Here is a 127500-nt window from a genome sequence, read left to right on the forward strand (position 1 = left end):
GAACTACATTCTTTGCCAATTCCAGAAGCTGTCCTTGAGTAATTTAATCTAATAGATCTGCAGACATCTTGAGAACAAGGCTGAGACTGTCATACAAAAATTTAGCAAATTTCCAAGGTTTTGCACGGTGATGTTGCAGCAAAACATAGTACAAAGTGGTCCCTAAATTACTCTAGAAAACTGACCACAAATAACACATTAAGGCAACTTTCAAATAGAAAAAACCTCAGCACGGACACTACAGGTTAAACAATATGCCTTTGGTGGGCAAATTACAAAAGTCTGAAACCTAAACAAATCCAGAGCGGTCAAAACACTAATTTTACTCTTAAATCACTACCGAAAATTATTAGTAGCATGTCACAAAGCAACATTTTAAAATTACAACAAACTAACTGGATAATTCCACAATAGGCCTCAAACACACCAACATTAACTTATCAGAAAAACTAAAACCTACATAGTCTAAAACCTACCCACTCAGGATAACTACAAAAAAAATAACAAAGGAAAAATAAAAGGGTACTTGTATGGCGGCTATCTAGTTGTAGAGTAAGAAAGCATTTTATTTCCTAACTATTCAGCAGAAAGTGCATACAAATTCGCAGGCGGCTTGCTGCTAAAAAAATAAAAAATTCCGATTAAAAATCCTGGACGAGCCCCCGATTATGTTACATCCAGACATAGTTAGAAGCAACATAAATGAACCAGGACACAGATATCAGCTCAAAAGGCGTATTTTAAAGGGGTCATGTCATGCATTTTTTTCAAACTGTATCATCTTTCCTGAGGTCCACTTATAATGTTAGTAAAAAAATGTTTGGTTGCACCAAAACAGTAATAATTTGGTTATATATATGATCATTTTAAACCCAGTCACTGGCCCTCTGACTGAAATGCTTGGTTTTTGTCTATTTTCCCCTTTAAGACCTCAATGTAAACACATACTGTTATGATTGGACAACAATGTACATCCCCTCGAACATAGCCAAATTTGTTTGAAACTCATTCAGGGAAAATGAAATAAATGTATTAAAAAAAGTGTTACTTAAACCCAGCTTCACCAAAACGACAAATATCAAACAGTCATTGTCAGTTCACGAATGAAACTGGTTACTTATGGTTTTGTCCAATAGTGTTTTAAACTGCCCTTAATCTTTATATAACAGTTCCTTTGTTTACAAGAAATCAACGCTGTAATTAGTCACATACGGATATAATCCATGGTGAAACATGCCAAACTCAGTATAATTCTGCACGGAAATGATAAGGGAATTTTCAAATTCAGCCCCCAAACTTTTCTGATGGCTTCAGAGCCACGAAATCTATTTCTTTTTACACATAGGATGGGACACGGTTCTCTCAGTCAACGACAGTAGTAGAATGGAGCAGTGCAAGATGCGTTTTTAGAAGTTCAACTTCTTCCACTCTTAAAATGTGGCACACGTTGCCTTTAGGAATCATCAAAATGCTCAAAAGACATCCATCTAGTACATTACATAGATCAACTGTTTAAAAATGGCACAGATGGGAATGCATACAGGACCCATTTATTCTCAAAACAGCAAGACGCAGCGCAGCTGAATAAATCTGAATGGGGGACTCCTTAAAAAAAAAGTCATAACTTGACACAGTGTCTTTTAAAAAATGGTGTGAGATGCATGATAATGGTCAAAGACGTCTGTCTAGTGCATGTTTATAATCATTTTAAAAATGACACACAAAACTGACAGAAAAGTGCAAGAAAACCAAACCCAAAGCTGTGTGCCTACACATAGAAAAAAACAAAAAGGCAGATAGAGCACATGGCCAGGAGATAATATGCTCAAAACAATCACAGAGCATGGGTGTCAGGATACTGACACTACCCTCCTCAAAGGGATGCCACCTGGCAACCCAAAGGGGGAACATCAAACAGAGGACCAGGCCAAACAGCACCGACAGACACACTAACTAATGAGGGCCGGAGACACAAACCAGGGGAAAGGCTTAAGAAAGTGGGTGGGGTCCGGCAGCCTGAGAGGAGGGTCAAGGAAGGGGCCGGAGGCCTAGCAGGAGGCTTCAGGTATGGGGCAGTGTCCGACAGCCTGATAGGAGGGTTCAGTTCGGGGAGGGGTCCGGTTGCATGGGAGGACGGTACAGGTTGGGTCCAGTGGACTGGAAGGAGGGTCCAGGTTCCAGTGGCCTGGGAGGAGGGTACAGGTCAGGGGCAGGATCTTGCCATCTGGGAGGAGGATCTAAGTAGATGGAGGAATTCAGCAGCCAGGGAGGAAGCTTGAGGAAGGAGACAGACATAGGGCAAAGGCCTCAAGAATGGGACAGGGTCCAAGGAGGAGGCCCGAGGTCAGGCAGCCACAGGGCAGGGACGAGGTCAGTGGCTTCAGCAGAGGGCAGAGCAAGCTGGTCTTTGGTGCCCGCAGAAAGCTGGGCCGACTGGATGGTGGCTGCTGGTGACTGGACAGACTCGTCGACAGCCGCTGGGGTTGTTCAGCAGAGGTAGTCCTGTGGAAAGGCAGAGCAGTGGCTGCTGGAAACTGGACAGGCTGTGTGGTGGCTGCCATGTTCGGGAGCACTGGCAGCAACTGGGGAATGGCCTCCGTGGCCGTGAGCACTAGTAGCGATTGAGGAATGGCCTCTGTGGCCGTGAGCACTGGCAGTGACTAAGGGATGGCCTCTGTGGCCATGTGCGCTGGCAGCGACTGGGGAATAGCCTCTTTGGACTTGAGAACTGGCAGCAACTGGGGAATGGCCTCCATGGCCGTGAGCGCTGGCAGCAACTGGGGAACAGCAGCGACTGGGGAACATGGGCCCTTCTCCTCTTATGGACGGTCGGAAGCACTGCTGCGTGAACAGCAGCTGCCTCTTGGTGGTTTGCAGTGGGAACGGCTGCCACCTCCTTGTCACCAGCGGGCTTCTCTGCCTCCTGGCGGTCACCAGCCAGCTCCTCCGCCTCCTGGCGGACTGCAGCAGGCTTCTCCGCCTCCTGGCGCTCACCAGCCGGCTCCTCCGCCTCCTGGCGGACTGCAGCGGGCTTCTCCGCCTCCTGGTGGTCAGCTTCCTCCTCCTATAGCGATGCGAAGCTGAGGGGGATTCTTGGGTCTGTAGTTCCATCTCTGCAGCAGGATCTCCACTTTGTAAGACGGCAGACATGGTCCACCAGATCCCAAAAAGACATAAAAAAATAAAATAAAATCTCGCCCAGCACCTCCATACTAAGCGAAAGCCTAAAAGGAAGAGTTGTTTTAACTGAATCTCATCAAAGCACCACCTGTGGGGCTCATTGACCAGCTCCATAGCGTAGATGGAAAAACCCAGACTGTTCTTGGAGCTGACCAGAGCATTTTGTACTTGAGCTGGATCTAAAAAATGCCATTGCCTCTGCTGGGTCCAATTTATGGTCAAATCGTTCCTTCACGAATATGAGAACAATGCAGGACCCAAATGCAGGACCCAAACGCAGGAAGGCAACTATGTGGGCTTTATTTAACAAAGAACAAAAATACAAACCAAAACAGAAAGCAACTTGAAAAACTCAAAAAAAAAAAAAATAGAAAACCAACCGATGTCAATAACAGATACAAGAACAAAATGACTGGAGACAAACATTAACAAAAGATTCGACAAAGGACTCAACATGAGGGGAGCTTAAGAAGGAACGGGTTGATAGGGAGCAGGTGCTGCTAATAATGAGTTAATCGAAGAACAAGCTGTTGTCTATGTAATGGAGCTGGTGTTCTCCACGTGGCATCTGCAAAACACAAGAGGGACAGAGAGACAAAACCAACACAGGAAAACACTCAGACAAGACAAACTGACAGTCAGGAGAGGCACAGTCAGGCCAGACTCTGACAGCAAACATCCTCCAAATGAGTATGCTACAGATAATAATTTATGGGTTCCCATCACTTTTTAAAACAAAGTGATGCCCATGCTACAGATGATGTTGCTTTCTATGTACCTTTTTCATCCTGACACTTCAGCTGTATGTTTACATAACTGTTATAAGTGTAAAACACAGATAGTGTGTGGTGCTGATGTCTTGTGTTGTTTTTATGATCCCACCCCTCCCTCATATGCATGTGAATCAGACAGACAGACATCTCTCAGAAGATCTTTTTATAAATGTTCTTTATATGGCAATATTAAACTCTGATCGTATCCCAAAGGACCAAATAAGGGACCAGCTGAATGCCTGGGAGATTAGAGCAGACTGATACTGTTATATCTTTTAGAATAGAATAGATTCAATGTAAATTATTTCTCATGTGCTGTTTTTGAATAAGTAATATATGATTCGTTATTAAGAAACCTTAAAATACAAATCAAACTGTCATATCTGCTGTAGTTTGAGGGAATTATCCTGTGTGAGGACAAGTCATTGAGACCAAAAGAGATGCCAAAAGTTTGCTTTCATTATAAAGATGAGGAAATGTCAACTCAGTCTTGTGGTGTCACCTTGCACGACAGAAATATGGCCTAATGCTGCTTACATAATTGTCTATTTTAAGACGTGTTACTGTATCGTGATGTCATTGAATGTTCCCTCTCTCGTTCTCTTCCTTTATATAGTCAGTGGACAGTGCTTCCTGTCAAAGCTCACTCTTTATTGTCAATATTTCCTTCATCCAGACACTCATGGTAACTAGTGTTTGTGTTTACAAAAGGTAAACGTGTCAAGCTCTCTACTCTTGCCTCTGCAGAGACTCTTGACTTTTTATGGAGGTGAAACAGAGATTGGTCAAATGAGAGTGGAATCCCTGTCTCACAGTACAGTAAAAGTACATGTTACAGGCAACAATTGGTAATTTTGATATGCAACTGATATCAATTACTTTATAATGTGCAGAAATGAAAACAATACTCATGTATACTCAGAAATCACTCATAAATAAAAATCATCCTGCAGTGTTTGTGGAATAGTTGAGGTGTGTGTGTGTAAGTGTGTGTATGTATATATACACACACACTGATACCAGTCCTAAACAGCCTTAAAACACTCTTTTTTTTTTTTTTTCAATTCTTTATTTTGGTGTAGCAGTATATACATTAGCACATGTTACAAAACAAAAGTGGATGTATTTTCCTACTGCCATCCAGTTTTTCATTTAGAACAAAACAAAGAAAACAACAACAACAACAACAGTAAAACTAAAAAAAAAAAAAAAAAAAACACTTGGAGGCAAAGTGTCTACATAATAGTCCATACTGAAGATCGGTACTTGAGGATTCTTAGTCTATGGTAGTGACTGCGGGAGAAAGTAAGTTAACTTCCTAATGCGTGGTAGGGAAAAGGTGTGAACAGGTAAAGAATAAGGTGTGTACACTGTCTGGCTGTGTACAGGGAGTATACTTAAGGGCTCATGCTGCATCAAATAAGTAGGCAAACAGATGTGGTTACCTTTAAAAGTCATTTGTTCAATACCTCCACAAAATCTGGTCGCAATGGTCTTACATATTCAACTCACATGGTCCAGAATTTGATAAACACATTTTTCTGAAGACGAAGGGAGAAAGCAATCTTTTCCATGATATAAATGTAATTTACTATATCCATCCACTCCTGTATTGTGGGAGGTTCAGGAAGCAACCAGTGCCTTGTGAGTGCCTTTTTACCCGCTGTCGTTAAAATACAGAATAAATATTCATCCGGCCTTCTTGCCTGAAAATCAGCGTATCCTAAAAATAATGTGAGAAACTGCAAAGGCAGGACAGTGTTAAATATGCTTTCCAATGCTTTATGAAGTTCTGCCCAGAATGGTTTTATCACTGGGCACTCCCAGAATATATGCCAGTGGTTGGCTTCTCTAGATCCGCACTGTCTCCAACATTTGGTATCCCCCCACCATATGTGCTTTCTGTTTTGGTGTTATAAAAAATCTGATAAGACACTTCCACCCGAACTCTCGCCATATGTGAGAATTGGTACATCTCCATGGGAGCTTACATACATCAAACCACTCATCATTTGATATGAGAAAATTACCTTCTTTTTCCCATTTTTCTTTAATGTATTCAGTAGAGTGGGATTTTTTTATCCTAAGGGCTTTATAAAATGTAGATATAACACCCTTATTTGGATCTTCTTTGTATGCACCTATAAATATCCTCAGTATTGGGTCATCAAGGTCTGTTTTATTTTTAATGTTATGTTCAAAATGATTACGTATTTGAAGATATCTATAAAAGTCAGATTTCTTAAGGCAATATTCTTTCTTCAGGCTTTCAAAATCTTTTAAGTGTCCCTTTTTGTAAGGGAGTAGAATGTTGTTATTCCTTTTGCAACCCAGGATTTAAATCTATGATCCATTATATTAGGCTTGAATTCAGGATCATAGGCACACCATTGAATTATTTGTAGTTTATGAATCAGATTGTATTCCTCTCTTATCATATTCCAGGTTTTTAATTGGGCTTTTATCCATGGGTTTTGCACCTTATCTATAAATCTTCCCAAATTTTTATATGCTAGTATTGCATAAATTGGGGATCACTCACTATTGAGAGTTCAATATCTTTCCACCTTGCATGATATGTAGGGTTACATATATTAATTAGTGGTTTAGTTTGAGCTGAATAAAAATAATCCCTCAAATTAGGCAACGCCATTCCTCCTTCCTCTGTTGGGAGCTGTAGAGTTTTGAATTTGACTCTGGGTTTTCTCCTTGCCAAATAAATCTGGAAATTATTTTGTTCAATTCAGACCATTGTTTTGAGGGAACTTCTACAGGGAGTGCTTGAAATAAATAAAGATATCGTGGAAGGATATTCATCTTTACAGTGTCAATTCTATGACTGAGGCTAAGGAAAGAGATGGAATTCCATCTATGTATGTCACTTTTTATTTTTGTTAAGAGAGGATCAAAATTTATCTCCGCCAATGTTGGAATTTCTTTCGGTAGATGTATTCCTAAATATTTCAGTGAATTCTGGTCCCAATTAAGGTGGAATTTCTCTTTAATGTGTTTTGATGGAGTATAATTAAGTGTCAAAATTTGCGTTTTTTGTATGTTTAGTTTGTATCCTGCATATCTACCGAATATTTCTAGGAGATTCATTAATTCAGGAAATGAGCTATCGGGTTTACTTAAATAAATCAATAGATCATCAGCGTACAATGCCAATTTGTGGTCTTCTCCTTTATGCAAATGCCTTTGATGCTTTCAGACTGCCTTATCCACTGTGCGAGAGGTTCTATATAAAGCGCAAAGAGTATTGGTGAGATCGGACACCCCTGTCTTGATCCGTGTTCTAAGGCAATGGAATCAGAGAGATACCCGTTTATTTTAATCCGGGCTGATGGTTTATTATATAGTGTACTGATACCCCTAGCGAAATTTTCGTGCATACCAAATCTTTCAAGAACTTTAAATAAGAAAGGCCAACTCACAGAGTCAAAGGCCTTCTCCGCATCCAAACTGATTACAAGGGCTTCAAGTTTGTCCTGTTGGATGTGATTTAATATGTGCAATGACCGTCTAATATTATCGTGAGCTTGTCTTTGAGAAATAAACCCTGTCTGATCATTATGTATAAGCTGGGGGAGAATCCTTTCTAATCTCTTGGCAAGGATGGCTGTGTATAATTTGTAATCGACGTTTAAAACCGAAATTGGTCTATATGAACTGCATTCTAAATTGTCTTTTCCCTCTTTTGGGATAACTGATATTACTGCCTCGCTCCATGACGGAGGCATTTTAGCCTCCATTAACAATGTATTACAAGCCCGAAGGAGGCTTGGTGTCAACTCGGGTCGAAACGTCTTGTACCACTCTGATGGGAAGCCATCAGGGCCAGGAGACTTATTTGCCTTGAGCCCGGAGATGGCGCTGTTTAACTCTATCTCAGTTATTGGAGCTGTTAATGTTTGGTTTTGTTCCGCTGATATAACTGGTAGGTTTAGAGAATCAAGAAGCTTTCCAATTTGTTGCTCATCCTCCAAGCGTGGTTGTGTGTACAGTAATTTGTAGTATTTTTTAAAAGAGTTTTGTATATCGTCTTGTTTATATTGTATAGTTTTAGAATCTGGGTCCCTTATTTTATATATCGTATTATCCGCTTGTTGTTTTTGCAGCTTCCTTGCCAAAATTTTTTTGATTTTGAGCCTGATTCATAGTATTTTTGTTTTGTAAATATCATCTTTTTTTCAATTTCCTGTGAATACATTATATTTATTTCGTTTCTAATTTTCTTTATTTTTGTCATCAGATTTGGTTTTTGTTCCCTTTTATGTTGTGTCTCAAGATCTTTTAGTTCACTTTTGAGACTCATTAGTCTTAATTGTTTTTCTTTCTTTTCATAGGCACAAAAGGATATAACTCTCCCCCTAATAACTGCTTTTAGGGCATCCCATATTGTAGCGGAGTTAACTTCCCCATTATCATTTTCCTCAAGAAACATTTTTATGTCTTCCCTTATTTGAGTTTGAAATTGTAGGTTATTTAGGATGCTTGTATTTAGCCTCCACAGTGTTCTTCCCGGGTTCTCATTAATATGTAAAGTACAAGAGAGAGGTGCATGATCAGACAAGTCAATTGATCCAATGTCGCAGCTATGTATTCTATGGCGGTCTCTCTTTAGTACAAAAAAATAGTCTATCCTCGAATATACAACGTGAGGGGATGAATAAAACGTGTAATCACGGCCTGATGGGTAAAGATCTCTCCAAAGATCTAATATGCCCATTTCTGTCATTAGAGCGTTAATTATCCTGTGTAATGATGTGGTGGTTGAATTTTTTGATGAATCAAGTTTTGGGTTGAGACGAATGTTGCCGTCTCCACCACATATAACAATTCCTGTCGCTCCTATCATTAAATCAAATATTTTCCTGTAAAAAGCAAAATCACTTCCAGGGGGGACATAAATGTTAATTAGTGTTATAGCGGTGTCATCTATTTTCCCTGTAACTATTATATATCTTCCTTCCTTGTCTGAGACCTCTGAAAGATGTTCGTATGAGACTTTTTGTGATATTAAGATTGCTACACCTCTTCTGTGCCCTGACTTATAAGATGAGTAATATACCCTTGAAAATCCCATTCTCCTTAGTTTTTCATGCTCTGTTGCAGTGAGATGTGTCTCTTGTAGAAACACAATCTGTGCATTTTCCCTTTTCATTTTTTAACAGTATTTGACTTCTCTTAGCTGGGTTCAAGACCCCATTCACATTAAATGAAATAATTTTTAGAGCTTGCTTATTCATGGTCTTCTACATTGGTTAACACAATTGGAACTTCTCCCGGTGTAACTACCAATATTAAATGTGTACATTAAGAATACCTCTCCCATATAACAAACATTGAACGTGAACCAAGCTGTAACCATTTTAAACAGAACGCCACCGTAACAAAAAAGAACAGTCGTTTCCGGTGTTGAGGCTCGTTTCAAAAGAGCCTTGTGGGGCTTTGTAAGTTCAAAGCTCCCATAAGGGGAGATCCCACATTGTAATAAAAGTGGGGCCCTACAATATCGCATGCTAATCTAAATAAAGCTGTAAATCGTTTAAAAAATAAAACAAGTAAATAAAAATAAAATAAAGCAAGGAAAACTCACCAATTAACAAGTCCCGACTCGATTAAATAAATAATAGTACTGTAGGATTTACACATAGCTGTATACATTTACTTGGCAATCCTCTGGCCAAATAACCGAGATATCACGTAGCAGTGGGAATCAAATATAACATATCTGCTTTTCCGATTGGGGTGTTAAAAACGTCGGACTCGTTTCGTGGGGGTTCATTTTCTGAATTTCTGGAGTTTTTCTTTATATTGAGAGTGGGGGGGTTTCCTGGATTGTATGTAGCCGTCCGCTGTGTCAAATTCCTTATCTCCACCTCGGTCGCGCCGTTTCCCCGCTACCTGCCAAGTAGATAAGAGCCCAATCTCTTCCTGATCCGCATTTGTGGAGCACTTCACCACATTGACTGAAAATCCTCGTGAAGCCATGTCTCTCGTTGCCTCTGTAGCATCCTGGTATAGTCGTGTGCCATTATCGTAGAAGACGCGCATCCTTGACGGGTAAGGTGTCTGGAACTTTATTTGTTTTTCTTTTAACGCTTTCTTGGCTTCTGCATATTCTCCGCGTTTCTTAAGCACTTCTCGAGGGAAGTCATGATCAACGTAGAAGCGGACATCATTGCAAAACACTTCTTTTTTCTGCCAGGCTCTCCTGAGCACCTCGTCTTTCGACCGGTAGCTCCCGAATTTGACAACTATAGAACGTGGCTTTACCTGCGGGGTATTGGGCTTCGGTGCTAATGCCCGGTGTGCTCGTTCAATTCCCAACTCTCTGTCACGGGGAAGGTCCAGTGCGCTTTTCAACAAATTGTCCAGAAAACCAACCATATCGGTGCCTTCTTTATCTTCGGGTATTCCGTAAATCCTTAAATTGTCTCTGCGCGCACGGCCCTCTTGATCTATCAGCCTGGCTTCGAGATTAGCCTGACGCTGTGTTAGCCGCTTGATTAGCGTTGATGTTGCTTGAAGTATGGTCTCGGTTTCTTCAATTCTCACCTCTGCTTCATCTAGTCTGTCATTTGTTCTCTTCAATTCTTGCTTAATGTCGGAGAGCTGTATTTTATTGTCTCTTCTGAACTCTCTTAGTTCGTTGAGAATACATCGCAAGCTAACTTCGGAGCTATCTTCAACATGAGGAGATGAACTCGGAGAGTTACTTCGGCTATCTTGCCTCACATCAGAGTCATTTTCTATTACATTCATCATTGTCCTACTTCTGGTAGAAACCCCTTTCTCCATTATTTCGTAAAACATTCACTGGAGTTCTCAGATCTAAGGTTTTTTGGGGTTATTTCACAAAACCGTCGGAGAGCTCGAAAATTAGGCTGTCATCCTCTTGGCGGCTGGACCGGAAACCCTTAAAACACTCTTTTAATCACATTTATAATTGTAAGACAGAACACTCGACTGGTCCATGTCATAAATGTGCCCTGAAATAACTAGCAAGTCTGAAGTGTTTGAAATGTCAGTAGTTAACAGCAGTTGTAACACCATCTGACCCTCTCAACATTTAATGTAATTATCCTAGCTGATAATTATCTCATTAATGACACTCTAGAAGCATTTCACATCATCAAGAGGCCAATCTTCAATCTCACATTAGAGAAATATTTTAATTATTTCAGTTTCTCTGTGGGCAGTGAATCTCTTCAGAACACAGACTTTACACTTTCATATGAATAATAACAGCAGCAGAACATGTTTCACAGTCCAGGAGAACAGAATATTTGCTAACAGGACACAAACATAAGCCTTGACTTATTTTAGCATTTAAAGTTGCAGCATAAGTAATCTGAGCTCTCACGTTGCTGGAGTATAACTATTTATACATGGATGAGCCAAAACATTATGACCACCTGCCTAATAAGCCGTTGGTCCTCCGTGTGGCACCAAAACAGCGCTGATCCGAAATGGACTCTACATGACCCATGAAGGTGTCCTGTGTTATCTGGGACCAAGACATTAGCAGCAGATCTTTCAAGTCCTGTAAGTTGCGAAGTAGGGCCACGGTGGATCGGACTTGATGGCCCAGCACATCCCACAGACTGGAGGCCAGGGCAACAACTTGAAACTCCGTTATGTTCCTCAAACCATTCCCCAACAATGTGTGCAGTGTGGCAGGGTGCATTATCATGCTGAATGAGGCCACTGCCATCGGGGAATACCATTGCCATGAAGGGGTGTACCTGGTCTTCAGCTATGTTTAAGTATATTTGGTACATGTAAAATTGACGTCCACATGAATGGACGAACCCAGGGTTTCCCAGCAGGACATTACTAAGAGCATCACACTCCCTCCACTGGCTTGTCATCTTCCCAAAGTGCATCCTGGTTCCATCACTTCCCCAGGTAAACAACACACAGGTACATATACATGTAAAGAAAACAGGACTCATCGGACCAGGCGACCTTCTTCCACTGCTCCAAGGTCCAGTTCCGACACTCGCGTGACCAACCTGTGCTTTCGATGGTGGACTGGGGTCATTATGGCCACTCTGACCTCCCATAACATAATTACAATTTTCGTTGGTTCAGACCAGAAGGGATAGCCTTCGTTGTCCTCACGCATGGATGGGCATTGGGTGCCCAACATCCTGTCACTGATCAATAATTTTTAGGGATGCACCGATATAACATTTTTGGACGATACCAATTTTAACAAAAACTATAGGCCGATAATTATATTTTGCAACTGATCTTTTTGTTCATCAGATCACTGTTTAACTTAGGAATGTTTTAAAAAAAAAAACACACACACAAGAGGAAAATCTCTCTCACTGTTCGAACAATAATTAATTTCCATTGAATATGGATTGGATCTGTTGAACACATGACAGGCCAACATTTTAAAGAGCCAATATTCATATTGCTTGATTTAGTGTCAAAAGGGCGATATACTTTTTATGTCAAAAATTCACGCACAGCTTTGTCAGTGATTGACTCCAGCAATTACACTTTACAGTTATAGATACTAAATGAAACATACAGTGCAGCAGGAAATCCAACATGACAAACTCATAACAATGTTCAAATATCTCTTAAACACATCACAGTTCAGAAGATAACTGTTACTATCACTGTGTCCAAAACAACTTCCTCGATGACATCAAAAGTTTAACACTAAACTCTCTCAAATGTCAATCATGACCAGAAACTCAATGTACACAGTCTGTCAGCCCAAATCCTGATCTCACCTGTCAAACACGACAGCAGCGAAACTCGCCTCAGCGAACACAACATCTCCCGCCGAAATCTCCTTGGTGACGCGAAGGGCACGACCTTTCTCTCCGGCCGCGAACACTTCCACGGGGTCCATCTTGTCTACGGTCATGTTGACACAGACTGCTGCTGATGCTGTCCGCTGCGGCTGAGGAGGAACTGCTCCCAGTACATACTCCCAGTGCCTACCTCCCCATAAACCCGCCTCAACGCAGCCAAAAATAGACAAACTCCTTTCCTGCTGTCGCTGGTACCATGTCCACGTGCTCGGAAACCCGTTAGAGGTTCTGATGTTTTATGAGCTCGCCTGTGGGAGTATTTTAGTCTGTCAGCTGTGTCTGCTCATCAGTTGTGTAAATGCAGTGGAGAGAGTATTTGACAGTTCTGAAGGTACAATGTGGGCTCTGAAACTGAATAAATAAATAAATAATCTGTATCAGTAAACATATCTTAACATCTTAAAACCAGATAAATTCACCTAATTAACAAAGTGTATTTTGTGTCTTGTGGCACTCATATTTATTTATTTTTTTCAGTTGTTTGCTTAAAACAACAATAATTGTATTCAAGATATATTTGATGACAACAAGTCAGTTGATAGCATTAGTATAACATTGACTACCACTAAATATTATTTAGACTTGACCCTTTGTTTATCAACAAATCACGGTTACAGAGATGCATTTAAAATAGAAGTGAATGGGGCCAATCCATATTAAATTACACACTGTTTCAAAAGTATAGCCGCAAGACATAAACATGTTAACAATATAGCTGCAAGCAGCCATTAACAGGGTTCAAGCCTTTTAAGAACTTTCAAAGTATGCAAAAAAATAATTTATATGTACTTTGTAAGTTGTTGAATTTGCAAACTGGTGTTAAATATGACTGATGTCTTGTGTTCAACGATCCTGAAACAGAATAATTGTTATGGTGGTCATTTAAAAAAAAAAAAAATGTTTTTAACTTTTACTTTTGAACTGTTATAAAGCCACAAAGCACCCAATCTCCAAAAAGGTTTTAGAAGTTTGAATATTTATTTTAGGAATTATAGGCTTTTGGATACACTTGGTCAAACCCACATGATAAATGTAACCCCTAAATAACTGAAGTTCAACTTTTCTTTGATAATTATTGACCTAGGGAGTCCTATATATTTCACAATAGCAGGTAACATTGGATAATATACAATAATTTACACACCATTTATACAGCCATTTTGCTGAAATATGATTGGCTGCTGGCGGCCATGTTTTTTTATTTGTCCGACTGATATTGTAGGATATGTTAGCCTTTGGCCCCTACAAGGTGCATACCAATTTTCAACTTCATTGATCATACGGTTGAGGAGTTATTAGCGTTTTGTTTGTTGTAGCACCCCTATTGGCAAAAAATTTCGCAACTTTGCGTGCATCCTGTACATCCTGCAGAATGTCCTGTTCTCTATGTTTATCAAGTTTCGTAACATTTGGCCTTTTCGTTTGGTAGATATTGGTCAATGCATACAAAATGGATGAAGCCTGACCAATTCGTTGGCTTATATCTTTGCAACTTTGCAAAAATTCCTTTGATAACTTTTTGTCAGGAGTAGTAGACACGTGGCAATTTTTGTGCGAATTGGAGATGTGGCGTAGGAGGAGTTCGAAAAAGTAGGTTTTTAGAATTAACAATTTTCATGATGGAAATTAAATCGGAGATACATGTTATGTTCGCCTTGAGCCAAGGAATCCAACAATGTAAGACACTTCAGTGTGCGGAAAAACGGTTTAGGATTTATGGGCCAAAATGTATACATGATCACTATAGCGCCACATTGAGGCCGATTGGGCCGAATATTTGATACACTATAGAACTACCTGGGGGACTACCTCCCCTGAAATTTTCAGCTCTCTACGACTTATGGTTTGGTCTGCACGATCAGTTTTAGGGCAGAATAATACAAATAATAAAAATCCTTACAATTACAGTAGGGATTCAGCCCTTCGAGCTTGAACCCCTAAAAATTAACACTGTGTCCGAACCAGACACCAGACGCGACACGGCTAAAATATGCAACAAAATAAATCGCAGCCAATCAGAACAGCACACTGCTGTCTTGCACTTGCAATGAAATGGGTGTGCATAATAAAAATGTTTATTATTTTAACATTACTCAAAATACATACTCACATAATACATGCATATAACACACTTGTTTGTACAGATAAAGTCCACAGTTTGAATGATTTTGTTCCCTTTAATTCATTTTCAAGATCTTGGGGAAATTATCCATCGTCGATTTCATAATGCTATTATAGTCACGGATGCGGTTGGTAAGTGATTTTATCACACTAAAATCATGTATATGTAAACACATATTGTTTGTCTTGTGTCTATACTTTTGAAACATTGAGTATTCTTTTTCTTAATTTTTATCCCCTTTTCTCCCAATTTGGAATGCCCAATTCCCACTACTTAGTAGGTTCTCATGGTAGCGTAGTTACTCATCTCAATCCGGGTGTTGGAGCATAATTGTCAGTTGCCTCTGCTTCTGGCTCGCTGTGCAGAACATCGCAGAGACTCCCAGCATGTGAAGACTCATGCTACTCTCCACGATCAACGCACAACTCACGCCCCATTGAGAACCACTAATCGCGACCATGAGGAGGTTACCCCATGTGACTCTACCCACCCTAGCACCCTAGGATTTTTACGAATACAGAGAACAAACAGCGCTGAATACAGTGGAAACATATCTACAATCAACTGAAACAAAAGTGTGTCTTTTTGAGAGGTAACTTTGAGATTCTTCAGCTAGTGCTGTGTCAGGTGAACAAGGAGCTGTTCAAACTGAATGTGTTTTTGAGTCCGTTTACGCTGTTTTTTTTAATCGCTTTCCCTGTAAACATTCGCTAGATGGATGTCTTTCGACAACTGCATAATGTTTCATGGTTTTTGCACTGTAAAATGGGCATTCAAGAAACAGAGTGAAAGCAGATCTAGATGCTTCAATCCTTATTTGTCATAATTTGTTTTTGCTCCGTGTTTGTAAAATCCAGAGCTGCCAACCATGATTGATTTTCGGAAAAAGTGCCTCATCTCCAAACAAATGTGTGTGTTCAGAGGTGTCTCATCAAACTGTTTATAAGAGTGTGGAGACACACAGAGAGAGAGAGAGAGAGAGAGAGAGACAAAGAGAGAGAGAGAGAGTGTGTGTGAGTGAGAGAGTGTGTGTGAGTGAGAGAGAGACAGAGCAACATGGCTACAAGATGCAACATATTCTTGAACTTATGTATTACTCATTCTCTTGATTTATAGACTTAAAGGTTCTTGGTTTTACCTAGCAATAAACAGCAGTATTTTAATTCCTCTAATATTGTGGTGAAACTGCTGAATATTAGCTTTTGGAACATTGAAGGTTTGTGCTTCAACATAGTTGGACTAAAAAGTACAATCAATGATTTTCTGAACAGCATTTGTAATGCTGACATCATGATTTTGAAGGAGATATGGTTGGATGTTTCCACTCGGTGTCCAGCACGTTACTCTTAAGTCATGGTGCCCTCCTGGAAACTGAACTCAGTTTATCGTGGCAGAGACTCTGGAGGTTTAGTTATATGGACTAAAATCATCTTGACCCCTTTATAACACCCCTACATCAAGGTAAATACCCCATATGGTTCAAATTAGACAAGAATACAGGAATCATAGATAATTACCTATTCCTCTCTGGAGTATCCTCTCAAGTTCCTCTCCATGATATTCTCCATACTATGATGAGGACATTTTTCACACTCTTCAAAGAGAAATTTGCCAATATCAAACTGAGGGAAAAAATTTAATATGTAGAGATCTTAATGCTAGAACAGGCTCAGAGACTAACTACATTGATAATTCAGGAGATCAGCATCTGATGCCCCCAGAACTCATCAGTACTCCTACATAGAAAAGTAACCAGGATACTGTAGTTAACAAACATGGAAAGGAGGTGGTGCATCTCTGTCAAATTTTAGGGCTTTACATTTTGAATGGCTGGAAAAATCACTCTGGACCCCACTCACCCTGCACACAACCTTTTTGAACTGTTGCCTTCTGGCTGGCACTTCATAGCTCTGAGCACCAGAACCATCAGACACAGGAACAGTTTTTTTTCCCCAGGCTATCCATCCCATGAATAGTTAAAACTGCCCCATTGAGCAATAATTATGTGCAATTCACAGTCTAGTATTTTAATATTTATCCAACACATCCAACTTCTGCCATACATTCTCTTGCACTGTATATTACAGATTTGTATTTAGTTTTGTACAATGTTTTTGTATGTGTGAATGTATGTCTGTGTGTGTATATGTCTTATTGTGCATTCTATATATACTTTATTTTCTATTAAATTTGTATTTATTTTTTTGTATTCAATTTTTATTTTAGTTTGTATTGTTGTGCACTGGAAGCTCCTGTCACCAAGACAATTTCCTTGTATGTGTAAGCATACCTGGCAGTAAAGCTGATTATGATTAACCTCATAATTAGAGATCTTGGACTCACCGTGAGACCTCAAAGGGCCCTTGCCACTTGGAGAGTAATTTATAACTTGAGGTGGGCAGTAATACAAGCACTTTATCTCCCGGTGTGAATTCCCGTAGTCGAGTGAGTGCCCCTGTCACACAGCCGGCTTTGACATTCCTTAGCTTGGAAAAAATTCTCCTGAGTTAATAAACCCAAAGTGTGGAGTTTTGCTCTAAAATCAAGAACATACTGAATTTCATTTTTAGTGTTTAAAGGGCCCTCCTCCCAAGCTTCCCATATGACATTGAGCATGCTGTGCGGCCCACGCCTGTACATCAGTTAGAATGGGGAAAACCCTGTAAAGGCATGTGGGACCTCTCGCACTGCAAACAACAGGGGTTTGAGCCACTTTTCCATTTCTAAACGTCCACGTGTACGTGCTTACGAATCATATTTTTTAAGGTTTTCTTAAATCGTTCCACCAACCCATCTGTTTGTGGGTGATAAACACTGGTGCGCATCTGTTGAATACCTTACAATTTGTATAGTTCACGTAGTGGTCATGACATAAAGTTAGTGCCTTGATCTGTGAGGATTTCCTTTGGAATCTCCACTCTGGAGATTATTTTGAAGAGTGCCTCCGCAACACTACGTGCTGACATGTTGCACAGGGGCACTGCTTCTGGATATCGTATTGCATAGTCCACCAGAACTAATAGAAAGTGATGTCTGTGTGCAGTCCATTCTAATGGCCTGACGAGGTCAATGCCAATTCTTTCAAGGGGACATCAAACAGCGGCAGAGGGTGCAATGCTGCATTTGGGGAGCCGGTGGATTTACCAACTGACATTCACAGCATGCCGCACACCACTTGTGAACGTCCCAGTGAATGCCTGGCCAAATAAATGTGCCATTATTCAGTTAAGCCTTTTTTCGTGACCTAAATGGCCAGCCATTGGATTAAAGTGAGCCACCTGGAAGAGGGTTTCCTGATGGCTCTTAGGTATTAATAAATGGGTTGTATTTTCTTTTGTTTGAGTGTTCTGTGTCACTCGGTACAACCGATCTTTAATAATTGAAAAATATGGGTATGTGAGTGCGACGCCAGGCTGGAGCTGTTGACCATCGATGACTCTCACTTGATCAAACGCGTTTTTGAGGGACTCCTCACATGACTGCTCTAAAGCGAAATCCCCCTCAGGGAACCCCCTGAGAATGGGCACTCACTCTCTTGCATCATCTTGATGCAGAGCAGACGTAGACAGCCCCACCTCTCAAACCATCACATTGCACGTCGCACACAAAGTCAACATTTTACAGGACCCATCCATGCATATTTCCCTTAATAAATTCTTAAAATTAGTTCAATTTGCTCCCAAAATTAGTGGATGGGTGAGGTGGGAATTAACAGTGGCCTCTACTCTATGCCTTTTACCCCTGAATAGTATCTCAATGGTAATCACCAGATACAAGTGAATATCCCCATGCACACACTTCTCCCTCACACCTCAATATCAATGCCCAAAGGCCGAGGGAGACGGAGGAAGTGAGAGAGAGAGAGAGAGAGAGAGAGAGAGAGAGACAAAGGGATAGAGCCCCTTGGTTGGGGAAGGGGTCTGGGCGGGGTTCCTCCCCACTTCCAGCTGCTAGCTGCGCCCCCCCTGAGAGTAATGGCAACAAGCAGGCCGCCCACTGGTCGGGAGTCCACTTCCACACCTTGGCGGTTTTCTCGAACAGATCGAGCTAGGCCTCCGGATCGTCATTTGTCTCCATCTTAATGAGGGTCACAGGGGAAGTGGCCTCCGGAGGGGGTTGCAGCACCAGCCCCCTCTCTGTCAATCAGGCTTCAGAACGTCTGCCGGTCCTCTGCTTGGGCCTGAAGCAGGAGATGGAAGCGCTGTTCCTGCTCCAGGCATAACTCCATGGGGGATTGATGCTCGGACTGCTGGATGCTGGCAAGGGACTTGATAACTTCGCTCAGCGGTGAAGACTCCATAACGGTGTTGTCCTCCAAATTCCCTGGTTTCGGCACCACTGTGGAAAGTTTGGTTCTTCGGGCAATGGAGGAGTCAGGAGACAACAAAGCAGTGCGGGCAAGTATTTTCATTTCTGCCTTCAGTGACTTGTATTTAATGACACTCAATTCATGTAGATTCTTCACAACACTCATTAAGATAACATAAACTTTTAATGCCCTTAATACATGTCGACACCGTGCTCTCAGGTCGCTCTTTCTCTCCCCAACTGATGCCTTGGTGCCTTTTCAATTCTCCCTCCACCATCACTATAACAAGAGACAGGTGTTAGAGATAATTACAACCCAGGTGGCAAGACTTACCACTCTCTCTCCCGCAGACAGACACATGACCACGCCCCCATCCCCACATGCTGTAAAAAGGCTCATCAAACTGCTAAATGCTGTGAACTAAATGTTGCAATATTTATAATCTAATAGCTAGGGGTATTTGTGTGGAGTGGTGGGTAATTTCACACATTTACCCACCGCTGTCGACAAGAAATGACACAAAGAAGTGTGCTTGAAGAAACACACCTGATTATATTTTGAAGAACAGACGAAAGTGGGTTTGATTTGCTGTTTTGTTCAGAAGTTCGTTTGACTTTGGCGCTCGATCCTGTCTCGCAGAACAAACGCGCAAATTGTGAGTTATCACATTTATTTCTCTGTAAGCCTTCTTGGAGCAGTTTGTAAGAATAATGTTGTCTATAAGAACACTGCATAGGATGTCAAGATGCATATGCAAATAACATGCAACAAAATTGGGACTTCAGGTGAATGTCATGTGTGTTATAATTCAGTACAACCCCAGAAATGGTTCTTGAACAACTCTTGTGTTCATGCTGTTATAAACTAAAATGTAAGAGCAGTGCAGATCTGTTAAGAGATTCTGTTTGGCTTTTTTTTTTTTTTTACATTATATATGTTAGCCAGCAGGTGGTTTCAAAAGAAAATATTTGTGTGTAATATGAGCCATGATGTGAAGTGAATCCGTGTCAGCCATTTACATACAACAGTTCTTTGTGATTACTTACTACATATACTGCACTACTAAAGCTAGGAAATAGCTTTCAATGGCTTTAAACGAACAACATCAGCATTACGGCTCATCACATCTGAGAGAAACAACAGACTGATTAATTACATTACTCACCTCCCAAATCACTGATGCAGGTCCATATCGCAATCTTGCTCAGGTAATATTGCTCAATTCTAAAATAATACAATTAGTTTGTCAAATTTAGTGACTAACTAGTCGCCTAGCTCCGACAAGGCACTGACTGGTTGGTTGGCAGTTTTAAATTGGTAGTTTTGCACATCCCTACCTTTTACCTACAAATTATATATTACAGAGAGTAAACAATTGTCATTTCAGACACAACTGTTTTTTTTATTATTCTCATGGCTCATGCTACTCTCCGTGATCCACGCACAACTTACCACATGCCCCATTGAGAGCGAGAACCACTAATTGCAACTATGAGGAGGTTACCCCATGCAAGTCTACCCTCCCTAGCAACCAGGCTAATTTGGTTGCTTAGGAGACCTGGCTGGAGTCACTCAGCAGGCACTGGATTTTAACTTGCGACTTCAGGCATGATAGTCAGCGTCAATACTCGCTGAGAGGCCCAGGCCCCATAATTATATATATTTTAATAGAAGTATAGAAGTGTCAACCCTGTTACCATCAAATCCGCCCCCATAAACAATGTGCAATTCTATAAATAAAAATGAGAAATAATAATCTTTATCCTCTCAGGATTTAAACGCTACAAGTTATTTTTTTTAATCACTGATATTTCATTAGGTTTGTATTAAATTGTCATCTGTTAACATGATTTTGCACAGAAAACAACTTATATATTTGTAGAAATACCTTTTCTAATAAATATATTTTAGTGTCATGATCTCATTAATCTAGTAATGGATAAATAAACTAATTTAAAGCCAACGATATCTTAACATATATTAAAAATAAATATAGCTTGAGATGGCACAGTGCAATTTTGTCTGCTATAATGTTTCAAATTCGCCTTTTTGAAATGGAGAAGGCACCGATATTGCATTATAGTTTAAAACTATAACTCCAAATGTAACATAATTCCAAAAGTTCTCAGGTACCAATGCCATTATAAAAATGCGCTATTTTCAATCAGCCTTGATTCATTTATTCCACGAGTAAAGTGAGTAATATGAGGGTGTTCAACATCTACACCATATGTAGAATATTAGCAAAACAATTAGCAAAAATAAAATCATAATAATAATAATAAAATTGAGTGCACCTTTAACATAAACATCCAAGTCACTTGAACACGGTTACGTAAATAATGCAATGTCTCCGTCTGCTGTACAATGTACAGACATGTTTCAGGGTCTTTTATTATGAAAATTGCTTCTTTCTGCCATTTTGGATTGATCTCATGTGAAAGCATGGCGGTGGATATGAGATTACCAACTGTCCACAAACACATCTCACTGGCATCACAATCTCACCTGGACAGCAAACATCTTGTGGTTCCTGGTGATGTTATCACATCTGACACCGGGTTCATGAGGTAAACAATTCCAGATACGGGTGAATAACTTCAGTGTGTGCTGCGGAATACTCACGCTGATACATGATTAAATAATGATCTACAGTGATTTGTTTGAGAGGATAGTGTGATTGTGTCATTTATTATGGCAGTCATGTAAACGGTTTCCTCTTTTTGTGACATCGTCCATGTCAAATTAAAGGGATAGTTTGGCCTAAAATTTACATTCTCTCATCATTTCTTCACCCTCATGCCATCCCAGATGTGTTTGACTTTCTTTCTTCTGGTGAACACAAATGAAGATTTTTAGGAGAATATTTCAGCTCTGTAGGTCCATACAATGCGAGTGAATGGTGACCAGAACTTTAAAGCTCAAAATAGCACATAAAGGCAGCATAAATGTAATCCATACGACTTCATTTGTGTAATCTATGTCTTCTGAGCCTAAAGATAACAGACCTCACAAAAAAGCTTGATGCCTGCAGTCTCTAGGCACGATCGTGTTTTGTGGCTCTATTAAACTTGTGTAATAGTAGATGTGTATTCAATAAATGTTTTATGTGTGAATAATGTACTAGTTTTGGACAAAAAAGGAGCGTCACAACACTGACAAAAATAGAATAATTGGGATGAAAAATCATGGAAAGTTTTTGTGTCCAGGTAGGCATAGTATGTATTTTAAGACGCAGCCTGTATGTTAATCCATATGTGATGTGTGTGATTGTAAAAATCTTCTTCCTCCTCGTCGTCAGGGGTCATGGCACGTACATGGATGAAGAGCGGCTCACAGCATCAGTTGCTGGAGAGGTCGAACGAGTCAATAAACTCATCTGTGTGAAACCACTCAAGACCAGGTCAACACTGAACACTTCATTTCTATTTTACTGTTCAGCAGGGCTATTCAACTTCATCGACAAGTGGGCCACATGGGAATAATATTCGGGGTACGCTGGCCAAGCCAGGATATTTTGTTATCGAAAAGCTTCTATCAGATATTGTGTTATAGTAGGCCTATAATATTTGTTAACTATATAAATAAATAGTCTGATTTATAGCTTTTTTTATCATGAGGAATATTTCCAACCTGCCAGAAAGTTGTGGGTAGGGCTGGGCGATAAAACGATATCGATATATATCAGGATAAAACAAATCCACGATAAACTTTTGAGGAATTTTCGATATTTACTGCGTGTTGCTAAAACACAAGCAGTTCGGCTTTCTCAGGCTGCATTTCCACTGGGGCGGACGAAATCCGCTCAAAGGCGCTAGGAGAGATCTCGCTCCGCACCGCTGCCAATCCTACTATCCACCTTGCCTATGACGCTCGGCTTTTATAGGAATAATCTGAAAACGCTCTCAGCTTCGCTCACAACGCGCCAGTGGTAATGTAGGGTCAGACTGGATGAACTTGCTAATGCTAGCTGCCTTGCTAACAATTAGGTTACGTCGGACACCGGATTGATTCCATGAATCCACCACAAGACTTCATGACAACGGTTGTGTCCTCGCGCGACAGAACAACAGTGATGTGGACAACAGCTCTGATCTTTCTGCGCTGTAATCTTGAATATTGTTCTCTAGCACCAAACATGCATCATTTCTGCCTTGTCCCGCTCAGCACGCGTCGCCTCTTTTCCCTGCATGTGTATAGACATGAAGCGCTGCATGAGTTAACGTGGTTTCAAAGCACCTTTTAGACCAAAACGTTTTCTAAATGTATCTTTATTAATCAGCATGTTACGAGCCTTTAATAATAAACAAATCCATTTCTGTTCTAATTTAGTGAAAATCAGAGGTCTTGAATGGATAAGACTAAAATTACTAGTTGGTAGACTAATCTCTCACTTTAATGAAAATATACAAATGTTTTTTTAAATTTGAAAAAAAAAAAAAAAAAAAAAGGTTTTCTAAATGTTCTCTCGGGACACCCCTGAACCTACATTCGGCATGATTCCACAGTCACAAGGTCTTCTATGACCCAACTGAATCTGAAGAAATATAAAAAAATATTTCATTTTAATATAAAAATATTCCAACAAATACTGGACTGCTGTCACTATGCTTCAGAACAAACAGATGGTCTTTTAACATTCATTTTCGGTAAAAGACGGTAAAATTGATGAAAGATCCCACAGACCCCACTGCTTTGGCCATCTCTGGACCCCCTGTGCAGATTTGTAGAGACTATTTTGACTGTTTAGAATTATTTTTTTATTTTTTTCCGTCACCTTTGAAATAGAAAAAGAAAGTGCAATGTGTAAATGTATATTGTGATAAATATAGATATCGAACAATATGAAAAAGATTATCGTGATTACAATTTTGGCCATATCGCCCAGCCCTAATTCTGGGTGGAAAAAAATACAGGTAATTCGAGGCAAAAAAAATGAAATCAAAATAATCTAAAAAGTGCTTTCAAAATTGCTCCATTACAGAATGAGTAAATCAGACTGATACTAAAAAATGAACTGAACAATAACAGTGACATTTATTATAGTTGCAGTGATTTGAGCTTTTTACTTTTCAAATTTCTTAACCAAAATAATTAATAGAACTTTTCTGTCGATCTATACTCACGCTTGTCAGTCTTCCATGACTTTAGTTTTTAATCTTCTCATTCTGTTAAAATGACGGATAATGATTAATTGTTGCGCAACCTTTAAATGCATCTAAAAATGTGGCACTTCTGCACGAGACACTGCAAAAACATCAAGACATGCGCATAGCAGAACAATTGAAAAACAATGTGAACAGATACAAAATGCGTTCAGTGTGAACAGTCCCTAAGACAGCTGACAACCTCAAGTGGGCCACTGAAAATTTCAAACGGGCCGGATTTGGCCCGTGGGCCACCAGTTGAATAGGCCTGCTATACAGTATTGTCAGTGCGTCAACATATACTGTACACAACACAGCAGAGACACAAATAAGATGGCAGTTATTGTGATAAAATAATAACAGCAACATTCAGTTAACAAAACAACACAACAAGAGTTCACATCAGTGCTGAACTGTGTTCTCACTCTTTCAGATACAATGGTGAAGTTGGTGATGTTATAGTTGGCAGGATTACAGAGGTTTGTGGTGATTTGTCATGATTTGTCTGTATGATGGAAGCTCTCTTCTGATGTGTGTGTGTGTGTGTTTCCTCTTTATACATCAGGTGCAGCAGAAACGATGGAAAGTGGAGACGAATTCCCGTCTGGATTCTGTGCTGCTGCTGTCTTCAGTCAATCTACCTGGAGGAGAACTGGTGAGGAGCAGCTTATGTTTCACATTGATGGCTAGTTACTGTATGAAAGAGGTCATGTACAGTCAGCTGATCAAAATAAACCCCCACACGATTGTACGTTATCCTGCTTATTCAGAAAACAATGTTTATTTTGCAATTCCATTCGGTGGCGCAGAAATGACATACTACAGCATTAATGTTCATTATAAACTAGGGTTGTGCCGATGGACGATGGCTGACCAACATCACGATGTAGAGCCACCATCGTGATGCCACGCCCCCTTTTGCGAGTCTTGCTAGTGTGACTCACTAATCCTAGTCTCTTCTATAGTTAACCTAAAAACTTTGCAGGGATTGCTCTGTAAATTAAATTGAGAATATAACTAATGCATATATGCTATTTTAAATACTGTAGTATATGCCAGAGACGTGACGTGTTAGTCTGTGAAAATATCGTGTCAGGCAGGCTGCACAAATATTGATCTTGTTAGCTTCTTGTCTTTTTTTTACATGTCTTACACTGTACATTTAGATTAAAATATTTTATGTTGTAGGCTACAAGAAAATAGCCTTTATTAATGAATTATTAGTAGTTGTAGTGTCTCAGAAAATCTTGCTCATTGTCACATAGCTCTTGTATACACTGAAGCGGCAGTTTAAGATAAACCCAGACCAGCTGAACGTCAAATAACTTTTGTCTGGTTAATACTTTTAAAGAAAACTTTCCTTGGCCATAAATCCATAATGTCAAATCAAATGAAAGAAACAAGGTGAATATGAATAACACACATTTATTAAAACATAGAAGAACAACAAATAAAGAACAAGAAAACAGGAACAACACTCAGACCGAAACTCGGCATTAACATTTCACTTATAATTAGCAGCACAATTAACTTCAGCACAGGCTACAAAATAAATTATGTTATTGAAATATTGTAAAGTGGTCATATGAACTACACAAATGAACGTTTAAAAAATAATTTGCAAAATCGAATAGCTCCGCAACGGATGGCGAAAAATGCGTAAAGAAGTCTAATATCTTTCACCATAGACCATGTTTAAATTTTGATGTTTCTGGCCAGAAATACCAACATATTCACTTTATCTGGTTTTAATAAGCTGCGGATTGGAGTAACTACACTACCCGCTGTGCTGAAGACCCGCTCTGATGGAGTACTGGTAGCACATATGCACAGATATTTCCGTGCTAATCTTGCCATGAACGGAAACCTTTTGTCGTTCGTTTTCCACCAAGTCAGCGGGTCTTCTTCCCCATCAATGGCCATTTCCTGCAGGTACATGGTCATTTCTGCCTCGACCTTTTGCTCATCAGTGAGTAAAATAACGAAATTATAGTTTTTAAGTGGAAAATAGTATTTATGTAAAGAGAGATATTAAAATAAATAGTACACAACACTTAAGTGAAAGCTAAAAAAAAAAAAAGTGTCGTGCAATCTACTGATAAAGCGCCGACGAGTCATTAGTTGGGTTAGTAAAATAACGAAATTATAATTTTTCATATAATTTTTGAAAATTATATGAAATTATATAACCCCCCCACCCACCCCCACCGACGATATCATCGTCCATCGCGATGTTTTACTGTCAACATCGTCAACTGCCAATTTAGGGGACATCGCCCAACCCTATTATAAACCAATCACACTCAAGTATTCCAGAGAATTTAGCGCATATATCAGATTTTAACGCAGTATAGAAACAAATAAGGAAAGCACACAGAGACGAATGGAGAATTGCAAAAATAACCTGCTCAAGATTAGGGATGAGTTGTGATCTTCGAATGGTCGAATAGTCGAACTGCGTGCGAAATTCGATCATAAAATAGCTTTTTCGAATATCATTATATTTTCCACGCCTACCATCACAGATCGCGCAGCAGGGTATTTTCAGGTCAGGGACACAAGGTGTCGCTAACATGAATGAAACCCCCTACTGCGTGATCTAGCTAGGGTACACGTTTTGTACATAGTGTAAACAAAAAACAGAAGAAGAGCATTGCCGTTAACTCTGCGACCAACTATGCAACAACCAAGAAGCTCCGTGTGGGACTCATTTAAAAAATTAACAATGATAAAGTTGAGTGTAAATTATGCCAAGCAAAGCTGGCATACCACCACTCTACAACAACGATGCATAGCCACCTGAGATCAAAGCACCCGGCAGCAGCTTCATCATCCTCAGGCAGCACGCAGAAGTCAATGGCTAGTTTCTTGGGTAGACGTAAGTTGGATGCTAGGCGCAGTGAGCAGATCACTATGCTAATTACTAAGATGATAGCTAAGGATATGCTCCCTGTCAGCGTTGTTGAAGGAGAAGGTTTCCGGGAGTTAATGAAATTCATTGAGCCTGAATACACCATTCCAACAAGAAAGACAATCACAACCAGAGTAGAAAAAATGCATGGTGAAAGTGCAACTGATCTGCGCCGCCGTTTAGCGAGTGCTCGTAGTTTCATTGACCACAACTGAATCATATGTTACGATCACTTGCCATTACATGCTTAACTGGGAGATGCAGAGTGCCGTTCTGCAGACCAAAGCCATGCCAGAGCGACACACGGCTGAAAATCTGGCACTTGTTCTTTCTAATGCTCGCGACCAGTGGGGGCTAACTGGAAAGGTCACAGCCTGCATGCATGACAACGCAAAAAACATGGTTTTGGCCAACGCTAATGATGAACTTGAATGGGACTCACAGCCCTGTTTCGCGCACACATTTCAACTTGCAATAAACGATGGTTTCAAACTACCGAACATAAAACACATAATTGGAGCTGCTAATCGCCTAGTTTCCCATTTCCACCACAGCACAGTTGCAACACAGGCATTAAAGCAAAAGCAACAACTCCAGAATTTACCTGAGCATAAGTTAGACCACCTGTAAGACCAGGTGGAATTCGGTGTATGACATGTTCCAGCGCTTATTGGAGCAGCGATGGGCTGTGTGTGCTGCCTTATCAGACAGGAGTGTCACTAAGCTATCAGATGCACACACCCTAGAATTGACAGATGATAGTTGGATTGTAATGGAGGAGGTCTTACCCGTGTTGCACTCGCTAAAATGTGCCACTACTGCCTTGTGTGGGGAATATGAAGTGTCCGTCTCCATGGTGTACCCGGTGACCGTAACTTTACTGTCCAAGCATCTCAAATAAATCCCAGGGGAGAACGCCAAAGTCAAGTGATTCAAAAGCACAGTGTCTGTATCACTGGAAAGGAGACTCGGTCCTGCAGAAGTCAGCAACACACGAAAGGTTGCATACATCGCATCATTCCTAGACCCAAGGCACAAGCACCTGAGATTTGCAACAGACGATGTTAGAGGCGCTGTGCAGGCCGAAGTCAGAGACCTCCTGTCCAGCATTGATAACGCTGGAGACACTGACGTAGAGGGAGAAAGGTCTACCGAACCACCAGCGGCTAAAAATCCACGAAATGACACCCTCTCTGCTGCCGCGATTGCTGTTTTGTTTGATAATAACATCGAGCAGACAGCAACAGCCACAACCGAACTCTTGCAATACTGTCAAGACATATGCCCACCAATGAACGCTGACCCCATGACATGGTGGAAGGCCAACGAGAAGAAATATCCCCGCCTGGCAAAGTTAGCAATCAAATCAAATCAAATCAAATCAAATCACTTTATTGTCACACTACCATGTACACAAGTGCAACAGTAGGTGCTTGAGTGTGTGCTTGAGTGTGTGCTTCTCCTACTTGAGTGTGCCTGCGACCTCTGTGTCATCCGAGCGGGTCTTCTCCGCGGCTGGACTAATTGTTAATAGGTTGCGCTCGCAGTCGTTAGACTATGAATAGTTACACCGATTAAAACTAATTTGTTTAAAAAGTAGGCAGGTTCGCATAAAATCATTATGACATGTATCCTTCCGCATTTATTTTATTTTTTGATCTAACGAGCATCTGGTTTGGCGATGCAGAAACGGACTGTCTTGCTTAATGTTTTTTTTTCCTTTTTTTGTTCTTCCAATTAGCCTACTGTGTAAAAAAAAACACGACAAAAACAAGTTCCTTGTTCAATTAATAAACAGTTTGTTTGATGACAAACCGCAAAAGATTAAATTGGCCTCCCTTTCTGTCATTGTGAGTGTGCGTTTTTTTTCCCTTCCGATTTTCGAACAGTATTCGACTTTTGCTCCTTGATTATCGAATGGCATTTTTGGCAGATATTCACATCCCTACTCAAGATGCAGTATTGTGTGTTTATCTTCTCAGAGAAGACGATCTGCTGAAGATGAGTTGGCCATGAGAGATTATCTTCAGGAAGGAGATCTCATCAGTGTATCCTGATCAAATATTCACTTTAGAGAATCAAACTGGACTGTATCAGCCTCTCACATAGTGTATGTCATCAGTGTTTATTATTATTATTTCCTGCTTTTCTTTAATATTTCTCAGGCAGAGGTTCAGTCTGTATTTTCAGATGGCGCTCTTTCTCTGCACACACGCAGTTTGAAGTACGGAAAGGTAAGAATCACGTCTCTCATAATGCTCATGTCACTGTATTAAAACTATAATGCATATAGTAGGCCTGGGCGATATGTCCAATATTCATGATATTATTGCAATGATTTTCTGGCAGAATAAAATTGAGGAGATGATACCTGTAGAGTTGCGTTCACAATGCATGAAAAACACAAACTGCACCTCTGCATTGGGCCGGTGTTCATTTCAAACCCTGGATCATTTCAAATTCTTTACTATTTGAGGTTTATAATTAATTTTATAAACCTCAACTCTGTACACAACATAGCAGACTCCAGGTGCGTACTCCAGGTAGGGAAGGAGGTATTGCCCCAAGTGAAGGAGTTCAAGTACCTCGGGGTCTTGTTCACGAGTGAGGGGACAATGGAGCGGGAGGTTGGCTGGAGAATCGGGGCAGCGGGGGCGGTATTGCACTCGCTCTATCACACCGTTGTCACGAAAAGAGAGCTGAGCCGGAAGGCAAAGCTCTTGATCTACCAGTCAATTTTCGTTCCTACCCTCACCTATGGTCATGAAGGCTGGGTCATTACTGACAGAACTAGGTTGCGAGTACAAGCAGCCGAAATGTGCTTCCTCAGAAGATAGGGTGAGGAGCTCAGTCATCCTTGAGGATCTCGGAGTAGAGCCGCTGCTCCTTTGTGTCGAAAGGAGTCAGTTGAGGTGATTTGGGCATCTGGTAAGGATGCCCCCTGGCCGCCTCCCTAGGGAGGTGTTTCAGGCACGTCCAGCTGGGAGGAGGCCTCGGGGAAGACCCAGGAATAGGTGGAGAGATTACATCTCCACACTGGCCTGGGAACGCCTCAGGGTCCCCCAGTCAGAGCTGGTTAATGTGGCTCGGGATAGGGAAGTTTGGGGCCCCCTGCTGGAGGCCCCGACCCGACTTCGGATAAGTGGTTGAAGATGGATGGAATTATTTTAACTATATAGTAAAATTATTTTCATTTGGGTGCCTTTCTGTAAATATTGATATGGGATTAATCGTAATTAACTTAGGTAATTAATCGACATCATGTAATTTATTTAAAAATAATAATCAGTTGACAGCCCTAATAGTAATAAAAATAATTAAATCGAGGAAAGGTTTGTATATAATAATAATAATAAAATGCTATTGTATTATAATAATAATCTTGATTGAGTTCAACAATAATACAAATATTCAACTATTCAATCAGAAAGGTAGTTGTCATGAAGTTGTACTTTTTGCACACCTTGTTCATTCATAAAATATTTTGAGTAAAAATAAATGCAGGTAAATATGAAATATTGCTTTTTTTATTGTTGTATTGTATTACTGCATATAAATGAAAATAGTTAAATATTCTTCTTTGTTCATTTAGATACAAACTGTGGAAAACATGCCTTATAACTAGATAATTATTTCATGCATTAAACATTTTAAATCTACTTGACTACAATGATGGTCCTCTGATTTAGGCCTGTTATTAAATAATTGTCTGATTATTTGAGATAATTGCAATTATTGTGCACTTCAAATTCCAATCACATTTTACAGCACAAAATTAAAAATAGCCAGGGCATTTACCTTATTCTGATGATTTGCATTGAATGGAATCAGACAGTTTTGCCTAATCCGGGCAGTAGCTGCTGGTAGCAGGTCTCAAACACTGCTAGCATCGCAATTTCGCGCTCTGTTCTCGGAAGCCCTTGGAAGGTGCGTATGTGCAAACCTAGTTGTCATGGCAACTGAATAAGCAAAATTCTCGCTTGGTCAAGATTTACTCGTCAGGTGCAAGTCAGACAGAAACTAAAAGAAGGAAAGACATTATATTTATTTTTATAAAAATTTAACGAAAGTACATTTACATTTTGTGCGATCTACCAGCATTGCCTTTGCAATTGACTGGTAGATTGCGATCAACGTATTGGGCACCCCTGCCCTGGATGCTACTTTATTTTAAATGTAAAACCGACAGTTATAAAGATTTACTTATATCATTTTTGCCGCAGGTTTATCAGCCCATCATCTCAAAATGGATTTCTTGTCAGCCTGGCCGATATATTGGCTTGTCATTAGTCATGTGTTGTGTTTTCAGTTGGGTCAAGGTGTGCTGGTACTCGTGTCACCATCTCTAGTGAAGAGACAGAAAACTCATTTCCACAATCTACCTTGCGGAGCTTCTATAATCCTGGGGAACAACGGTTACGTGTGGCTGTATCCCACACCAGGACATCAGGACGAGGAGGCGGGAGGATATTACACCAGTATGGAGGTCAGACTTCTGCTTTATCAGTATACTATCACTATACCGTTTACATTTGTAAATCTGTACTGATGCTGTGTTTGATTTCTGTGGTGTTGCTCGATCAGCCCGTGTCTCTGTCGGATCGTGAGGTGATCTCGAGGTTGAGGAACTGTTTGTTGGCTCTGTCAGCTCATAAGGTGTTGCTGTATGACACAAGTGTCCTGTACTGCTATGAATCGTCCCTTACACACCAGGTACTGTTACGATCATGAATAACCCATCAAAACATGACAGCTGTAGGGCCGTTCACACTGACAGACATCTGCAGTGACCAGCAGTCATGAGCGACACCAAACATGGTCGATGTAATTTGGGTGTGCTTGGATTTCGCTCTTGAGAATGTAACTGTATGTAAATGAGAAGTGACACAATCAGTGCTCAATGCATCATATCATTAACAAGAAACGGATCACAAGACATTTTGACATTTAATCATGTGCAGGGTATAAATTATACATATCTGTAAATCAGTTTTCACAAAATGCTAATTCTTGATGTCAGTAATTAGGTTTGCAGTAGTCAAAATGCCATTTTGATTTTCATTGTGACATCGTGCCTCTTAAATTAAAGGGATAGTTCAGCCAAAAATGAAAATTCTTATAAATTACTCACCCTCATGCCATCCCAGATGACTTACTTTCTTCTGCTGAAAACTTTAGGATCGATCCGCCCAGCCCTAGTCAGAGAGACAGCAGTGGGAACGCCCACTAACACCTCAGTTGATCAAATCACTGTCAGTGTGAACGGCCCATCGTCTTCATGAACTCTTCATGTTCATATTAGATTGAATGTACCTGTCTTTCTCCTTTTAAATAATGTGTATATGTTCCTTGTAGATTAAAGATATTCTTAAACCAGAGATCATGGAGCAGATCATCCTCGAGACACGACAGCGCCTGGTTGAGCACGAAGGCTAAAGAACAAAATAATTACATTTATTTTCCATTGACTGTAATTTTAACAGTATTCTTTTCATGCTTGAAATGTAATTTACAATTGATATACTTAACACTTTGGAATAAATACATTTTTAAAAAAAAGTGCCTTATTGTTGCTTATACACATAAAAAAATTATATATAAAAAAACAACAACAAACACCTGCACTTGAAACTCAATGGACATTTTAAGAAAAGAGTGTTTTAACAGATATTTCATCTTATTACACTATGAAATATAAATGTGTGTAGAAGCTATTGGAAGTAGAGTTAGTTCTCAAACCTGTACTTGTCATTGGCAGACATTTGTTAATGACTCAAAGTCATAGTAAACCTGGAGAAATCAGGGACATTTAAAATGGTGTTATCAAGGGCTGAAAAAGTTTTGGAAATTAAAATCATGGAAAAGTTAGAAATTTCGATGGTGAAAACCAACCGACCGACCGACCGACTGACCAGCCTATTCTTATGCAGAAATATTTAAAGAGGATTTTACTGCATATATACAGTGTATGTATAATATATATGTACAGTATTGTGCAAAAGTCTTAAGATGTTTCACAAAAATATTTGTCTTAAGATGGTTATTTATATCTTCAGCTTTAGTGTAAATAGGAAATATAAACGTTAGAATCCCAAACATTAATTTAGCAAATAGAAAAGATTAGAATAGAAGAACAGGGAGCCCTGCAACAGATGGCATGACCCCCACAGAGCCCCTCACCGAACATCGTGTCAGTCTAAGATTATATAAAGAGACAGAAACAATTGAGAGTCGAAATAGATAGAAGAACTGTGGTGAATTCTCCAAGAATCTAGAAACATCCTCTCTGCCAACAACCAAGTAAAACTGTCTAGGTGTAAGTGGGCCTAGGTCTGGATGGCGCCCTGGCCTGAATCGGGTGATGGAGGAGTGTGACGAGGAGGGGATCATAACTGGGCCTTGAGGTTGCACGGCCGGTGCTGAGTCAACTAATCAGCAGGAGAAGGAGATACAGGGGAGCCGGAGACACCAGTACAAGAGAGAGAGAGACATACGTGCCACGCTGTATGTGTTTGTTTGTTTAAGTTCATTGTTTGAGTTCATTTATGCATTAAAATTAGTTGATTGTTCAGCTGGGTCCCGCCTCCTCGCCCACCCTGTTACAACTGTGTGTGTGTGTATATATATATATATATATATGATGAAAGTTTAAATGTTTACTAAGGATGTTAAATATGTTTACCAAATTTGACATTATTACAGTTTCATGAAAATGTACTAATAAAAAACATGAGATTTCATGAAATCATGATAATTTCATAAATAATATGATTTTTTTTAAAAAAATGCACTGTCAAACGAAGCATTTTTCAGATAATATTTAATTTTGTATATTTTTGCTTTGATGAAATGACCATATAAAAGCCAATCATTTAAAGATTTAACCATAATAATGATATTTTTGCAATGTCTCGTGCAGAAGTGCCACATTTTTTGATGCATTTAAAAGTTGCGCAACAATTAATCATTATCCGTCATTTTGACAGAATGGGAAGAAAAAAACTAAAATCATGGAAGACTGACAAGCGTGAGTTCGTGGCCTTTTTACCTAAAATAATACATAGCCTCTACCTGCCTTTATATTTTAGGAAGTGGTTCCTGCAAGGTGATCACCATTTTTGGGGGTCTTTGACACAAAAAGTTGAAAAACCCTTGCTCTATAATATTTAATTGGCAAGATGTTGCTCTTATGTAAAGTTAGGGTTCGTTCTTTTCAACGAAGTTATTCATAATTTGAGTTTTATTACATTTAGAGTGGCTTTTTAAAACAGCTCAACTGAATTCGCCACAGCGAAATAAGACATAACCAATCAAACCGAATGTAGAACCCGATACTTTGAGTTCATAATGATGATTATATGAGTAGAAAAGAGGTTTGGGTTCGATTAGCGAACTGAACTGAACATTAAACCGATACTTTGAGTTCATAATAATGATTATATGTGTAGAAAATAGGGATGGGCGTATCGATCCTGTGGTAGGCCTATCGATAGATCGATATACTCACGCTACTCATTTGGCATCGATTTCCTTAAAACAATATCGATATAAACTAAAAAATTATAATTGGGGGTGTATGTATCACTTTCAGCTGTTTTAGATTACTTCCTTAAATTACTATGTGCCGGGACACCCCTGGCTGTACCTGGCGGCGTATTGAGCTGGCCCATGTTACGTGACAGGAGACGAGCGAATGAGCGACACAGCCGAAGATTACACACACACACACACACACACACACACACACACACACACAGTCCAGCACGAAAGGGGAGGCGGAGGCGGAGGCGGAGGGAAAGAAGAGTATGATATGGCAGACAAAAAACGAAGCGTGGTGTGGTGTTATTTTTCACCAGTCGATAAACTCACGGCAAGGTGCCAAGTGTGTGATAAAAAAGTTTCCCACAGCAGCAACACAAGTAATTTATTCAAACATCTAAAGACGACGCACCCCGAGTGCCACAGTGAGCTTGAAAAAAGACAGGCTGCTGTGAAAGTCCAGTGTCCTGCACCACCCGCAGTCCGGCAGAAGACCCTGCACGAGAGTCTGCAAAATATTCAAGTGTATCCAGGTACAGACTTGACAGTGGAGTGATTAAGTGTATAAATACCGGTATTACGATCACAATCTAATTTTAACAGACACTTCAGGTGAAGGGGATATAGCCTACTCCCGCTATATCCAGTAACGTTATATCCAGTAACGTTACTGTCCAGTTGTTGATTAGCCTATTAGTTAAAACAGGCCTTGGTTTTTAGTAATGTTTACTGAATGTTTTGTTAAAGTAATTATCCGAAATTCTAATAATTTCCACACCTAAAGGGGAATTTATTGAAGTTGAAAATTGCTGGCTCAGAGTATTTAAACAAGATAAGAAAATATGAGATACAATTTTGGGGATTTTTCATCTTTGCATGACAGTTTTATTTTTTCCATTGAAAAGAAAATATTAAAAACTATGATGCTGGGATATATTGGTTTTAATCTGTAACATGATTTTGTACATTGGGAAAATATAATTTCATATTTCATTAATTATATCACAAACCTCTGCAGCTTCTTGCGATACAGATATGACAGTTAATTGGAAAGTGATGTGAAAACTTTATTCTTTTCAGGTGAGTCTCAAAGAGCACATGATATCACAATGGGCCTGGCCAAAATGATTGTGAAGGACTTGCAACCCATTTCAATGGTAGAGGATCAAGGTTTCCGGTATTTTATGAAGGTGGTGGATCCCCGATACCAGGTCCCTTGTCGGAAATCCATGATGACAGGTGAAATTCCCAAACTGTACGAGCAAGCACAAAAAACAGTAACGGACTCCATACAATCAGCAAGCAGTCTGGTTTTAACAACCGACATGTGGACTGCAAGAACCACCGAAGCTTATTTGACTCTGTCAGGACATTTTATTGACAAGGACTGGAAGATGCTGTCTTGCAATCTTACAACAATCCATGTAGCTGTGCAGCACACAGCAGACAATATATCTGAACTCCTCACAAAAATAACTGATGAATGGGGCATCACCAGTAACGTTCATGCAGTTGTTACAGACAATGGAGCCAATATGGTCTCTGCTGTGCGTAAAACTGGTTGGAAACATATTCCTTGTTTCTCTCACACACTTAACCTCATTGTGAAGGACTCCATTAAGGCTGACACAAGTCTTGAGTCCAGCTTGGAGAAATGCAGTGCTATTGTTCGGTTCTTCCACCACAGCACCAGAGCGACTGACAAACTAAAAGAAGTACAAAATCAGTTGAACTTGCCACAGCATAAACTAATCCAAGCAGTGGATACTAGATGGAACTCGGTGTTGTACATGATTGACAGACTGTATGAACAACAACAAGCCATCACAACTGCACTTTGTCTTCTTGGGAGAAACAACATGTGCCTAAGTGATGGAGAATGGTCCCACATCAGGCAGGCCATTGATGTCCTCAGGCCTTTTGAAGAGGCCACTAAGGAGGTTTCAGCAGAGCAGTATGTGGCAATTTCCAAAGTCATACCTCTGGTCTCTCTTCTCCAGCAAGCAACCACATCTGCTGGGCAGAGTAACAGTCTGGCTTCACATCTTGAAGCACAATGCAAGCGACGGTTCCAAAACATTGAACGCAACCACACTCTTGCAGTCAGCACCTTTTTGGACATTCGCTTCAGAAACATTGTGTTCTGTGATTCTGCAAATGTGGAAATGATTAAATCACGGATCATCACAGAGATGCAAGCCATGGCTTGCGCTGAAACACAGTCATGCAGACATGAAGCCGCTGCGACTGCATCAACTGTGACACAAGTGACACAAGGGTCACCTGCTGAGTGTTCATCATCCAAGGGATTATGGCGGGAGTTTGACAGTCGGGTTGTGGCTTTTCAGAGCAAACGCATAGCAAACACAGATGCATATATTGAAATCAGAAGATACATGGAGGAAAAGGTGATCCCAAGGAGTGAAAAAAAATGAAACCACATTTCCACTGCTGAACAAAGTTGCGAAAAAATACCTCGGAACTGTTGCAACGTCTGTTCCAGCAGAGAGACTCTTCTCTAAGGCCGGAGAAATAATCAGCCAGAGGCGTAATCAACTTAAAGCAAAAAATGTGAATATGCTACTTTTTCTGAACACCAATCTGAAGCTTCAGTAAAGTGTGACGACATATCTCGAGTGCACTAAAGGTGTGACAGTTTTCTAGTTAATTTTTCCAAGTTCATTTTCTCAGGGAACAACTGTCTTTGTTATGCAGGTTTATAGGATAAGTAAATCCTAGTTTATTATGATCTTTATGACGTCTTGTTTTTGCTTCAGTGAAGTGTTACATGTTTACTTCTACAAAAGAGGCTCGAAACATAAAATTGTTATGATGTATTAGTTTTTTTTTGTTTGTTTTTTTTCTTCTTTTAGCTTTTTCTACCAAGATTGGTCTTTTTTCTTTTTGAGAAATAAGAAAACTGGAAATGTGTATTATTCATATTTAATTTAATTTATTTCTTTCATATTTATGTTATTTAAATTTTTATTTTATTATGTATTGACCATAATACATTTTGTTAAAATGGTCTGTATTTGTCTTGTGATTTGTCTTAAATTTAATAATATTTTTACTGACAAAAATTGCCAATAAGATATGAATGGTATCGGTATCGATATCGATGAAAATGCAAGAAAAAGTATCGGTATCGTATCGAATCCTAAAAGTGTGGTATCGCCCATCCCTAGTAGAAAAGGGGTTTTGAATCGAGTAGGATACTTCTCCTTCTTTACTGCTTTATGGCGGTTGGCAAACCAGCAATTGGTGCATTTTCTGCCACCTACTGGGGTGGAGAAAAAAAAATTATTACATCAAAGTCTATCCTTAATCCTGTTTTTCAAATTTGTATTCTTCAAATATATTAATAAAAATGTATATACTTTTCCATCCCTATTTAGAAGGCTTTTTAGTGAAAGCTGAGCAATAGCTATATATTTCATTGTTTCTATAAGCTGTGATCTTTCATTCTTATATGACAAACATTTTATTAGGACATGTTCAACTGTTTCAGGAAGACCACATCTTACACAACAACTGGATTCATGTTTGCCAATACTGAAAAGTGATTGAATTAATGAGGAATGCCCAATTCTGAGTTGAGCTATTATGGTATCTTTTCTGTTTCCATAACTATTCCTCTCAACTTCAATAGCTATTTGGATATAATATAAATGACGCCCCTTTATCTCTCCATCCCATTGACCATGCCACATCCTAACAGCTGTTTTGATTATTCCTATTACTTCCATTTTACTCAGTGATACAATAAAATCTATATATCATGATGTCTTACAGCTTATTTAGCTATCTAATAAATGTCCTAATTTCCTTCTACCCCCACTTGTACAGGTACCCATAAAAAGGAACTGACTGTTCTTAACTGATGTATTCTATACAGACTTTGAAGTATATCTAATAAAATATCCTGCCTTGAAGATGATTTTCTACTTTATAAACTTGATAGAGCTGAGTATGAGTCAGAACATACCACCACTGGAGCTGGATGGACCTCTTCAACCCAATGGAGAGCCATCACTTGCTAAAGTGTAACGGGAGCCAGCTGGTAGGAAGCTGTGCAGTTTGTAAACCTCACTCCCCTGGCCTCAAGAGGTGCACTAGCGACTTACACTAGAGGCTGTAGCCTTTTGCCTCCTTGTTAGCACGCCTGCCTCCCACACCGATTCGAATCCCGCTTGGAGCAGATCAAGCAGGACTGGTCACAGTGGTGCCGTGACCCAGAAGGAAGTGAAGTTTAGAGGGGTGAGTGTAACGGGAGCCAGCTGGTAGGTAGCTGTGCAATGTGTAAACCTCACTCCCCTGACCTCAAGAGGCGCACTAGCGACTGTAGCCTTTAGCATCCTTGTTAGCACACCTACCTCCCACGCCAGAGACGACGATTCCAATCCCTCTCGGAGCGGATCAAGCAGGACCAGTTACACAAGCTTACACGTAGTGCAAACTGATAAATTATTTGATGTCCTTTTTGCTATTTTGTACTTGCAATATGGTATGTACACTGCTGCAACTGTATTGCCTGAATCAGGATCTTTAGATCCATCTGTGTGTAAGGTCACAATACTGACAAACTATTGTATCTTTTGAAACTCGTCTGTATTTGTTATTTATTCTGTCTAGCATCTGAAAGTCAATTGTTGGCATTAGGAAAAGCCATGGAGGTGTTACTGACATGACAACAGTTGGGCTAACTTTGATATTACTAATTCCTATTTGTTTGGCCTCCTTATTTGCTTTCCATTCAAAGATATTCAGGTTATATTAATATTCCCAAAATTTCTCAAGAACTCTTTTGACTGGATGTGATATTAACTGTCCTTTTATAGAAATCCAATATGCCATTTCCAGCTTGATTCTTCGAATTTCCAATGGCATCTCACCCATTTCCACTTGAATGAGTAGGAAACTGAAGTGAACTGAATGTTGGCGGAAGAGCGCGGCGTGTGACGTCACCAGCGCTGCTCGCGTGCGTAAATATGGCGGTTACTGCGACGAAGAGCGACCGCAAGAAAAGTGCTGAAAAATAGAAAATAAAGTGAAGACATGAGGAGAGTTGACATTAAACACACTGCGACCGAATCCAACGGGTGATCAGTGATGAAAAGCGCCCGAAAGGACATAAATAAGAGCGGGAATAGGAAAGTTTATACTCGTCTGAGGAGAGAGAGAGAGGTGCACGCGGAAGTTACGAGAGACTTTAACCACTAAAATAAACTCCAACTAACACTACAAATCAAGTCCTGTGAGTGTTCAGACAGTGATTCACATGTTAAAGTTATCTCTCAAATTAAGACTTTTAATGAAGAGGAATAACTTTTAAGTTCACAGCTGATGCAGATGTTTAATAACTAAAGATCATTTAGATATGACTGCAAAAAACAACCACATTTACTCAGCTGTTTAAACGTTTTTGCACGTTTCGAATCAAAATCTTCTTGACGTGCCAGTTGGAACTGTCAATTGAATAATGATGATAATTTTATGCACATCAGGATATCCGAATCGATTATTAACGTCACTGCTGTGTCAGTAGTTCATGTGCATATGAATATTAATCAATACAGACGTCACTATGAATGACAGCTCATCAACACTAGCTGACTCAGATCAGGTCAGATGGGTGTTGCCATGAGGGTGATTGTGCCTTCATCATCCTCCTTCTCCTTAATTATAATTATATTCTTCAGATTCAGTAATATGGGCTAGGCCGCTGAGAGATGGATACTAGTCTGACATTCACAGTAAATTAATGCATTTTATCATTACGTTTGATTAAATGAATATTCACCCCATAGTGCTGTGAAAATCTGCTTAAAATCTGTAACTGTCCAGTAATTGTCAGAAATAGACTTCCACACTCATTCAGCAGTCAATGCATGAGACTGACAAGGGGATCTGTTGTGGACGTGGATCGTGTCCCATCACTGGACCGTCCTTTGTGACACTGAAGGAGGACACGTTCACTGAGGACCTTCCCACCTCTCCCGCTCTCAGACTGAGTCCGGCACTCATGCCCTTATGGGGCAGCAGCCGGGGAAGTTTGCCGGGGACCAGAGGAGACCGAGTCTGCCAGTGCTGCCCTTCATCAAGGGTGCCGTGAAGAGAGAGACTACACGGCAGGGAGCCCAACACTGTAATGTGTTCACCGTTCATGGTGAGTTGACTTACTTTACTACAGCTCACATGTTTACAGCACTCAAATTTAAGTCATTACACTTGATTGAATTTGAGAGAGTTTTTATAAAATAATAATGATCATTTCAGTATAATTGTTCTCTCTATCAAGTCCCATGCAAAGCATGTTGGGAAACGTTAATCCACTGCCTAGTTTCATCAATGCTACAGAAAGTATTCATGTAGTCTCAACTCAAATGGATTAAGTAATGTTTATTTTAACAAATTTGATTGAATAGAACACAGTGAAATCATGTTGTGACGAAATGTTCCAGAATTGTTTTGCTTTAGTACATTTTAATTAAGTAATTTGAACAAGCAGCAAAAAATCTTTTTACTTTTCAAACGAGTGATGAATGGAGATGTTTGTGCTGTATAGTAGGGTTGCCATGTTGTTACCGGTTTTAATCTGTACAAGGGACAACACCAGTGTGAAATTTTATACCGGGTAAAAGGAGGAAATATTATAAATGAAATTCCAGTATCAATAGAATAGCCTTATGAATAGAATACCATAGAATAGCCAGAATAGTTACCTAATGAAGATTTTGTGACCCATGATAAATGAACCTAAATAACACATTGAAAGCCAGATGTTCTTTACCAACGTATCAAATTACACAGGCAGCTAAGTATGCGCACTGACAGAAGACGTTTAATTGCAGGTAACTAATATAATGTACATGGTGGGTAACTGTAAGATGTCTCAGATTCGGAATTGTTAGACACACTGACACACGCTTTAAGAAACACACTTTGTTTTTAAGAACAGATGACATAAAAGACTATGACATATGACATGAATAGATATTCAGAGAAAATTCTAGAGACTGTTTTGTGTGAAAATCCTAGGATATCAGGAGTTACAGAAATACAGTTAAATGTCATAGGTCAGAAGTTTACATACACCCTATACAAATACATTTAACTCAGTTTTTCACAATTCCTTACATTTAATCACAGAAAACATGACCTGTCTTAGATCAGTTAGGATCACTAATTTATGTTAAGAATGTGAAATATCAGAATAATTGTAGAGAGATTTATTTATATCGGCTGTTATAACGATGGTCATTATGGCCAAACCTTTAAAATACTTGTTTCATCAGACCAAAGAAAATCTTACCAAAAAGTAAGATATTTGTCCACCGTGTTCCAGTATCAATAGAATAGCCTTATGAATAGAATACCATAGAATAGCCAGAATAGTTACCTAATGAAGATTTTGTGACCCATGATAAATGAATCTAAATAACACATTGAAAGCCAGATGTTCTTTACCAACGTATCAAATTACACAGGCAGCAAACTGTAGTCTGGCTTTTTTATGGCAGTTTTGGAGCAGTGGCTTCTTCCTTGCTGAGCAGTCTTTCAGGTTATGCCGATATAGGACTCATTTTAATGTGGATATAGATACTCGTCTGCCTGTTTCCTCCAGCATCTTCATAAGGTCCTTTGCTGTTGTTCTGGGATTGATTTGGACTTTTTGCACCAAACTACGTTCATCTCTAGGAGACAGAATGCGTCTCCTTCCTGAGCGGTATGATGTCCGCGTGGTCACATGGTGTTTATATTTGCATACTTTAGTTTGTACAGATAAACCTGGTACCTTCAGGTGTTTGGAAATTGTTCCTAAGGATGAACCAGACTTGTGGAGGGACCACAGTTTCTTTTCTGAGGTCTTGGCTGATTTCTTTTGATTTTCCCATGATGTCAAGCAAAGAGCCAATGAGTTTGAATGTAGACCTTAAAATATACCCACAGGTACACCTCCAATTATAGACATTTAGACATGCTGCTTAAAGGCACAGAGTTAACTTGGTGTATGTAAATTCTGACCCACTGGAATTGTGATATAGTCAACTAAAGTGAAACAGTCTGTCTGTAAACAATTGTTGGAAAAATTGCTTGTGTCATGCACAAAGTAGATGTCCTAAATGACTTCCCAATACTATAGTTTGCTAATATTAAATCTGTGGAATGGTTAAAAAATTAGTTTTAATGACTTTAAACTAAGTGTAGGTAAGCTTCTGACTTCAACTGTATATTGTAGATTTATAATAAGATTATATTTTGAAAATGTATTTCATTAATATTAATATTATTGTTAATGTAAAAAATTTAAATCGGTACATAGGCCTGCTCATATTAAAATCAGCTGATTCAAAAGGGCAGAGAAAATACTTGTGTATGTCAGATGGAGATAAGAGATGAAACAGGTGTTCATAAGGATGAAGTAGTTTGTTTTCAGTGTTTCTCTCCATTTTGCAGCCAAAAAGTTCTGGTAGCATTTAACACAAAGCATTCTTACTATTTCTGCTTTTCTTGTCAATGATGCTTTAATTTGAGCTAGCAGCACTATGTGATGAGAACTGGATTGCTTCAATGTTGTGCTTGCACTGCAGACTTCTTCGTTGGTCAATTACACTGCCTAGCCAAAAAAAAAAAAATTGCATACTCTAATATTCCATTGGTCCATCTTTAGCTTTATGGCACACATTTGTTGTGGCATAGTTTCGACAACCTTATGCAACATCACAACATTTATTTCCCTCCAGAGTTGCATAAATTTTTGTCAGAGATCTTGTATTGATGACGGGAGAGTCAAACCACTCTGTAAAGTCTTCTCCAGCACATCCCAAAGACTTTAACTGGGGTTAACCTGTTTATACGCAATCGCCCACACGCGGAAGTGATGTCACTCTGCTTACATTTAATATATAATTTACCATCTATAAATGTAACTAATGTTAACAAATGATACATCTTGTCAAAGGTCAAAGGGTTCAACATTGATATTCGATCTCGGTTTCACGATAGCAATCCTCCAGAAACAGCAATTGAGTTATTTGTGCAGGAGTACAAATGAAAACATGCAACATCAAAACGGGACTAATATATATATATATTGTTTTTATTTATTTATTTATATTTTTTTATATATTGGATACTAAAGCCACTTTTTGTATTGTCTTTTTAATGCTTAACTTGTGTGCCTAAATAATATAAGCCCTTGTAAAAAATATGACTGCTAATACACAAACATTCATCATGAGCATCAAACGCACTCTGTATGTGTGTAGTAATAGCACAGAACATAGAGCTCATTCACTTTGAAGCACAAAGCATATGAAGACAATATAAATTTAAGAATTAAATGGCAGCATTTTGTGGCACATCTAAGCATATTAGACCATCTAACAAACTGCTTATTCAGTGTCTGTTTGAAGGAAAGAAGCCGCAAGCAGTTAGAGACCACGTACACTCAGCAGATAAATACAAATGTCAGTTCACCTTTCAGTGCTTAATCCTGTTCTGTACACACACAGTTCAGTAAAATATGGGAGTGACAATTGCATACTACAATTCGAATTAACTGAAATATTCAGGTAGCGACAATCGCATTGTCAAGCATCGTAAATGCGGAAGAAACTCCTGTATTCCTTACACATATGAAATTCATATTTAGGGTATTCACTCTGACATTTAAATGTGGTTGTCACTCCCGAAACCTCTCAGCCACAAGCAAATATAACAAATTATATGTGAATATTTAACTTTCAAGTGATACTTTTTTATTTGTCATGGTTATCAGCCAATAATGCATTGGCTGCCAATATATCGTCCATCCCTACTTTCTATTAAATAGCCCAACCCAGTATTCAAGCTGCTACTGTAAGATGTTGTACGGGCGGGACATTTCGAGACCCAAACACCGAACTGTGTGAACGTGGCCAGTGACTAGCTTGCACAGATTCCAAACATTACAGGCAAGAAGGACAAAAATCCATATGATCGGATCAACTGAATCAATCCATTAGACCTGATGTAGATAATGAAGTCTCCAGGGAATAATGTGACCGAAAAACTGAAATGAGTACTCTTTCATGTAACAATCCACCCCACAGCAGTAGGATGAGAACACAATCTGCAAACTGACAGGTTTACACATGCCTGCGCTATCTGAAAATGTGAACATGCCATACAAACACTGACAACATCTGCTCTGTGTGTGTGTGTGTCTCACATGCCCTCGCAATTCATCCAGATTTATTTGTACAAAAACATCCTCCTACTGTAACTCCAGCTATATACGGTATGTCCCTTTGTTTGTACTCTTCAGTGTGTAATGTCATTAAGCTTTTATTCAAAGTGCCTCCTTGTGAGGTTCGAACCAGCAACTTTCTAGTTAGAAGCCTGAACCATTGTCACAGCACCCCTGATCTGACACCTGTTGTGTAAGACACCTCATAAGGACGCAACAATCTCATTTAATGCTATTAAAATCAATTCATGCTGGAAAAGATTGATCAAGTGCAGCTCATTAAAACAGATGGGCCACAAAGCAGATACTAATACATTTTGAACCTTTATTATGCTGATAATAGAATTTATAATGAAAATACTTGTCTTTAATTATTAAAATAGTGCAAAATAGAAGCATTTTTATGGGTGGACAGTTGTATATATATATGTAAACCAATAGGTGTTTCTTCAACTTGAGTCACCTTCATGTCCCAGGGGTTGATTTTCATAAAAACTAACAAACATAAATGGGAAATAAAATGCTCTTTTTTTATAATTTTGTTTTTAATAATACAATTATTTGTATTAGTTTTATTATCTTCCCTGAGGTCCACTGATAATTTTATTAAAGTTGTTGTTTTATTTAAACATTAAAACAGTCAGGATTTAGCAATAAATGATAATTTTCCACCTTGTTTTTTGGCCCTCTGTCTGAAACACTTGGTTTTGGTATAAGCACCTTCAATGTAAACGCCCACTGTTATGATTGGCTAACATCATGCAGCCCCTCAAATAGAGCCATTTTGTAACTAAATCGAAAATGAACAAGCTCAACAACATTATAAAACGAAATCTCAGGGTTTAAACAGCGCACATCCAACACATAGCATCTGAATATATTAAATTGTTGATCAAGCACAACTGTTAACACTCACACCCGGTCTACACCCGACACGAGAGTCGCATCAAAATTAATATGAACCCATTAAAATCTTTCTGCACACTGTCACTATTAATTTAATTTTCCTCTTCCCAGTAATATCACTTTGCCAAATTTTTGCTGACATAAACAGATTAAAAAGTTTAAAAGGCTAATTAAAAACCCTTTCTTTTTTTTTTATACTTCAAATCAAGTATAGGCTAACAAAATGTTCTCTATATTTAGATGAAATAAAAAAATGATCTTAGTGTCAAACTGAAGACCTGAAGACTGAAAACCTGCACCAAGCAGTGGGGGAAACTTTCGGTCTAAGTATAAGGACCATCCATCGATGTGTGCGGTGTGCACAGCTATTAAAGAAAAATTGATGCGGTAATATAAAAAAATTTGTAAAACAGAATTACATAACAGAAGATAATCTATGAAAACAAACTCCAGCCCAAAAGCAGAATAAACACAAAAAACATGTAGATTCATCCACTTAATTGTCTCAAAAGGTGTGTTCCTCTAAAATAACAAACTGGCAAAACAAAAAGATCTTCCGGCAGTCAAACTCATGCCAATGACCAGCAAGAAATATTGCACAAAACCAACTCTAGCCAACAGGAGGAATATGCACCCAAAACGAGCAGATTCATCCACAAGCTGTCCCAAAGAATATTGAGAAAAAAATGCAACCGGATGGAGAATCTTACATGCGCATCTTCTTTCCTCCTTGTCTGCCTGACTCGTCAACTTGCGACACACACACACACACACACACACACACACACACACACACACACAAATGCAGCAGAGAAAATGTCAGAGAGAAGCAAGGAGAGGGGGTCTGACGTGTGTGTGTGTTGTGTGAGTTAAAGCAGTGTTTCTCAACTGGTCTATTCGGACTGGGTCGCGGACAGCAGGGAAAGAGCAATGCCATGGTTCTCCCATTGAAGATATTTCGGCGGCCGCCCAATTGATCTACTATTTAGGATTTAATGATAATCTCGCAAACAGCTAAAGCAGACATGGGCAACATACGGCCCGTGGTCCGGATCAGGCCCTCCATATGGTTTAATGTGACCCGCGGCTCATTTATCGTAAAAGCGTTTTATTTTTCATTGGATATTTCAGTTAACTTGCATTGGGACGTAATGTGTCTCCAAAAGCGTATAACATGCTCAGGGTTGCCAGATAAGAAACGAAACACACCCAGTTTGAGATTTATACTTGCGCAAATTGGAAATATTCCGCCTAATGTAATACTTATTTTATGCAATCTGAAAACCATGCATGTCTCGCTTTCTCCTTTGAACAAACTTAGCGATCTGTAGTGCAATATTCTGCTCAAGGAGAAGTGTTATACAGCTACTCTGTGTCCATTCTTGAGGCTGCTTGTGATGTTTGGTGCTACTAATTTTGCAGGTAAACCTTCTCAGTGATTAAATTAAATATAAAAGTAGATCTCGGCATCATTGACAAGCGAGCAAAAGCAAGCCAGAGACAAATATGTATATGTATTTTTTATTTGTGAAATTGAGAAATGTTGAAGTCTCTTCGCACCTGTATGTTAATCTAACTCTTGCAGTAATCATTTATCATAGTCAAGCAGTCTGTGTTATTCAGGTGTGTGCTGAAAGTCAAACGTTGACATCAACACAAAAATAATGTCACATGATGCACATGTCACATGTCCTTGTACTGGAAAACCATGAATAAAACTATGCAACATAAAAGGAAATGCAACCCAGGATACAATAAATACAGGTTATGTTTAATCTATGGCAGGTTCACTTTATGTCCAATGTAAAATCTGTCCTGAAGCAAAACCATTTGAGAAGCACTAAGTTAAAGGTACAGACAGGAGCCGTCTGCAGTATACGTTAACTGTTAATAATCATAGGATATTAATTCAAAAGCTCACACAGCTGATGTTATTTTTCATTTAGTAGTTCATTTAACATGCTTTAGTTATATAACATGTTATAGTTACATTTTTATCATGTTTATAATTGTAACGGTTACCCTGTCTTGTCTCACTGTTGCCCTTTGTTTGTAATTTTGTCACTTTTGTTATTCCTTAGTTTTCACTTTTGTCACCCTTGTACCTCCATAGTCTTGTTTTCCCTCGTGTTCACTGTTCATTGTTTTCACCTGCCCTTGTTAATTTGCCTTTGGTTTCTGTTAATCACCTTGTCACCTAGTTTGTGTTCTGTTTGTTCACTGGCCCCTTTTTCCCATGTTTTTGTATTTATATCCTGGTTTTTGGTTTAGTCCTTGTCTGTCGTTGAATGTTGTTGCACGTGAATGTTATGGTTGTTTCTCCTGCCTGTGGATGTTTTTCATGTTCATGTTGTTTTCCCCTCGTGGATATTTCTTTGTTCCTGTTTGTTTGCCCTCACTTTGATTTATAATAAAGAACCTGCTTTTGGATCCGCACCTCCTCGTCTGCCTTCACTCCTGCATTCGTTACAGAACGACAGAACCACACTATGGATCCAGCGGTTCAGCAAGCGAACTACCAGCTGCTTTGCCTAAAGCAAGAGGACCGACCGATGGAGGACCACATCCGTGACTTCCTTGAGCTGGCAAACATCTCCGACTTCCCGGACTCGGCCTTGGTGGTTTTCTTCTGGGGTAACCTGAACCCCTCACTGAAGGAGCGGTTGCCACCGGCGACACGCGGCTGGACGCTCTGTGATTTTGTGGCGGAGACGCTGCTGGTATGCGGCTCGCCACTTACTGTGGATGTTGTGGATGAGGATCCTGCCTCCCCTCCCACGGCGGTGACTCTCCAGTCGTCCCTAGCTCTCCCTGTCACGCCAGCCCCTACGGTCAGTGTGCAAACCCCCACGCCTGTTGCCGTCATCGAGCCTGCACGGTCCACTTCATCTGCCCGGAGGAGAGAGAGAAGACGGGCTTCCGCCTCCCGGCCCGCGCCAGCCCCGGTCTGCAAGCCAGAGCCCACGCATGTCACGGTGAGCGAGCTAAAGCCCACGCATGTCACTGTGAGCGAGCCTGAGTCCTCGTCAGCCACGGTGAGCGAGCTAGAGCCCACGCATGTCACTGTGAGCGAGCCTGAGTCCTCGTCAGCCACGGTGAGCGAGCTAGAGCCCTCGCATGTCACTGTGAGCGAGCCTGAGCCCTCGACCGTCCCCGAGCCAGTGCCTGTAGCCTCAGACGTCAGTGAGCCAGTGCCGATAGCCTCAAACGTCAATGAGCCAGTGCCGTTAGCCTCAAACGTCAATGAGCCAGCGCCTGTAGCCTCGACCATCCCTGAGCCAGCGCCTGTAGCCTCGACCGTCCCTGAGCCAGCGCCTGTAGCCTCGACCGTCCCTGAGCCATCGCCTGTAGCCTCGACCGTCCCTGAGCCAGCGCCTGTAACCTCGACCGTCCCTGAGCCAGCGCCTGTAGCCGTAACTATCCCTGAGCCAGTGCCTGAAGCCCCGACCGTCCAAGAGCCAGTGCTTGAAGCCTCGACCGTCCAAGAGCCAGTACCAGAAGCCTTGACCATCCAAGAGCCAGTGCCAGTAGCCATGACCGTCCAAGAGCCAGTGCCAGTAGCCGTGACCATCCAAGAGCCAGCGCCAGTGGCCGTGACCGTCCAAGAGCCAGCACCTCTCGAGCCTTCCAGGGCTCCTCCTCCCGAGTCTTCCAGGGCTCCGCCTCCCAAGTCTCTCAAGTCTCTCGAGTCTTCTAGGGCTCCTCCTTCCGAGTTTCCTGAGCTTTCCAGAGCTCCGCCTTCCGAGTTTCCCGAGCTTTCCAGAGCTCTGCCTTCTGAGCTTTCCAGAGCTCCATCTTCTGAGCTTTCCAGAGCTCCGCCTCCTGGGCTTTCCAGAGCCCTGCCTTCCGAGCTTTCCAGAGCTCCGCCTCCCGAGCTTTCCAGAGCTCCGCCCTCCGAGCTTCCCAGAGCTCCACCTCTCAAGCCTTTCGAGCCTTCCAGGGCTCCGCCTCTCGAGCCTACCAGGGCTCCGCCCCTCAAGCCTCTCGAGCCTCCCAGGGCTCCGCCTCTCAAGTCTTTCGAGTCTTCCAGGGCTCCGTCTCTCGAGCTTTCCAGAGCTCCGCCCTCCAAGCTTCCCAGAGCTCCGCCTCTCAAGCCTCTCGAGCCTTCCAGGGCTTCGCCTCTCGAGCCTACCAGGGCTCCGCCCCTCAAGCCTCTCGAGCCTTCCAGGGCTCCGCCCCTCAAGCCTCTCGAGCCTTCCAGGGCCCCGCCTCTCGAGCCTTCCAGGGCTCCGCCCCTCAAGCCTTTTCAGCCTTCCAGGGCTCTGCCCCTCAAGCCTCTCGAGCCTTCCAGGGCTCCGCCCCTCAAGCCTCTCAAGCCTTCCAGGGCTCCGCCCCTCAAGCCTCTCGAGCCTTCCAGGGCTCCGCCTCTCGAGCCTTCCAGGGCTCCGCCCCTCAAGCCTCTCGAGCCTACCATGGCTCCGCCCCTCAAGCCTCTCGAGCCCACCAGGGCTCCGCCCCTCAAGCCTCTCGAGCCTTCCAGGGCACCGCCCCTGAAGCCTCTCGGGCCTTCCAGGACTCTGCCTCTCGGGCCTTCCAGGGCTCCGCCTCCAGAGCCTCCTACGGCTCCACCTCTTGAGCCACCCGAGCCTTCGACGGCTCCGCCCTCAGAGCTTCCCGAGCCTCCTGCGGCTCCGCCTCCAGAGCCTCCTGCGGCTCCGCCTCCAGAACCTTCCTCGGCTCCGTCTCCTGAGCCTTCCTCAGCTCCGTCCCCGGAGCCTTCCAGGCCTCCGCCTCTAGAACTGCCTACGGCGCCACCGCCCTCGGCTCCACCTCCTGAGCCATCCTCGGCTCCACCTCCTAGGCCTTCCTCTGCTCCGTCTCCTGAGCCTTCCTCTGAGCCTCCAGAGCCTCCCTCAGCTCCGCCTCCAGAGCCTCCCTCAGCCCGGCCTCCTGAGCCTCCCTCAGCCCGGCCTCCTGAGCCTCCCTCAGCTCGGCCTCCTGAGCCTCCCTCAGCTCCGCCTCCTGAGCCCCCAGAGCCTCCCTCAGCTCCGCCTCCTGAGCTCCCAGAGCCTCCCCCAGCTCTGCCTCCTGCTCCTCCAGAGCTTTCCATGGGTCCGCCTCCCTTGGCTCCGCCTCCTGGGCCTCCAGAACCTCCCACAGCTTCGTCTCCAGAGCCCCTCTCAGCTCCGCCTCCGGGACCTGCCCCTGTCCTGAGGTTGCCTCCCAGGCCTCCTGGACCTGTCCCTGTCCGATGGCCACCTCCCAGGCCCCCCGAACCGGCCCCTGCTCTGCGGCCATCTCCCAGTCCACCTAAACCCGGCCCTACCCGGTGGAAGCTTCCCAGGCCACCTGATCTGGTTCCCAGCACACACCCCCAGAGACTGCTAATCTGCCCTCTCGCCCTCCTTTGTCTGTCTCTGTGTCCCTTGTGCCCCCCTTGGCCTGCTTGCCTGCCCCTCGTTGCTCCCTGGACTGTCTGCCTGCCCCTCGTCGCCCCCCGGACTGCCGGTCTGCCTCTTGTTGCCCCCTGGACTGCCTGTCTGCCCTTTGTGCCCCCTGTCATTTGTCAGTTGTTCTTCCTGTTTTTTGTTTTGTTGATCGTCTGGTATCCGATCCTTGAGGGGGGGGGGGCTATGTAACGGTTACCCTGTCTTGTCTCACTGTTGCCCTTTGTTTGTAATTTTGTCACTTTTGTTATTCCTTAGTTTTCACTTTTGTCACCCTTGTACCTCCATAGTCTTGTTTTCCCTCGTGTTCACTGTTCATTGTTTTCACCTGCCCTTGTTAATTTGCCTTTGGTTTCTGTTAATCACCTTGTCACCTAGTTTGTGTTCTGTTTGTTCATTGGCCCCTTTTTCCCATGTTTTTGTATTTATATCCTGGTTTTTGGTTTAGTCCTTGTCTGTCGTTGAATGTTGTTGTACGTGAATGTTATGGTTGTTTCTCCTGCCTGTGGATGTTTTTCATGTTCATGTTGTTTTCCCCTCGTGGATATTTCTTTGTTCCTGTTTGTTTGCCCTCACTTTGATTTATAATAAAGAACCTGCTTTTGGATCCGCACCTCCTCGTCTGCCTTCACTCCTGCATTCGTTGCAATAATTTGATTTCTTATTATTATTCTGTTAGCTTTCTTATTTTTTCTATTTATTTTATTTTCAAAAGGGAGACTTTTTTTTACACATACTTCAATAAAATAAATGGTTTAAATTATAATAAAGTGTTTGCTCAAAAATAAATGAATAAATAACCAGTTTTCACTGATAATAGAAAATGTGTAATACCGTATTACCGTGATATTTTCTGAGACTGTTATCATACCGTGAAAATCTCATAACGTTGCAACCCTACATCATGGTGTGGTGGTGTTTTTCAGCAGCAGGGACTGGTGGACTGGTCAGGGTTGAAGGAAAGCTGAACATTTCAAAATACAAAGATATCCTTAATGAAAACCTTCTGAATACTTTATGAATGCACTGTATACTCCATACTGTATACTATATGAATTGGAATTGAATTGAAATCGTAATTAGATCAAATCAAGAGATTGTGAATTGGATTTAAATCAAGAAATCTGTATAACCTATCCCTCAAAACATATATATCATGATATACCCATTTTTATGTAAAAATGACACAAAAAGGTCCAGATAAATGAAAGTTCCTTTTGTATTCAAAATGATGTCCAAACTAATACCTTTTACACATTATAAAAACACATTTTATTTTAATAGTCATGTACATTGCAGTGAAACAGCGTTATTAAAAGAACAAAATATTATACAAATAATTTATCTGAATGTCTGCTCTCTTTTATATTGAACATCGCTTTGATTCTGAAGCAAAACCTTCCATAACACATTTGTTTTGTATATAGCCTTTCATCGAATACTGGAAACCTTTTGCAACTATTGTGATTGTGAGAATGCACAATAATGCAAAGTAACTAATTACGGATGAGAATTGTTCAATCTGAGTGGTGTTTAACCTCTTAACCAGCACCCCTATTTTTGAGAATTTTCTGAAAATGACATACCCAAATACAAATGTCTACAAATGTCTTTGTTACCCAAGAGTCATATTAATTCAAAAGTAGCATAGGAACAGAGTAAAACAAGGTCAAATTTACATGAAAGTGACTCACGATTTCTCTGAATGAACTTCATTTAGGGAAAAATGTATCAGACTTTTATGTTAAAGGCCTGAAAACACCATAAAGATAAAACTGAATGTCTGACCATGTTCTGATTCAAATTTGAAGATGATACTCCCAAAAATGTAGTTTCTGTAAGCTTTTATTCAGGGAAAGTCTAGGCGTCCTTTCCAAAAGGCCATTTGGAGACTCCAAATGGACATCTGGTAACCAAATGACATAAGGAGTAAACACTACATACTACATAACATGTATATCAATTCAGAACTGTTCTGCTCATCAAACCACACAAGAAAAAATGATTTCAGCACAACGTTTTAACATTTTAACAAAATACTCTTTATTTTGAACAATTCTGATAGCAAAAACAGTGAAACAAAAAAAACTCACTTCATGTATGCATTTCAAAAGTGATCGTTTTACAACTAATTAATAAATTATATAAAAAGAAAACAACATTTGTAATTGCAACAGTGTTTTTTACTCAAATAAATTACAATAAACTGATAATTATAATAAATATCCAATTACTAAAGAAAAAAAAAGCAATTACAGTATTTACAGTATTTATGTTGATCCAAGGCAGTCACTAACAAGGTTTGTTACCAACTGGAAACCAAAGCCACTGAAAGACAGGAAAGATAAAGATAAAGATATTTTTGTTATATTATATGCATCATAAATATAATGTGTGTGTGTGATATAAATATTATGTCTTTATGTATAATATACAGCTATCACCTAGCTACTCGTGTAGCCTCGTGTCTTTGCTAGTCATTTTATAATCAAAAACATGATATGAACAGAAAAACTGCCAATACTTCATAAACATAAAAACTCAAGACGATGTGTTTCAACTTACCGATCTAATACGGGATCGAGTCCATGGAGAAACATCTCCTCTTCAGCCGACTCGACACCGTGCTCTCTCTGTCTAAGATGTCTGTTTCTGCGTCTTTCTGCTGTTCTTCGTCGCTACTCCTCATTAACTCCTCCAAAACACTCTCAACACCACAAAAACTCCTCTTCAGTCGACGATCCATGATGTAGATTGTTAGATATAACGTTAGAATAAATCAGCGCGTTGAAACGAGCTCCGTGTAGCAAAACAATGGTAAAAACTGCGCGCTGTGCGTAAAATGACGAAGAGCGCACGAGTGGACGCACTTGTATTAGACCTATGTATTAGACAGATCTTCTGAGGTAAACTAAGCAAACTGTCAATCACTGCAATCGTGTTTTAGTTGGTTAATACTCCCATCCATCAAAATTTTGCTCACCAGACATTGGGTGGCTTTTATCCAATCAAAAACCGAGGTGCGAGAGTGACAGGTCCCGCAGCCTGTTGGTGCGCTCCCTTCATATTTTGGTCATTACAGAGCCTGTGATTGAAGGAGAGAAACAGGGAATGGCTCATTTTATCGGAAACAGTCCAAACTACGGGGGAGAGATGGTTTTTGAACATTGGAATACAAATTAGAATCGATATTTCATTGAAAGTGAACATGATGGATTACTCTAACTGGAAGCGCTCATGAAAACTGAGGAGGATATTTCGTTTTTTTCCCAATTTTTTTGTTGTTTTGGATTAAAAAGTGGGATGCATTTTGAAGAGTAGACCCTTACATTGAAATGTATTCTGGTGTTTCTTGGATTCGTCCGAACTGATCTGAACCATAGGAGATGAAAGATGAGTATTGCCGTTCATTTTGTTCATATTTACAGGGTCGGTCTGTCAGCATTTAATTTAACACTTTCCTCTCTGGTGTTGATTGCAAAAACAAGTTCGGAACGTGATTTTTGAGTGTTTTAGCTATCAAATGATGCATAGTTTATGATAGTTGATTGAATATTTGTTATAAAACAAAGGTAATAAAATTATAAACACGCCCCCACGGCCCGCCCACGCCCCCCTGCGGGTATAAGGCGTTAATAACTAGGACTGCCAACAGATAAAACATTTTAATTTCATGATATGACAATTAATTAATCGCATATATCAATATTTGCTGAGAAAGGCCCCCAAATAACAATAATTGTATATAGAATGATTCAATAATTATAGTTATATTTAAATAATTATAAAAATTCTAAATATAATAATTCAGATGATTACAATACATAACATTATTGTGGCAGACGAGTAGTTTAATGATTAGACAAAACAAACAGTGGCTTTAGACATCAATGTATTGTTTATTTACATATCATTGAACATAAGTCTATCATTGGTCTACAGTCCACAGCAATCCATCAATCTGTCCAAGATAGATTTATTATAAGGGCTTTTCTAAGGACGTGTCAATGTTTCAGATGGAAAAATGTATAGCTCGCTGTGTCAAGATAAATGTTGTATGAAACTTTGAAAAAACATTTTGAGATCCCTGTTCTTGGAATTGAGGTCCATTTCAGTTGTGTTTGAAGCAAGAATGTGTTCTCATCTTGTGCTGTCTGCTGTCAGTAAGTGTGGTGTATTGTCTGTAGAGCTGTGTATAACAATAAAACTAACATTAGACATAATGAATCAGTTCCTGCTTTCATTTCTGATTGGATCAATCAGGTTTGAAGCTGTTGTAAAACAGTTCATATACGCACACTGCACATCAGTTGAATTCTGTATTAATGCTTGATGCCTAAGAACACTTGAACCATGGACAAATCACTGTAACACTCTTTTATTCCATATTTCATGAGTTCTGAACATAAATGCATCACTGTGGTGGTACGTTTGTTTTAGGGGTGTTTTACACACAGAGAGAGAGAGAGAGAGAGAGAGGGATGTGTAGATCATCTGTTGAGTAACACTGACTGAACAGGACAAGACAAGAATATGATGTGTGCATTCCTCTCTCTCTCTCTCTCTCTCTCTCTCATATAATGCTGTCATTAAAACTAGAGTGTTTGTTATGGAGTTGCATATTGTCTGTTCTGAGATTTTAACATTGACTCTCAGAGAGTGTAACTTACTGTAACCAGGGCCGGAGTGGGACTCATTTTCAGCCCTGGAGCGGCCCACTTTAGTTCACGACTGACTATTAAAATAATGTAATTAAAACCTCAGTATATAATTCTGCAATAGTGCACTGTTCTCTACAGCCTTCTAATTCATTGTATTTTTCTAAATTATCATCATTTCCAATTCAGTGCAAATACAGTAGCCTAAGTGTTGCTTCACAGTGAAGATTTATTAGAACGGTTAACAACAGTATTCTTTACAAAAACACATGTAACAGTATCAGAATCACAAATATGAGAACATTAGTTAAAGGGTAAATCCTACATTTGGGCATAGAAAGTTGTTATAGGCCTAGTGTAACTAATGTGATCATGTTTGCTTATTCACTCAGCTTACCTGTGTCTTCCACAGTGAGAGCATCAAACTCTTGCATAGGCCTACAACTGGGTCCTGGCTCTGCTTCTGACACTAAATCAAATTTGACAAATTGTCATATTTCTCACCACAATTCTCCCCTTTTTACAAAGCTTTCTGATCAAGTCAAGTCAGTTTCATTAATGTGGTGCTGAATCATCTGGTATCATTAATTATCTCAGGGCATTTTTCATTGAACAGGTGTACACCATACTAGGGCTGCAACTAACGACTATTTTGTTAATCTATTAATCTAACGATTATTAGAACGACTATTCAGTGATTATTGTAATGATTAATCATTAGCTCTTCACCAATTATTCAGCCTTTTAACTGACTATTCAGCTTGTGCCCGACTTAAAAGGTTGTATTAAATGTGCTTACTAACAATATAGGACAAAATCATCTTTATGACATTCACTGAATTAAAGGAAAAAATATTTTTTATTAAGTTTAATTCAGTAAAGTAATTCACTGCAAAACATCATATTGTTATCAAGTGTTTTTGTCTTGTTTTCCATTTAAAATTGTCTAAAAATACTTAAAACAAGATTTAAAGAATTCAACTTTCTCAGTTAACAATGTTTTCTTCTGCTGAACAGCTGCTAAAATAAATGAACGTTGTTTTAAAGGAGTTTTATATATTTATGTTAGAAATCAATCTGAGACTAAATCAAATCATTTTGTTGTGGTGTATAATGTGAAGACTCTCTCACCTTTCTGTTCACTTCAATCCATCTTTAACTCACAAAAGACAATCTCTCTCTTAATAATAAAGCTGCGTATTGCCAATGTTCTTCACGATAAGAAACACACAGTGACACATATATTATGATTCAATAAGTCGTAAGTCATCACGTTATAATCTAGCTTTAGTAAGTGCGGCTTGAGGGACGAGCGTCCCGTGACAGTTTCAATCTCTCCCCTTAGATCGGGACATTCACACAACTCATAGAAGAGGTGCTGACCAGCTGAGAAATGCCAGTTTCAGAGCTTGTAGTTATTTACATGATCTTCTGTATTATTTGAACTTTAAATGCATTAAATATATCTGCATTTAAGATGTAACGCCGGGGTGTTTCCTTTAAAGAGCTCCGGCTCCACTTATTCCACAACAAGAGTGCTTCTGTATTATTTGGTATTTTTGTATAATTCCCTCATACTTTGTGATCTCCATCACCTGAAGCTGTTTGGAAAGTTTAGAGTGCATCTGTGATCTGTGTAATTCTTCCTCAGTCAGACTCAGGCGTGAACTGCAGTGCTGCTCTTGCGCGTCATTATTACAGTTTATTGTGATCTCATGTTATGTTAAATGAGATCAAACGACTATTCAACAACGAAAAAAGCTCTACACATACTCTTCATTAACATTAATTCTTCTAATTCTTATATTCACTCAATGAGCAATAGAGGCTGCTGCTGCTGCAAAACATTGTTTTGCACGGCCGCTATCATAGATTAACTAGCATAACGTTAGCTTACCGGCCCTCTCATAGTCTTCATTTGGTGCCCTGGTGAAAAAGCTGCTCAGTTTTGTACATTTGGCCGTGTCAGTTTGAAGAGCTTTCTTTTTTTTTAAATCTTGCACATTCAACGCCGCCTTTGTGCTTTCTGTAGTCTATTTTAGCCTATATCCTCCATCAACCACGACCACCACTGACTGAAGTTTACAAGTTTTTTTTTTTTAAGCAAGATAGTTATGTCATTAACCTGCAGGCTGCACTCTGTGAGTGGGGCTGAGGTAAAATAAATATTAATAAAAGAGTGGGCTGCTGTGAGTGCAAGCACCCTAGGGACAGTATCCATTTTTCAACCCAGTGCCATGACAGCCCTCGCGGCCAAAAAACAGACCGGCCCTCCGGGAATTCTCTCGGTGCTCCCGATTAGCCAATCCGGGCCTGAATGTAACCCAGTGAAATTTTTAAAGCTGATCATTTATTTTGGTATGATAAAAATTTGTTTTGGATATTTGTGGTTTTCATTGGTTACCATAGCAAAAACAAACAAAAGAGTTCTTCTAAATAAAGCACTATTTCACATCAGACCGTGCAGTTCTGATCACATTGAGGAGCAGTTCTAGTGGCATTTTCATATGAGCATTTTAGTTGGTCAGACCGGTGGCGCCCTGGCCTGAATCGGGCGGGGGAGGAGTGCAACTAGGAGGAGGGCGGGGCAGGGCCGTGATGGCCGGTGTTGTCATATTGCACCATACTGTATACTTGTATACTGTATTGCACTAAACTGGAATATATTGTACCATGGCTTTGATAAATGTCATGTGAATACATCTTTTTGGTGCCAGTATGCTCCATGCATCTGCGGTTGAAAAAAATCTGAAATGGCTTAAATGTAGCAGTCCACTTTTGGCATGTAGCTTGTAGAGTAACTTGCTACTTTCTCTGAAGTGTAGCTTTTAGCTTAGCTTAACTAATGTTTGTGTTCATTAGTTTGTAGCTTAGCTAGCTACATGTTTTGAGTAGCTTGCCGAACACTAACAATAACCTTAGTTTCACCATAGTAGTTTTAGTAAAACCATTGTAACCACAAAATTAACCTTGGTTCATACAGTCATGGCTACTTCAATATTGCTATAATGAAACCATGGTAAATTTTCATTAGGGTCTTATCAAAAAAAAATTTAAGAAACTTTTTCTCTTATTACTAAATCAACAGTCTATCTTAAACCTGCATTATTATGCTACATGCATCAATATAAAGTGCATTTCAACCTCAACTCAACATTAGGACTGGGGGAAATGCAAGAAATATTTTCACTACTTTTTTATAAAATATGCGATATACAGTTACATCGCCAGCCCCTCTGCCTCCACTTCCAAGTGATCAATGAAAATTTGGAACACATTTCTCTTCCACTAGTCGATTTTGCTTTAAAAATTCCATTCATTTTTTTAAACACGGAAAAACTTAAACCAAAGATTTGAATTGATATTGATATTTAAACTAAACGAAAAAGCAAATAAAATAATGAAGTGGTCACAAAATCATATATATCTCCAAATCCAAATATTTACTGTCTCTATAACGTTATGCAAGTACCTGTCTACAATAACAGGTGGAAAATTACCAATACAAATTAAGATATAAAGACAATAATAAATGTAAGCATAATAATAATAATGATAATAATTGTTGAAATATAAATAAACCAATACCTCTACAACATTTTGTTTGTGTTTAAACAAATAGAAAACTCCAGTTATCCAGTTATGTGTAAGCCTACTAAATTCTCTGGTGTTCCCCTATTAATGCTGTCTTTTATTGCTAATTATTTTCACTGTGTTCTTATCGAATTTGTGTTTGTATTGTGTTTCGATAATGAAGGTAATGCTGCCTAAAGAAAATGAAAACAAACTCAAGATGATAATGTTTTTGTATTATTTTATGATTTAATTACTTTCATCTTTGTTTCTTAAATGGCACATTCCCTAAGCAAATTGTAAGGTTTTTTTAATGACACCTATGCACACCATAATTTAATTTCAAAATATTTTATGTTATTCCATGGCCTGTAAATTAAAACTTTTCTTAATGGAGTGGATAATGAATACAAGTTGATGTCACAAAGCAATGTGTTTTGCATAAAAGTGTTTACGTCATAAAGACCGATGTTTCATCACTCATTATTTTCATTTTAATAACATTTCATAATTTTATCTTTTCCCAACAGGCTACATTTCCCTAATAATGACATTTTTAATATACAGTATGTGGACAATATTTTTTTTAGTTACAAAGCCATAGTGTATTTTTTTCAAATAGGTTCAAACTGGAAAAAGTTTCATGCTATTCAGAAAACGTGTCTGCAGTGAAAAAGTCAATTTTATTTTTATATCGCTTTTCACAACACACATCGTTTCAAAGCAGCTTTACAGAAAATCATGCATTAACAGACAATGAAAACTGTAATATCTATAAAGTCTTGGTCATCATTGTGTAGTTTAATAAAATATGATTATAAATTGTGTACAAAAATAAATAATAATTGTATTTCGAACCTCAGTGAGCAAGCCGAAGGGAACTGTGGCACTTACATATCCTTGACTTGTTTCCAACTATTCGTGCTATCCGCGTTTTCTTGGCTACAACTTCCAGAGTTGTAATGAAGAATTCAGTTACAGTTAACGGGGATAAATGTTAGTAAGGGTGTTGATGTGTAGATTGTTAAGTCTTATAACTGATGCTGGAGCTGAGCAGGTGTTTCTCTTGCCCTCATTAGTGCGGTTCAGAATGTCGCCGTTGTCAAGATGTTTCACATGGTTGAACTTCTCCATGGTACTTTAAATAGCAAATTCTCATGTCAAATTCGAATGGGTCGCATGCGCAACGATATCGACGGACACCCGAATGAATTGTGCATGTGAGCCGCTCTGCGTTTGTCACGAGAGCTCGCATTTTAATGAGCGCCTGGTTGACACTGCATCCTGTCAGTGGTTTTGAGCTTGCGTTTCGCGGGAAGCCCTGTTGACATGTGCACTGAAAGCAGAGTGCAATGTGGCTTCAAAAATATCGATAATAATTTGTATCGATAACATTGGATCTTTGGTTATTGGATCGATGCCTCGTTACACCCCTACTATGACACCTGCTATTTTTAGACAGAAGAGATGACGACGTTCCCAGCCTGGATTCCTCTGTACAATTAGTTAATTGTACTCAACCATGCTGGTGGAAATGGTTTTAGTAACACTTGTCAAGTCAAGCCTTTCTAATCCTGATTTCACACAACTACAGTGGAAAAAGAAACCATAACTTTTCCAACGAGCCCAGATCAGTACGGAACAGCGTGGTTCCACAACCAGAACCGTTTTGCCGGATAGTGGAATGGGGCTTATAGTCTCTTGAAACACTGATATAAAAATATTTTAGTATGTGTGAAGTGTGTTCATATCAGTCGGCTGTAATTATCGGCTGATATTAGCCTTTCGCAGTGTTGATTTCATGCTACGTTGTTTCCTAGTTGGTGAGCCGCAATGCTGGAAAGTAAATAAACAACATCCATCTTTTACTCTCTGCGACAACGAGCTTATAGCTAACTAGCTAACCATGTAGCTACTTTCATACCTTGTCAGCTGAATGGAAGCTAATGTGTAAACATGTATTCACCATGTATAAACCTGTCAATGTATGACCCCCCCCATAATATATACTGTGATCAATGTTTCATGCTGCAACCCCACCAATGTTCAAGCCAAATCTAAGCCCTTGCTTATATACAAAATACACTTCTATTTAAGAGTCACTCTCTTAAAGCAAGTCTAAATAGCTTATATGTTGCTTCTCAAGTAAATGTTTCTTGTTTTAAGGATTTTTAGATAATTTTAAATGGAAAACAAAGCAGTGAAATTCTTTACTGAATTAGACTTAGTGTATTAAACTATAGTAATTATAATAATGAATATCTTGTATAATGAACAAGATATAAATATAGACAGATCATGAATTTATACTAGTAACATAACTGATTTTTCTTTGTATTTTAGCAATAAACCCTGAAACTTCCTAGCTATTAGCAAGTGGTAATACGCTAGTAGCTTGTTAAGCTAAGTAGATGAAAGACAAGGCAATCATTGATGCACATCCATTTAGTCTAAGTTCATACATCTTCCCTTACAGTGAAAATATTTGAAAGATTGTTTTTTACCTTTGACAAAACCTAGCTGCCATATTGGAAATGACACTTCTCACTGAGGTCGGGGTTGATCAACCTGCCCCGACTTCAAGTCAGGTGTCAGACTTTCGAGTGTTGGTCCAGTGATTATTTTCATGTAGGAGATAGGAGAGTGTAGCGCAACAGTGTTGCCCACTTTGTTTCCAGAAGTATTTGTCCCATTAATTTTGTCTATAGTGATTTCATAAAATTCTTCATAAAAAAGTTGTAAACCAACCAGCTCCGAGGTGAATCACAACATTACAAGCTTTGATTTGAATCAAAAAGCATTTGAAAATCAGACAAAAAGACAAAGATACAAGACTGTGTACTTACCGTCTTTAATGAGGGAATGAACTACAATCCCATGAAGCATTGCGAATGATGTAATCGAATTAAAAACGATGGAAAAATATTGATTCGATTGCATGGTTCACAGTGCTTCATGGGAATGGGCAGAGCTGCAGAGCTCTTTTGGCATGATTCTCTGATATGTGGAACTTTCTCTTCAGTATTATGAATAGTTCTTCACTAGGAATTCTGATAGTAAACGCAATTTATTTAAAAAAAATAAGTTGAAATAACGTGGCTTTATCAAAAGCATATAACATCGATTAACAACATCTGAGCTCATGGTATGTCTATCTTCAAAGGTTCATTTAAAACATTTAAAAGTCTTTAAAGTAGAGCTGCCGATTCAACACGTTAATTCAGTATGTTTAGTTATTTAAAAATAGAAAATGTAAAAAAAAAAATGAATGCATTAATCATGTTCCTGGACCAGTGGTAATGAATATTCCCACTATCGGAGCAATTCAAGCTTGAAGTGCCACCTGTTTTCAGTAGTGGGCAGTAAGCGAAACTCAATACATGTAAATACAACAAATCCACACTCAGGCTTGCGTGACACCAGTGACATCACAAGATGAGAACGCATTCTTGTGTTAAAACACAGTTAGAGGGAGCGCAATTCTGAATGCAGGGTTCTCGAGTAGTTTCAGATGACATTTAACTACATTTATATCGGGCTGGGCGATATGGCTACAACAATTATATATCAATATTTTTTAGCCAGTTTCTGGCTAATTATGTATTTGTTCTGAAATAACTCAACAACAATTTGTTTTTGTTTTCGTAGGACACCATTATAAATACAACATGTTTATTAATTTTTAATCTAGTTAGAAAATTATGAATGCATATTTTCCAATTTTTATATCTTAATAAACTCAAGGAAGATAGATATTTAATTGTTTTTATTTATAATGCCCCCATAAACAATGAAACATAATAGCCCAATAAAAGTATTATTAACCCAAATATATTTGTACTAAAATATTTTTGTGGATGAACTTCCCTAACTTATTTGTTAGAACCCAGTTAAAATGATACAATTCTGAATAATTTTTGTGGGACCCAGACAAGTTCATTATTATAATATAATACTGAATAATTATTACTATTATTTTTAAGATTAGATTTGAGTAACACAATAGTAATGTGCTCCTGTCATATGTATTTTACCTGGAGCTTTATTTTACTGGAACTGTAGTGTCAGTGTGTGTATTTGAAAAATCAAAGTGTTCCTCATTACAAATCTGGTGTGATTTCCTACACTGTGATACTGTGTAGTCATTTAAGATTTGTTTAATAACTTGTTGCGGTTACAAATGTTTGGAATTGTGTGATTGATTGAACTTGCAGCACTTTGCTTTCACAATGCATGTGAACTGCTCAGAGACCTTTGAAAACCGCATATCATGCAAGCTCCTTAGCATCATAAACCCTGCATGTGCGCGAGCAGTGCTCTACCCATTCCCTCTGAAGCGCTACAGACCTGGTATTCATGTCATAAAGACACAGTCTTGTGTGGTTTAATATTGATATATGATGTTATTTTGATTAAATGTTTAGCCCTAAAGGATCATGAAGTCTTAATAACACGCTCTTTAGAAAATGCAGTTGCCAAAAAGGTCCACTGGTGACCATCTTTGGAACACTCTCGGGCAGGTATTATCTGTGTAAACAAGCGGCATAAAAGTATAGCTCCTGTCTACTTGAATGAGGAAAGACCAAAATCTGCAAAATGGCTCAAGATTACAATTAAAAAACATGCATTGCCTGGCCAAAAATAAAGTCACATAATTAATAATTTGTTGGACCGCCTTTAGCTTTGATTATGGCTCGCATTTGTCATGGCATAGTTTCAATAACCTTATGTAAAGTCAAATTTATTTCTGTCCAGAGTTGCATTAGATTTTTGTCAGAGATCTTGAATTGATGACATGAGAGTCAAACCACTCCGTTAAGTGTTCTCCACCACATCCCAAAGACTTTCAATGGGGTTAAGGTCAGGAATCTGTGGTGACCAATTCATGTGTGAAAATGATTTCTTATGCTCTCTGAACCACTCTTTCACAGTTTGAGCCTGATGAATCTTGGCATTGTGGTCCTGGAATATGCTCGTGCCGTCAGGGAAGAAAATTCACGCTCTGATTTACCTCCTGTCTCTTTAAAGCCCCCTTTCCGTAAAGCCCAGTCTGCTCTGATTGGTCAACCGCGTAGAGCGTGTCGGAAATGTAACGCCCCTTACAATAAGTCAAGTAATTTTTATTTGTATAGCGCCTCTCACAACACACATTGTTTCAAAGCAGCTTAACAGAAGATCTTAAGAGTCATCATTGTGTAGTTTGATAAAATACGATTGTGAATTGTGTTTAAAAATACATAATTAAACAATAATTGTATTTATAACCCCAGAGAGCAAGCCAAAGGCGACTAACTGAATAACTGAAGTAATTGAAATAACTGAGTTTCAGGCTTACTTAAGCCGAGTTTACACTACACTGATTTTCACTCTGCAACAGTTTTGTGGTGATCGCCGTCAAAAGCCCGAAATCGTAGGCAAATCAGAGCTCGCTCCCGTGAGTGACGATCGCAATGTATGAATTATCAAAGATGCGATCTGAGAGAATCGCCGATGCGTCACCGATGTCAGCGAGATGTTTAGACTGTTAAATATCTGGACCATTCGGCGATTCCAAATCGTGCAATGTGAAATATGTTTTGACTGAATACAACTGCAGCGTTGACCTACGGCCAATGAGAGAGCAAGAAACGGGGCACGGGAAGTTTCAGTGGGATTCCTGATGTACATGCAACAGCCTGCGGTATCGAGAAAGTCACATTGGACCGAAGCAATGGAGGAAAAATTAGTAGAACATTAGCAGGAGCACCAGATTTGATGTTCCATCTGAACTGTACCACAACCGGGTGGAGAAAGAAATGAGTTGGAGAGAAATTGACAATTATCTAGGAGAGTCAGGTAAATATATAGGTAGATTTTTCAGTATGAGGTACTTTTTCATATTGTAACCAATAAAATATATAATGCCTTTAGACGATTAAAAACATACACATCATATTCTGAAACTCATAACATGTGATCATGCATTTGTTTTCGTATCTCGTATCACTTCTCGCATGTACTCTGTTGTGAAACGTAATTTGGAGTCCAGGCAGAGCTGTCGGGGATTTGTCAACAGTGATATGTCTTGTAATGTGTTCACCCATGTCGCTGATTCCTTGTGTAATTTGAAAACGCTACGAATTATATGACATGACAGACAGTTTTGTAATATGAATAGTACCACGATCCGACGTCTTTGAAAGTCGTGTAGTATGTAGGAAGCATTAACAGATGTAAACACTGTTGTAACTATGGTAACAATGGCGTCGGTTTTAGTCACACCAGCTCTAGCCCAAATCCGATAATGAAAGTTTGGAAGAACAAGCTGATCGACCCGAACCACTTTCACAAGCATGACTTGAGCAGGACGTTTCACAGTGGTAAGTTTTCATTTAGTAGCTTTCTTACAAGTACACTGTTGATTATTGTGAACCTAACAAACCTTCAAGTAAAAGACACGTAGTGCATCTAAGTTAGTCATCTTTTACTGGAATGAGTGTAGATGAACTTTTTTCAACAGAGCTATGAACGGAGAACAGAGGCTTACTCCCGGATGGACATTACCGGGTGTTTTAGAGAGTTAGTGAGCAAGTAAGCCGTGGTCAACCGATAGCTACTGTAACATATATAAGACTCTTGAGATCGACCTTTTTGTTACACAGTTTTAGGTAAAAGCCGGCCCACAGCTGAATAGTAAACCCTTACCAAAACCAACATTACATAGCAAGTTAGCCGTGGACTACCGTAGATTGCTGACGTAAAATGACCATTTGTAAAAATAAATCCATCTCCACACTTGATCATGATAGTAAGAATGACAAACAATCTGCATAATTCTACACAATTGTAGGTAAAAGTGGGCCTGCAGTAGATTAGCAACATTATTTCAACACAATAACATTAGCTAGCATGTTAGCAGAGGCCTACAGCTGTGCACTGGGTGTACACCGTAACTACAACACAAAACTCCACATTTGAAATCTCCATAGCAGATAAATCCACAAATAATCAAACAGTTACAGGTTGTGATCTTGAAGCGCCAGATTGTCCCAACAAACAGGGAACTGCACCATTTTTTCAGGAGTAACCTTCTTGAAAATCCGGCATTGGTTGTGGTTGTACTGCTAAATAATTTAAATACATTTCAAACACTGATTCTTCAATTCATCTGCCTTTGGAAGTCCAAACAAAGAGGTTTTGTCTTTTCAACATGGCGACAACACTAATCCCAACTCATCTGGGTGGGCCAAAGTAGCCCTTATGCATTAAGCAAATATGTTACATAGTGACGTAGATACTTTACGGAAGAATTGTCTGGACTACAATTCAGCCGTTTCTTGTAGTTCTTGAGCAGTGTTGTCTGTGGGAAAGAATAACTCCCTTTTGACTGGACTTTGTGCTTTGTAACTTTGCAGACCTTTTACATGCACAAACAGCAATGTTACACACTAAAGGAAAGGTAAAATCCCCAAAAAGCATAATAGGGACTCTTTAAAAGGATGTGAATGCATTTAGCCATCATAATGTGTAGTTCCATCATCTTCCAGCAGGGGTTAACTGGATGACAATAACCAGCCAAGCCTTGACCCCCCGAGTGGACTGAACAGTCCTGATGTGAACATCTGCTCTCAAGAGTCCATATTCTGCTCTCTCAGAACAAACTGGGCCAGCTTAGAGTCAGGCAGAGTACGAGTGTTTTTGTGGGTTATTTGAGTGTGATGTCGGTCGTGCTGTGATCTGCCAGCAGTTCACTCACACATACCTGGATCATGTTTCCATTCCCAATAATGCTCAAACTCTGCAGAGTTTCCCAATTTAACTACATGATTCAAATAAAAAACACACATGAACTGACTGTGCAGTTTAGCACTACGCCACCTCTCATTCTCTCGTGCTCTAAAGTTTGTAATGTGTTTTAATGAAGGTTACAGTGAGCGAGTGCGGTGTACATCAGCTAAGTGTTCACAAACTGCGAGTGGATTATATAAATGCGCTCATCTCTGAACAATGTGCTTCATGTTTCTACATCTCTCACCTCCCCCTCTCTTACTAAACATGCCTCTCCAATACTGAGCAACAAAGGAAACCCTTTCAACATTCACATATTATACTGTGCTGTTTATAAGTCAAGCATCACTTTTACTATTGATCAAACCTCTAACAGTATGTATGACACGTTCAGTGTATAAGTCGTTCGGCAGCGCATGACTGAGACCTCAAATCCTGTCTTGTCTGCTTCTTTTGATGTTTTAAGTCATAGAAACATCTAGGTCTAAGACCACATGACTGATGGTCATGCAGTGTGTGAACTGCTGTGACAGTTTAGACACAGATGCTACGACTGAATTTCAAACCTGCTTGAAATCTGTCCGACGAGTCGTCATGTGCGAATTGTCCCGGCGAGCGAGAGACAATATGTGAAAGCCAATGAAATACAGAGAGAGAGCAAGAGGAGAGCAATGCATCGAGAAGCAGGAGACAAAATATAATGAGAAAATAAAATGCAGCATCACCCACGTCTCTCTCTATCTGCTTTTATGCTATTATTATAATATTTCTTTCATGTTGATTTTTAACATATTATCACAAATAAACTCTCCCTGTGCTATGTGCTTTGTGATTGAATTTCGTGATTGATTCTATAAGATGCGTTTTGGGCAATCCATTTGATCCGTTGCCAGTTACGTGCAGATTTAAAAGGATAGATACTGTACATGTACAAGAACTTCATGGATCTTCTTCAGATACAGATGAGAAGCACACACATCAGGTATTCCACTAAAATGACTCTGAATTCTGCTCTAAACATCATGTTTGTGCTTGGATTAAATACAATTATAATTAAGAGAAACGGTGTATGCTTTTTTTAACACGTTTTTTTCTTATTTTACTTTTGTGCTTTATTACCATACAGACTTACACTGACATAATGATGTATGCCGTCATAAAATCAGAGACTATCCCCTTGAAATCTAAACCCAAGTGGTTAAAAGAAACAATCAGGTCTAATTGTAATCAGATCACTCAAAACACATCTTCAATACCTGGTGTGAATAGGGTTCAGTCGTGACAAATGGTTGTGTAGCTGATGCATTCAGTCATTATTGTGCACTAAAAAATTTTTTTGCTTCTTTTCTTTTGGAACATGAAAATCATTGTGAACAAGTATAATCAATACATATTTTACATTTTTTCCACGTTTTTGAAAACATTACCACACACAAAGGACAAAACTCTAGTAAGACCAGTAAACATAAAAAGCTAAATCAATATTTGTTGTGACCATCTTTGCCTTTAAAACAGCCCCAATTCTTCTAGATACACCTGCACACAGTTTTCTTGGTTGTTGGCAGAGAGGATATTTCTAGATCCTTGGAGAATTCACCACAGTTCTTCTATCTATTTCGACTGTCTCGATTGTTTCTGTCTCTTCATGTGTTCTCAGACTGACACGATGTTCGGTGAGGGGCTCTGTGGGGAACATGCCATCTGTTGCAGGGCTCCCTGTACTTCTGTTTGCTAAAGTAATGTTTGGGATTCTAACATTTATATTTCCTATTGACACACTAAAGCTGAAGATATAAATAACCATCTTAAGACAAATATTTTATTATCTTATTAATCTTATGTGACCAAGACTTTTGCACAGGACTGTATTTTTCCGATCAATCCCCCCCAAATAAATTCATAACCGAATATCTAAAGGTATTGGCGTGTATTTTAGTAATAAGTATGTTTGGGTAATGATAATTATTTATAATTTATTTAACCAGCTCAAGGTTTTTAACATGGACCGCCTCGACCCATCTCTTCACACATAACTGTATCAAACAACCTCTCACATATTCACAATAATATGAAATACCTTGAACTTAATGGTAGAACAATCTGCAAAGTCTGTTAATCTGTTAATATTTAGCTATATTGAGATAATCTGCACATAAATATCTGCATTATTTTATAATTATAGCAATCATAGTTTCTCATTAACACAATAAGTTTAAAAATGTTGCGTTATTGAGATGTCCTAACACAAAAACACTAATAGTTGTGATAACCATTACAAGTGAACAAAAATATTGCTTCATCTTAAGGAGCTATAAAAAAACAAACTTAGTGGTCAAGGTGTGCATTGTCTCAAAAATGTATCACCGGTTGCGGTGATGAGAATATAAAGTGTTGAAAACTGGTCATATTGACACCAACTTCAATGTTTTTAGTTAAAAATAAAGAGTTTTTTTAATGTATATTTTTGGGTGACTAGCCCTTTAAACAAAGACACTAATTAGAACTTTTCTAAATGAGAAGTAATTAGCTTGAAATGTTTTCAAACCTCCACTGGATTTCACTCTTCCTGGCAGCACTACACAGACACAATCATATCTCTTTCATATTTGCAGTCATTCTCTTACTCTTATGAGTGGAAACTTCAGAGAATATTTAATATAACTTGCCAATACTGTCCTGGACTCGAGCGCTCGATGCCGAGTTGGGCTGTTGTGGTGACCATTTTTTTTTTTACCACTGAGGTGGTTAAGGGCCAACCACTGCCAGTGTACGATGGTGTATTGTGAGCGTGTGAGTGGGGTGTGCAATTAACACGTTTATTGTTGATTATACAACTTTAAAAAAAATGTGTAATTGAATTTTAAATATAAATGAAACCCTTTGCTAAATATCACATAATACACAAAATAACAAATATAAAACAAAACAATTGTTTGCATTGGTTTTAAAACCTCTGTTATTGCACCACTCTAGTAACATAAAAATCAACGGCAAACAATATTCTTAAATAAAGGTTCAGTTCCATTTTTGCTGAAAGCTTTTCAATAATTTTCAAACAAAAAACTGTTTGCATGCTGATTGCAAGATGCAAAAATCCGGGACAGATCTCTCTCTCTCTCTCTCTCTCTCTCTCGTGTGTGTGTGTGTGTGTGTGGGCAGGTTTAAATGGTTTATGAGGAATTTGTTTTTAGGTTACAAACTACAGCATAATACCCTTTTAAACTACTTGTAATTACAAGGGTATTATGCTGTAAATGTGGTTTATGAGGACATTTCTTGTGTCCCCATAATTTAAATGGCTTAAACGATTAAATGGCTTAAACGATGTTTTATTGAAAATGTAAAAATGAAGAAAGTTTTTTGTGAGGGTTAGGTATAGGGGATAGAATCTATAGTTCCTACGGTATTACAATCATTATGTCTATGGAGAGTCCTCATGAGGATAGCCGCACCAAGGTGTGTGTGTGTGGCATATATTCTACGAAAACATTGATAAAATGAAGCGTTATGTTTAAATTGACTCCTCATAATGAGCCATGTAGCTACACTACCCAATGTTTGCGACAGTACAATATTAGCCAGCTTTGTGTGTTAATTAATGTGACTAAACTTTGAGAATATGCTCTTTAAGTTTCTGCTTCTTAGGACACAACCGAATGTGAGCACAAATGGCACGACAGGTGGTGTCCAGTTCAATGGTACTCTTTATCACATTTCAGGGGTTTACGTGGAAATGCATCATCAAATTCTATGATAAGGGTGCGATTGATCATGACACATGGGGAAATGTGAAGCAGATGGAATAAAACCATACAAATAAAACACATTCTTCCTTTAAGATATAACAGTTGGGGTTAAAAGGCTCCAGTCGTTTTTGAAATAATCACGAGTCCTTTGTGTCGAGTCAAGTCGGATGTCATTTTAGATCGCATCTGTAGTCGAGTTTGAAGTGTATCAAAATCAAAATAAAATGTTGTACCGATTACAAAGTTTTTGTGTAATGTTATATAATGGTTAATGGACTAGTTAGGTTAGGTGATCATGTCCCTTTATTTAAAACTAAAAACATTTCAGGAGAGAGAGAGACAGATAATGCACTAATAACCCTAATAGACAAAAACATCAAGGGCAAACAAAGGAAAAAAATTTCTTGCAACTCAAGAAACATCAGTTTGGTATGATGTTTTACTTTACAAACTCCCACAAATCAGCATTGGTGGGAAAACATTTGATATTATACAATCCCTGTATGCAAAGTGTAAGATTGGAGTGAGATAGAGATGCCGTCTGAGTCCAACTCTATTCATTAACTATATAAATGATCTAGCAGAAGCTCTTGAGCAGTCCAGAATCCCTGGCCTCACTGTACATGACACTGAAGTGTCGGCTGTATGCAGATGATCTTCTGCTGCTGTCACCTACACCAGAAGGACTTCAGCATGAATGGGCACTCAGTCAACCTGGATAAAATCAGAGTTAGGCCATCAAAGCATTTTTTGCAGCTGAAAATGCCAGGCGCTCTTCTGAAAATGTCCAGTTGTTAGCGCTTGAGAGTGCCTTGGAGGTGCAGTGTTTTGTCAGCTGAGACTCTTTGGTTGCTATGACATGGAATATCCGTGGAAGTAATGTGTTGCAAGTACTTAATTTCACAGATGGTTTGTGTTATCAACGAGTACTGAATGTAAAAATGTAGGCACAAGGAAGATAACATGCTCTGGCCCTTGGTCTGGATGAAGGGAAGGTGAAGCATTATTTTTCATATTAATATTGTGGTAGTCTGGGAATATCATCTGTTAAAGACATGAATACTCCGAGACCTGCAAACTTTGTTCCAACTCCTCCATTGTTGTTCAGTTGTTGTACAAGAAGGATGTGATGGTTGGTTGGTCTGGTATTTGTCCCACCCCTCCTCCACTGTGATTGGATGGCTTGGTAAAAAGTGACAGTGTCGAGCGCTGGGTTTTACCCAAAGTTACTCCTTAAGATGAAGCAGCTTAGCATGGAATAGAGGCTCGTGCCTCGTCACGCTGCTGGTGTTTTTAAATACGTGGCGCTCCCATTGCAAACAATTTAAAAAATATGCTGGCCTCAGGAAAAAACACTTTGGTGGACACACAGCCTTATGCTGTTCCAGATCTCAGGGAAACTAAGATAACTTAATTCACTAAGAGGAGAGGTCCTAAAACACAGTACAACTTACAGTTAACTGGGAGTTGAAATAAGTGCATCTAAGGATTTAACTTGAGTGAAAAGGCTCGGAGGGAATTTTATGCCATAAAATCACGATTCAGCCAAATAAAACTTGGACAAAATTACATAATTCTATAATAAAACCAATACTACAATATGGATGTGAAATATAAAATATTTTCACCATTGTGATAAAACTTCAATAGAAAAAAATGCAACTGGAATTTGCAAAAAAAAAAAAACATTTTAGGTGTACATAGAACATCAAACTGTGCCTGTAGGGCTGAATTAGTTCTATTCCCCTTAAGCATTGACATTCAGAAGTCGTAAAATTCTGGCATCACCTCAAACAGTCTGATCCAGAATCTATCAAATATAAATCCCTCCTCTCCAATGAAACCCCTGCTCACACTGACCCTTGTTAATGAAAGCAAATTTGATATCCACACCATTTACAAATCTAAACTTATTGTTAAAGAAATTGATAACCTAAAACATGATCACGATGAAACATTAAAAACTGAATTTGGGTGGCCTGGGTAGCTCAGCAAGTAAAGACACTGACCACCACCCCTGGAGTCGTGAGTTCGAATCCAGGGTGTGCTGAATGACTCCAGCCAGGTCTCCTAAGCAACCAAATTGGCCCGGTTGCTAGGGTGGGTAGAGTCACGTTGGGTAACCTCCTTGTGGTCTCTATAATGTGCTTCTTGCTCTAATTTGGTTCTCGCTCTCGGTGGGAGGCATGGTGAGTTGTGCGTGGATGCTGCGGAGAATAGTATAGCACCCCACACGTGCTATGTCTCCACGGTAACATGCTCAACAAGCCATGTGATAAGATGCGCAGATTGACGGTCTCAGAGGCGGAGGCAACTGAGATTTGTCCTCTGCCACCCAGATTGAGTCAATACGCCACCATGAGGACTTAGAGCGCAATGTGAATTGGGCATTCCAAATTGAGGAGAACTATTTATAGAAAAAGAAAAGATTCTGTCTAAATATAGACTAAGTGACCATGATCTAGAGATAGAGCGAGGAAGACATCACAGGTCTGGGAAGCGTTCTGGAGTCCTTGTGAACGGTATGTTAGATTATAAGAACAGTATGTTAGACTTCTGACCATTTTTATTAATTTGTAAATAGAAGGCTTTCAAGATGGCGCCAGGATGTTTGCCGGCTTGCCACAGTCTGTCCTTGTCTCTTTTATTTGTAATGTTTTTTGTTTGTTTTATCACGCGCTCTGTTTGCTCCCCCTGGTATATGATCGCATGACGCTATTTAATATTCGATCGGCTGTGTCTGATTGTTTATTTTGCGATCCCAGAGATGATTGGCATTTGCAATCGCATTATGTGCCAGTCGCATTGAGGAACATGTGTTACCTGCCGGGATGTCTGTGTATGTGGAGGAAACGGCGAAGGAGGCGTGGGAAGTGTTCTGGAGTCCTTGTGAGATCGAAGAAGATCGGGAAGTGTCCAGTCATCGGACTTGCTTCTTCGATGGCGGAGGCCGTGGTCGTGAACCTGAGATGTTTATACATTGTGCCTGTCTTCCCGTCTTCGGCGTTGATGCCTCAGTTTTCGCAGATGGTGTGCGTAAGGCGATGGTCTGCAGATCGAGGAGTTGCTCGTCGGAATCTTCGCTCTCTATTACATGACAGGAGTCCGGTGGCGTTTTGTGATTCCGCTCTGCAATCCTCTTCTGATACCACTCCTACTCCAGTGACAATGGCGTTGATTAACGCGAGATCTCTGGCAAATAAGACCTTTATTTTGAACGATCTTTTTCTTTCTCATGAAATTGATTTTTTATTTGTCAGTGAGACTTGGCTTAAGGCTGGTGAGATGACTTCTCTCTCTGAACTTTCTCCTCCTGGTTGCAGTTTTTTAGTACCCCTAGGTCTGTTGGTCGGGCGGGGTCTTGCAGTTGTTTTTAAAGACAAGTTTAGGTGTAGACTTTTACCTTCTGCATCCTTTTATGCTTTTGAATCTCAGCTAATTACGCTGAATTCTTTTAAATCTGTGTTATGTGTTTTGATTTATAGACCCCCAAATTTTCATGGGGATTTTATACAAGAGTTCTCTGAACTTTTATCTGGTATTGTCTCTTCTTTTGACAATATTCTAATTTTTGGGGATTTTAATATACATGTGTGCTGCCCTTCAAAGCCCCTGGTCAAAGAATTTTTAAATTTAATAGAGTCATTTGTTTTTTTGCAATGCGTTTTAGGTCCAACTCATGAACGTGGTCATACGCTTGACCTTGTATTATCTAAGGGATTCTCTGTTGATAGCGTGAAGGTTGTCGATACTGTTTTTTCGGACCATAAGACTGTAATTTTAAGTTCTAGCTTTCCTTGTGTGCCGAGTAATATTGCTTCTGCCTCGGTTCCATCCCGATACTCAATCCATGCACAGCTAGTAGTTTTTCAGCTGCTTATAATGTCTCTTCTTTTTTTCCTTGACCGAGTCACACTCTCCCTGTATGGGTTTGGAAGAGTTGGTCGATCAGTTTAATTCTTCTTGTATAGAGATTTTAGATGTTGTGGCTCCTGTTAAAGTCAGGGAAAAAAAGTCAAATCACTGCCCTGGTTGAACAGTACTACCTGCGCTCTTAGGCAGGAGTGTAGGAGGGCTGAACGTAAATGGCTCAAAGATAAATTACAAGTCTCTTATGAGATTTTGAAGAACCATTTGAACGAATTTCAAAGAGCTGTTAAATTGGCTAGATCAAATTATTTTTCTGATATCATCTCCAGAAACTGTAATAATTCTAGAGTACTTTTCTCGACTATAAATGCTGTTCTTCATCCGACTACTACTCCTTCATTCACTCCTTCTGCTAAGATGTGTGAAGAGTTCTTAAACTTTTTTATTGGTAAAGTTGATGGAATTAGATCTCAGATTTCATCTGTTGTCAATGTTTGTTTTACTCGTGTTGACCCTACAAATCAATTAACCTGTTTTATGCCTGTTTCTTTGCAGCAGCTTAATGATATAACTGCTCATATGAAGCCCACCAGGTCCCCTGGTGATGTGCTCCCTTCTTCTCTGTTTAAGAAGGTACTTGATTCCATTGGCCCAAGTATTCTGTCTATTATGAATACTAGTTTGTCATCTGGTGTTGTTCGGTTAGTTTTAAGCATGCGGTTATTCAGCCCCTTCTAAAAAGAAACGGCTTAGACCCTTTTGACATGAGTAGTTTTCGTCCGATTTCAAAATTGCCTTTTATTTCGAAGATACTGGAAAAAATTGTGCATGCACAGCTTAATGACTTTTTAATGAGGAATAACATCGCCGATAGATTCCAGTCAGGTTTTAGAGCTGGTCATAGTACAGAATCTGCTCTTTTGAGGGTCTCTAATGATATCCTACGAGGTGTTGATTCTGGAAACCGTGTTGTTCTGCTTTTGTTAGATCTTACAGCTGCATTTGATACAGTTGATCATAACATTCTCATTGGTCGTCTTAGGAATCAGGTTGGTATTCAGGGCTTAGCCCTGAAATGGTTCTCTTCCTATTTGAAGGATAGGACTTTTTCAGTCAGTTTAGGGGATTATTTTTCTTCTGTTGCCCCTCTTGTGTGTGGGGTTCCACAGGGCTCTATACTGGGACCAATTTTATTTTCCCTTTATATGCTCCCTCTAGGCTCGATTTTTGAGAAATTTGGGATTCAGTATCACCTGTATGCGGATGATTCTCAAATTTACTTACCACTGAAACATGGCCATAGATGTGCCATTCAGTCTCTTCGTGCATGTTTGGCCGAAGTTGTGTTGGCTTGCGAATAACTTTCTCCAATTAAATGAGGATAAGACCGAGATGATTTTATTTGGAAATAAGGGCTGTGTGGATGATGACTGCCTGGGGTTGTTTCCTGGGAAAAAATTGTCTAGCGTGAGGAACCTTGGTGTCATTTTTGACTCTGAGCTTAAATTTGACCGGCAAATCAATGCTGTCGTTAAGAATAGTTTTTTCCATCTTAGATCAGTTTCTAAATTGAAATCTATCCTTTCTTTTGATGATATGGAGAAGGTTGTTCATGCCTTTGTGTCATCCCATTTGGATTATTGTAATGTATTGTATCTGGGTGTGAGTCAGGCTTCTCTCTTTCGCTTGCAGCTCGTTCAGAATTCAGCTGCCAGACTTTTAACGGGCACTAAGAAGAGAGAGCACATTACTCCGGTTTTAATTAAATTACATTGGTTACCCATACGATACAGAATCCAATACAAAGCTTTGTTGTATGTTTTTAAGTCTCTGCATGGCCTAGCACCTGAGTATGTTACTGATTTAATCAGCCGCTGTCAATCAAGTAGATCTCTGCGCTCTAACGATCAATTGCTTCTCATGGTTCTGCGATCATGTTTAAGATGTAAAGGTGATCGGGCATTCTCTGTTGCAGCTCCTAGGCTCTGGAATGACCTTCCTCTGTCTGTAAAAACTTGTCCTTCATTGGGTGCTTTTCAGAGTGCGCTTAAAACTTACTTGTTCACTTTAGCTTTTGACAATGCTTTGTAAGTTTTTCTGTCATATGTTTGCATTGTTTTTATGTTTTTGTTTTTACCTTTATACCTTCTGTACAGCACTTTGGTTCCACTTGTGATTTTGAAAGTGCTCTATAAATAAAGTTGAGTTGAGTTGAGGTCCTGGTTACTGAGAGAGAGCAGAGGATATGCAGACAGTGTGATACAAACCAAATAGAAGATGAGAAATACTTTGCCCAAAGTACCACACTGTAAGAGAAACATTCTTTAGCCAATTTGAAATATTTCATCATTTATTCCATAAACTGTCTGATACAGAGAAACTCACATATGTACTTGGAGAAGATGACGACACAACCACACTAGCTGCTAAAAATGTGTCTGCCATTCTTAATATAAGAATTTTGTCTTTTTTCTCCCCATGTAATATTTATTTGTATTTACATGTCACTCTTCTTTTTTTCACTTTTACCTATTGTATTATTGCATCTTTTTTGTTATATTTTTATATTTATTTATTAAAAAAATCTATATACAGTTGAAGTCAGAAGTTTACATACACTAGCAAATTATAGTTTTCCTGTCCACTTTGTGCATGACATGAGTAATTTTTCCAACAATTGTTTACAGACAGATTGTTTCACTTTAGTTGACTATATCACAATTCCAGTGGGTCAGAATTTACATACAGTAAATTAACTGTGCCTTTAAGCATCTTGGAAAATTCTGATTCCATTCAGTGCAAGTCATCAGAATAAGGTAAATGCCCTGGCTATTGTAATCTATTGTGCTGTAGGTGTTTTGGGTTTAGTGTTAAAACTGAATGATATCAACATTGAACATTTTTATATATTTTTTTATTAATTAGAAGATGAATTCCATGTAGGGATACATGCAGTAGTCCCAACAAGCATTTTCTTATTTTAAATTAAACTGTGTTTTTTTTAGTTGGTAGATCTTATTGAGTTGGTCATTTAAAAGTAGATCATCACACAAAAAAGTGTGGGCACCCCTGCTTTAGACAATTAGCTTCTGATAGGAGGTGTACTGAATTGGAGGCGTACCTGTGGGTATATTTTAAGGCCTACCTTCAATCTCAGTGCCTTTTTGCTTGACATCATGGGAAAATCAAAAAAAAAAAAAGAAAAGAAACTGTGGACCTCCACAAGTCTGGTTCATTCTTGGGAGCAATTTCCAAACACCTGAAGGTACCGCATTCATCTGTACAAACAACAGTACACAAGTATAAACACCATGGGACCACACAGACATCACACCAGTCAGGAAGGAGATGCATTCTGTCTCTTAGTGATTAATGTAGATTAATGTAGTTTGGTGCAAAAAGTCCAAATCAATCCCAGAACAACATCAAAGGACCTTGTGAAGATGCTGGAGGAAACAGGTAGACGAGTATCTATATCCACATTAAAATGAGTCCTATATCGGCATAACCTGAAAGACTGCTCAGCAAGGAAGAAGCCACTGCTCCAAAACTGCCATAAAAAAGCCAGACAACAGTTTGCATGTGCACACGGTGGACAAATATCTTACTACTTGGATAGATGTCCTCTGGTCTAATGAAACAAAAACTGTTTGGCCATAATGACCATTGTTATGTTTGGAGTAAAATGGGTGAGGGTTGTAAGCTGAAGAACACCATCCCAACGGTGAAGCATGAGGGTGCAGCATCTTGTGAGGTACTTTGCTGCAGGTGAGACTGGTGCACTTCACAAACTAGATGGCATCATGAGGAAGGAAAATTATGTGGATATATTGAAGCAACATCTCAAGACATCAGCCAGAAAGTTAAAGCTTGGTCGCAAATGGGTCTTCCAAATGGACAATGACCCCAAGAATTCCTCCAAAGTTGTGGCAAAATGGCTTAAGGACAACAAAGTCCTTAAACTCCAACAAAAATTGAGTGGCCATCACAAAGCCCTGACATCAATCTGATATAAAATTTGTGGTCAGAACTGAAAAAGAGTGTGTGAGCAAGGAGGTCTACAAACCTGACTCAGTTACACCAGTTCTGTCTGGAGGAATGGGACAAAATTACAGCAACTTATTGAGAGAAGCTTGTGGAAGGATCCCCAAAACATTTGACCCAAGTTAAACAATTTAAAGGCAATGCTACCAAATACTAACAAAGTGTATGTAAACTTCTGACCCACTGGGAATGTGATGAAAGAAATAAAAGCTGAAATAAATCATTCTCTCTACTATTATTCTGATATTTCACATTCTTAAAATAAAGTAGTGATCCTAACTGACCAAAGACAGGTAATGTTTTCTACGATTAAATGTCAGGAATTGTGAAAAACTGAGTTTAAATGTGTTTGGCTAAGGTGTATGTAAACTTCTGACTTCAATTGTAGAAACAACTTTGCAATGCTTTGGCAATACTTTTAGAAAACTCTCATGCAAATAAAGCTAAAATGAATTGAGACACAGAGAGAGAGAGAGAGAGAGAAAGAAAGAGAGAGAGAGAGAGAGAGCAAGAGGTGTGTAGGAGGAGCTGAAAGACAAAGGCAGATTCCAGTTACACTCGCTCATAGCAGATAATGTTGCTCAGCTGGACTGCTGCATGTTTTTGTGTGTGTGTGTGTGTGTGTGTGTGTGTGTGTGTGTGTGTGTGTGTGTGTGTGTGTGTGTGTGTGTGTGTGTGTGTGTGTGTGTGTGTGTGTGTGTGGAGGTGGGCGGGTCCAGTGTGCTGATGTCATCGAGGCCAGCGGTGTGATCCTGAAAGGGCCTCTTTGTTGGCAGAGTTCAGCACGAGCGTCCTGCTTTTCCTGTTAATCGACACTCGGTTGACACGAGCACTTAATGCCATGATAAACGCAACACTCGCATCAAAGTAGTGATTCAATGTTCAAACACGTTTGTTTGGAAGAACTCTCCATTTTGGATGGCTGAAAGATCCTCTCTGGAAAAATACACCGAGTGAAACTCGACCAGGAAAAAATGGAGCCTCTTTCTCTGGAAGTTTGCTAGAAGAACTGAGTGAAGTGGAAGCAGCTGTGGGTTCAAGATGTCAAGCTTTTTATCAGGAAATCCCATCGTTGACTTTATCCTCATTTTATAAATGACATTAAAACATCTAGGAAATAATTTGCGGTGAAACTTTTACATGTGTTTGTGTGGTAAAAATTTTTTAACAAACGTTTGGAGCACGGAAATATCGTTCAAGAGCAACTGGAATAATTATTTTTAGAGGGCGTGTTGGAAGCAAATGAAAATGTTGGAGATTTGTCTGAAATTGGTGGGCTGTAAATCCAAAAAAGGTCTTTCCTCGTCCTCTAGCTGTTACTTTGAAGGTAAGAGTTTGTGATTGGGTGTGTTTGTGTGTGTGTGTGTGTGTCTGAATTCATAGAGCACTTGAGTTCATCCATATGATCAGATGGACAGATGAGGGGTTGATGGTCTTGTGAAATGACAGGCCCCGACTCTGTCTGTGTGTTTGGAAAGTGGAGGAGGGGACATGCGAGAGGAACGCCAGACACACTGGCTCACCGTTAAAGAAAGAGAGGAAAGAACGAGGAAGGAGAGAACACTGAGAAATCTGATTCCTGCCTGGAGAGATTAATTCACTGTGTGCTGTTTGAAGTTTGGACACATCTGTGCATTTCTGCTAGTCAACAAGGTTTTCCTTTGCGCATTTACCTGCCGTGAGCTGCACTGAATACTGTACTTTCACTCTGAATCTCTCACCAAATCTTGCGGTTACAATTGAGTCCACTGGGGACGCAGTGGTTGTGAGTCGTTGGATGAGAGGAGATATGATGGCTACTTTGTGTGCTTTCAACAAGTGTGGCAATGCTTGTATTATTTAGATTTTTATTGAATTATATTCTATTGGTATTCAGTTTTTGTTGGAGTAATTCCTACCAACGGACGAGGATCTGCTTTTATGGTGGAAATGTGAAGCGGTACAAGAAACTTGGAAACTTATTAGACCAGTATGTGTGTGGGCGTTAAATATCTAAACACAGGCTAAGCACATTTTATAAAATGTCAACTTTTATCACTTGTTTTTCGGAATAATATTATGTGAAATATAGCTGCGAGCAGCAATTACGGGGACAAGCACCTAAATTGCCTACAGGCCTATTTGACCTACAGGACATAGAGTGGCTAGAAGGTTCATAAGAAAATCGAATTTTTAAACTGGCGATGGCGCTATACTGCCCTACAAAACAAAAAGGCAGTAACTGCATTTTTGGTCAAAAATGAGTTATCATTTTCATGACATTCAAGGCATCCTTTGTTATGTGACAAAACATCTTATCTCAAATGTGTGTCGTTTTGGAGAAAAATGGTAGTCGTTTGTACAGTAACTGCAAAAAGCCCTAGTGAAACAAAGCAAGAGTACAGTAACATCCATTACTGTATTCTTGTTATGTTTTACCTAACAAAAAATAACCGTGTTGCTGCGCAGTGAAGTTACTGTTTCCATGGTGAACACACACAGCTGACTTCGCGGCATCCTCACGGGATGGTTTTAACATTTGCGATTTCACACTTCTAACTTCACACAAATTTTGTTTGAGATGGCACAAAGCTGGGGAAAGAAGATGGTCGAAATGGCATTGAAAAGAAAGAGAATGGTTAAGTAACAGTGACAGATTAAACATTTAGAGGCTAGGCTATCACAATATAAACACCTGTCAGCCACCAGGGCGGGACTTCCTCTCAGAGGTCCATTCAGATAGCATTATGCTAATTGACAGGCGATGTTTTAAATAGCTTTGCTTACCTGCCCCTGATCCTCCCTGCTCCTAGCTGTAACTTTATCCTCTGTAACTTCACATCATCGCCGATGCCATGTCATCATTTTGTTGTTCATGTCACAAAGTTATAATCCAACCAGCGGTGGAAAAATATTCAATAACTAGAAAAGCATGTGGTCCTATTCAAAATAAATTTTCCCAATTTGGGCCTTGACACAGCTTAGCAATGTGAGACTTTAAGCAACCGTTTCAGCATCAGAACAGCTTCTGGGTGGAAAATATTGACCTAAAATGGTCAAATTAGTTTGGGTTTGGTATATCCATGTTCAGGAAAACAAATGGTTCCAATTATTTCAAATACAGTGTATAACACACCCAGAGCCCAAGTTGTGGCAAAATAGTTTTTGGAGAATCTGTAGTTACCGCCTTTTTCCTTGGTATGGTGCCACGTTTTTGGTAAGTAATACAAAGCAAGAATACAGTAACTGCAAAATAGGGGTAAAATATCAAATTAAATATGAGGATTGATATGTACAAAGAATAAGCTAATATAAAGTAACAAAACAGCCACATGTCCAATAATCTACCTACAACTACTTAGGCTGGATGACAGGATAACTTTAAAGTCATTTTTCTCAGTTCTGCACTCTGCGTAGTTACTGCCTTTTTGCTTTGTAGGGCAGAATAGACACCCCAAATTTTGTCTGGGGGCTATTCATACCCACCTCTATCAGTGTACCAAATTTTGCCATGAACGGTTCATAGGGCTGCCATAGACACCTTTCAGGGTGGAAGAAGAAGAAAACTTATGAATACAGCAGTGCCCACCCACTTTTTAAGCCTTCTGGGTTCTAAAAGTATTTTTTCCATTCATTTTTACCATAGGCTTCATGAACGTGAAATGTTGTGCATCATGAACCAAACCAACCAGCTCTGAGGTGAATCACAAATTTATGGGGCATGTCATAAAACATTGATATATCGATTATTGATCATCACGTTATATTATCGATATATTTTGAAGGCATTGATATATTAAAATTAGCCAACGTTTAAAATAGAAGCCTGATTGGAGTCCTTTCACATTGTGAGACCACAAGTGGGCGATATACCATTCACTGAAGGCGGTTACAATCACAAACACACAAAACTAAACACAGGATGAGCTGATGTGTTGCAGCAGATGGCAGTCCAAATTTACAAAGATTTTAATACTACTTCAAGAATGAACAAAGTGACATTTGAGTTTGCAGGTTAGTGTATGAAACTGGTGTAACTGTGCAAACTGAACGATTAGAAATGGTGATGTCTATTATGTAATTTCTCTGTATGTAACTAGGGCTGAAATGAGTAGTCGATGGTATCGACAACGTCAACAATAAAAAAAAAATTGCAGACAAAAATGTTCATTGTTGAATAGTCGTTTGATCTCATTTAAGGTAACATGAGATCACATTAAACTCTAATGATGATGCATGAGAACAGCACTTCAGCTCATGACTGACTGATGAGAGGAAGAATTACACAGATCACAGATGCACTCTAAACTTTCCAAACAGCTTCAGGTGATGGAGATCACAAAGTATGAGGGAATTATACAAAAATACCAAATAAGTAAATACAGAAGCACTCTTGTTGTGGAATAAGTGGAGTCGGAGCTCTTTAAAGGAAACTTTATTTCTATAAAGCTTTCTTATTATAAAGAACATTGGCAATACACAGCTTTATTAATAAGAGATTTTGTTTGTGAGTTAAAGACGGATTGAAGTGAACAGAAAGGTGAGAGAGGTGAAGTCTTCACCCAATTATACACTGCAACAAAATACGTTTTTTATATATATATTTTTTTTATTCCCAATTTGGACTGCCCAGTTCCCAATTGACCTTATTCTAAATTATACACTGCAACAAATTAAAAATACAAATATTTTAAAATATCTAAAAATCCTTTAAAAAGATGCATTCACCTGAGAAGAATCATATCAGATATTTAGACTTGCTTTTAGAGAATAGATCTTGAATATAATTATATTTTGTCTTTACTGCACTCACAGAAGTTTAACCAAGTGTAAAAATACACTTATATACCAAATATACTTCTATTCAAGACACATTCTCAAGTCTAAATAGCTTATATGTTGCTTCTAAAGTAAATGTTTCTTGTTTTAAGTATTTTTAGACAATTTTAAATGGAAAACAAGACAAAAACACTTGATAACAATATGATGTTTTGCAGTGAATTACTTTACTGAATTAAACTTAATAAAAAATATTTTTTCCTTTTAATTCAGTGAATGTCATAAAATGATTTTGTCCTCTATTGTTAGTAAGCACATTTAAAAATAAAGAAATAGCTAAATAAACATCAGTACTCTTTAGTATCAGTCAATGGCTGGCCATTTAAATAAAGAATAAATACAAATCAAATAAATAGTTAAATAAACATCAGTAGTACTGTTTAATATCAGTCAAATGCTGACAATTTTATACTGCCAGTAAATAATTGGCAGGTTGTAAAACAACAAGTATTTACACCTGCCGAGTCAAGAGATAAACAGCGGTAGCAGTCTTACACCGTAATCTGCTATACAAGTTCTGAGGAAACATTCAATGGTGGAAAACCAGACTTTTAAATATTACATTTTGTAAATGCAATGACTGAATTGTTCGGTTGAAGGGGGTACCAAACTGTGAATCCTGAACAAAACAGTTTGGTGAATACATGTTTACACATTAGCTTCCACTCAGCTGACAAGGTATGAAAGTAGCTACATGGTTAGCAAGTTAGCTATAAGCTTGTTGTCGCAGAGAGTAAAAGATGGATGTTGTTTATTTACTTTCCATCATTGCGTCTCACCAACTAGGAAACAACGTAGCATGAAATCAACACTCAACAGACACAATCCACCACCGCACTGTTGTATGCTGAGCTGCAAAAAGATGCTCTAATGCTTACCTTTCAATCTGCTACGTTACTGACTGCACTGACAAACTATAGCTGGCTAACATAGAAAACACGTGATAAACATGAGTGATATGGTTGTCAGGGACAGGGTAAACATTATATTGAAAAGGGAAAAGGATGGGATCATTGTTTAATAACTTTCCAATAGGGATGCACCGATACCAATTATTCTCTTCCGATCTCAGTATCAACCGATCCAGATCCGATACCAGTGTTTTTTGCATAATCTCTTTAGAGATTATCAGAATATCTTTACATTATTGTGTGAAACTAATTGGGAATGATCTTTAATATGTAAATAAACACAAATCTGTAACTACAAATTATTTCAGTAGAAATGTATAGCTTATTAAGAAATACTTTATTATTAACTAGTATACTGGATAATGTAGCAGCAAAATTAACGGTAATTCCAGTCTTCATGTCTTCAGTAGAACAGAAGTACATTTATTTTTTGCCAATATTTTTAAATTTGTATCTGGATTTAAAGGAATCAGAAATCTTTTTTGTTAATTTAGTTGTAAAACATCAGCTCAATTTTCATTCACACAGTTATTTTTTTGGAACCCATTCAACTTAAATATTATTAACATTTGTAAACAAATAATAATAATATATTATAATAGTAATCATGCACCTTTAACTTGTAAACCCTCACGCTTTTATTTTGACATTCTGAAGTCTCCAGGAAGTCCTGTATGTGTCTGTTTGTAGGCAAGTTCACAGTAGTTTAATTCGCTTCTAATTCAAATTCTGGTCAAATGCACCCCCGTTGCCATTCTGCATATTATACTATAAATTAACCGAACCATCGAGCATCTACATCTGAGATGTTGTTCATGAGTAGCGCTCCAATATTGCGCACCATGTGAAGGCTAAAAATAGCCGCGTGTGTGTGTGTAAACAGAGCAGCGCCATTCACTGACGCGCTGGAGCTGCGCGTGCATTTTATATAATTACTTATTAAACAGCCTTTTGTGATTCACAGAGCTTTCGCACATCTTCAAGTGGCTTTGAATAAAATGCATGAGTCATATGAACTACATTAATGGTGTTTTAATGGTTCTTTTATGTCAGTTTTGGAGCTTGACAGTAACGGACATGATTAACACACAGTATCTGATTTGGATTGGGCTCGTTGGAGAGACCCGATCTGTCTAAAAGCTTCAGTATCAGAGCGGATCAGTGCATCCCTACTTACCAGTATGTACAGTGCATCCGTAAAGTATTCACAGCGATTCACTTTTTCCACATTTTGTTATGTTACAGCCTTATTCCAAAATGAATTATATTTATTATTTTCCTCAAAATTCTACAAACAATACCCCATAATGACAACATGAAGTTTGTTTGAAATCTTTGCAAATTTACTACAAATAAAAAAATCACATGTACAATAATATTCACAGCCTTTGCCATGACACTCAAAATTGAGCTCAGGTGCATCCTGTTTCCACTGATCATCCTTGAGATGACAACTTGATTGGAGTCCACCTGTGGTAAATTCAGTTGATTGGACACTTGTCTATATAAGGTTCCACAGTTAACAGTGCATGTCAGAGCACAAACCAAGCCATGAAGTCCAAGGAATTGTCTGTAGACCTCCAAGACAGGATTGTATGGAGGCACAGATCTGGGGAAGGGTACAGAAAAATGTCTGCAGCATTGAAGGTCCCAATGAGCACAGTGACCTCCATCATCCGTAAATGGAAGAAGTTTGGAACCACCAGGACTCTTCCTAGAGTTGGCCACATGGCCAAACTTAGCAATCGAGGGAAAAAGGCCTTAGTCTGGGAGGTGACTGAGAACCTGATGGTCACTCTGACAGAGCTCCAGCGTTTCTCTGTGGAGAGAAGAGAACCTTCCAGAAGAACAACCATCTCTGCAGCACTCCACCAATCAGACCTGTATGGTAGAGTGGCCAGACGGAATCCACTCCTCAGTAAAAGGCACATGACAGCCTGCCTGGAGTTTGCCAAAAGGCACCTGAAGGACTCTCAGACCATGAGAAACAAAAAATTGAACTCTTTGGCCTGAATGGCAAGCGTTATGTGTGGAGGAAATCAGGCACCACTCATCACCTAGCCAATACATCTCTATAGTGAAGCATGGTGTTGGTAGCATCATGCTCTGGGGATGTTTTTCAGCAGCAGGAACTGAGAGACTAGTCAGGATCAATGTACAGAGACATCCTTGATGAAAACCTGCTCCAGAGCGCTCTGGACCTCAGACTGGGGCGAAGGTTCATCTTCCAACAGTACAACGACCCTAAGCACACAGCCAAGATAACAAAGGAGTGGCTACAGGACAACTCTGTGAATGTCCTTGAGTGGCCCAGCTAGAGCCCAGACTTGAACCCGATTGAACGTCTCTGGAGAAATCTGAAAATGGGTGTGCACCGATGCTCCCCATCCATAATAGAATATTGAGGAAAATAATGAATATAATCCATTTTGGAACAAGGCTGTAACAACAAAATGTGGAAAAAGTGAAGTGTTGTGAATGCTTTCCTGCATTCACAACACTTCACAAACTAGTTCACAAACTAGATAGCTATCTAGTTCACAAACTAGATAGCAACTTACCAAGAAGACACCGCTTAACTCTGCCTTGTCTGCAAACAATGGAGACGGAGCAAGCTCTGCTGGACAAACTATGTAATGACACTAATTCTAAAGCATTGTTTTCTGCATTATATGTTCTGAAAAAAAGTTTTCATATCTGCGCATGTCGATGAACATATACACCGATAACGATAATCTGTAAAAGGCTAATATCGGCCGACCAATATATAGGTCGGGCACTATTGTAAAGACAGACTATTGTGCAATGAGCAGCGCAATTTATAAAAATCACTGGGATGAAATGAAAAGGGCAGCGATTCCAAGCCTAGTACTTAAACATCAAACAAAAAGACAAAGATACAAGACTGTGTACTTCTTTAATGAGGGAATTAACTAAAATCCCATGAAGCATTGCAAAATGATGTAATTAAATTAAAAACAATGGAAAAATATAAAACTATTAATTTAATGTTGTTGATTAGGAATATAAAAACATTATATGTTAATTTTGTTGCAAAATATATACAAATATATCAGTAGTTTGAGAGTGTAGGGTCTGCTACTTGATTGCGCTATTCACAGTGCATCAGGGGGGTGGGCAGAGCTGCTTGACTTATTTGGCTGGTTTTGTTAGCTGCGGTTCACTGATTGGTTAATCTTTCTCCTCAGGATTATGGATAGTGTAGTTCGTCACCAGGTATTTTAATATAAAACATGATTTTTAGTTGAATTTGAAATAACATGGACTGATGTCTTCAACAGAAGCATATACCATCAATAAACAACCTCAATTATTTAAAATAAAAATGCGCAAAACTGAATACAAAAACTGCATTTTAGATGTGTACCAAGAAAAGATGATGACTTATGTGGAGGTCTTTGGCCACTGCGTCTTGCGCTCTCGTCAGTGTCTCGCAGCACAAGGGACTGTTAACAGAACCAGTTTTATGTCCATCTGAACTTCCTTTCCCTATTGTTTTAGCACAGAGGAACGCATATTACAGAACCCAGAGGTAGAGGTCGACCGATTAATCGGCCGATTTCTTTGCATTTTTTACATAATCGGCATCGGCCAATATCCACGCATATCAAGCCGATTATTAGGCAGGCGCATCTGTGGGCAGCCTAGTGTTGTTGTGGAACATGTGTTTGACGCAGGCTGCCCCTAGAGTCATTTTCCAGCAGAGTGAGCAGACCTCATCCAGTGCCTAAGGAAGGAGCTAAGTTCCTTGGAGAAAACAGTAAGGGTTAAATTTGTATAACTTCTTTAGATTTAATTAAAAACTTTTGATATGTTACTGCCAACTTCAAGAAAAAAACGTGACAAACGTGATAGTTGACATGACGTTCGGCTACTTTGGATATTGATAGCGTAGTTGAAGTTGCATTATCACAGCAGACGGGTTCCTATCATGTCACAATAAGGAAGCAAGAATTTTGCAATTACAGACAGTGAATCTGAGACTTTTATTTGTTCTGTTTGTGTCTTATATTTGAGAGGGTTGTCACTCAATGCAGAGAAATAAGTAATAAAAATATACCAACGCAGTATAGGCTATTGAAGGACTGGCTTTGGTAAGCTCGGACGTTATCGGTTCTGCTGTCGGTACTGGAGAAATTAAGAAAATACATTCTTTATTGCTATAAAGAGAAAGTTATTTTATCTTGCCAGCCATTTCTATGTATAATAATATGAAACCATTTGTCTGTGATGCAATTTAGCTATTCGCAGTCAGAGAGAGAGAGAGAGAGAGAGAGAACTCGCTCACGTGGTGCCACAGCGAGCACAACACAGCCCTGCTAAATGAGTGACAGAACTAAACATTCAAACATAGCCTGGTTTAGATCTGTGATTATTAGTCTGATTTTATTTTAGATTTCTCCTTCCAAAGATTATACAAAGAATACATAAGCCGCATTCTGTCTAGCACAACTTCCTTCCCTTCACAGCGGTGCACTGACATTTCTCCCTAAAACTCAAACTTAACGTCAGAATCAGCACGATCGGTGATTGTTGTAAAATGCTACTGTTGCTAAATTGCGGGACGCGTTTAATAATAAAAAGAGCGCAAGAGATACCGTTCCCAAGGCGGCGCGCGCTCCAAAACACACCGCAAAGAGACAAGCAAACTATAGGCTACTTTGGGTTTCATGCGTCTAAACGATCAACTATACACAAAAATATGTGAGAATTCACTTAAACACAGTTTATGTCTTAAATGGACGTAGTTATGGAAATAGTTGGGGAGAAAATATGCTGCATAAGGAGCCTATTAGATCTGAACTCGGTCTTAAAGGGGAAGCTGTCTATTAAACATGTGACGATTGAGCCATTACTGCCAATCAAACAACAAAAGGCAAAGAGAAAATCACTTACAGCTCTTGAATGAATAACTTATGCATTAATAAGCATATCTATCTATGATAAACTATGCAGTGTTATTTTACAATTGATTACTTTATTAGATTTCTTTTTAGACCACACCTGAACAGTAATGTTAGACCTTCCTCAAATAAAAATATATATATATATAACAAAAAGAACCGTTAAGAATACCGTTAAAGTACCGGATCGATAAGCAGTATCGGTAAGATAGTAATACCATTAAAACCTTAATGATACCCATCCCTAGTTATGCCTGTGCTTCTCTTGGATGCTCTGAATATTGGATTACGTGTCTGGATTGCCCCTTAATTAAAGCTGCATTTGGATCTCAACCTTCATGTCTCGGAGCAGTTCGTAACACCTGCTTTGTTTATTTAATATATTTGTTATACATTATTTATACAATATGTTTTTACATTATACATTTTTAATTTTAAGTGTACAAGTGCAGATTGGTCAAGTGTTCAATAAATGTATTTGTTGAGAAATGTTGTCTATCTTAAGTAATTATTTGTGTTACATTTTATCTTTCAAATAAAAGGTTCAAATAAGAGGTTAAAAACAAGCACATATCGGCCAAATAAATCGGCAGCATTAATCGGCCATCGGCCGACCCGGATTTCAAAAGATCGGCATCGGCATCGGCCTGAAAAAAACAATATCGGTCGACCTCTACCCAGAGGTCTCAGGACACACTTTAAAAATTCACCTTCTTTTTACCTTACACAGCATCTAAAAACGTGCCACAGCTGGATGCGGTGCAACGGTTGTCAAAGTTATTTTAATATACAACTTTGATTTCAAAATCCTGTGATCACTGATGTCCTGTAGCTCTTTCCCCTAACTGAAATCATGTCTTTAAATAAAATTAAAAAAAGTTACATTTTGTTTCTCACACTTTGGACAGCCCTATCATTCAATACATAATTTACTGCATGTGTGTGTGTGCTCAGATTTCACATGTATAATTTTAACTCCAAAGTCAGCACAGTTCGTAGTGATGGATTACAGTTGGGTGAATTTGGCCTGCGTTTGGACTCATGCTAGTTTGACTTGCGTTTAATGTACATCAGAGAATGTTTCATCAATTGAGTTCATGCAAGTTCAAGTGACATTCTCTACTTGATCTAAAACTATTTTTATAATTCTATAAAAGGTCATTTAAATGTTGAAATCTTAGAGTGACCATTTACATTATCTGAAATATACACCTTCCCTTATGAAAAAGTTGATGTCCATGTAATTTGTCGACTGGTGTGATGTGTTTGATAGTTTCCTGTGAATCATATCACTGTCTGTTACGCAGGGGTCACATCGCATTAAGTCATCACTTATATAAATGACTCTGGGATTTCAACAGCATCAGGACATTTCCATGTGCTAATCTTCATGTCACGTGAGGATGCTCTGGAATTGTACACGTTTCATCAACACAGTCTCCATGAATGTGTAATATGACTAAATAAACATTCAACAAATCAAATAACTTATTCCATAAATCAGCATGGAAATTACAGGAAAGATTCTGCAGCTGCAGTGTGTTCAGTGTCTTAACTTGACCTTTGACCTTTCTCTGGTTTGTTTGCAGAAGCTTTGCAGCGGCCGGATTTCGAGCCGTCTGGTCTTTCTGAAGCCGCACGCTGGAACTCCAAAGAGAATCTGCTGTCAGGACCCAGTGAAAATGACCCCAACCTGTTCGTAGCACTCTATGACTTTGTGGCGAGTGGTGACAACACACTGAGCATCACCAAAGGTGAAAAAGTCATTCATATTTATCTATTGAACACTTCAGAATTTGAACATATTCTTGTTTCTGATAGTACTTAGAGAAGCCAGCGTGTGTTCAAGTGCTGTATTAGCAGCAGTGTGAGGTCACATGAGCCCAATAATTCACATATTATACTTAACATATCAGTTCTTTCCATTCTGCCTGTGAACAACAACTGCAGCTGTCCAGATGCCTATTATTGCAAACGATCTTATACATCATGACAGTGAGAGAGAATAACTGCAAAGATAAAGTTTAACACTGCTTTGAGCTTTTTAATGGTCTACTATAGTCTAACACATCGCTATATGAACAAACCCCCAAACTCTTAAGTGTTAAACTTCAGAATGATACCTAATTATGCAGCTTGTTGAAGAGATGTGCTATTCATTTTCAAACTATTTTTGCCTGGTGGACAATAAAAAGTTTTAAAATCCCATAGACTTACATTGAAGGAGGGGCCCAAGTCATAATTCGAGAGCAGGGTAGGGTTCAACCAGCTGTTCATAAAGTCTCACTTAAAGGGATAGTTCATCCAAAAATGAAATTTCAGTTATTGTTTACACACTCCTGTGTTGTTATAACCCTGTATGGCTTTCTTTCTTTTTCTCAACACAAAGGGAGAAATTGTGAAACAACGTTGTGCTCAGTGATGTCATACAATGTCAGTTTATGGTGACCATCTCTTCAAGATTCAAAAGAACACAAAAGTATAATTCAGAAGTCTAATAAATTATTCATGAGACTCACAATAAGGTTTGGGGAGAAACAAACCGAAATATAATGTGTTATTTAGTGAAATGTTCACTGACCATTGATCTCCAGTGCACGTTTATGATAGGACACAAGAGCAACAGCAAACACAAGATAAAATTTTGATATTTATATTTTAATATTGTCTACAACCCCAATACCAAAAAAGTTGTGACAGTATGAAAACTGCTCAAAAATATAATCACCCTTTGTAAAGCACTACAACTCAACATTATTTGGCGTCTTTCCTTGTGAATTTCATTATTTTTTGAAAATGTACAGTCATTTCAAATCACAAGATTGCAACACACACCAAAAAAGTGGAGACAGGGGCAATTTAAGACTAATAACAATTTGACGAGTTGAAATAAGATGATGTGAAACAGGAGATGGTAAACAGGTGATGCAATCGTGTCAGAGTAAATAAGGAGCCTCCAAAAACAGCCTAGTCCTTCAAGAGCAAGGATCATTTGAGACTTGTTAATTTGCCAACAGATGCTTCAGCAAATAATCCTGCACTTTGAGAACACTGTTCCCCAAAGACAAATTGGAAGGATTTGGGGCATTTCACCCTCTACAGTTCATAATATAATTAAAAGATTCAAGGAATCTGGTCAAATCTCGGTGCGTAAATGGCAAGACGAAAACCATTTCTGAATGTGCATGATCTCTGATCCCTTAAAAAACAGCATTTTTCTGTAATGATATAATGAACATGGGCTTGGGATTACTTTAGTAAAGCTTTGTTAGTCAACACCACTCGCCGCTGCATCCACAGATGCACGTTAAGACTTTACTAAGCAAAGCAGAAGCCATACATCATCACTGTCCAGAAGTGTTGCCGACTTCTCTGGGCTCGGTCTCATCTTAGATGGAAAGTAGAACAGTGGAACTGTGTTTTTTGATCTGATTAGTCCACATTTCAAATAGTTTTTGAAATACAAAGAGGAAACGGGCCAACCAAGCTATTATTATTTTAATATTAATATTAATATTACACATTAGAAACTCTTTGGAGTACTCCTACTGGTAAGATAAAAATCTTTGTGAATACAGGTCCTGAATTATACTTTATTGGTATGATACAATACTGGTACAATACTGGTATTGGTATCGGGTCCGATACTGCTCTTATATACCAGTACTCATAAAAAGGGTCCGATACCATCTGACATACGAATGTCATTACATAAACAATCCACGCATAAATTCTAATCACGTTATGTCCTAGTCAGATTATTTAACCGCAAAAGATGAAATTTATGAGATACATGTAAATAAATAGTTTGCATGAGCAGCAGGCTTCAAATGTGAGCTCTAGTGAATGTGTGGAGACAGTGTTGTGTGGACGCCGGCTGCACGCACCTTTTAAAGCTCCTCCTTGGCTTATACAGAGAAAACATTGTCATGAGCATCGAACACTCTGTTTGGAGCAGTAGCGTGAGGCACATACGGAGTACATATTTTACTGTTCAATAATCACTTTGAGTCACATAATGACCGGCTTTTCCAGAGTGGGAAGCTGGAGTCTTATGTGAGAGCTCCATGGTCATAACAACACAGATTCACTAAAAAATAAAAGCTCTGCCAAAATAAAAGCTCAATTTAAATGACAAAAGTATGACAGAAATATAACATTCATTGTTATACTACTACTACAACTAATAATAATAACAGATGAATAGTAATTGTTTTATATTTATATTTCTCACATCTGTGATGCTCTGTTATGCAGCACTTTATTTGACAAAAATATTTATTTTAGTCAAAATACATATTATAATGTATTTTAGATTGTGCTGTGAGGTTCTGAATAAAAGCACTTCATTTGATAACAAATAATATAAACTCTGGGAAAAAAAGAAACAGGACTCTGTATTTAAAAGATAATTTTGTACAAATCCAAATATCTTTACAGATCTTTATTGTAAAGGGTTTAAACAATGTTTTTCATGCTTGTTCAATGAACCATAAACAGTTAATGAACATGCACCTGTGGAACGGTTGTTAAGACAGTAACAGCTTACAGACGGAGGCAATTAATGTCACAGTTATAAAAACTTAGGACACTAAAGAGACCTTTCTACTGACTCTGAAAGACACCAAAAGAAAGATGCCCAGGGTCCTGCTCATCTGCAGAAATGTGCCTTAGGAATGCTGCATGGAGGCAGATGAAACCAGGGCAATAAACTGTAATGTCCCTACTGTGCGACGCCTGAGACAACGCTACAGTGACAGACCACGGGTAACAACACCTGCACAGGATCGGTACATCCGAATATCACACTTGCAGGACAGGTACAGGATGGCGACAACAACTGCCCGATTTACTCCAGGAATGCCCAATCTCTCCATCAGTGCTTAGACTGTCCGCAATAGGTTGAGAGAGGCTGGACTGAGGGCTTGTAGGCCTGACATCACCGGCAACAACGTCGCCTATGGGCACAAACCCACTTTCAGCATCATCGGACTGAGCTTGTCATTGCAGGCAATCATAACAAATGCTGTGCATTACTGGGAAGACATCCTCCTCCCTCATGTGGTACTCTTCCTTCAGTCTCATCCTGACATGACCCTCCAGCATGACAATGCCACCAGCCATACTGCTCGTTCTGTGTGTGATTTCCTGCAAGACAAGAATGTCAGTGTTTGGCCAGAGAAGAGCCCGGATCTCAATCCCATTGAGCACGTCTGAGACCTGTTGGATCGGAGGGTGAGGGCAAGGGCCATTCCCCCCAGAAATGTCTAGGAACTTGCAAGTGTCTTGGTGGAAGAGTGGGGTAACATCTCACAGCAAGAACTGGTAAATCTGGTGCAGTCCATGAGGAGGAGATGCTCTGCAGAACTTAATGCAGCTGGTGCCACACCAGATACGGACTGTTATTTTTGATTTTGACCCCCCTTGTTCAGGGACACATTATTCCATTTCTGCTATACTTTCATTTGATTAAAGTTTGAATTAATGTATTTTTTAAAAACAAATTGAAATAAGCTTATGAAGTTCAGAGAAAAAAAACGGTATCGGTACTCATAATCGGTCTCAAAAATGGTATTGGGACATCCCTATTGGACAATAACTTCAAATTGAAACTTCAAATTTTTAACGTTAGTATTTTTATTTACTAAAATTAAGATGAATAAATGCTGTATACAAATGGTTAGTTTATGAAAACTAATGCATTATCTCATGTTAACTTATTGTAAAGTGTTAAAAAAAATCTGTAAATGTAATAAATAGTGTGTGTGTGTGTGTGTATATATATATATATATATATATATATATATATATATATATATATATATATATATATATATATATAAAAATCTGGAACTGTATCTAAAATTAATAAGGGACAATAAATAATACTATTTTAATATCCTATATAATAATGATTTATAATTTAAATCCTATAAATAGTGTTGAAACTTCCATTGATCACAAGAAATTGCAACATTTAGATAGATTTTATGCTGAAGAGCTGCTAAATAGTCATCATTCACGTAATGTTCTCTCTCGTAAATATAACCAAGTGTAAATGTCAACATCATCATATAGAGTATGAGCTCATTGACGTTCAATCAGATTGATTTTTTTATTACAGCCGTTACTCTTGGTCAGAGGCTGCCGTAAATATTTAGTTTATAGGCAAGGAGACTTGAATGTGAACTCATGTAAACTTTAGCCAGGAAGTTGCAACCAGAGATTTCAAACCCTTTACTCATCAGAGGAGCATCTGTTAGTGTACCTACAGACAGACACGCGTTACTTAAATTCTGAGGTGGACACCGTCATAAGTAAATGAATAGTTGATTTTAGAGCAAAGCTGAGTGCCCTGCCAACATTTTCACTGGCCTCACCACAAACACAGAAACACATTTACATCAACAAAATATAAGATGTAGTGTAACACAGAACAAGTCTGATCTGTTCCATCAACTGACCCAAATCTCTCACACTGCCTGTGTGATCAGTGTCAAAATCAGTGTTGATTTTTGCAGATAATCAATAGTTGCAAAAAGCAACTAATGGCACCAATTTATCGGTAAAACCAATATACAGTGAGGAAAATAAGTATTTGAACACCCTGCTATTTTGCAAGTTCTCCCACTTGGAAATCATGGAGGGGTCTGAAATTGTCATCGTAGGTGCATGTCCACTGTGAGAGACATAATCTAAAAAAAAATATCCAGAAATCACAATATATGATTTTTTAACTATTTATTTGTATGATACAGCTGCAAATAAGTATTTGAACACCTGAGAAGATCAGTGTTAATATTTGGTACAGTAGCCTTTGTTTGCAATTACAGAGGTCAAACGTTTCCTGTAGTTTTTCACCAGGTTTGCACACACTGCAGGAGGGATTTTGGCCACTCCTCCACACAGATCTTCTCTAGATCAGTCAGGTTTCTGGGCTGTCGCTGAGAAACACGGAGTTTGAGCTCCCTCCAAAGATTATCTATTGGGTTTAGGTCTGGAGACTGGCTAGGCCACGCCAGAACCTTGATATGCTTCTTATAGAGCCACTCCTTGGTTATCCTGGCTGTGTGCTTCGGTCATTGTCATGTTGGAAGACCCAGCCTCGACCCATCTACAATGCTCTAACTGAGGGAAGGAGGTTGTTCCCCAAAATCTCGCAATACATGGCCCCGGTCATCCTCTCCTTAATACAGTGCAGTCAGCCCTGTCCCATGTGCAGAAAAACACCCCCAAAGCATGATGCTACCACCCCCATGCTTCACAGTAGGGATGGTGTTCTTGGGATGGTACTCATCATTCTTCTTCCTCCAAACACGGTTAGTGGAATTATGACCAAAAAGTTCTATTTTGGTCTCATCTGACCACATGACTTTCACCCATGACTCCTCTGGATCATCCAAATGGTCATTGGCAAACTTAAGACGGGCCTTGACATGTGCTGGTTTAAGCAGGGGAACCTTCCGTGCCATGCATGATTTCAAACCATGACGTCTTAGTGTATTACCAACAGTAACCTTGGAAACGGTGGTCCCAGCTCTTTTCAGGTCATTGACCAGCTCCTCCCGTGTAGTTCTGGGCTGATTTCTCACCTTTCTTAGGATCATTGAGACCCCACGAGGTGAGATCTTGCATGGAGCCCCATTCCGAGGGAGATTGACAGTCATGTTTTGCTTCTTCCATTTTCTAATGATTGCTCCAACAGTGGACCTTTTTTCACCAAGCTGCTTGGCAATTTCCCGTAGCCCTTTCCAGCCTTGTGGAGGTGTACAATTTTGTCTCTAGTGTCTTTGGACAGCTCTTTGGTCTTGGCCATGTTAGTAGCTGGATTCTTACTGATTGTATGGGGTGGACAGGTGTCTTTATGCAGCTAACGACCTCAAACAGGTGCATCTAATTTAGGATAATAAATGGAGTGGAGGTGGACATTTTAAAGGCAGACTAACAGGTCTTTGAGGGTCAGAATTCTAGCTGATAGACAGGTGTTCAAATACTTATTTGCAGCTGTATCATACAAATAAATAGTTAAAAAATCATATATTGTGATTTCTGGATTTTTTTTTTTAGATTATGTCTCTCACAGTGGACATGCACCTACGATGACAATTTCAGACCCCTCCATGATTTCCAAGTGGGAGAACTTGCAAAATAGCAGGGTGTTCAAATACTTATTTTCCTCACTGTATTGGTTGACCTATAGTATTGAGTGTTATGTAACGTGTGTAATATCGCTATGCTCCTCAGGGGAAAAGCTGAGAGTTCTGGGATATAATCATAATGGAGAGTGGTGTGAAGCGCAGACGAAGAATGGACAGGGCTGGGTGCCCAGCAACTACATCACACCCGTCAACAGCCTGGAGAAGCACAGCTGGTATCACGGACCTGTGTCGCGTAACGCCGCAGAATACCTGCTGAGCAGTGGCATCAATGGCAGCTTCTTGGTGAGGGAGAGCGAGAGCAGTCCGGGACAGCGTTCCATATCGCTGCGCTACGAGGGCCGAGTCTACCACTACCGCATCAACACTGCCTCGGATGGCAAGGTGAGATTTAACCACAGCCACATGTTACCTCATGACTTTACATTGACAATTGAGCCCCAAGGTTACTGGTTTGAGCCCCATAAGTAGCATACATTTTATTTATCTTGTTTAGGTCGTTGATTGCGACAGGATGTGACTGATATATTTTGAGATAAAGGGGTTTGATGTACTGTACAAAGTGAGGCCTATGTACAAGATGAGCACAATGAAAGAAAACCATAAATAAATAAATACTCTAATATGACAGATTTCATAGAAGCTCCTTTGTATTTGCAAGTAAACCAACGTTTTATCAGTTGTGATACTTAACAAATGTCAAAAACTCAACAGCAGACGGCAGCAGAGGCAGATTTGGAGAAAGCCCTCAAGTGCTCATGTAGTGGGTCAGCAAAAAGTGTTGCCTTTCATTTTGCAGAGCAGATAAGGGTGAAAATGATCATGTTTTGGCACAAAATGATATGATAAGGAATATTTCAGCAGATTTGAGCACCTGTAGGCCAATGTCCAGTACGGCTCATCTTCAAACCTCTCATTCTCTGCAGCTGTATGTGTCGTCTGAGAGCCGCTTCAATACGCTGGCGGAGCTGGTTCATCATCATTCCACCGTAGCAGATGGCCTGATCACCACATTGCATTACCCAGCACCCAAACGCAACAAGCCCACCATCTACGGCGTCTCGCCCAACTATGACAAGTGGGAGATGGAGCGGACTGATATCACCATGAAACACAAACTGGGTGGAGGGCAGTACGGCGAGGTGTACGAGGGCGTGTGGAAGAAATACAGCCTGACTGTGGCTGTGAAAACACTAAAGGTCAGTGTGAGATGCAATGAGCCATCCAGAGGACCACTAAAGCGGTGCTTCTCAACTGGACACAGATTTTACACTGGATATCAATTGGCACAATACCAAACCCATAACCTGTATTAAATGTAGTCGTATTGAATTTGACCTTGTGTAATTTAGTTGATGGTTTTTGAGGATGAAGGCATGTCACACAACCAGTTAATGTTGACACAGATCTAAATAATTCGTAATTCAAAATAATTTATGTGGAATAGTCGTTTGATCTAATTTAAGGTAACATGAGATCACATTAAACTGTAATAATGACGCGCAAGAGCAGCACTGCAGTTCACGCCTGAGTCTGACTGAGGAAGAATTACACAGATCACAGATGCACTCTAAACTTTCCAAACAGCTTCAGGTGATGGAGATCACAAAGTATGAGGGAATTATACAAAAATACCAAATAATACAGAAGCACTCTTGTTGTGGAATAAGTGGAGCCGGAGCTCTTTAAAGGAAACACCCCGGCGTTACATCTTAAATGCAGATATATTTAATGCATTTAAAGTTCAAATAATACAGAAGATCATGTAAATAACTACAAGCTCTGAAACTGGCATTTCTCAGCGCGGTCAGCACCTCTTCTATGAGTTGTGTGAATGTCCCGATCTAAGGGGGAGAGATTGAAACTGTCACGGGGACGCTCGTCCCTCAAGCCGCACTTACTAAAGCTAGATTATAACGTGATGACTTACGACTTATTGAATCATAATATATGTGTCACTGTGTGTTTCTTATCGTGAAGAACATTGGCAATACGCAGCTTTATTATTAAGAGAGAGATTGTCTTTTTGTGAGTTAAAGATGGATTGAAGTGAACAGAAAGGTGAGAGAGTCTTCACATTATACACCACAACAAAATGATTTGATTTAGTCTCAGATTGATTTCTAACATAAATATATAAAACTCCTTTAAAACAACGTTCATTTATTTTAGCAGCTGTTCAGCAGAAGAAAACATTGTTAACTGAGAAAGTTGAATTCTTTAAATCTTGTTTTAAGTATTTTTAGACAATTTTAAATGGAAAACAAGACAAAAACACTTGATAACAATATGATGTTTTGCAGTGAATTTCTTTACTGAATTAAACTTAATAAAAAATATTTTTTCCTTTTAATTCAGTGAATGTCATAAAGATGATTTTGTCCTATATTGTTAGTAAGCACATTTAATACAACCTTTTAAGTCGGGGCACAAGCTGAATAATTGGTGAAGAGCTAATGATTAATCGTTGCAATAATCGTTGAATAGTCAAATAATTAATTCAAATAATTGATCACAATTGAGAAGCACTGTTTTAGTGGATGGGTGTTTCAGGATGCAAAACAATGAATCAACTATCTGTTGGAAGTTGTAGTTTTATTGTTTTTGTTTTTTTCTCATTTGCAGGAAGACACGATGGAAGTGGAGGAGTTTTTAAAAGAAGCTGCAGTCATGAAAGAGATTAAACACCCAAATCTGGTGCAGCTGTTAGGTGAGTGTGTTGAGTGAAATAGACTGTCAGCATGCAAAATACTCTTGGATAAGTAATTATTATTATTTATTTTTTTAAATTTAGCAGCCATGTTTATCGAAAGCATCTCTAAATTTGTCCCATTGAAAGCACCACTGCTACAGCCATCAAAGCAGCACTTTTTAACAAAAACACCACCAGATCAGTTTAAAATACTATCAAACAAATTACCTGCTATGAGCAATGTTCCATTATTATGCATCATCTTTTGTGTCTTTTTGTTTGTGATGACTATGATATGGTTGTAGTATCTAATAGTCAAGGATTAAAAACAAGAAGCTGTATTTTTATATTTTGTTCTGGCTTCCGACTATCTACGTTCTCCTTTCCAAATGGTAACCGGTTAGAATGAAATAAAAAACGCTTAATAATGTTCTTTTTATAATCAAGAGTACTCTGTGCTAAGGGTGGGTTTAGTGTTACCAGATCTCACAAGAGAAACAAGTGATCTGTAAAAACAAGCCCAAAAGAAGCGACTTGTGATAACATTTTTAACTTGTGAGGGATTGAAAAGCATAGAAATCATTAGCATCGTATACTGATGATCAGAATGAGAATCAGAATGAGCTTGGTTGATAAATATGCTTACACATACAAGCAATTTGTCTTTGTGACAGAAGCTTCCAGTGCACAAACAATACAACAACAAGACAAAGATAATAAACAAATAGAATAAAAATAAAAAGTGAATAGAAAATATAAGTGTGTATATATAGAAATACACAATAGGACAATATTTGTGTATATATATATATATATTAGGGCTGTCAGTCGATTAAAATTTTTAATCGAATTATTTAATCGAAACTATATTTATCTTGACACAGTGACCTAAACATTTTATTTGTATGATGCAACGCACCCGAGACGCTACACAAGCACGTCTGTTGCAGGTGTAGATTGACGGGCTCTTAAACAAGCCCTCATAATAAATCTCCAACTGATGCACTTGAGAAATGGATTGCTGTGAACTGTATGTCAATGATTGACTTAGGATCAATAATATGGTAGTAAACAATACATTGTATTCTAAAGCCGCTTTTTGTGTTGTCTTATCAATGATGAACTCTTTTGCCACAAGAATGTAATGCTTTTTAATTATCTGAATATTTTTTTATTATTTATATATATATATATATATTTTATATTTAAAGATAACTATGTATAATTATATATTGAATTCTTTTTATATGAGGGGTTTTCTCAGCAAATGTATATATATGCGATTAATTCATCGGGACACCATGTAATTAATTTGATTAGAAATTTTAGGCGATTGACAGCCCATATATATATATATATAATTTTTTTTTTTTTTACAGTATCTCACAAAAGTGAGTACACCCCTCACAGTTTGTAAATATTTGATTATATCTTTTCATGTGACAACACTGAAGAAATGACACTTTGCTATAATGTAAAGTAGTGAGTGTACAGCTTGTATAACAGTGTAAATTTGCTGTTCCCTCTAAATAACTCAACACACAGCCATTGATGTCTAAACCACTGGCAACAAAAGTGAGTACACCCATAAGTGAAAATGTCCAAATTGGGCCCAATTGGCCATTTTCCCTCCCCGGTGTCATGTGACTCATTAGTGTTACAAGGTCTCAGGTGTGAATGGGGAGCAGGTGTGTTAAATTTGGTGTCATCACTCTCATACTGCTTCATACGGGTCACTGGAAGTTCAACATGGCACCTCATGGCAAAGAACTCTCTGAGGAGCTGAAAAAAATAATTGTTGCTCTACATAAATATTGCCTAGGCTATAAGAAGATTGGCAAGACCCTGACACTGAGCTGCAGCACGGTGGCCAAGACCATACAGTGGTTTAACAGGACAGGTTCCACTCAGAACAGGGTTCGCCATGGTCGACCAAAGAAGTTGAGTGCACATGCTCAGCGTCATATCCAGAGGTTGTCTTTGGGAAATGCTGCCAGCATTGCTGCAGAGGTTGAAGGGGTGGGGGGTCAGCCTGTCAGTGCTCAAACCATACGCTGCACACTACATCAAATTGGTCTGCATGGCTGTCCTCCCAGAAGGAAGCCTCTTCTAAAGATGAGAAAGCCCGCAAACAGTTTGCTGAAGACAAGCAGACTAAGGACATGGATTACTGGAACCATGTCCTGTGGTCTAATGAGACCAAGATAATCTTATTCAGTTCAGATGGTGTCAAGCGTGTGTGGCGGCAACCAGGTGAGGTACAAAGACAAGTGTGTCTTGCCTACAGTCAAGCATGGTGGTGGGAGTGTCATGGTCTGGGGCTGGATGAGTGCTGCCGGCACTGGGTAGCTACAGTTCATTGAGGGAACCATGAATGCCAACATGTACTGTGACATACTGAAGAAGAGCATGATCCCCTCCCTTCAGAGACTGGGCCGCAGGGCAGTATTCCAGCATGATAACGACCCCAAACACACCTCCAAGATGACCACTGCCTTGCTAAAGAAGCTGAGAGTGAAGGTGATGGACTGTCCAAGCATGTCTCCTGACCTAAACCCTATTGAGCATCTGTGGAGCATCCTCAAACAGAAGGTGGAGGAGCACAAGGTTTCTAACATCCACCAGCTCCATGATGTCGTCGAGGAGGAGTGGAAGAGGACTCCAGTGGCAACCTGTGAAGCTCTGGTGAACTCCATGCCCAAGAGGATTAAAGCAGTGCTGGTAAATAATGGTGGCCACACAAAATATTGACAATTTGGGCCCAATTTGGACATTTTCACTTATGGGTGTACTCACTTTTGTTGCCAGCAGTTTAGACATTAATGGCTGTGTGTTGAGTTATTTTGAGGGGACAGTAAATTTACACTGTTATACAAGCTGTACACTCACCACTTTACATTGTAGCAAAGTGTCATTTCTTCAGTGTTGTCACATGAAAAGATATAATCAAATATTTACAAACTGTGAGGGGTGTACTCACTTTTGTGAGATACTGTGTATATATATATATATATATATATATATTATAAGTGTACAATATACAGATACAAATCTGTTATATACAGATGCGAGAGAATGTATGGCAGAAGAGGTTGGGTATGTTGGATATATAAACAGTCTAAGCTGTGTATTGCACATAATTATTGCTCAATGGGGCAGTTTTAACTGTTCATGAGATGGATAGCCTGAGGGGAAAAAACTGTTCCTGTGCCTGATGGGTCTGGTGCTCAGTGCTCATGATAAATGTCTTTTCAATAAATGTATCCTTAATATTAAATATTGCTGTGCATATAGCCAGGTTGTGTGGCCAGTGTTATTTACACCTAATGTAAATAATTAATTGGCGTTACAGACCCTGTGGTTGGGGGGGGGCCCCCTGGTGGTCGAGGGGCCCTATGCAACCGCTTATGCACTTAGCATCCATATATCTGTAAAAACAAGGCTGATTGGTATCTGGTAGATATGAAAAAATACTCTTGAAAATATGCAGTTTTATGCATGTGATTGATATACAGTGATTCACACATGTGTCCTAGCAGAGTAATCACAAATGTAGTTCAGCACATTAACTATAATACGTTTGAATAATAATACGTTTTATTTATTTAGTGCCTTTCTAAAACCCAAAGTTGTTTTACAAAACAAACAACAACACAAATGTATCACAATAAATGGCAGTAATGCAACAATATGTGCTTTTAGCAGTTTCTTGAAGAAAGCAAGGAAGAGGCATCACAGACGTTCTGTGGAAGAGAGTTCCAAAGTCTAGGAGCAGCTGCACTAGGGACCTGGAACCCATAGAGACTAAACTAAGTCTAAACTTAGGAACTGCAAGTAAGCCAGCATCAGATTATCTTAAGGCCAGGGGAGTAGAGTTGTAATAACTATAATAATTAAGGGGCAACGTTATGGAGAGCTTTGGACGAGGATCTTCAAGTGTATGCGAGAGGAGACAGAGAGCCAGTGGAGGTCCTGCAGGATAGGAGTTATGTGTGCACTTTTCTTTAGTTTTATTGTAAGAGTGATAAGTCGGGCAGCAGAGTTTGGCACATATTGTAGTTTTTGCACAGCTTTTGCAGGAAGAGCAATGAGAAGGAATTACAGTAGTCTAGGTGTGATGTCACAAAGGCATGTATTGAGGTTTTAGCATTGCTACAGAGGCCAATGGTGTTTACCAATCATAACCTGCTCGTGTTGTGTTCTTCTCTCATTCTAGGTGTCTGCACACGAGAACCTCCCTTTTATATCATCACAGAGTTCATGACCCATGGAAACCTGCTGGATTACCTGCGTGAATGTAATCGTGAGGAAGTCAACGCTGTGGTGCTGCTGTATATGGCCACACAGATCTCCTCTGCGATGGAGTACCTGGAGAAGAAGAACTTCATCCACAGGTGAGCAAGAGCTGCTGTAGTCTAGACATGACACTTCGACATAAACACACAAGTGCTGATGAGGCCACAGCTACGTTTATTTGAACAGTTGAAAAAACAAGATTAAATCAATTATTACATGTACATTGTCTTGCTTCATTATACTCTTCTGTTTATATTAGCTTGATTTGTATAGTTGAAATAGCTTCAGTTATTAGACATTATGATTTTATGCCTACATAGAGAGTAGTGTCATTCCTGTCAAGATGTGGCCTGTTCCTCAAAGACCTGCACACAAGATCACTGCCAACAAAATCATTTTAAAACTTTTAGAAAGTGAGATCTATATTTACAGTAGCATTTATACATTTAGCATTTACTTTTATACAAAGAGATTTACTAATAAGAAAACAACACAAGTGATTAATCATAAGGAGATTGTAACAGGACAAATTCTGCAATTCAAAGACTTTTGAAATTAGAAACAAAAGTAAAACAATTATTGTTTATATATATATATATATATATTTAATATAGAGTTGTGCTGAAAGAGAGTTTATTAACAGTTGTGAGTCAAGTGTTAAAAGAAGAGATGAAGTCTTAAGACGTTTCTTGAAGATAGTGAGTAGGAATCACCAAAAATGTCAAGATTTGATATCTAATACAAATTTTATATGATACATATTGCGTTAAAGGTTCATTTTGAATTTAGTAAAATAAAAGCTGTTCATTTAAACCGTACAACAGTGCATGCAATAGGATTAGTTTACTAAATTGTTTAAGTCACAAGAACAGTGTGTAGAAATGAGTTGTGTGTATTTATAGTAAAATAAGTGTTTTATAAAAACAACAACAACATGAAACTAAGTAAATTTATTAGAACTCATATAGCCCATATTTTAAAGGCTACATTCCTAAAAACAGGCAGTGCAAAATATGCTGTGCTAAAATTAATTGAAAAGACATTATATGCATTTCCTTAATATAGTAAGTTAAACTTCGGCCTTGCATTTGAAATCAGCAATACCTCTAATGAAGCTCTGAAAAAGTTTGCATTTCTTTTATTCCACCTCCTGCATTCTGTGGACTCCTTTCCCATTAGAACGAAATACAAAATGGTTAATAACATTCTTTTTAAAATGACAGTATTCTGTGCTAAGGATGAGTGATATACCCACTGCAGTGTTGCCAGATGTTAAGCAACTTGGTTTTAAAAATAAAAGCCCAAAAAAGGTGACGTGCCTCACCAAAATAAGCGATCCAGTTTTTTGCCATGTGAGGGGGATCAGCATAAAAATCATGACAAGCATAGTACAGTACTGCCCTACAAAGGCAAAACGCCGTAACATCATGTTTGGTCAAAAATGAGTTAATGTCATTTTTGGGGTATTCAAGACCTCCTTTATCATGTGAATAAATATCGTGAGTCAATTTGATTGTTTTAACGAGAAATTAAAGGGCTATGACAACCGTAACATCCAAAACCATACGAGAAACCATAGCAGAACGCCAGTAACAGTTGTTACGGCTCTTAGCCTTTGTTCCGCACGCTTAAGTTGAGTTAAGGTGTTCTGACTTTGTTTCGCCTGGCATCAAGAGAGATGTTACGGTCCCGCTGTGATGTTACTGTACTCTGGCTTTGTCATACTGTCAAAGATTACCGCTCTTTTATTGTCACCAAACCGCGTAACATACACACCGACACATCTTTGAAATAAAGTGTAGACTGCCGACTGCTTGTTTGTATTATTACTCTGTGATAGCGATGTGATAGGGCTGATGGTTCAGATCTGTCAATGTCAGTGACAGCCCGGAGCTTGCTAAATTTAATCTGTGTCACGTAAATTAGTGCTAACGCTGACGCTGACACTCGCCTCACATCAGATGCTGAAAACCAAATATTAAATACAGAGGCATCCTACCTTTCCATGCAATCCGATATAATCCATAGAAGATATAATCCATAGCAATGCACGCCATCTGCTGTATCCACAACAATCCATACGTGTTTGAGCCATATTTCCTTCTTGCAGGTGTTCACGCCAGATTTTACAGCTGGTTATCGCTAACGTCCGTACAAAGTAGGCTAACCTAAATAGTAAAAGTAATTCCAACTTTTTTCGGTATACTCTGTCTATATTATCTCAGAATTAAAAAGTAGTAATCCAAGTCGAGTTCGTTGACTGAGCATCTTGAGCAGTTTGGTGGCCCTTAACCCTTAACCCTTTAACTGTCACCCCTCCCCTTTTTTCAGCATAGACATGAAAATCACTATCCAAACTTAAATGGTTGTATTTCAAGAATGCTTTGTCATATATACCTATGGACAAGTTGTGTTCCAAATTTTAGGTTGATATCTCAAAAAATTAGCTTTCAGTAAGATTTTATTTGGACGCAGTAAAAAACTTGGAATGAGCAGTCTCTAATCTCTAATGTATTGGTCCAATGTTTAATTAATTATTACTCTATATCTTGCATTTAAATACATATACCTTTGTATTCAATTATAATTAAATTATCTTTATTGTGAAAATATTTATTGTATTTATTCATACTGTACATACTGTACTGCAAAGTAACTTATCTGTTATACTGTTTAACTGTGTTAGTGTTGCCGCACTATCCTGATCATTATAGCACTAAATAGGAACAACCAAATGTCTTCTATATAATTTAAAACAAAAACCATGATGACTAGACCTTGGTTAGGTGTTCTTATAATGGATGTAAGTATGGTGAACAGCAAGTAAATATTGATTATATGTCAGTTATGGCCTTTTGCCTTTGCATGACTCCTGATTTTTGGCACATGATACAAAGGCAGAGTACAGTAACTGCCAAACAAGGGTCAAAGGTCAATTTTGAGCTCAAGATTTTTTGCATACAAACATTTCTTCAGTATAGCAACTAGTTGTGAAATTTTGGGAGTCCTACCTATAATACTTTTGTCTGGACAAAACAGAAACTTTAAAGTCATTTTTCTCAGTTTCACACTCTAGTGAGTTAAGGTCTTTTGCTTTTGCAGGGCAGAGTAGCCTGTATTAAAGAATTTGAATGTTAAATATATCCACAAAAATAATAAAAATATTTTGAATATACAACTGTCCATCTAAATCAATTCATAAATCTGTGCGTATATATGGAGTAATTATATATACAGTAGTTGTCAAAAAGATCTTCAGCAATAAAAAGAGAGAAGCCTCATTTTCTCAGGCAACAGGAAGTGGTGTACTTCTGAAAATTTACTATGATAAACTCTTTGTTCTTTAGTTTCAAAAAAATATCTGAACAAATTAATAGCATTATTAACCGTTTACCAGCATTTAAAAATAGCTTTCACTCTGGAACAATCGAAAGGGTCTTTGTCCCCATTTTTGGTTCTGTTCTGCTGTGTTCTGGTTTTTGTTTTCATTCCTTGAACCGTTGCTACTCCTTGATTTTGAACACAGCCTAGTAGTGAGTGACTCTGCTGTTTGAGCGGGGTTGAGAATGCCATTGCACCATAGAGGTACAGTGAGAGTTTAGGTAAGTGATTTTGTGCCTCAACGGTGGAATGATCTTCCTTGCTTGTTTTTGAAAAAAGCAGCACAGAAATAAATTGGAAATAGAAGTTGCCCTAAAAATTTGGTATTTTAATAATTAATAGTAGGTCTGTTGGATGAAGCAACAGATCAGATGTTTTTAAGAGTGTTTGCAATAGAGCAATTATCTAGTAAAAGAACAAAAAACAAACAGCAGGTGCTAAGTTCTAGGACAAAGGGAGTACATTTTAAGAACTTAATTTGAAGCTACATGTTTCCAGTAACAGTGCGGTTCTTTCTCCAGGGATCTAGCTGCCCGAAACTGCTTAGTTGGGGAAAACCACTTGGTTAAAGTGGCAGATTTTGGACTGAGTCGCCTGATGACGGGAGACACTTACACAGCTCATGCAGGAGCCAAGTTTCCCATTAAATGGACTGCACCAGAGAGTCTGGCCTATAACAAGTTCTCTATAAAGTCAGATGTGTGGGGTAAGTAAAAATCAATGAAACAGCTTAATGTACTTACTGGCAAAATGTTTAAGCTGATCTCACCTGTCTAGGTTGAGAGAAACCTGTTTTGATTATGAGAGACACTAACATTTCTTGCTTTAACTTGTCAGCATTTGGGGTCCTGCTTTGGGAGATTGCCACCTATGGGATGTCTCCATATCCTGGAATTGACTTGTCCCAAGTGTACGAGCTACTAGAGAAAGATTACCGCATGGACAGACCTGAGGGATGCCCAGAGAAAGTCTATGAGCTCATGAGGGCCTGTTAGTAGATATTCAGATCTTCCAGCTATTGTAGATCTTCTAACCTTAGTTGAAAAATTATACTAGCTAAAGTACAAGTGACTGAAACATGTCTACAACCTTTAAACTTATCATTCAAACTGTATTATTTCCAGTTTGGGGTCTTCTGTCCCACTTTGGACTGAGTTTAGTGTCTCTGTCTTTAGGTTGGAGATGGAACCCTGCAGAGCGTCCTTCTTTTGCCGAAACCCACCAAGCGTTTGAGACCATGTTTCAAGAATCCAGTATCTCTGATGGTAAGACTTGATCTCTGGAGCTTTAGAGAGCTGTGCAAGTACATTTCCTATGGCTCATCTGCAATGTTTTATGGATTGCAGAGGTGGAGAAAGAGTTGGGGAAGAAAGGTAAGAAGCTGACATTAGGCTCGATACAGCAGGCACCAGAACTTCCCACCAAGACAAGGACACTGCGAAGGCATATGGACAGTAAGGATGGGGACAGTCCTGGTAAGCCCTACTTTTTCTATATTCACAATCATATTCATACTGAAGAAATGTTTCTGGTAATATATATTGATGGATTTGTACCATCTGCAGATTCAGCAGAGACTGAAGTTGCTGGGCCTCCGATGCTCCCAAGGCCACTTCTTGATACCAATTTGAATGAAGATGACCGGCTCCTAGCTAAAGATAAATTCAGAATTAATCCCTTCAGCTACATCAAGAAAAAGAAGAGAACTGCTCCTGCTCCTCCAAAACGTAGCAGCTCCTTTGGAAAGATGGATGGCCATCTTGATCATAGAGGATTGGGACATGATTTTAGAGATGAGTTCAATAATGGGACTTCCACCAATGATGCCATTCACAGTATTGACACTTCAAAATTGGTTGGTTCTAATAATACCACAGCTGTCGGAGTCAACAATGGAGCCCTAGTATATCCTGGTCAGCTCTTCCCTCCTCTTTCACGGAGAAAGGGCACACCTACAACAACAGGTGGAGGAGGGAAACTTGCCACCACTCTTCCAGTGGAGGAAGATCCTATCTCAAACTCCAAGCGCTTCCTGAGGTCTTCTTCAGCATCCAGCATGCCCCCAGGGTCCGACCGTAAAGACTGGAAGTCGGTCACCCTTCCTCGTGACATTCAGTCATCTCATTTTGACTCTGGTACCTTTGAACGAAAGCCAGCTCTGCCCCGCAAGAAAGGGGATTGTATCCCTCATGGTGGTACCCTTACCCCACCACCACGCCTTCCCAAGAAAATCGAGGATACCTCCGATGAGGTTTTAAAGAATGCAGAATCCAGTCCTGGATCAAGTCCTTTGACCCTGACCCCAAAGATAGGCCGTCAGCTACAGTTGGAATGCTCCAAAACGAGTGCCTTGCAGGCTGAGCTGCTCAAGCCCAGTGTGTTTCCACCTCTAGGAGCAGCTGGGGATGAATGCAGACATCGTAGACACAAAATCTCTTCTGATGTCCCTGTACAAAGAGAAAGAGACAAGGGAAAGTTTGCAAAACCTAAACCTGTTCCTCCTCCACCACCTGTCTCAAGCGCCAAATCTGGAAAGACTTCAAGGAGTCTCACTCATGATGTTTCTTCAGATGGTAAAGTCAAAGGCTCCTCTAACCCAAGTCCTCCAAGCTCTGGCTCCACAGAACAAGGCAGGGGTACTCTTTCCCAGGAGAGTGCCAAAAAGCTGCAAAAAAACACCTCAAAATTACAGCCTCCAAAGACGTCGTCTACATCACTAACCAGTCAGCCACTAGGTATGGGAACAGGTTTGGCTCACCGTTTGTTACGGAAAACTCAACAGCCGTCCGAGAGACATTCCAACTCTGCCATCACACGCGAGATGGTCTTGGAGAGCACAGAACTTCTGCGGGCCGCTATTGGCAGAATTTCAGAACAGACCGGTAGCCACAGTGCAGTCTTGGAGGCTGGCAAGAACCTGTCTAAGTATTGCGCGAGCTATGTCGAGTCCATCCAGCAGATGCGGAACAGGTTTGCTTTCCGTGAAGCCATCAATAAGTTGGAAAGCAGCCTTCGAGAGCTACAGATCTGCCCCACTGCCACTGGAGGAGCCAGTGCACAACATGACTTTTCAAAGCTGCTTTCCTCCGTTAAGGAGATCAGTGACATTGTTCAGAGGTAGTGGAGAAGATCTTCACCAGATTTCTTGATGCGATAGAAAAATGTCTTTCATGGAACAGAAATCCATATGTCTGGGGCTTCTCTGAATTGGCTGTGGCATAATGTACACTTCAGTTTAATAAACCCACCTCGCCTTTTCTCACGGCAAATACGGGAACATTCACAAATGTGTCTTATTACTGTGCACAGAATCAGAGTTCTCTGTTCCACAAGAGTCTGTTTGCCCATCTTATGGTAGCCCAGGTCCAGGTAGCCAAGTCTTAGTTACTTGATTTTTTTCAGACTGAGAGAGAAGTCGACTCTCTCAGTTTATTCCATAACTTGACTTTCTTCTCTGCTTTCTCATAGTATTAGCAGAATTAGTTTCACAGCATTACAGGTGAATGACAGGAATGACTTATCTCACATTTTCAAAATCCAACATTTTTAGGGATCAAATATATATATATATAACAAAAGAAACTGTTGATTCGTCAAACTGCCTTAGCTGTTTTTGCTTTCTTGTCATTGCAATTGTTGAAGAAAAGGGCTTTGTCGTGTGATGTGAATGGTCCCTGTGATATGAGGAACTATAGTTTCATTTTGAAACTGACTGATTATGTATTGTAGAATTGCAACACTGTGCCATGAATGACATTTCACAAATGGAGTTGTAAAGTCTGTACAGTTGTTCCATCCCTTACTGGCCCATTACGGGCATTTTAAACTAGTGTTCCTTCAGCACAATCACTATATAAATGCCTTACCAAAACTACATAGTGGCCTTAAAGGGACTTGCTGAACATTATGAATCATATTTATCAGAGAATATAACACTACTGTCTCAAGAAGCTGGAGAAAGACTTGGAAGCGAGAATCGGAACTTAAGGAGCAATGTTCAGTTTATGTTTCGTTTTGTCATTTCCTCTTTAATTTACCACTTAATGTCATTTGCGAGTATCCCGCACACCACTGACTGAACTCTGAAAAGAATCACGGGGAGCGCCTCAGTGAACGTAATAGTGTTTTCAAATGACAGCGCTAACCAAATGGCGTCTCCTAAAAGAGATGATCGCCATTAAGGATGTGGGAGTTATACACTTAACCAACAAGCTGATAATTCAATGATTATGTTGCTAAAAGTTTCCTATATTGTTTTACTTGTGTAATGTAGATAATGCAGTTTTTTTTTTTCAGTATTAGTTTAACACTTTGCCCTCTGACTGCGACACCTGAGGATGAAGCCAACCACAAGCTGCCTTTAATTCAACATGATACTACCAATGTTGACATTTTATGTTTTGTCTCCTAAAAATCATGCCACTAATTTTTTATTTGTATCATGCCTCATTCTTCTGTAGACTAATTGCTAATCTTTGTAAATACACGTGACTTGTTTTCTCTTTTCAGTTGATTCTTCCTGTAACCATGGTGCCATTTGTGTTGCTTCAAATACAAAGCAAATTTTCTACTTGAACAATGATAAGAGTTTGTGTTTCTGTCAGCATGCTTACATTTCTGTGTGCCTATTCTGACAATTCAGCAGCTTTATCTTGGCAGTTGAGCATTTGACACTCCAAGAATAGGGTACAGTTTGTCCCCCTTAAATTTTTCAGAGCAATAAAAAGTAGTGTTTTCAGTCAATTAAAATTTTTAAGCGAACACGTAATGCAATTAATCGCATATATCAATATTTGCTGATTATTCAAAAATGTTGTGGCATATGAGTAAAGCATTCAAATTTAGGCGTCAAAGTCAATAGGCCATTTTGTTTTTCATATCATTGAACATACAACATCAAACCCCTTTGACTATCAAACATATCCTACTGAACTGTAAGGCCTTTGAAACTGTCTAGACAATGATTTTATTCAGAGATACTTAATTGAAATATTTAGAAAGGTATTACCTGAATGTATTTTAGAATTTATTTCTTGTATTAATCTCAAATGTCTTATAAAGCTTTGTAAATTGTATATATTTATTGTTTACCCTATGCTTGCCACATGAACATCCTTGTTGCCGACGTGGTGTTTAAAGTTAAACAAACAGACAACATCCAGCGCTTGCTTTAACAAGGCACCACTATTGCCGTTGCTATGACCTTCGTTTAAGGATTTTGGATTTTCAAAAATCCCTATCCAAATACTTATGCACAAATGTTGGCAACTTACTAATCCCACACCATTTGTCATACACTCTGAATGAGGTTTCCAGTTGAACGGCTTAATGAGGAGTGGTGTGCTATGAGACTCATCGTTTCAAAGTGATCACAGTGCTCAAATCTTTAGATCCAGGGCTAGAAAGCAGCCTTTAAATATCACCCTGGCAACTACCTAGTCACACTCTAGCAACCATATAGCAACATGACATTGCAGAGATGGGTGTGGGTTCTTTTAACTTAGGGCAGTGTACTTAGGCCCTTGGTGGGCAAGCAACACTCACATTTTCTTCAGCATCTAGTTTTACAATCAGTCTTCGGTGAGTGTCGGCTCACTTCGAGTACTGGTCTGACATAGACTGATGCTGCATTCCATTCCAAACTCAATGTTTGAATTTTCAACTTCCTACTAGGAAAAAAAGCAATGGAACGCCACTTGAAGTTGGACTTCCAACTTGGAAACTCATGTGAAAATCTTCATCTCCGGTTTTGCAGAGATGCAGGTGCGTGACATCACATAAACGTGGAGATTAACTGTTAATAATAAGCATTCACTTTTATTAAATATCCAACAATGACTCAGTTTCTACATTATATGATAATTAAGATCATTTAGCAAACGTTTGCCAAGGTAGATGTTAATAACATGGTAAATCATACCTAATATTGACAATCGTACCCCTGTACATCATATGCTAGAATTGCAGCATAATTTATCCATTTAGTTGCTAGGAGACATCTGTTGACAGCCGAAAACATGCTAGGCAAACTGGAACAATGCAGTTTTGTTTGCTTGCATGGCATCTACCAAACATTGGGCAATGGAATGTCTTATGATCGGAGATATCAAGTCGGAATTTCCCACATCCGACTTTGAATGGAACGCAGCATAACTAAGAGACAGAACAAGTTGCATTCCATCTGTGCAATTTTGTTGGTGCATTATTATGCCTTTGGGCATCTAACTGTGATTTGTGTTCATGAGACCCCTGTGTTTTGTTTGGTTCCATCCAGCTTGTCTTTGAACAACAGAATGTGTTGTGTGAAAGCAAGGCTCTTTAAAGGCATGTTTGATTGTGAAACTGCATGGATTGCCTCCTGCTGACTACAGCTAGCAAAAACATCAAGGCAGTACATCAAAGCTTAAATAACTTTGAAGGTTGGAAAGATTTCTCATTTCAGAATTTATATACTGTCAGGGGGAATTTGTAGTCATGTTTTAACATGTTATTTTTTATATAATTAAACACACTAAATAAATAATGAATAATCTTTTTGATAAATTAATCATTAAATCAACAGCTCTGATAAAAATGAATCCCATATTCTTCAATCATGTTACCGCATGATTTTATCCATATTAAAATGCAAAACCATATAATTGTGACACCCTTGAAGAACTGTTATTTTGACCCTTTTTATGGCATGGCAGGAAGACAAATCTCATTTAGCTTTCTAAAATGTTGACTGCATTCGTCAAGCTCAATCATTAAACACCCTTTCCAAAGTTGTTGGTAGGAAAAATAATTTTTTCTTTCATTTATAGCAAATATATCTAGCCCCTACTGAGTGATATCTTAATTTAAGCTAAAATTGGCATCCGGAAAGTATTCACAGCGCTTCACTTTTTCCACATTTTGTTATGTTACAGCCTTATTCCAAAATGGATCAAATTCATTATTTTCCTCAAAATTCTACAAACAATACCCCATAATGACAACATGAAAGAAGTTTGTTTGAAATCTTTGCAAATTTATAAAAAAAATAAATAAAAATCACAGCCTTTGCCATGACACTCAAAATTGAGCTCAGGTGCATCCTGTTCCCACTGATCATCCTTGAGATGTTTCTACAACTTGATTGGAGTCCACCTGTGGTAAATTCAGTTGATTGGACATGATTTGGAAAGGCACACACTTGTCTAAGTAAGGTCTCACAGTTAACAGTGCATGTCAGAGCACAAACCAAGCCATGAAGTCCAAGGAATTGTCTGTAGACCTCAGGCAGGATTGTATCGAGGCTCAGATCTGGGGAAGGGTACAGAAAAATGTCTGCAGCATTGAAGGTCCCAATGAGCACAGTGACCTCCATCATCCGTAAATTGAAGAAGTTTGGAACCACCAGGACTCTTGCTAGAGCTGGCCACATGGCCAAACTGAGTGATCGGGGGAGAAGGGCCTTAGTCTGGGAGGTGACCGAGAACCCGATGATCACTCTGACAGAGCTCCAGCATTTCTCTGTGGAGAGAGGAGAACCTTCCAGAAGAACAACCATCTCTGCAGCACTCCACCAATCAGACCTGTATGGTAGAGTGGCCAGACAGAAGCCACTCCTCAGTAAAAGGCACATGACAGCTTGCCTGGAGTTTGCCAAAAGGCACCTCTGAAATTGTCCTGTGGCATGTGGCACCAAGATGTTAGCAGCAGATCCTTCAAGTCCTGTTAGTTGGGAGGTGGGGCCTCCATGGATTGGACTATTTGGTCCAGCACATCCCGTAGATGCTCATCCGGATTGAGATCTTGGGAATTTGGAGGCGAAGTCAACACCTTGAACTCTTTGTCATGTTCCTCAAACCATTCCTGAACAATTTTTGCATTGTGGCAGGGTGCATTATCCTGCTGAAAGAATCCACTGCCATCAGGGAATACTGTTACTATAAAGAGGTGTACGTGGTCTGCAACAATCTTTAGGTGGTGGGTACATATCAAAGTAACATTCACATTAATGCCAGGACCCAAGGTTTCCCAGCAGAACATTGCCCAGAGTATCACACTGCCTCTGCCGGCCTGCCTTCTTCCCATGGTGCATCCTGATGCCATCTCTTCCCCAGGTAATGACGCACATGCACCCGGCTGTCCACATGATATAAAAGAAAACGCGATTCATCAGACCAGGCCACCTTCTTCCACTGCTCCAGTTCTGACACTCATGTGCTCATTATAGGCGCTTTCAGCAGTGTACAGGGTTCAGCATGGGCATTCTGACTGGTCTGCGGCTATCCTGACCCATACACAGCAAGCTGCGATGCACTGTGTTCTGACACCTTTCGATCATGTCCAATATATTTTTTTATATTATCTTGGAATTATTGATCCCATCCACACACAAAAAATAAACAACATAAAATACAGAATCAGTTATATAAATGAATAAAATTTTATGAAATAACAGAGATGGACATTTACAGGGAGAGACTGTAGTAGATAGTTCAATTTTGGAATACAATTCATTTTAATAACATTAACCTTCCCAATCATAGATAAATGTAATGAAGCCCACCTGCCTACATCACTCAAAAACCTTTCATTAAAGGGACAAAATTAACTGGGAAATAAAATACCCAAATACTTAATGCCCTGTTTTGGCCATTGAAAGGTGCCCGGCTGAAAAGCTGTTACTGGACAGTACACAGTCAAAGCCAATGCTTCAATTTAGACCAATTAACTCGGTATCACGAAAATTTATAAAAGGAATTGATAATTCTGTGGAGGCAAGGCATATATCTAGTGGGGTCAGAGACAAATAACAAAAAATCATCTGTGTAAAGCAAAAGCTTATGCGCCACCCTTCCGGGTGCCCTTATTCTAAGTAAAATAATCTGAAATGAATCCAAATGTTTTTGTACTGCTGCTACAGGGTGTCTATAAAGTAACTTAATCCAACCAATAAAAGTATTTCCAAACCCATATATTTCCAAAATCTTAAAAATATAATGCAATTCTACCATATCAAATGCCTTTTCGGCATACAGTGAGAGTCTAATCATTTGCCACAAACCTCATGATATTGATGAAAAGCCTAATGTTATCAGAAGAGCAGCAGCCATGAATAAACCCCACCTGATCTATATGTATAAGAGATGTCATAACTTAACTACAGAATTTTGGACAAAATTTGTACATCTAACTGGATCAGGGAAATTAGATGGTAACTTTTACACTCACTTGAATCTTTGTCCTTTTTAAGAATCAGACTGATCCGGGCTTGTGTCATGGTTGGGGGTAGCTTTCCATTCTTTAATGATTCTGTATAAACTTCTAACAAAAATGGAACCAAATCTGTAGCATAAGATTAAAAAAATTCTGTGACAAAGTCCCGGAGCCTTGCCTGTTGGCAAGGCCTTAATTACCTCGCCAAGCTCCTCCAACCTTGGAATCAAGAATCAAGATTTTTTTTTTTATGTCATCAATTTAGGTTCCACAAAGTTTCTAATATCCTCATCAGGAATGGTAGAAAAAGACTCTCTCTGCTTTATGTATCTAGCCAAAAGCTTCCCTGCTTTGTCCCCCAACTCAAAGTATTACTGTCCTGCCCTGAATAACCAAAACTCCACCTTCCAAAACAAAATATCATTATATCTGTATTTCAATCGGGTCAATTCTCTGAGGCCATCAGACGACTCTGCACTTTTAATATTCCCTTCCAACTCCACAAGCTCTCATGCTATGGATTTTTTGATGAATGAGGCATACTGTATGATCTGACCCCTAAGAACCGCCTCCCAAGCAGAGGATACTGAGGACCAGTTGGTCTCCATCATTTTTTTTATTTCAGTCTTAAACGTTTGTTGGAAATCAGGATTTTGCAAAAGGGATACATTAAGGTGACAACTATATTATTTATTTTTCTCTGTATGTGGTAGCATCTCTAAAATCATCAGGGCGTGATCTGAGACTAAGATGTTTCCAATTGAGCAGTCCACAACAGAAGAAATGAGGGATCTATTCTAGAATAAATCTGATGAAAAGAATGTATAGTCACTACCAGATGGGTCCAAAAGTCTCCAAATATCTGTAAGATCACGATTTTTACACACAGCGTCAATGATGCTTTAGGGGACTTACACACTTTTGCTTCACTATGATCAAGGACTGACTCCATTAAAAGATTAAAGTCTCCTCCCAATATTATATCATGATGGGTGCCAGCAGCTTGCAACATCCCTTCAAGATCTATATAAATGTCCTGATCATCAACGTTAGGTGTGTAAATATTAGCCAAAATCAGATTTTGCCCCTGAATTTCTACTAAAACAATAAAAACTCTTCCTAATTTATCTTTAAACTGTTTGAGACATTTGAACTGTAGATGTTTACTTATCAATGTAATGACTCGCCTTCTCTTACTTGAGCCAGCACTAAAGAAAAAATGTCCACCCCATATCTTCCCAAATTTTCCAGCTTCCTGCAGGGAAAGATATGTTTCTTGAAGAAACACAATATCATATTTCTTATGTTTATGAAAAGTGATAACCTTCCTTGATTTTATGGGGTGCCCCAGTCCATTCACATTCCACGTGGAGAGAGATAACCCACTATTATGTATTAACATATATTTTGATAGAATAGAAAAAAATAAATTTTGTGCTAAAAACAAAATTATGAAGATCACATTGCAACATTAATCCAACAATCAAACCCTGCACTTCCCCCAGAACCAAGCAAACAGAAAAAAGAAAAACGTGCGCATTAACCCCGCACACGAGAGCCCCTGCGACAACTTTGACAACAGATAGCTCTACTCAGATGGTCAAGAGTCAATTCACTCGGAGGCCACATAAAGGTATATACCATGACTTAAACAGCTAGTCAACGATATCAAAGACATCCTTTGAGTGGGCATGTAGATATTTTGCAGTCATCTGTAGTGTCTATTCTCAATCTGGCCAGGAACTTCATTGTAATTGTAATAATAATTATCTTCCGTCAATGCCAGTTTCTTTAAGGAAAAGTGTTATTCCACAAAACAAAACAAACTCCAGCCACTCGGTGGAGCCAATGCAAAAAGAAACAATACTGGCACCCAACTTCCTCCGAAAGCCAGAGTAAGTACAGGGAGTCGAGAAATACCCAATGGTTTACTCACCCATTGTTTCTACAAAAGACATTGCCTGAATGGGACATGTAAATACTTTGCTGCCGTCCTTGGCGTTTATTCTCAGTCTGGCCGGAAACATCAGTACAATAGAGATCTTACGTTGATGCGAGAGTTTATTTTATTCCTTGAATTGATCATGTTTCTGTCTTGTCGAGTTCGCAAAGTCCGGGAACAAGAAAATATTGTGAGTCTTCCAAGAAAGCCTTCCTTTGCTGCTCGCCTGGCGCAACACGAGATCTTTATCAGATCAGATTTAACACGAGATCTTTATCAGAGACTCTGTGAGCTCGCTCAATTTCCAGCTTATGGCCTGTTATGTTGAACAGACTTGGGAAGAGCTCATACAGACATTTCACCATATCTCTGCCTTCTTCATGCTCAGGAAATCCAATAATACACAAGTTGTTCCTTCGGCTTCGATTTTTCAAATCTTCCATTTTGTAAAAAAAAAATGTCCACGTCTATCTTGGTCGTGGGCGGATTAGCGGATAATTCCCTTTCCGATGACTCCAGATAATCGATCCACTTCTCAGCATCTGCCACTCTTTTGACTACCTCAGAGAATTTTTTTTCCCATCGCCGTAATCGGTTGACATATTGCAGCGAGATCCTCCATGTCAGCAACAACCTTCGTCAGCATCACCGACATGGACAGTTGACGCTGGATTTCTTCTCCTGCTGCGCCACCCAAATCAAGTCCGCGGTCCACAGGCCTGTCTGGGCTTTCATCTTGAACACGTAAATGTCTTTTAATGTCTCCAGAGCCCGATGATTTTGACTTCTTTGCCATATTTAACTCAAACAGCAAATGTGTAACTGGGTGTATTGAATTTCACCAGATTATATCATGAAAATAATGAAAGAAAATTTGCAAAATGCGCAGAGCTGTCTCACACAAGACTGCCCTTCGCATGCCGTCATGTGGGACTCCTATTGGGTACAATATTACGTTTTTCAGCAATTTGTGCTACGGTAGCTCTTTTGGTAGGTACTAACCACTGCATACTGGGAACACCCCACAAGACCTGCCATTTTGGAGATGCTCTGACCCAGTCATCTAGCCATCACAACGCTTGCCCATTTTTCCTGCTTCCAACACAAGAAATTCAAGAAGTGACTGTTCACTTGCTGCCTAATATATCCCACCCCTTGGCAGGTGTCATTGTAACGATATAATCAATGTTATTCACTTCAGTGGTGGCTGCTGGTCTTTCAAAGAGGGAAAGCTCATTTTCGGCCTACATTATAAACTTATTTACCCTATTTTTTGCACTAAATCAATCTTAGGTGTTGATCTGCCCTGCTGTTTAATTCTAATTTTTTCCTCGTAAGGAAGACTTTCAAATGGCTTCGCCAAAATCAGGTCGACAATATTAGCACCGTCTGCCATCGTGCGCAGTTTCACCCGTACAACACTAGCCTAGCCTACTGTATGAATGAACGAATGAACGAACGAACGAACACTCTAAAACAAAATATATTAAACTTGGTAAAACTGAAACAAGGAATGTGGTGTATAATTGTGTGAAATGTATTATGCAAATTGACTAGCAATTTCGCCAAACAAATATAAAGAAGATTGCAGCAGTTTGTCTTTCGACTACACTTGAGAAATCCGCGATGGGACTGAGCGCGAAATAGCTTCAGTGACTTCTTATAGTACAGATTCGCTGTCAATCAAAAGGAGATGCAGTCTTTCGACAGATCCTCCAATCATCACGCGGAAGCCCGGAGTCCGGGCCAGCCCACTCCTCATTCACCCCCAGAGACGCTGAGCGTCCGTGGGCGGACATAATCGCAGCATTTATCCAATGACCGCCTATTTTCGAGCACTGAAAAAACTGTTCAGAGCAGCCACATTGAAGTCAATGGACGCTCGGCTTCAACAGGGAAATGCACTGACGCTACGGGAATGTATGAGAAGTGAATCGAGTCAGCCGACCTGCTATATGTAATGTAGCTGATTCTGAACAAACTTGTCTTCGAGATGAACGTGTTCTAACGCATTTTTAGTCAATAAATTGTTTACACAATAGTACATATTTGACCATTATTTTTTTGACATTATAGGGGAAGCTGAGCTTCCCTTGCAGTCTTAAAGAAATCCCCACTGATTCACTTCACCTGTCAGTGGTTTTATGTTCATATCACTGTATTTTTAGGCTGAATGGCGATACACAATAGATATCTCTGTATTTTCTACAAAGTGGGCTAAATGTCACATGTAAGATGGTAAATTAAGCTTGCAATGCGCTTTGTTGAAGGGCGAAGACTTTTCGGGCTGTGAAGGCTTTGCGGCCTGGGTTGCAGCAGCAGCACTAAGTTTAACACTCTTTATACCACAGTTTATGTTTGCTCCCTAAAAAAAATCCCACAATGCACTGTAAAAATCAGGAGCATGGTTTTTCACTATGTTCCCTTACCGGAAACGTATTTAAATATTTGAGTTGCTAAAAAGGTTTAAAATGCACTCTTTATGCCATTAATCTGTTATAATAGATCTTTTTCACAGACTGCGATGACGCGTTTCCGCCTTATTTAGCAGCACAAATCTAGCATTTTTTTTAATATTATAATTGTGTGAGAGTATAATTGTGTACATTTATAACATAATGCTTATAGCCACATCAGCTACTTACTGTGGTACCTCAGGGATCAGTGCTTGGGCCTCTTCTCTATATACAGAAGTACTTCCTCTCTGAACATGCCACACATCTACTTGTTCAGTCTCTTGTCATAACTAGACTGGACTACTGTAACGCTCTCATTGCAGGCCTTCCTGCATGTGCTATTAGACCTCTCCAAATGATCCAGAATGCAGCAGCACATCTGGTCTTTAATGAACCTAAGAGAGCGCATGTTACACCACTCTTTGTCTCTCTCCACTGGCTGCCGGTTGATGCACATATTAAATTCAAGGCTCTGATGTTGCATACAGAACAGTCACTGGATCTGCTCCAGCATACATAAAATCATTTCTGCAGAGCTTCACGCCCACTAGAAGGGGTGTTTAGTGAGGGTGTTTCATTCACCGCTGTTGAAGTTTACCCTGCAAACATTTACTTCCGTGTTCCAAAACCCAGTGTGAAAAAGGTCTATAACACTGTACATTTAAATATCTTCAATGAAAATGAATGCTGATTAATAACAGTTGTGCTACAATGCGCCAGTTCGTTACTGCATCACAGGTGACGGAGTCATTGGTGTCCCGATGTTCAGTGGATCAATACCCTTCCCTTACCAGCGCCTGAATTCATGTTCACGATATGCTGATTGAGACACAGTTAGTTTTCTTCAGCGGTGTGGACCGGCTCCGTGTCTCCCTCCATGTTAACCTGTGAGCGAGTGGGGCCGGAGTTGCACGGAGTGTGTGAGAGAGGAGAGATGTAAACACAGCACGGCTTTAACAGGTTATGTAACGCAACATCAAACTATATCGATATAAATGGTATTGTCTTATCCTATATCTTGTTTGAAAATATATCAATATATCTTGTAAAGTCGATATACCGCCCAGCCATAGTATAGTACCCTATATAGTATAGTATGGGGGAGTAGTCACTAAGCTGAAGTCTTGCGTTCAAAATGAAACAACACTGGATGAAATGCGATTCTGGCTAGAGGATTTTTATTGTCATAATTCAAATCAAAATGTCAACTTTTTAAAATCATATACACACAAGAACAGACTTTAAATGTTAGCACAACTCATTCAGAATGTATACATACAGTATGTACTGTTTTTACTCATGTGAACAGGTCATTCAGATAGCAAAGAGATGCTGAGACACTTCAAGATCCTCATATGTCGTAAGATGATAAAACGCTCTGTGGAAGAATTTGAACATCTACCTTTTGTCTCTTTAGCTTTGGGAAATGTGCACCTCAGAGTTTGTGATGCACATATTGTAATATTGACACTTGGAAATGTGTAAGAGATTTTCCCAAGCAAGAGTGGCCAGCATCTGAATATCACATCATCAGTCAGTGCGGTCGTAGCATCATTGTCAACAGATATAGCCTTATATACAGCCGCTGCATTACATTTGATGTCATACGGTAAATTATCTGAATAAGAGTCCCCCAAACACGTGCCATTTTGGAGGAAGTACAGACTATACAACTGGAGCTGTTCCTGTCACATTATCTTTACAATAAAAGTAGCAGTGTTGTAAAACCATTCAAGTCCAAACTGCATGTTGAGCTAGCACAGTAAAAGATTAAACCGTTATAGTAATAATATTAACATGAATCATAACAATAAGGCAACAATAAAAGTAAAACTATGGTCGGGACAAACTTCAATTGATATGATCAAAGCAGAAGGAGAGACATGAGCTAAAAGAATTATGTGTAATTTGTTTCTTAGTGTCTGATTCGGAAATGCGTCCAACCCAAACCAACTTTGCATACACGCATATTTCCTTAATCTACGTTTAAATATGTTTGTGCATTCACACAAAAAGGGAAACGCTGCTGTGTTAGTCTGAGATATAAATCATTGAAATCGACATATGTTTGATGGATTTTATGGACCCATTATTTTGAGCCCTGCAGGCCTGTAAAGGCTATCTGAGCTTCAGTAGGGTGGCCCGTCGGTCAAGACCCAAACAGACTGATCCTTCTGAGCGCTTTCAATGCAACGCGCCTGATTGCATCATTATGGGATGAAAGTTAGTCTCAAAATTATTTAAAGAAATGTGTGATGAAAAGAGACTAATTTCATCCCATACATCAAAAACACATCACGTGATCGCACCTGTGCTGTGCGGCCTCTTTCAAACGTCATCATTGTGTATAAACTCATTTGATGTTCTAAATAAAACAATCATAGCGTAACGTGCAGCAGCAATATAACGTTGGATTATAGTCAGTGTCCCCTCTTCCTGTACAAGTCTCGTTTCTCAGAGAGTTCCAGAAGAACAAACATTACATTATGGAGCTATAAAATGAACCAAAAAAAAAACCTGCGTTGTTGTCAGCTGTCTCAGATTTGTGTCGTGTGATGAGTTCATGATTGGCGGTTAGAGCAGTCAGAGGATGATGGGAAATTAAGAAACAATGACCAGGAGAGTGAGAAAATGAAGAAAGACAGATGAAGAGGATGACCCCTCCCCTCTCAGCCTATGCCAATGTGACCCTCTGAGAAGGGCAAGAGCGGGCGTATGAGTGATGAAAGTGCTGTAGTGGAGGAGGGATGGTTGGGCAGATGTTTTTTTTGGGCAGGAGGAGGATGTTGGTCATTAACAGCTGCACCCCTCTCTCTGTGGCTGTGGTTCGCTGGTGAGCCGCCCGACTTGCGGGGCAGACGGTTTGTGCTGCACGCCCGATTCAGCTGCGTTTAGATCCAGACTGCCATCCTGAATGTTCTGGTAGATCTTTTTCGCTGCTTCTAGAAACGCGTCTTCCACGTTCTCACCCCTGTGATGAGAAACACTCATTTATTTATGTGGCCACGTAAGTTACACCTACATTTCTGGATGTCACCGTATTAGCAAATGTCATTTATTTTAAAGAAAGATAGCAGACTTTTCACACAAAAAAGGGGTTTTAATTTATAAATGTGAGAACTGGAGGGGAAATGACATCATACATGCTTTTAAAATCAAAAGAGCAGAAGTCGATTCAAAGGCATCAATAAAAATGGCTCAAAAATCTCGAGCCGCATCCGAGCACACATTAGTCTTGCTTTCATATTTAATGTAATCCAGTGATTCTTCTTATTGTAGTCATAATTTTTGTCTTTTGACGAAAATGTCCTTTAAATATTTCGTTCACGAATTTTATTCTGACTAAAATTTCAAATAGTTTTAAATTAAACAGCATATTTTAATAGAGGCTAATGTGAAAAACATGTATAAATTTTTTAATCATGTCATTATTTACAAATCTATGATGCCTTCAAATGTTGTCCATGTAGAGTTTGAAACAGATATTCAATAGGACAGAAGTGTTTCCTGTAATAACTCACGTTTTTGCACTGGCCTCCAGGAACAACAGACCTGTGAATGAACATCATCATATGACATTAATGATACATCTGTTAAAAAACACAAAACAGCTTCATGTGCACAATCAATCTCACCGTTCTCTTCAGCAAACTGTTTTGCTTCTTCATACGTCACGTCTCGCTGCGCTTCAAGATCTGCTTTGTTTCCTATCAGTATAATCACCTGAAAAAACACACGTGTGATGTTCACTTTGAGAACCAAACAACCTGCCAACAGCCTCAACCCCAAATGACCCCTAAATCCAAACTCCAATCCTGACCTCTACATTCTGACCTCTACACCTTCTCCTAGTCCAAACTTCCAGTGCTGAAAACTGAAATGTCCATCCTGCTGAGGACCCTCAAATCTTCAACATGAATTCTATTATTATGATGAGTTGAGATGTATGTTTGCACTCACTGTATTGGGGTTTGTGAGGTTCCTGGCGTCGGTTAGCCAGCTGCTGAGGTGGTTGTATGTGCTTCTCCTGCCGAGAACAGACAGAACATGTGTTTCCATGGCAACATTCAACAATTCATCAACACCGTAACGCAGCAGCTGTTGACTCACTTGACATGTTCAGAACACCTTGAGAAGAGACACTGAACATCAGGTCAAAACATACAGAGACCCCACTACGGAGGATATTTCAAGTGTGTAATGAAGTTGAAATTCTGTTTAGAATCAGTTAAGTGTATTTCAGACCTTAAAAACACATCTTGCGTATCTTACAATAACGGTCATTAGTACACGCTCTCTTCACTAGTATGAGTACCTGGTGATGTCATACACCATCAGCGCTCCTGCGGCTCCTCTATAGTAGCTGCGTGTGACCGCTCTGAATCGCTCTTGTCCCGCCGTGTCCCAGATCTGCAGCTTGATCTTCTGTCCGCTCACCTCAATTATTCTAGTGCCAAACTCTACGCCGATAGTGTGTGGGCAGTCCGCCATGACTGAAGACAGCAGAGAGGAAGATCAGTTCATTAGATTTCTCTGCAGCTAATATATAGAGAGCGTGAAGCTCAACATCAGCACAACATCTGTCTGATACTTACACTTCTTTTCTGTGAACTGATGAAGCAAACAGGACTTCCCTACACCCATATCACCTGTAGAGAGACAGTCATCTGAGAGTACTGTTCTCTTATTGTCAGCTGACAGCATCATCTAATGCGTTATTGATAGTTACTCACCAATGATGATGTACTTGAAGATGTAGGAGTAGTTGTAGGGTGCAGTGGCCATCGCCGCTCTGAAACACACACACACACACACACACACACACACACACACAGTCAAAAATAATTGAGACGTGCAACATCTCGGAAAGTGTTTTCTGTGCTGCTCTGTATTGGACTTTTTGTAATGAGGACATCTTTTTGCCCAACATAAGGTATAGTTTTGGGTGAGAACACTGTAAATCTTGACATCGGTCACCTTGTCTATCATGATTTCAAGCTCAATTACACTTCCTAGTGCTCAATGCATGCGCAGAGCCCTAGATGGCACTATAGGAAGTAGGGATGTAACGATGCACTCTGAGCCGGTTGAAAATATGACTATACAAGTTGGCTGAGATGTTAAACAAATCGTGATACGTTTTAAACAGCAGAGGCACTGAAGCTGTATACACTGACCTCGCTGTACAGGCGCGATAGCAGCGAGCAAGTTGTAGCGTTAAACAGTAGCAAACATGGCGGAGGCAAGTGTACACATTGTTGTTGAGGATGCCCAAGGTGTGGCGGCTTTCCAAAGACTAAAAATGAAAGTGGAGAGGTGGTAACAGACAAAAAACAGAAAAAATTATGCAGCATATAAACAGTCACCACAGTGAGAAGCTCCAGTCACCTCCGTCTGCACGTAAAAAGCTATTAGCCAAACCACACTGACCGGCGGATTTGTAGCCCCACTTGTTGCAACCATGGAGATCACAAGGTGCATCAGTGTTTTCATGGCAAAAGATATGAGGCCGTTTTCTGTTGTAGAAAATGGAGGATTTCGGCTGCTGGTCAACACATTAGAGACCAAATACACCATCCCATCACGCACCCACTTTAGCCAGACTGTCATGCCAGCACATTACAGGGAAACAAAATCGAAGGTGGTTGGGACCCTCAGAAAAGCAGATAGCAGATAGCATATCAATTACAACCAACAGCTGGGCCTCCAGATCTACCCAGAGTTA

At 39.4% G+C, this 127500-nt stretch overlaps 3 protein-coding genes across 6 annotated transcripts in view; 2 read left to right on the plus strand and 1 right to left on the minus strand.

Moving 5' to 3' along the window:
* The first annotated feature begins 21659 nt into the window (after window positions 1-21659).
* Window positions 21660-32822, plus strand: LOC127622290 (exosome complex component RRP4-like). Its single transcript, XM_052096357.1, has 9 exons — window positions 21660-21797; window positions 22529-22630; window positions 24808-24853; window positions 24940-25029; window positions 29268-29333; window positions 29451-29519; window positions 31595-31771; window positions 31870-31998; window positions 32641-32822. Exons 1-9 carry the CDS (start codon window positions 21673-21675, stop codon window positions 32719-32721), a joined length of 885 nt encoding a protein of 294 aa, XP_051952317.1. The 5' UTR covers window positions 21660-21672; the 3' UTR covers window positions 32722-32822.
* A 6996-nt stretch (window positions 32823-39818) lies between these two features.
* LOC127622204 (tyrosine-protein kinase ABL1-like) lies at window positions 39819-112876 on the plus strand. 3 transcript variants are annotated; one of them, XM_052096231.1, is made up of 11 exons: window positions 39819-40993; window positions 91253-91417; window positions 97908-98203; window positions 98746-99018; window positions 100445-100529; window positions 104728-104905; window positions 108710-108894; window positions 109026-109178; window positions 109364-109453; window positions 109535-109663; window positions 109754-112874. In XM_052096231.1, exons 1-11 carry the CDS (start codon window positions 40858-40860, stop codon window positions 111307-111309), a joined length of 3246 nt encoding a protein of 1081 aa, XP_051952191.1. In that variant the 5' UTR covers window positions 39819-40857; the 3' UTR covers window positions 111310-112874. The 3 variants fall into 3 exon arrangements, with proteins under 3 accessions (XP_051952191.1, XP_051952174.1, XP_051952182.1); XM_052096214.1 differs by having other exon boundaries at window positions 109535-112876; XM_052096222.1 differs by lacking the exon at window positions 39819-40993 and adding an exon at window positions 79732-80336 and having other exon boundaries at window positions 109535-112875.
* A 10066-nt stretch (window positions 112877-122942) lies between these two features.
* LOC127622357 (ras-related protein Rab-14-like) overlaps window positions 122943-127500 on the minus strand; it is an 8995-nt gene continuing 4437 nt past the window's right edge. Inside the window, exons 2-9 of one of the 2 annotated variants that reach the window (XM_052096443.1) lie at window positions 126509-126567; window positions 126371-126424; window positions 126091-126268; window positions 125886-125903; window positions 125736-125802; window positions 125411-125498; window positions 125297-125327; window positions 122943-124746 (exon numbers count right to left, since the gene is read on the minus strand). In XM_052096443.1, coding sequence (XP_051952403.1) covers window positions 124569-124746; window positions 125297-125327; window positions 125411-125498; window positions 125736-125802; window positions 125886-125903; window positions 126091-126268; window positions 126371-126424; window positions 126509-126560 — 666 coding nt within the window. In that variant the 5' untranslated portion in view covers window positions 126561-126567 and the 3' untranslated portion in view covers window positions 122943-124568. The remainder of the gene's footprint in view (window positions 124747-125296; window positions 125328-125410; window positions 125499-125735; window positions 125803-125885; window positions 125904-126090; window positions 126269-126370; window positions 126425-126508; window positions 126568-127500) is intronic. The other variant, XM_052096450.1, reaches the window with a different exon arrangement.

The sequence above is a fragment of the Xyrauchen texanus genome, chromosome 3 (assembly GCF_025860055.1).
Source record: "Xyrauchen texanus isolate HMW12.3.18 chromosome 3, RBS_HiC_50CHRs, whole genome shotgun sequence".
Classification (NCBI taxonomy): domain Eukaryota; kingdom Metazoa; phylum Chordata; class Actinopteri; order Cypriniformes; family Catostomidae; genus Xyrauchen; species Xyrauchen texanus.

Coding starts and splice junctions, on each gene's coding strand:
- LOC127622290 (XM_052096357.1), top strand. CDS start 21,673: ATGGCGGTGGATATGAGATTACCAACTGTCCACAAACACATCTCACTG. Junction 29,520..31,594: donor GCAGTTTGAAGTACGGAAAG/GTAAGAATCACG, acceptor TTGTGTTTTCAG/TTGGGTCAAGGTGTGCTGGT. Junction 31,999..32,640: donor AATCGTCCCTTACACACCAG/GTACTGTTACGA, acceptor TGTTCCTTGTAG/ATTAAAGATATTCTTAAACC.
- LOC127622204 (XM_052096214.1), top strand. CDS start 40,858: ATGGGGCAGCAGCCGGGGAAGTTTGCCGGGGACCAGAGGAGACCGAGT. Junction 40,994..91,252: donor TAATGTGTTCACCGTTCATG/GTGAGTTGACTT, acceptor GTTTGTTTGCAG/AAGCTTTGCAGCGGCCGGAT. Junction 109,454..109,534: donor AGAATCCAGTATCTCTGATG/GTAAGACTTGAT, acceptor TATGGATTGCAG/AGGTGGAGAAAGAGTTGGGG.